General features: G+C 47.4%; 19 protein-coding genes and 1 long non-coding RNA gene across 24 annotated transcripts; 10 read left to right on the plus strand and 10 right to left on the minus strand.

The window, feature by feature from the left end:
* Positions 1-9,167: 9,167 nt before the first annotated feature.
* Positions 9,168-11,234, minus strand: LOC112886589 (B-box zinc finger protein 22-like). Its single transcript, XM_025952537.1, has 3 exons — positions 10,599-11,234; positions 10,030-10,518; positions 9,168-9,891 (listed from the first exon to the last, which is right to left on the minus strand). Exons 1-3 carry the CDS (start codon positions 10,797-10,799, stop codon positions 9,625-9,627), a joined length of 957 nt encoding a protein of 318 aa, XP_025808322.1. The 5' UTR covers positions 10,800-11,234; the 3' UTR covers positions 9,168-9,624.
* Positions 11,235-21,918: 10,684 nt separating this feature from the next.
* LOC112886187 (MADS-box transcription factor 3-like) lies at positions 21,919-29,312 on the plus strand. The gene is made up of 9 exons (XM_025951999.1): positions 21,919-22,128; positions 22,255-22,553; positions 26,725-26,809; positions 27,878-27,939; positions 28,047-28,146; positions 28,238-28,279; positions 28,364-28,405; positions 28,545-28,722; positions 29,055-29,312. Exons 1-9 carry the CDS (start codon positions 22,084-22,086, stop codon positions 29,063-29,065), a joined length of 864 nt encoding a protein of 287 aa, XP_025807784.1. The 5' UTR covers positions 21,919-22,083; the 3' UTR covers positions 29,066-29,312.
* Positions 29,313-29,714: 402 nt separating this feature from the next.
* On the plus strand, positions 29,715-30,113 carry LOC112886190 (protein RALF-like 19). Its single transcript, XM_025952003.1, has one exon. The coding sequence runs from the start codon at positions 29,715-29,717 to the stop codon at positions 30,111-30,113; it is 399 nt and encodes a 132-aa protein (XP_025807788.1).
* Positions 30,114-31,167: 1,054 nt separating this feature from the next.
* LOC112886189 lies at positions 31,168-31,955 on the minus strand. Of its 2 annotated transcripts, none has more exons than XM_025952001.1 (2): positions 31,832-31,955; positions 31,168-31,644 (listed from the first exon to the last, which is right to left on the minus strand). In XM_025952001.1, exons 1-2 carry the CDS (start codon positions 31,889-31,891, stop codon positions 31,168-31,170), a joined length of 537 nt encoding a protein of 178 aa, XP_025807786.1. In that variant the 5' UTR covers positions 31,892-31,955. The 2 variants fall into 2 exon arrangements, with proteins under 2 accessions (XP_025807786.1, XP_025807787.1); XM_025952002.1 differs by having other exon boundaries at positions 31,168-31,653; positions 31,832-31,881.
* Positions 31,956-37,103: 5,148 nt separating this feature from the next.
* On the minus strand, positions 37,104-38,198 carry LOC112886188 (lachrymatory-factor synthase-like). Its single transcript, XM_025952000.1, has one exon. The coding sequence runs from the start codon at positions 38,115-38,117 to the stop codon at positions 37,347-37,349; it is 771 nt and encodes a 256-aa protein (XP_025807785.1). The 5' UTR covers positions 38,118-38,198; the 3' UTR covers positions 37,104-37,346.
* A 7,892-nt stretch (positions 38,199-46,090) lies between these two features.
* On the plus strand, positions 46,091-47,254 carry LOC112886927. Its single transcript, XM_025952966.1, has one exon. It carries the CDS (start codon positions 46,247-46,249, stop codon positions 46,955-46,957), a length of 711 nt encoding a protein of 236 aa, XP_025808751.1. The 5' UTR covers positions 46,091-46,246; the 3' UTR covers positions 46,958-47,254.
* Positions 47,255-50,795: 3,541 nt separating this feature from the next.
* On the minus strand, positions 50,796-54,061 carry LOC112887225. The gene is made up of 13 exons (XM_025953352.1): positions 53,898-54,061; positions 53,309-53,373; positions 53,133-53,210; positions 52,941-53,016; positions 52,530-52,600; positions 52,284-52,385; positions 52,058-52,147; positions 51,892-51,966; positions 51,784-51,816; positions 51,615-51,692; positions 51,486-51,539; positions 51,267-51,395; positions 50,796-51,181 (listed from the first exon to the last, which is right to left on the minus strand). The coding sequence occupies exons 1-13, from the start codon at positions 53,932-53,934 to the stop codon at positions 51,011-51,013; spliced, it is 1,059 nt and encodes a 352-aa protein (XP_025809137.1). The 5' UTR covers positions 53,935-54,061; the 3' UTR covers positions 50,796-51,010.
* Positions 54,062-54,686: 625 nt separating this feature from the next.
* Positions 54,687-56,097, minus strand: LOC112884569. The gene is made up of 2 exons (XM_025949981.1): positions 55,077-56,097; positions 54,687-54,981 (listed from the first exon to the last, which is right to left on the minus strand). The coding sequence occupies exons 1-2, from the start codon at positions 55,817-55,819 to the stop codon at positions 54,687-54,689; spliced, it is 1,038 nt and encodes a 345-aa protein (XP_025805766.1). The 5' UTR covers positions 55,820-56,097.
* Positions 56,098-56,219: 122 nt separating this feature from the next.
* LOC112884167 lies at positions 56,220-57,832 on the minus strand. Of its 2 annotated transcripts, none has more exons than XM_025949522.1 (2): positions 57,673-57,832; positions 56,220-56,682 (listed from the first exon to the last, which is right to left on the minus strand). In XM_025949522.1, exon 2 carries the CDS (start codon positions 56,675-56,677, stop codon positions 56,483-56,485), a length of 195 nt encoding a protein of 64 aa, XP_025805307.1. In that variant the 5' UTR covers positions 56,678-56,682; positions 57,673-57,832; the 3' UTR covers positions 56,220-56,482. The 2 variants fall into 2 exon arrangements, with proteins under 2 accessions (XP_025805307.1, XP_025805306.1); XM_025949521.1 differs by lacking the exon at positions 57,673-57,832 and adding an exon at positions 57,461-57,622.
* A 2,703-nt stretch (positions 57,833-60,535) lies between these two features.
* LOC112886558 (formin-like protein 14) lies at positions 60,536-64,242 on the plus strand. The gene is made up of 5 exons (XM_025952499.1): positions 60,536-60,930; positions 60,973-61,985; positions 62,072-62,232; positions 62,810-63,054; positions 63,281-64,242. Exons 1-5 carry the CDS (start codon positions 60,688-60,690, stop codon positions 64,031-64,033), a joined length of 2,415 nt encoding a protein of 804 aa, XP_025808284.1. The 5' UTR covers positions 60,536-60,687; the 3' UTR covers positions 64,034-64,242.
* Positions 64,243-64,446: 204 nt separating this feature from the next.
* LOC112886670 (vacuolar sorting protein 3) lies at positions 64,447-71,183 on the plus strand. The gene is made up of 14 exons (XM_025952634.1): positions 64,447-65,541; positions 66,105-66,380; positions 66,942-67,138; positions 67,218-67,359; positions 67,499-67,765; positions 67,838-67,910; positions 68,185-68,233; positions 68,663-68,927; positions 69,067-69,122; positions 69,239-69,307; positions 69,456-69,567; positions 70,245-70,334; positions 70,508-70,678; positions 70,772-71,183. The coding sequence occupies exons 1-14, from the start codon at positions 64,600-64,602 to the stop codon at positions 70,865-70,867; spliced, it is 2,805 nt and encodes a 934-aa protein (XP_025808419.1). The 5' UTR covers positions 64,447-64,599; the 3' UTR covers positions 70,868-71,183.
* Positions 71,184-72,352: 1,169 nt separating this feature from the next.
* LOC112886242 (polygalacturonase inhibitor-like) lies at positions 72,353-73,752 on the plus strand. Its single transcript, XM_025952071.1, has one exon. The coding sequence runs from the start codon at positions 72,424-72,426 to the stop codon at positions 73,456-73,458; it is 1,035 nt and encodes a 344-aa protein (XP_025807856.1). The 5' UTR covers positions 72,353-72,423; the 3' UTR covers positions 73,459-73,752.
* Positions 73,753-79,585: 5,833 nt separating this feature from the next.
* Positions 79,586-80,711, plus strand: LOC112884171 (polygalacturonase inhibitor-like). Its single transcript, XM_025949525.1, has one exon. It carries the CDS (start codon positions 79,612-79,614, stop codon positions 80,614-80,616), a length of 1,005 nt encoding a protein of 334 aa, XP_025805310.1. The 5' UTR covers positions 79,586-79,611; the 3' UTR covers positions 80,617-80,711.
* A 133-nt stretch (positions 80,712-80,844) lies between these two features.
* LOC112884170 (polygalacturonase inhibitor-like) lies at positions 80,845-82,369 on the plus strand. The gene has a single exon (XM_025949524.1). It carries the CDS (start codon positions 81,221-81,223, stop codon positions 82,226-82,228), a length of 1,008 nt encoding a protein of 335 aa, XP_025805309.1. The 5' UTR covers positions 80,845-81,220; the 3' UTR covers positions 82,229-82,369.
* Positions 82,370-83,583: 1,214 nt separating this feature from the next.
* On the plus strand, positions 83,584-85,389 carry LOC112886910 (polygalacturonase inhibitor-like). Its single transcript, XM_025952934.1, has 2 exons — positions 83,584-84,735; positions 85,205-85,389. The coding sequence occupies exon 1, from the start codon at positions 83,639-83,641 to the stop codon at positions 84,725-84,727; it is 1,089 nt and encodes a 362-aa protein (XP_025808719.1). The 5' UTR covers positions 83,584-83,638; the 3' UTR covers positions 84,728-84,735; positions 85,205-85,389.
* Positions 85,390-86,349: 960 nt separating this feature from the next.
* LOC112886166 (eukaryotic translation initiation factor 3 subunit F) lies at positions 86,350-89,069 on the minus strand. Its single transcript, XM_025951971.1, has 6 exons — positions 88,710-89,069; positions 88,552-88,631; positions 87,871-88,100; positions 87,173-87,294; positions 86,982-87,095; positions 86,350-86,886 (listed from the first exon to the last, which is right to left on the minus strand). The coding sequence occupies exons 1-6, from the start codon at positions 88,935-88,937 to the stop codon at positions 86,797-86,799; spliced, it is 864 nt and encodes a 287-aa protein (XP_025807756.1). The 5' UTR covers positions 88,938-89,069; the 3' UTR covers positions 86,350-86,796.
* Positions 89,070-89,467: 398 nt separating this feature from the next.
* Positions 89,468-92,310, minus strand: LOC112886167 (E3 ubiquitin-protein ligase CHIP-like). Its single transcript, XM_025951972.1, has 8 exons — positions 92,130-92,310; positions 91,925-91,992; positions 91,778-91,841; positions 91,611-91,682; positions 90,704-90,837; positions 90,409-90,559; positions 90,203-90,313; positions 89,468-89,837 (listed from the first exon to the last, which is right to left on the minus strand). Exons 1-8 carry the CDS (start codon positions 92,238-92,240, stop codon positions 89,709-89,711), a joined length of 840 nt encoding a protein of 279 aa, XP_025807757.1. The 5' UTR covers positions 92,241-92,310; the 3' UTR covers positions 89,468-89,708.
* Positions 92,311-93,164: 854 nt separating this feature from the next.
* Positions 93,165-97,071, minus strand: LOC112886839. Of its 2 annotated transcripts, XM_025952851.1 has the most exons (10): positions 96,900-97,071; positions 95,862-96,203; positions 95,614-95,772; positions 95,187-95,234; positions 95,008-95,067; positions 94,738-94,830; positions 94,502-94,645; positions 93,982-94,089; positions 93,499-93,550; positions 93,165-93,405 (listed from the first exon to the last, which is right to left on the minus strand). In XM_025952851.1, exons 2-10 carry the CDS (start codon positions 96,123-96,125, stop codon positions 93,374-93,376), a joined length of 960 nt encoding a protein of 319 aa, XP_025808636.1. In that variant the 5' UTR covers positions 96,126-96,203; positions 96,900-97,071; the 3' UTR covers positions 93,165-93,373. The 2 variants fall into 2 exon arrangements, with proteins under 2 accessions (XP_025808636.1, XP_025808635.1); XM_025952850.1 differs by having other exon boundaries at positions 93,165-93,550.
* A 504-nt stretch (positions 97,072-97,575) lies between these two features.
* On the minus strand, positions 97,576-106,898 carry LOC112884997 (methionine S-methyltransferase). 2 transcript variants are annotated; one of them, XM_025950658.1, is made up of 12 exons: positions 106,513-106,898; positions 102,453-102,646; positions 101,995-102,201; positions 101,815-101,910; positions 101,094-101,282; positions 100,747-100,935; positions 100,434-100,670; positions 100,209-100,343; positions 99,802-100,122; positions 99,504-99,683; positions 98,238-99,203; positions 97,576-98,152 (listed from the first exon to the last, which is right to left on the minus strand). In XM_025950658.1, the coding sequence occupies exons 1-12, from the start codon at positions 106,802-106,804 to the stop codon at positions 97,835-97,837; spliced, it is 3,324 nt and encodes a 1,107-aa protein (XP_025806443.1). In that variant the 5' UTR covers positions 106,805-106,898; the 3' UTR covers positions 97,576-97,834. The 2 variants fall into 2 exon arrangements, with proteins under 2 accessions (XP_025806443.1, XP_025806444.1); XM_025950659.1 differs by lacking the exon at positions 106,513-106,898 and adding an exon at positions 103,891-104,240.
* A 6,394-nt stretch (positions 106,899-113,292) lies between these two features.
* LOC112887427 lies at positions 113,293-117,178 on the plus strand. The gene is made up of 2 exons (XR_003227558.1): positions 113,293-113,847; positions 114,389-117,178. It is a non-coding gene; the product is annotated as an uncharacterized LOC112887427 (long non-coding RNA).
* The last annotated feature ends 2,722 nt before the right edge of the window (positions 117,179-119,900 follow it).

The following is a 119,900-nucleotide window of genomic DNA, read 5'->3' on the forward strand; positions in this document are numbered from 1 at the left end:
GGCAGTTTTGAGTTCACCGTAATGTCCTTCGGACTAACTAATGCCCCGCCTATTTTATGAACCTCATGAATAAGGTATTCATGGACGAGCTAGATAAGTTTGTCGTAGTCTTTATCGACGACATACTTATCTACTCCAAGAGTGTTCAGGAACATGAGCAACATCTGCGGGTAGTGTTGGAAAAGCTAAGGAAGCATAAACTATATGCTAAATTTAGCAAGTGTGAATTCTGGCTGGAGAAAGTAGCTTTCCTTGGTCACATTCTGACCGCGGAAGGCGTAGCAGTGGACCCAGAGAAGGTCGAAGCCGTGTCCAATTGGCAGCAACCGACCAATGTTAGTGAAATCAGAAGTTTCCTTGGATTAGCCGGATACTATCGAAGGTTTATTGAGGGATTCTCTAAGATAGCCCGGCCCATGACGGAACTTCTTAAGAAGGAGAAGAAGTTCGCCTGGACGGAAAATTGTGAAAGAAGTTTTCAAGAACTGAAGCAAAGGTTGACAACCGCCCCAGTGCTGACCCTACCGGACATCCATCGGGACTTTGTCATTTATTGTGACGCATCCCGACAAGGGTTTAGGGTGCGTGCTGATGCAGGACGGGAAAGTTGTTGCATATGCTTCACGCCAACTCCGGACCCATGAGCAGAACTATCCGACCCATGATTTGGAACTTGCAGCCGTGGTGCATGCCCTTAAGATTTTGGAGACATTACTTGATTGGAAATAAGTGTGAGATTTTACACCGACCAAAGAGTTTAAAATATATCTTCACCCAACCGGATTTGAACCTAAGGCAGAGGAGATGGTTGGAGTTGGTTAAGGACTACAATTTAGAGATCCATTACCACCCTGGAAAGGCAAATGTTGTGGCCGATGCCCTGAGCCGGGAAGACTTATGGACCCAAGGATGATAACCTGCGCGAGGAAATGGCACGATTAAATGTGCACATTGTTCCTCGAGGTTCGAGCCATATGCTGAGCGTTCAATCAACCCTAGAGGATAGAATTAGAGAGGCCCAACAATCGGATCAAGAGTTAATGAAGATCTGCAAACAAACTGGAGAAAACAAAGCGCCGGGCTTCAGAGTAGATGATAAGGGAACGTTGTGGTACGAGAATAGGATTTGTGTGCCCCAGGAAGGAGACTTCCGGCAGATAATCATGGACGAAGCCCATAACTCGGCCCTACTCCATCCACCCAGGATCCACTAAAATGTATATGGACATAAGAACAAAAATATTGGTGGAATGGAATGAAAGCGGATATTGCGCGATTTGTGGCGCAGTGTGATACTTGCCAAAGGATCAAGGCCGAACATCAAAGGCCGGCAGGATTATTGCAACCCCTACCCATTCCAGTTTGGAAATGGGATGAGATAGGCATGGACTTTGTAGTGGGACTGCCCAGAAACACAGAAAGGACACGATTCCATAAGGGTAATAGTGGATCGACTCACTAAGTCGGCTCATTTCATACCTGTACGAACCACTTACGGTGGAGAAAAGCTGGCAAAGCTTTATGTGGAGAATATAGTAAAGTTACATGGAGTGCCTAGCAGAATTGTCTCAGATAGAGGGACCCAATTTACGTCTAGGTTTTGGAAAAGCTTGGATAAAGCTATGGGTACTAAGCTAGACTTTAGCTCCGCATACCACCCACAGACGGATGGTCAAACCGAAAGGGTGAACCAAATTATGGAAGATATGCTGAGAGCATGTGTCCTGACCTATGGAAATGATTGGGAGCAAAGTCTACCTTACGCAGAATTTTCGTACAATAATAGTTACCAAACCAGCTTGGGCATGTCGCCATTCGAAGCCCTCTATGGAAGGAAGTGCAAAACCCCTTTGATGTGGTCAGAAGTTGGAGAACGTACCCTAGTTGGACCCGCACTCATAAAAGAGGCAGAGGAAAAAGTAGCGGAAATCCGCGAGAAATTGAAAGCGGCTCAATCCCGACAAAAGAGCTACGCAGACAAGAGAAGGCGAGAAATAAGTTTCAACCCAGGAGATTTTGTTTATCTCAAGGTCTCGCCTATCCGAGGAACGCGGAGATTTCAGGTACAGGGAAAATTGGCCCTCGGTACATTGGACCGTATCGAGTTCTGAAGAAAGTCGGAACAGTGGCATACCGACTGGAGTTACCAGAAGAAATGTCAGATATACACCCAGTATTTCATGTCTCGCAATTAAGAAGGTGTTTAAGAGTACCCGAGGGAGAACACGTGCCGGCAGAACAATAGACCTGCAACCGGATCTGCGGTACCAGGAAGTACCGGTCAAAATTCTGGACACCGTCACCAGAAGGACAAGAAACTCCGAAGTACGGATATGCAGAGTTCAGTGGAGCAGACACGGAGAAGAGGAAGCCACCTGGGAACGGGAGGAGGCTCTAAAGAAGGAATTTCCCCATCTGTTTAGGAGCCAGCCAAATCTCGAGGACGAGATTCATTTAAGTGGGGTAGGTTTGTAACGCCCCGAAAATTCACTTAATAAATCCTGCGCTAGATTAGTTCGTAAAAACGACTCGATGTCAAAACCCTAACTCTAACTGATCGCTCTGCGTCACGCGCGACCGCCCATCGGGATTAGCGCCGGCGCGACTTCTTTTCCTCGCGCGAATACCGCGCGCGTGGCCGACCGGCCGCGGCTGCGGCCGCGATTGGCGCCGACGCGTCTTCTTTTCCCCCCCCCTCACTGTTCTCCTCGCGCTGCGCGTTTCCCAGCGCGTGGCCGACCGGCCGCGGTCACCGCCGCGACCGGCGCCGGCACTCCTTCCCTCCCTCTCCTTCTTTTCTCTTTCTCTCCCTATTTCTTTTCTTCCTTTTTCTTTTCCTTTCCCTTTCTTTTTCTTCCCTCCTTCTTTTCTCTTTTCTTCCTTCCCTCCCTTTCTTTTCCCTTCCTGTTTCCCCCTCCGAGCTCCCAAGCTGCGTCGCCCTGCCTCACCCCGGCCACGCCGCGACGCGCGCACGCACCGCGCGTGGCCGCGCCGCGCCGCTCCGTCCTCCGCTGCCGCGCCTCGCGACGTCGCGCCGCGCGCCGCGCCACGCGCCGCGCCGCGCGGCACGCGCACGCTCTGTTCCCACGCACCCACCGCTGCCGCGCCTGCCCCGTCGCGCGCGCCGTCGCTCTGGCCGCACAGCGCCGCCCACGTGCCCGCACCCTCACCTCGGACCCGCGCCCCGCCGCGCTGCGCGCGCACACGCGAGCCTTGTCCCACGCGTGCCGCGCCGCCCGCTGACACCCCGCGTCCGCCGCCGCTCGCTCCCCTGTGCGCGCCCGCGCACGGCGCCGCTGCCCCCCCTGCTGCACCGCCCTGTGCTCGCACAGCTCCCTCCCCACGTGTCCTACAACGCCTCGGCGTCCTCCCCGCCACGCCGTGACGCGACGGCCGCAAGCGGCCGAGCGCCATTGATTGCGCCCGCACCGCCCGCCGGCCGCCACCGCCTCGTTTCTCTCCGCCTCACCGGCCTCTTCCCCTATAAATACCCCCCAACGTCGCACTCCACCATCACGACCACCACCGCCGCCCCTATCCTTCTCCCCCTGTCCCTAGCGCCGCCGCCGCCTGTGACCCTGTGCCGCCGCCCCTGCTTCCGTGGGCAGCCCCCCTCGCTGCGACCCGAGCCAAGGTGAGGCCGGGGATGGGATCCCCGTGCCCCCCTCCCTCTCATTCACCATTCCCCCGAGCCGCCCATGGCCCGGCCGGCCGGAATTTGGCCGCCGGCGCCCCCCCCCCTCAACCCCTCCTCTGTTCTGTACGGGGAGAAGGGGGAAGATGATGGCAAAATTGCCACAAGGCCCCTGGCCTTTTCTCCCAAAATGAGGACCCCCCCCCTTTAACTACCTTTTTGCAAAAGAAACCCTATCCTTTCCAGCTTTTCAAACCAAACCCCTCCATTACATAAACCTAGATGTACCCGACACCTTTAGCAGGTCCTGAGTATTTCTAGAAATTCGCGATTAGGCCCTTACCCCCTCCAGATAATTACGTGTAGGCCCCTGGAGCCCTGTTTAACCACCCGAACCTCTTTTAGCTCGTCATTTTATGTGCGAAACGACCTCCGATTGACCCGAAACTTTACCACTCCGCTTCTAGTATAGTTTTAGCCCTGCCATCAAGAAACCACCCAAAAATATTACCCCTACCTCCGTAACTAAATTATTTCCGATTCAAGCTTGACGATAAAAGCTATTACTTCTTGTGCTTGATGGTGTGCCTGTTTGATTGCGTCGTAGGATACGGAGTGACCGAGGAAGGTCCCGACTGTGACCAAGCGAACGAGGACCAGTACCGCGACCCCGAGCCCGAGGGACAGTGCTTCGATCAGGACTTCTCGCAAGAGTTTGACGATGGCAAGTTCAATTCCGCCCTTTGACGCATGTTTTGTCCAAGTTTTTATAAAACACAACCCAGTGACCTGTTTTATAAAATTGCATGGTTTTGCGTGCTGGAAACATGGTAGGATAGCCACCCTTTGTTTGAGATAACCCTACCTTGACCACCTGATTTTATAAAGAAAATGTGTGTGTGTGGGAAGGGATACAATGTGGTTTTGAAAGACGAGTTAGACGGGATGGATGGCATTTCTGTGTGAATTGCCGTTGGTGTGCTCGTACCTGTGTGGTTGAGCGAGGAAGGGAGATATCCATCCTGTCACCCCTAAGGACCGAGTTGATGTGACATCTCACCTAGCTTTTTGTCGTGCGAACCACTTGACCGTTGTATGGGCAACGGCTTAGCTTAAATCCCACTAGTTAGCTTGATAGCCATCAGGAGAGCTGAGAGCAACGGGTGATCAAGGAGACGGGATAAGCTCTGTGTGACTTATGCCCCGGTTAAACCTCGGAGATAGGTCGAATGACCCCTTGATGGATCCCGTGATGGCTAGTCAGGTCTAGCTAAGGTGGGTAATGGCTTTGATGGGATCTGCACCGGCACTAAGGTGTTCGTGCTGTGGTACCCCACCTGTGGGTAAAGTTGCACACCTCTGCAGAGTTAAAATCTATTCGAATAGCCGTGCCCACGGTATTGGGCAAGTTATGGTGTGGTCACATAACTAGTGTTTATCTCTGGGAATGGATGGGCTGGTGTGAGTTGTTTGGAAAGTGTCCGGCAGTTGTGCCGTGTGCTACGGCGGACGGGGAGTCCGGTAGCAGTTTAAAACTTGGATCCTGTGTGGATCAAAATCGTGTGTTTTGGTGCCAGAAAACTCATTTTGGAAATCGTTTTTAAACGAACCCTTGCATACAGTTGAGTTTTTCACAAATGAACCATAACCTATCCTTGGATTGTCCTGTGCATATGATTACTGTTATACCCCCCTCCGTGGGTGTGATTGGACTTGCTGAGTACGTTTGTACTCACCCCTCTCTTACTTTTACAGTGGAAGACCCAGACTACATCCCCGAAGACAACGAGTAGGGTTTCGTCCTGCACCCAGTCTTGCCTGTGGTTGAGGCCACCGTTGGATTCCGCATGGCGCAAGACTCTGATGACCCTTTGTTCGTAGCTAGTGTAGTTGTGTGGGTTCTGGTTGTGATCCTCGCGATAGTGGCGCTTCACTGCCCATTACCGCGTAGAGTTGTACGGTGATATACCATCTGATGTAATAAAAGTGTTATCAGCCTCCTGGGACTGATAAATCAACACTTTTAAGTCTTCCCTGATGGGGGGACGCTTCACTTGGCCAGGGCCTTGGCTCGTGAGGTCGAGGGGTCGGACCCCAGGGTGCCAGCTGCAGGGGCAAGCCCCGTAGCCAGCGCATGGAGGTTTTCGACAGCTACAACAGCAGCGGCCCGATCGCTTTGGACGGTGAGGACGCCCGCCGGAGAGGGCATCTTTAGGACCAGGTACCCGTAGTGGGCAACGGCCATGAACCGGTACAGGGCCGGTCTGCCGATGATGGCGTTGAAGGGGAGGTTAACTTCCGCGACCTCGAACTGCACGTTCTCGGTACGGAAATTGTCCTCCGTCCCGAATGTAACCGGTAAGGTGATGGTCCCTACCGGGTACACGGGATCGGGGCCCACTCCTGAGAATAGGCGTGATGGAGCTAGCTTGGACTCCGGGATCTGCAGGTGCTTGAACGCCGCATAGCTGATGACGCTGAGGCCGGCGCCTCCGTCGATCAGCACATGGTGAAGGCGAACATTGGCGATGGTGGGTGCCGTGATGAGCGGCAGCACCCCTGCACCCGCCATGTTCTCTGGGCAGTCGGATGGCCCAAAGGAGATGGTGATGCCCTTCCACCGCTGGTGGGGCGCCGCCCTCGGCACACCTGGTTTCACCGAGAGGACCTCCCGGCGAAGGGCCTTCACGTCCCGTCGGGAGACGAGCTCCGAACTGCCACCGTACATAACGTACAGCTTTTTGCGGCGCTCATCCCCGCCGGACTCGGAATCGGACTGCTGGAACAGTCCCTTGAGGTCTTTATTGGGGGTTTGATACCCCAACTCCCTCTCAGTCGCAGCAGCGTCGGCATCAGAGGCCTTCTCCTTGCCGGACCGCCGCGGAGGGGAGGAGCCTTCCTTGGGGGCTTGGTCACGCCTCTTGCTGAGGCGTTCCGCGAGCTTCTGGATCTCGCGGCACTCAGCGGCGCTGTGGCGAGCCCCAGGATGAACAGGGCACGACCCGGGGTCGGTGCGCTGCTGTCGTGGGCGCTTGCCGCGGGAGTTCTGGCCCCCGGTCGTTGCAGCCGCAACGGCCGGACCCCCGATCCGTGACTTGTCGAAGCCACGGTTCTTCTTGTTCTTCTTCTTGCCGCTGCCAGGGGCAGCGACACTGGGCCCGCTCGTTTGAGCAGGTCCTGCCTGAGTTGCAGAGTGCCACGCACGGCCTTCTGCAGCTCGGGCGCATTTGTCCGCCAGAGCGAACAGGGTGGTGACAGCTTCCACCTGGTGGGTCGCCAGCTTCTCTAGCATCTTCTCGTCTCGGACCCCCTGTCGGAAAGCCGTGATAATAGATGCATCGGAGATACGTGGGATGGTTCCACGTACCTTAGTGAAGCGGGAGATGAAGGCCCGGAGGGTTTCCTCGGGTTGTTGCCTCATGGCGTGGAGGTGGGCTTCCACGCCATGCTGTTGGTACGCACTGGCGAAGTTCGCCGTGAACTGTGCGCAGAGTTCTCCCCAGGAATGGACGGATCCCGGGGTAAGGTTCATGAGCCAGGTCCGAGCCGGCCCGGTCAAGGCTACATGAAAGTAACTTGCCATGACGGCTTCGTTACCCCCAGCCGCCGTGATGGCGGTGACGTAGACCTGCAGGAACTCTGACGGGTTGGAGGACCCATCATATTTTTCCGGCAGGTGAGGCCGAAACTTGGACGGCCAGGCGACCACACGAAGGTGGTCTGCGAGCGCTGCACAGCCCACGCCCGATACTGGCGCCTGGGCGAGTCCTTGCGGCCTGGCCGCAGCCGCATCGAGCTCGGGCGCAAGGTCCCGACCCTCAATGTTGAGCCGTCGGTTGCGTGCCCGCTCGATGGAGATCCTGGCATCCTCTCCCGCATGCCTGCGGTTGAGCTCTGCCCGGAGGTCCTCAGTCCGTGCACTCCTTACTGATGGTGAGTGCACAGAACCGGATGCGCCGCCCTGGCGACGGCGCTGCCTGGAAACAGACCCCCCCGCTGAGCCTGGGGAAGCCTGTGCCAGGTTGAGGAGGCGGTCAACGTCGTCACGCCATTGCCTGTGCGCGTCTGGCGACGCCGCTTCTCCAGGGGGGTTGCGGAGCAACTCCCTGGCTGCCATGAGGGGCCCGCTCGGTGGGAGCACTGATTGGACCACGGAGTCCCGCTCCGCTGCGCATGGTGGAGCAGCACGCGGAGCCACCCTGGAGGCGTGACGGCGCGAGGCGTGCGGCGCTGTCGACGCCACTTCTTCACCGATCAGGAGGTCATGGTGACCATTTTCCTGCGCCATTGAAGTCGCGAAGGTCGACCGAGCGCAAACCAAACCCTCACCCCCTACCTGGCGCGCCAAATGTCGGAGGAATTCTCCAGCCGGGTGGCGGAAAGCACCCGCCTAATCCTAGTTAAGGATGGGTTTGGAGGGGACTTAGGAACGCTCGATCGGTGGACAGATGAACGCAGGAAGGACACAAAGATTTAGAGTGGTTCGGGCCGCCGGAGCGTAATACCCTACGTCCACTTTGGTGTTGTATTGGCTGTATTTCTGATTGTTGAACCCTGTCTTCTAACGAGTACACTCTCCCTTTTGTAGTGCAAGGGGAGTGCTTACACCGTGCGGGACCCCGACAGGTGGGCTCGGCCAATAGGAGCTGTTCTACGAGAGATATAGAGGTCATCTCCTCGAGCTCCTCTCCGTAGTCCTCTCGATCGAGAAGTTGATGTGCGTATCTACTGCCAGGATATGGCCGTGTACAGCCTTGTCTTGTACAGTGTCCGGCGTCAGCGTTGCCCAACAGTGAAGCCGTGCTGTCACTGTTGGGATGGAACCTCCAGTCAGGGGGCGAGCCAGCGCTGGCTCGTGCCATGCGCACTGTTACAGCGCAAGCCTTAGCACGCCTATTACAGACCATCATCACGCGCGCAGCACCGTGACGGGACTGTACACAGTCCGCGCACTGTGCGCGGTGATACGACGCGCCGCTTTCAAATCAGGCGGGCTTACCGTGGTGTCAGCTTACCTGCCCCGTGTGTCAGTGGCAGGCCGCACCTTTTGACCTTGGCGCGCCCAACTCAGCTACCGCATTAAATGCTGGTAGGTGGAGAGGCGACCCGTAAGGGGCCTCCGGCCACAGGCACGCGGCGGGGTCAGCCCCGCTCCTCCCGCCGGGCAGCACATGGCGGCACCGGACCCCTTCCCGGGGGAAAGAGGGGTCCGGGGCCCCCGTGGCCGGCCGGAGCGGGCTGGCCTGTGATGGTCTGGCCATCACACGTGGCGGCCCCGGACCTCCCAGGAGAGGCCGGGTCCGCAGGGGTTACCCTAGAGCTCTCCCACCCATGTGGGTGTGCAGAGGCCCCGGACCTCACGGAGCTCGGGGAGGGTCCGGAGACCGTGGTCCCAGCTGTCAGGCCCGGAGGCCGTATGCCACGTGGCCCAGAGGCGAGGGGGAGCGTGAATTATGAGAAGTCCCAGAGCCTGGACACCCTAGCAGGAGGTACCCCTATCTGTATGTACCGATAGACAAGAAAACGAAGCATCAGCATCGAATCTTATGTTCCTGGTACTGTTCCAGTGTCTAGCATAAGCTATCCGTTTGTGCATCAGTTTCAGACCTCCATCAAGAAGTCAAAAGGCTAGCAGTTTCTAGCTCGTTCCATTTCCGTCGTCCAATGTTCGATTCGATGCGCCACCAGCAGCCAAGCACGCGCACAAGCTCACATCCCATTACTCGATCTCACCGTCACCATTAACGATGCTCGATGCAACGTCAACCTCAACCACCACCATCCCCGCTAGTACTCACTGTCTTCTCTGTTCCTAGCTAGCTAGATTGGTTGAAGCATCACCATGGCAATGAAGCTTCACACATGACAGTAGTATGACACCACGCCCAGGATCAGGTCCGTGTTCTACTGTCCTGGATGCATCAGCTGCGCAGTCTGTTGGCTCAGCACAGCTAAGCTGCAGGAACAATCATGGGCATGGTGACCACGCGCTAGCGATTCCTCTGGGGCTTTGCTCCTGCGGCGGCGGCGGTCGGGAAGCTGTCCGGGGAGCAGATGTCCGGCACGAAGGCCGTGCTGTCGGGGCCGCCGCCGTGTTGCCAGTGGAGGCCGGAGGCCGTCGGCGGTGAGGGGAGCTCCGGCACCGACCACTGGATCTCCGGCACCTGTCCGAACAGCTCGTTGGCGTCCCGGTCCTCCGACGACGAGCGGTAGTACGGGGAGCCCCCCGCGCTGCCGCCGAGCTTCCCGCTGTCGGCCTGCCGGTCAAAGGAAACACGAGGTCAGAATGCCAGACTAATTGCAAGACCACTAATCCTAATCGAGCAATAAAGATCGCATCTTTGCTTGATTGCCAAAGCACCATCGGCGATCAAACAACAGAGCTTGGCGCTGACCTTGGAGGTTCCGCTCTCGCCGAAGCTGAAGCCGCAGTTGAAGTCGCTGACGCCGCGGAAGAACTCGCCCAGTGGCCAGTCCATGACCCCGCCGGCGACGCGGCCCTGGCCGTGGCCGGCACCGAAAGCTGGCGCCCGTGGGCTCCGCTTCGGCGTGGCCCGGCTCCCCGCCTCGGCGTGGCGCGGAGCAGGGGAGCCGAACTGCTCGTTCACGCCCGACCAGTCCGCGAGGCTCCCCGTGACGCCGGCCGCCCAGCTGAAGTCGCCCTCGCCGTAGAGCGGCGGGGCCGGGTCGCTCTTCGCCGGCGGGGGAGACGGCGGCTCCGGCTGCTCCGGGGCGGGGTCCTCCAGCTCCTGGCCGACCTGGACGCCGGTGAGGAGGAAGCGGCGGTGCGCCGAGACGAAGGCGTTGGCGGTGTGCACTGCGACGTCGCAGCTCCGGCAGAGCAGCGCGCGGTCCTCGAGGCAGAAGAAGTAGGCGTCGCATTCCTGAACCCGCAGCGGAGGCGGATCAGGCTCAGTCCAAGAAACAAAAGCGTCTTGAGGACAAACCAAGATCGAGCACGCACCTGGCATATGTCGCACTTGGGCGGCGACACGGCGGCAGCGCTTTGGCCGCCGGGGGCGAGGAGGGGCAGGCGCTGGTGCTTGCCGGCCAACCGGTTGGCGGCGTGGACCTCGCGGTCACAGCGCGCGCAGAGGGCGGCGTCGTCGGCGCAGCAGAGGACGCTCGCCTCCGCCGCCTCGCAGGCGCTGCACAGCACCTTCATGAGAAACGCCGCCGCCGCTGCCCGCAACGCCGAGCTACCCGCTTCTCTCTCTGTCCGGGGCACGCGCCAACAAGGCGCGAGGGACGAAGCGCGTGGGCCGGGCTGGGAATCGAATGCCAAGTCTGTCCCAATGGCTGGCTTTGCGGGGGGTTGTGGACTGTGGTGAGCGGCATGGGAGGGTGCCGGTGCGGTATTATGGAGGCGCGCGGCGTGGGGAGGAATGGGAATGGAATGGATTCGTGGCGTGGGCGCGGTGGAGGGGACGAAGGGGGCGACGTCGCCGGCTCCTGTTCGACGAGGCGTTCGAGGCCTGATGGCCGCACAAATACAACCGCCATCAAAATCGTCACTTTTATTCGATCATGCTCACAGACGAGTGACCAGTACCAAAGAAGATAGATTGGGACTACTACTGCGGGCACAAGTAGCGATCAATTTTCCATGGGTGAATGTTTATATTGAAAGCAATTTTACTACCCTAAAAATTTTATTTTGTTCGTTTTTAATTCGTCCTGTTCAACCCTAATGAAATTTTTCTCCATTTTTTCTCTTGGGATGTCTTTTGTTTTCTTTCGGTTTTCGTAAAATAATACATTGTATTATAGCCTAGGAAAGTAGTCCGGTGGTTTTCTCTCGTGATTATTTTCTCATGCATTTGAGGGTTATTAACTATAGTATATTTTTATAACACAGGATGTAGTACAAAAATCGCCCAATATATTAAATTTTGAACCAGAACAAAACTTGCACGAGTAGAGAAAAAAAAAGGATCCCGTCAGGGAGTGGTTTTATCCATTTTAATTTGGGTCCACCCTCTCTAGCCCGCCTCATTGTTGATGTGTGACAGCCACGTCAGCTGGCTTGCGGCGCCTTCTGTCTCAGGCCTGCAAACCATAATCACTCCCCTAGCTAGTAGTAATTAATAGGCTAATAATAGCCATAATTTCCTTATGGAAAAAGAGCAGTAACCCATAAATTGCCTTGAGATCCCTCTCTAGCTTTCACCAAATCTCTTTAGACAGCAACGGTGCGGTGCGCATGCATGCGCGTAGTGAGAAAGGTGGTGAAAGGCACACAGTGATCATCACTGCTTGGAGTCAAACTGTGATTTGATATGGAATCACGGCAACAAACTGGGCTTGTTCCTTCAAGAACAGCTTCAGTTGTGGCTCCACCAGTGAAGCGGAGGCGAAGTTATTTTTAGAGAACGTTTGGTAAAACAGTTTCTCATATTTTTCATTAATGGATGGTAGAAGTCAAATCTCCAAGGTGCCCCTGCACATTCCATTGTCAATTTCTAAGCACGGAGCTAAGAGGATTAGCACGGGGCTTCATTTCCACCCAACGCAGAAGCACCAGTGAAGGCACCAGGCATGCAAAACGGATCAGCGGGGAGCCAATCAGGCCTGCCACAGCCGTGCCTCCGGGGAACTCGCGGGGTTTACCGAGCCATGCGCCCTGCAAGCTCGCGGCAGGGTCGATTGCGGCGGAGCCACCGGGCCACACGCCCGCCCCCGAGCCAGGCGGAGCGCCAGCACGGCCTGGAACCGGCGGACACGCCCAGGCCAGCCGCCGCCGGCCTTCCCGGCCGCATGCCGCGACGCCCACCCGATGCAGGCCTTCGCGGTCAACCAACGCTCGATTCGAGTGCTCCCTCGCCGGATCCATCGATTTCCCCCACCGGGACGGCAGCCTTGCGTGTCGTGGCCTGCCGTCGTAGAGGATTCATGGCGGCCGCGCGCCTGCTTCTTCCGAGAGAGAACGGGCCATAGAAGGAGCGCGTGTGGGACAGTGGGAGGCGGTGGCATTTTTTATGTAATTCTTGCGAACTTGAGAGGCAATCTATACTCGAGGCTGCGGGGCTCGGGACGGAGCCGCGGGGAGCCTCCCTCTCTGCCGTACAAATTGGCAAACGGCTTCACTACTGAAGCCATTTTGCAAATTGGTGCTTGGCAGGGCTCCAGATAAAACTTCAGGGAGCCCTACCAAATACAACCTCAATATAGCTCTAGATAGGTAGTATAGATAATCATGCTTGGGTTGGGCCCAACAAGATTAGGCTATGGTGGGTCGAGCCATATCAACATGTATGTTGATCACTTCTGCTCAAAAAAAAAAATGTTTACCACTTGCTCCATTGTCTTACAATCACATAACATAAAAAAACCAGCTACTTGATTACCTCAAATTTTTAAACAGAGTGCGATCATATATAGATAATCGTATACACGTATGTATACTCATCCGTTTAATGTATCGATATCCCCTTCTCGTTTGCAAAGGAAATATATCGTTTTCTTAAGGAAAAAAAAAGCAAAAATGTGTCTCTGTCATCCATAAATAGAACTATTTATTTTCCCCTCGAATATATAGCATTATTATTCATTTTGATCTGTGACAAGAGGTACTTGACATATCCGATCCATTTGCTCTTTTGGATGTTTCCACATGTCCATGCATATAGCATCCTGCATCTGCTTTTTATTATTTTCAAGGTGGATTATGGCAGCCAAGTGATGCAGAGCCAAGCAGCTACTCCTACTTGCATTCTACTATATTATTCCTAGCTGGTGCAATCATGCATGGCAACAGAATGGACCTGATTCAGTGTATCCAGTTTCCAAGCTAGGGGGATGAAAACGACTCCATCGATGCTGGCCAGCATATATATATATATATATATATATATATATAATATATATATATATATATATATATATATATATATATATATATATATATATATATATATATATATATATATATATATATATATACACACACACACACACACACACACACACACACACACACACACACACATATATACATACATACATATATACATATATATACATATGTATATATATATACACACACACATACATATGTATATACATATATACATACATATATATACATATATATATATATATGCGAGCGCAGATGCAGCGTAATATATATGGTCTGTTTAGTGCCACAACAAAATTAACTCTCCTCAATAATGCTTCGTCCTCCGCGCTCTTCTTCTGTTTAGAGAAAGAGAGAAAGAAAGAAAGAAAGGAAAACCATGTGGTATGTATAGTGCCTGCCTGATGAATGAAACACTCCGGATTTGCATGCTCGCACCTTCGCAATCTCTACAATCCGGCCTCAAGCTTACGCATGTATGATGTAATCATGAGAGCTGCAGAGAACCGATGATTAACGGAGTGGCCGCTGAAAGATGATCCACCGTACCGGAAGCGCGAGACGACGAGAGGGCAGGCAGCGCGAGCGTGGCCGTCTTGGCGTTTAAACACGCGCCGGATCGTGAGTGGGCAGTTGTGCTAGCTGTGTAGACAGTTAACGCACTGCTGCGTAACAGCCAACAACTCTCCGTGTGTCCCCATTTACTTGGAAACAAACAACGGCATCAATGGATCGATCTAGCTGTTATATTAAAACTGGAAAAGGTGTCCGTGAAAATCGACAGCAGGGTCATCAATGTCTATCAATCGACTTCGTCAGCTACAATGCTGTAGTTTTTCTAACTTTCACTTCCATCAAAAGTACCTTTTTTCAAAAAAAAAAACGGAAAGCTTACATCGATCAATGTATTCAAATTTGAGGTGACGTTGATTTTGGAGCAACTGACGTAAAGAGACATTACTATGGCTATTTCTTTTAGTGATAGCTGATCGCCATCATCAGCGAGAAGCCTATGCATTAATTAAAAACAGCGGTGATTAAAATAAATATTTTAAGACTTCCTCATTTACAAATATATCCCTACAATAATGGAACGGAAGTAGGAGTATAGATGTCATATTTTTTAAAATGTTTCGAGAAAAATCAAGTTGTCCAATCTTTATAAGAAATTGAAGCTACAGGATCGCATGCAGGCAGAAAAGGCTCTCTCGATCGGGAGCCTTAAATTCGATCCGGCCGGCATGCTGGTGCTAAATTTCGATCGGATCAGCCATCAGTGGGCCGGCGAATCCACGCCATATCCGCAGCGTATGGGCTCCGAAAGCGACGCACGTTTAGATATATATAGGCAGGAGGCTAGTGGTACTAGACGCAGCAGGAGGGGACCATGGATCCTATTCCCGACCTCCCGAGATCACCTTGCTTGCTTATAGTTGGCACGAGGGAGACGCATACATACAATATGATTTTAAAGATGAGCTTTTGAATTTTGGTCGTGGTCTTCTGGGGAGATATTTTGAGATATAGTATAGTAGTGTGTGCCGAGATATCCTTGGTATCTCCCTATCAAACAATAGGAATAATAGGTACCGAAATCCGGGTGTTAGTTTGGTCTTGTACGTACTCGCTCGTAATAAGGACGTTATTTTTAAGGAGCCTCATGACTTGCTGCTCTTGCGTGAATACGCATAATCATGCTAAGCACTTTTCAAGGCTCAAAATGCGAATTTGTTTTTTTTTTTTTTTGACATGCCGAGCATACTTGTGGGCCCAAATGCAATTCCCACACAACTGCATGGGCGAACATTTTGCTGCCTGCTTTCTCAAGTGCAGGTCGCGGGCCCAGGCCTAAGCCCAGGGGTGAACTTTTTGGGAACCGGGCAGGCCGCGGGCCAATGAAGCGTATTGGAGTATCATGGTAGTGATTGGTAAGTTGCACTCTACCCTGTCCAGGCTTGTATAGTGCAGCTCACTTGTGCTTGGATGCCTGTATAGGAGGTTAGCCAGGCTTCCACTATGCCTGTATAACCGGAAACGAAATTCACGAGCGATTCGTGTAGCCCATGCATGGAGGGCCCAATCAAGAGCGATTCGTGCAGATATCATCTCGATTCAATTGACTGGCGGCGGATTTGTGCTCTGGAAGAGCCTCTGCTCTTGTGCCAAAGCTGCGATGTGCGGCAACGGTGATGCATGACAAGGAGAGAAAACAGCCAGCATAGTCGCAAAAGGGGCATTTCACACCCCAAATATATGAGAAAGAAAAAAAAAAGAAAAGAGCGAAAATACACCAACTGGCAGTATAATCAAGTGGTTGATTATTTTACGATAATAATGTTTGGAATGGCAAATGTACGATGCGCGTTGTTTCGAGTCCCATTTTTGCAATTTTCTCCAACCAAACAACAGCTTCTTGCATTGTGGCTTGACCTGGCCTTGCATATCTCGTACCCAGGCTTGGACTAGACCAAGCCTACCAATCAATCACCACCTATGCTTCTCCAGTTCTGCATATTTCGCATCCTCTCGATTTTTTAAATACTAAAGGAATGTTTTGTATTGTTCAAGGTATCGTGAATTTTCATTGGTTGCTGGAGTGGCAGCGAATCTGTTTGTGCAGAGAAAACCCGGCGCCTTTCTGTTCTCAAAAGGATGAAGAATCCAGGCGCAGAGACTGTCATCATGTTAATTTGTGCAAGAGATTTTCCCCCAAAAAAATCCCTCAAAAAAAATTGTGCAAGAGATTGCAGCTATCTGAAATACATTCATGGCCTGATTGATTGGCTCCATCTTATTGATTTGCTAAATAACTTCCTGCACGGCGAGTGCCCTTCTTACCTACCATACCATCTTCAGTTTGCTCCTTTTCTTTTCTCCACATGCAGTTTCAGATGATGGAATGGCTCATGCACGCCATTTCCTTTCTAGTATAACACGTATGTGCTTCAGTACTGCAGCCCTGCTGGGCTATTTCTGTCACTCATCACCAGCCATGATTGCAAGCAACAAGTGACCCGTTTCCATCGCAATAATCTACGGTAATGCTTCCGTCAGGGCGTCGGATGCCCAGAAAAAATCGGACGGCGTCCGACCCAATGTGCTGATACTGTGGTGGTGGGAATTTTTTCTCATAATTTTGTTACGATAGGCATGAGCTGATGTTGATGTTGCAGTAGGAAAGACACTCCAACCTCAATGAGAGATGTTGTGGAAGACTTCTTGTACATGATTTATTGTTGCGATAGGCATACGACAATGTTGCGATAAGAGTTTAAGTTGATTATTAATGTTATAGTGGAAGTTTTAATTGATTATTGATGTTGCAATAGTTGTTTTAAGTTTGTTCTATAGGTCAATACGAGATCATTGCACTGGTAATTTTCAGTATATTTGAGATGTGAGGTGATGTTGCAACAACTATTTTTAGAATATTGCATAAATTTATTCTAAATGTTTCAATAATTGATTTTTCATGTTACACCATTTTAATCTAATCGACTAATTCTATTTGTTTTATTTTTTAAAAAAAGTTTAAAATACCGCAATTATAATTTCTAAATGTTGTAAAAGGTAAGTGTTGATATTACAGAACTCTTTTTTCTACATATTGTCGTTCTTATTGTATGTTGAATGAAATATAGTGTCATATTGCGGTGGGAATTTTCTACCATAGAATCGGATGATAAAGTTATTTTTATATAGATTTTTGTAATGTTGCAAGTACTAATTTTGAATGTTGTAGTAGTTAATTTTTAAAGTTGTGACGGAGCATTCGATGAAAAATTTCCGATCGGATGTCCGAGCGCTAGCCGCTCTGAATAATCTATCACATGAATACGTACTGCTGCCCATCTATACTTTGGAAATACTCGGTTTGAAAACCATTCATCTTTCTTTTTCCCTTGTCAGACTTGGACGTGACTATAACTGAAAGACACACACAACTTTTCCCAACTCAGAAATAGATCTTGATGCGTTGTTTGAGCAGAGAGGTTCAGAAAACTGCAGCTGTAGCTTACGTTTTTATTTTACTCCAGCACTGTTACAGTGTTACAAGCATGCGAATTCTTCCATATATGTAAACCCCAAAAAAAAACTTCCATGTATCGACATGATGCCTCAATTCAATTGACCCATTCAAGAATCCAAACAACGTAGTACTACTGAAAACTGAAATTTCCCTATGGGTTATTTTAGGAGCTATGTTGCTTTACGACTTCTGACTCTTGAGACTTCAAAAGATTACATAGCAGGTTACTGTGATGCACATAACGTAAGTGCTGTTAGTTGATCAAATTCTGTGCACATTACTGTGAACATAACCTGCACTCGAAGTCCCAGCTTGTTTTAGCTAGCTAGAGATTTTGAGGGTAAAAAAAAATCATGATCATGTAGAAAGCTGGATTGTGAAAGCTGAGGGTCTAAAATGTAAAACAAAGTGCGCCTAACAAGCTAACGGCCGGCGGGTCGGGATCCTTTTGACTTGCTGTCTGCTTGCATAGATGCTGCAAGAGTTACATATGCAAATTAAACTGGTCAGTTTTGCTGCTTGCCACGGGGATGAGACGATCAGCATTGCCCTTTGGAGGGCCCCTGGATCGTCAAAGCTGAAAGAGAAAGGGGACAACAAACTTGCAAGCAAATATACAAAGTAGCCAAGGACTAGTCTAGTTCTCTTGATGTATCACCCCTATCCTGGGCCTGGGGCATCCCAATGAAGCACCTTGATCCCTCCTCCTCCTTCACCTTTCGTTGTTGTCCAGCTGAGTTAGTTTCACACCCGTTTCACCTACTGTTAAGAATTCTTCTGACCATGCATCTTTCGGTAAAAAAAAGAAGATTCTTCTTGCCATCTGACTGAATCACAGTGCACAGCAAAAATAAAGTTCTGCACAGATATGAGACAACTGCTAGCTCTCGATCATTAGTTCATATGTACACATGGTCACAGGTCCACCTTAATCCAAGTCAGCCGTAGTTCATTCTAGCTCCGCTGTCAGGAGGAATAAATAATCTGCCGTTTGGTTTCCATCTCTCCTGGGACCATATTTTCTTTCTGTGACCGTGTCACGAATGAAGCGAGATGTACGCGCAACGCTCCAACAAGTAGGCGACACGTAGCGCGGAGTAGCTAACTAGCAGTCGAGACGGCCGGGGAGATGGAAAGGGGGATGGGAAAAGCGTGGCCTGCTACCCTGATCTCTTCGATTTGATGGGAAGCGGATCGCGGAGGAGGACACGCTTTTATCCCCCAGGCCGATCACCGATGGCGCACTGCACGGCCACTGACCGACCGTGGATCGGGTCGTACGCCGTCGCGTCGCGCTCAACCGGCCGTCACCCCGTACGTGCACGAGGCCCAGGCCCAGGCCCAGGCCATCATCAGGAACGACGTGATGACACGCGTCAGCAGCATCCTGCGACGACTGAGAACGAAGCAGGCACAAACCTTCATGCGCGTGCGTCTCATCAATGGACCGACTGATTGATCGACGGGGTTTATCTTTTGATCGCAGTCTGCAGGCTGTGCATTGCATCTCTCTGAACTCTGAAGCAGCAAACAGCATCAGAAAAATAGTCCTTCAGTTATTCTTAAGTAGGAGTACCAAGAGTGTATTGGTTTTCTGAGTCCTAAAGTTTAAAGTTTAGAGGGATCACATCAAAGAGAATCTTATCATTTAGAAGTATTAAATAAAGTCTAATTATAAAACTAATTGCAGAACCCAAGGCTAATTCGCAAGACGAATCTAATGAGGTATATTAGTTCATGATTAGCGGATGATTACTGTAGCATCACTGTGGAAATTATGGATTAATTAGGCTCATTAAATTTGTCTCGCGAATTAGCACCCAGCTGTGCAAAAAGTTTTATAAACAGATTTTATTTAATACTTCTAAATAACAAGATTCTCTTTGATGTGATGGGTCTAAAGTTTAGAGGGTAGGAAACGAACAAGCCCTAAGTATGTTGCTGGCTGCTGTTATTGATTTCACATATTTTTAAGGGAAAAAAGAGAGTTGGAGGAAGCTTCAGAAGAGGATAAGTTTATGTTTCTAGTAAGGGAGGGCACCTGAGCTGCTGTCCGAGGGACACCACATCGTGTTCAACCCTGAATCGATCAGCGCTGCAGACTTCAGAGAGGGGCTGGTCGGTAGGCGGAGTAAATGGCCGGACGGAAGCCGTTGTGGGCTTCTTTGTTTGCTTGTAATCTTCATCCTCGACGACCATAAGCGAAGACGAACGATCGGTATACTCAAGTGGTCATGAACACATCGCATGCTGAACTAGCTAGCTTATCAATTCATCCCGTGTGTCTTTTTTAGATAGTATTTTCAATTTCCTCAAAAAAATAATCTTTCTTCTGGGTATAGTTTGTAGCCCAATGGAGAATGCCAGAATAATACGTACGTATATATGCAGGTAGGCGTACAGTGTAGCGCGGCAAGTAGTCAACCATGCCGTCCTCTCAACCCGTCCAGGATGGCACGCTTTGATTGGACACAGTAGCCCGCTAGGTTTCTTGTCACCATGGGGAACAATCGATGAGCTCACATACATACATACATACATACATACATACATACATACATACATACATACATACATGCATGCATGCATGCATGCATGCATGCATGTAAAGATACATGTGTATATGACGAACACCTCTTTCATTGTCCCTGCCCCTTCTGAAAGGAGTAATCTTTTCCCTCCCTGAAGTCTGAACAATGCCCAACCGCCGCCAACCTCAGATCACCAGGTAAAAATTGCACCAAACCATGCACCATCATGTTACATCCTAGAGCTCACAAACGCCATGACTCTCCCTGTCAAAACTTGCCAGCTGCCGCTATATACTAGTTGCAGCTAGCCTTGCAGGACGTAGCTGATAAGCTCGCTCTTCCTAGCTAGAGCTCTCGTCTATCTTGTGTGGCATGTGACACCACCACCGCACCCATGACCATCTTGCAGCCGCAGCCAGCAGCTCTCTGAATCCCTGATGGCTCCGTTTCACCGACCGGTCCTCACGTGGCACCGTCACTGGCCGGACGTACCCCCGGAGCGCGGCCGCCCGGCGTGGCGTCCACAGCTCAGCCGCGCCGCCGTGCCGGGCTCGCAAGCCACGCCCCTGACCTCGACAGCTCGATTCGCCGGTCGCTTAGCACGCCGGCCACCGCGATTTACTTCACGCATGCGCGTTGCCCGGCCGGCAGGGCGTTTTCTTCCGACGACCGCGACGGGTCAGGGGACTGATGGGCGGTGTACCGTGTATGTATATGCGTACGCACGTACCAGCAATGCGCTTCGTCACCGGTCATCGTCCTCGCCGGCGGTGGATATGATCGGAGGAGAGGCCCCACGGCGGTGAAGGCGACCGAGCGTGAAGACGGCGAGACCGGACGGGCCCAGCGACGGCAGCCGCGGAAGGAGGGCTACCTAGCTAGTACGCGTGCTTGCATTGGCATCGATCGATCTGTTGACATCTACGCGCGTACGGGCGTGTGTCCAGCCAGCCAGAGACGAGACAGGGCTTGCGCAGGGCTCACATGGGAAGGTCCATACGTGAATGTGCCTTGTTCATTTCATGAACGTCGTTGTCACCAATGAACTACTAACAGTGCACGATCCTTAAACAGCAATCCACATTACTAAAAGCCTAAATAACATAAAAGGAATGGCATCCAATCCTAGAATCCCTCCGCTAATTATATCTTGAAGTAGTACAATGAGGCGCAGCTCTTGTGTATTCGAGAAAAAAAACCCTCCACTACTTATGAACCATTACCTATTTGACCATGGGAAACACAATGAATATTTGTTGAAAATCGCAAAAATGCTATGGAAGTATGGTATGTCTAAGTTTTTGCTAAAAAACCTTCTTCGCTATTGTTATTTCTAGTTTTTTTTGCAGATTTTAATGGTGCAAGTTGCATCCTGCTGAATTTAAAGAATGAAAAATGTTATTATTATCTTTTACTAGAGGTAGTAATTACTATATGTGCTCACAAAAAGTTTTCATGAATTAACTTTCGAACCTAGTCGATATTAGTCGGATCATAATTAAATTTCGAAGCTATAACTTTATTTATTGAGTTTCTGAAGTTTTGTTAAAATAGGAATAATACAACTTGGTCCCACAGAGAACCAAGACTGCCCTTTCTAGCATCCACTTTCCGAAAGCTTAGGCAAGCTGCAAGAGGAAACTAAGAAACCGCTCCGAAATTTCCCAAGTGGTTTGCAGCTACCAATCAAGTACTAGAATTTTACAGCACATAAATAGTATAATTATTCTCTCGAGAACCCTGTAAAATCCGGCGTTCCAAATGGACCTAATTGATTATTGCCTAACAGTGTGCAAGTCATGAAATTAACAATATGAGAGGATAAGCATGGAAATGCCGGTACAGAGATATAAAGGAGAGGTAGAGGGGAATGGAACAAAGAGAGTCTAGGAGCAAGAAACACCAAGGGCCATAGAGGCTGCCCAGCTGAGCAGCTACCACCACACTGACCACTCCATCTCCTTCTCCCACCTTTCTTCTTCAACACAAATCCTCTTCCTCCTCTGCTGCTGGCTAAAGAGAGAGGGAGAACATGCATATCCAAGAAGTGCAGGCTACACCATCCACGGACATCATGGTGATTGCCTCTCTTGCCTTAAGCTCGCTCCATTTTTTTCCCGGCTGTTCTTCATTTCTTTCGCTGCAGATCCATCTTATATGAACATAACACAACCCTTGTGTGTGCTTGGAATTCTTGGTTTAGCAGTGGGGTTTCTCCGGGCAGTCCACCTTGACTTCAACGACGGGTCCCAAGCTGAAGGAGCCGGCGGTGTCGTCTCCGGGCTCAGGCTCGGTCGGAGCTGCGGCTGCTGCAGAGAAGAACGGGAGAGGGAAGATTGAGATCAAGCGCATCGAGAACACGACCAACCGTCAGGTCACCTTCTGCAAGCGCCGCAACGGCCTCCTCAAGAAGGCGTACGAGCTCTCCGTGCTCTGCGACGCCGAGGTCGCCCTCATCGTCTTCTCCAGCCGCGGCCGCCTCTACGAGTACTCCAACAACAGGTCGGTCGTGTTCTTCTCGATTCCGTGCACTTTTCTAGTGTCGCAAATGCACACATGCCTGGTCATCCAAGGAAATTTAAGGTGCTCTATGTTAGATTAGACGCATGGTGTTTTTCTGAATTCTTGTCCGAATTGGAGCAAGTAAGTTAGCTCCCAGCTTTCTTGCTGCAAAGAGGAAAGCTGCATCTTTTTTTGCTGCATATATGTTTCTGTTTATTAACTGTCTTGTTTATTTCTGTGCTACCGGAGGGAGGCCAGTAGCAAGGGTGAAAGGAATTGCAACGGTTTCTTCAATTTGTTGTGTGTGTGTGTGTGTGTGTTCCATCATCCGTGGTGATGTTTGCGGCTCCTCTTCCGGTTTCTTTTGTGTTCCTGTGAGGTGAGCTAGATGTCTAGATAGATTCAGCGCAGGGTATGCTTTGTGAAGCATGTACATGCCTGCTGCCTGTGAGCTTTTTTTCTTGTGTGCAATGGTTGCCTGCGTTTGCTTTGGCTTGGTGGTCCTCCTCTTTTCTAGCTCCGTTTACCTTCTTTCCCTTCTATTCCTGAGAGAGAGAGAGAGAGAGAGAGAGAGAGAGAGGCTTAGATCTCTCATACCTCATGATATATGGGGTAAGCATATTTCACACAAAAATAAGTAATTTCTCTCCAATCTTCTTCCTGTTTCCTTTTTGTTGCTTTGGTCATGCTAGAGCAGATCTAGAAATTCTTTCTCTAGCTATGGTTATTGGGTGTGCCCCGTGGAGTGAAGTAACTCGGTAACTGTATGAGAGAGAGAGAGAGGTCGCAATATTCGAGAGGTAAAAAGATGCAACACATCCTGCTGCCAATGGGATGATTGTTAGGGTTAGGGTTTCTCCCCATGTGCCCCCATCACCATCTTCCACCAACTCTCTCTCTCTCTCTCTCTCTCTCTCTCTCACACACACACACACACACACACATACGGTCATACGGAGTGTGTGATGTACTGACGTAGATGCCACTGTTGTCCCTGCGTGTGGTGGTTCTTGTCTCCTCATCAGAGCCATGCATGTGTGCTGTGCTGCATATGCTAAAGCGATGCGCCGATACCCATCACGAGAGCTCTGGGTGGTCTGGCACCCTCTGACACCATCTACCACTGTAGTTCTTATGACCTGCCAAGACAAAAAAAAAATCAGTAGTGCAGAAGAAAATGGCAACATAAAATGAAAAGAATTGAAGCTATCAACCTCATACATTAACTTGGAGGAAACAATGCTTAGCTGCTTGTTTTGCTTAGGCGTTTGTGCTCATTTTTAAATTTCCGTATTATGTTGCACATACTCACTCCAGCATGAACGAATAGGTTCACAGCAGTATTGATAGATTGGATTTGTTCTATATAATTGTATGCATTTTTCTTAATACAATGAACAATAGTTATATGTCTTCACAGATTCTTGTTTCCTTTGAAGTTCTGGTATATGGTGATGGCATGCTGATATATATCTTGGATTGAAATGTCTAGCACTTATAGTAACAATATGGTGGTCCTAACAATATTGTTCATGGACTAATAGATCTGAGGAAAAGCTGTTCTTTTTCTAAGAAACCAAATTACTTTTTTAAATGGCTTATGGAATGAAGATAAGAAGACGATCCATATTCTTGTAAAATCCAAAGGGAAAAGAATCCTAACTTCAGGCATTACATGTATGCATTAGTTAAAACGTTTGTGCAATTTGTATATACAAAGGATCATATATTTGAAATTATGTCACTGTTTAGAACTACTTAATAAAGTGTGTACCTCTATTGTTTCAATTTTTATTATAGAAGGTTCGAGCATAATTTTCTACGTTAAACATTAGAAAAGTACAAACTATGAAACTAAACTAAAATGTTTGCTTAGAGCTCGTTCGGATAACTGATTTTTTTTTTGGACCCGAGACAACTGGAGATTTCACCATGAGCATATAAAGTATATGCATGTTTCATCTTTGTGACCATATTGGAGGCAACCGAAGTGGCCAAAATAGCAAGTTTCTCTACCTTTCATTTTGTGTATTTGTGTGATATGAATGCTGTGCGTACGGCACCAATGGCATGGCCAGTTCCTTGCTAGTGTTGCATCGGGGGACTACAAGGGGAGAAGAAAGCTGGCAAGCTGGTCAGAATGGTTATGGTCCTCTAGGGTAGGGCTGGCCAGCTAGGTAAAAAGCTGAGACCCTGGCTTCTCTATCCCCTCCCCCTTTGTGACCAATGGGTAATAGATTGCCCCTGCTTGCCGGCAATGATGCTGTGGGCAACGCCCTCTGGCTCGTGCTAAGGATGCTCGAGGATGCCAAGGTTTTGTTCTTCAGATAAAAAAGGAACACATTGAGATTTGTAAATCTGATGTGTGCGAGAGAGGGATTCTATTCTTTTCCTCACTCTCTTGATCTTGAGAATGTCATTTCCCCTCATTCTGAAGCATTTGTTTTAAATGTTTGGTCTTTGGGAGGGAAGGGAAGTGATATATATATATATATATATATATATATATATATATATATATATATATATATATATATATATATATATATATATATATATATATATATATGTCACTGCTAAATCTTTGTATGGGAATCGCCAAGATGCATGTTGTTAATTCTTTTCTGATTCTCTCTCAAATTTATATAGCAAGATGCTATATATATGGACCCAGCACTCAAGAGGGAATGTTGCAAATAATCTAAGCCATTTGTCGAACCATGCGTACATTTTCTTCTTGCTTGCTTTCTTACTTCTAAGTCATTTGTCGAACCAGACTGTATTAGCAATATTGTTTTGGGAGTTCCTTTGTATTTTAGCAAAGTAGCACAGACTTCTGTTATGATATTATAAGTTCAGCACTCAGCACAAATGAATATAGAAGTAAGTTGCACATGGTAAGTTGTAGTCAAATTGCACTTACATGGCCAATTCAAAACTTTTTTTTTCAACCAGCCATTAGTTTATTTAAATGAGATTTAGGAATACAATTCCTTGAGAGAGTACTGGTAGTAGGCTGGGGTCAAAATCTTCACTGAGCAAATGAAAGATCAATAGATGCATAGCACGCCAGCAGTAAGAATGTAAGATGGCTATTTTTTTTTTTGAAATAAAAGCAGGAGTGCTGCTCGATCATTAAGAAAGTAGAAATGCAGTTTTACAGATAGTTCTATATTACATAAGTGCGGAACTAGCTGCGTATAACATTCAATATCAATAGCATAAAATACAAAAGGTCAAGTAAGACATGATACAGAGAAGTCCTCGGTAAAGAACAAAATCACTGTAGCAGCCTTTCTGGAAGACTTGTGGTATGTTGTGGCAACACACCTCTTGAACCCATATGACAATCGATGTTCCTAACAGTTCCGGTTGGTTATTAATGTCTCTTCCACATCTTTGGCTGGACCTGTGGGGTTCCACGTTTGTTCCGCGGGTTCATACAGAAACAATTGCATCTGCAGTAAGCCGTGCACTTGTATATGCAGTGCCTGTTAGGTTCATTTATGCTGTTTAAAACTAGTGTTTAATTTCACTGTTTTGGGATGGACTATTAGTTCATTTATGCTGACCGAACTAACTTTCAGAAATCTGGAATTTTAAGAGACATAATTCTTGGTGGCCTATATATGTTATATTACTCTTTCTGACTCCAAATGTAGATTGTTTTATTTAGACGTGCATTAGGATTAAGTGTATGTAATGACCTTAATTGGTGCCCTTAATTTATACTGTGTCGGAATTTGGAAACTGTCTGTGAGCGTAGTAGCATAGAGGTTTTAGGATTATTTACAGTTGGGGGAAAAAATGAAGGCTAGGATTACGTACAGTTGGGAAAATATGAAGGCTACTTACATTTGGAAGGAGGACTGGAGTAGTAGTAGCAAATAACCGTGTAAGAAAATCAACACATTTTATTAGTTACTTATATCTTCTGGAACCCCATTATCTTTTATTTTAGTTAAAATTTCTATGATCATTTGTGTCGTCATTTTTTCCTGGAAAGAGTTCGGCAACCTTGTAAACATTCTTGTTACAATTTTTCATCCATCGTCACCACATACAATATTTGTTCATTGGAAAACCATCTCCTTCAATGTATGTGCATGTAAGCACAGTATACATGCATGTGTGCACTAACTCCGGTAGCATACTGTTTGTGTAACTGCAGCGTGAAGGCAACCATTGAGAGGTACAAGAAGGCAACCAGCGACAACTCCAGCGCAGCTGGTACGGTTGCAGAGGTCACTATCCAGGTAACATCATGTCGATCAGTCAACGCACAATACTACTGCTTCTATCCTGATGAGATGCCTGCAGGGTTGCAGTCTACTTTCTGAACCTAGTGCCGGCAACATTCCTTGTTACTGTGCTCTACAGCCAAAATGATTTCTCCGAGCAAAATCTTCAGACTGGTCGACATACGTCCTGTAGTTCTGGTCATTACACGATAGAAATTTCAGTGATTTATATAAATATACACTAATCCTCATGAGAACATACTTGGACCAGCAGACCATGTGCATATGGTTGTCCACTGGACAATTCTCTGATTATTCTGCGCTTGAAACGGTAGAGGATAGCATGGATATTCTGGACAACAGAAGGGGATATCAGTGCAGATTAGTAGGAAACTATTAAATTATTAATATGTTTTTGTAGGTGGAATACTTTGATATTTCACTGATTAAAATCCGTTGAATGTTAGATTTAGTAATACATGCATGTTTTTGCAGCTGAACTTTAGGTTGCATATCTGTAGACTCAGGAATTCAAGTGTTAGGATGTCTGGTTATATTTGCTAGCTAGCTTGAAACTGTCATATAATTAATATGGGAGCAGTACTTAGAAACAGAGAAACTGAATAGTAATTTTTTGTGGCTTTTGGCTTTAGGTCTTTATTGCATCAACCTTACCTTTTTTTTTCTGAAACAATAGCTTTTAATGAAATAACAGGATCAGGCTATAATTCTTTTGCATTGTATAAAAGGATTAAACATGGTTCAGACCTGCTTATGAGGCGCAGCTTTACATATGAGAGTATTTTTCCCTCTCTCAAACAAACAGGATTTTTACAGATATGACAGCTAATGTGATGAAGTGGAGTGTTAGTGTTGCAGGAAATTATTTCTTGTTCCTGCAAACAGATTTCCACTAAATAACTTAATTGGCGTAGGATATTTTGCAATTGACATAAATGATTACATCCTTCAGCATTAAATGATACTTAACTTATAGTAGGTTACAGAAGCTCCCTTGCTCTAACATTTGCTTGAACATCATCATGAAATATTACTAAATGAACCCAAATTCCAAACTTGCAGCACTACAAGCAGGAATCTGCTAGGCTGAGGCAGCAGATCACCAACTTGCAGAACTCCAACAGGTTCGGTATTTAGACAGAATTTTATATCAAGTACAACATGGTCAATTATCGTAATGAAAAGGTTTTCCTTTGGTGAATATATAAACTCATCCATTCATGCTCTTCAGGACCCTGGTAGGTGATTCTATTGCAACCATGAGCCACAAGGACCTTAAGCAGCTGGAGGCTAGGTTGGACAAAGGCCTGGTAAAGATTAGAGCAAGAAAGGTACAATGTGATAATCATATACGTTTGCATTGTGAGGAAAATAAATATTTATTTTGTTTGTCCGATTCATGGCCATCTCATTACTCTGCAGAATGAAGTGCTATCTTCTGAACTCGAGTATATGCAGAGGAGGGTAAGAGAAAATACAACAAAATTTTGAAATTTATTGATTTTTTCGACATTGAACAAATTAGAACAAGAATTTGAACTTTTTCAGGAAATGGAATTGCAGAATGATAACTTGTACTTAAGGAGCAGGGTAAGTAACCTGTTAGTCATTAAGAAGAATGTGATTACTCCAAGAAGCAAAACTTTGAACTGTAATTACTGAAATGCTAATTTATCCTACCTTTCAACAAAAACGTTATTCTAACAAGTTAATTGCCACACAAATCCAGGTTGACGAGAATGAGAGGGCACAGCAGACAGTGAACATGATGGGGGCGCCGTCGACGAGTGAGTACCAGCAAGGTTTCATTCCTTACGACCCAATAAGAAGCTTCTTGCAGTTCAACATCATGCAGCAGCAGCCTCAATTTTACTCCCAGCAGGAGGACCGGAAAGACTTCAACGTAGGTAAGGAAGATAGCACTTCTACCATATTTATTTATATGAACGTATTTAAATGGACACCCCTCATATGTTTTATAATATCATGTAAATTCTTCTAAATGACATGTCAATTGATCATCATAAGGAAAAAATAGGAAGAAAAAAAGAGAGAGGTACAGATAATATTTTAGTTTATTATAAAGAGCGTAGCCCTTAGGACTAGAAACAAAAAAAGGTTACATACTTTATAAATGTAGTGCCTAACCCTTGCATTTAGTTATGCATGCAAAATTTCCTCAACAGTACATCTCACTGTAGTTCTGCCTCTCTTATTTTCTTTCTTTTAATGTTTTCAGGTGGAAGATAAATTGACAAATGGAGGTCCATTCATCTGTGATGTGTCTGCAAGTGAGGATCTGGAGCTATATTACTGTCGAATTATATTAAAAAAATGACAACTACTGCGCTTCATGTGCATGCATGCACAATTATATTAAGGCTTTAGCACCACCTACGTATGTGATGTAATTAATCTTTATTTGCAACTCGGACGCTGCATCGTTCATGTTTCTATGTGTAATATTTGTGATGCTGTCTTTTTAGTTTTCACCAAAGTCATGCACACATCTTATAAAAAAAAAAGAGTCATGCACAAGCAAGTAGGATTCTTGGCCTGTCCCAATTCCGGCACAGCATTAGGGCCAACAACGTTGATGGGCTAAATGTTCGGCCCAGCGCGAGCATGCTGAAAAAACACGACGCGCGCGCGAGCGTCGGGGACGCAAAGCGCGGCCGGCCGCGGCCACGGTCGCCGCCTCCGCCGCGCCGTCCGAAGCGAGGCACGGACCGCCTCGTTTGTCTCCCGTCCAGCTAGCCCCGGCCTCTCCCTCGCACCACCCACCCGCGCTTGAAAGCCAGGCCACCCACCACGCGGGGGCGCCATCATATCCGGCCGGCCGCGCGCGCCCCCCAACAAACCAACGAGAGCAACTAACCAGCTCCCATCGCCGCCGTCCATGGCTCGACTCGACACCGCATCCCTCGTGGCCCTGGCGGCCTTCTTCGTGCTCTGTTGCGCGGCGTCCTCGGCGGCGGCGCAGGCCTCCATGACGGCAGACCTCGGGGCGATGCAGGCGTCGCCGTCGTGCGACCGGGCGCTGGGGCAGTGCGCGGTGGGGAGCGACGAGGAGGACGAGTACGCGGAGCTGGGCGGCGGCGAGGCGTCCCTGCGGCGGGCCATGGCGCAGCGGCAGCCGACCAACCGGTACATCAGCTACGCGGCGCTGCGCGCGGACCAGGTGCCCTGCAACCAGCGCGGCCGCTCCTACTACAGCAACTGCGCGTCGCAGCAGCCCGCCAACCCCTACCGCCGGGGGTGCTCCGCCATCACCCGCTGCGCGCGCAACACCAACTGATGGTGATCCGATCAATCTCATAGATTGGGCGATCAATCTGATAGAGGTCGAGGTGCTGATGATGACGATGAATGATGCATCGAGAGTTGTGCGGTGAATGATGATCATCGTTTGATCAAGTAGCTCGATTAGGTCCTTGCAGTCTGTGCTCAAGTAGTTGGGATCTGTGCTTGTATGGTCGATCGACAATGTACTGGAATAAGGAGGATTCAAGAAAGGACAGGCTCACCAAGTAGTGTCGGATCGTCAGATGTATGCTTGGATCTCTACTCTGTTCATACTTCCCCAATTTTTTTTAAAAAATTAGTTGCATTGCTTCTTATATGTTCTAATTCGGGTTATAAATTATATTGATGGTGACATTATAGTTTGTAATAATACATACGAGAGAGCAGGTGCCATTCACCAATGTGCAAAATAAACAATCTCAACTAGCAAATTGGCACAGATCTTCTTTGATCGACGAACTGGGCCCTGAATTGGGCCGAACTCATTTCTACTGTTTTCGAATCTGGGAATCGCATTTGGAGGCCCATTTCCTAGAAATTGCTGTAAGTCCAACCCTCCTCACTTGATGATAGAATATTTGAAATGATACATATAGGATCAATTGAAATTGCTCGCACGAATTGAAAGAAAAAAAACATCCTTTTTTCTCATAATCGAGAGAGTGTAGTTGAACCAGCAATGCCACCTGTGTTTATTGAACCACAAGAAAAATATACATATGAAGATGCACGCACTAAAATACCCTCTCAAGGAAAAAAAAACTAAGTTACTCCAAAATAAATTAATCCCTGAGAGGGAGAAAATAGTGCATCTGCATGGCTAAGGTCAACTTAACGATCTACTCTCTCCGTTTCAAATTTTGGATCATTTTGATAAATCTAAATACATAAATTTTATTGTACACCTAGATAAGCACTGTGATATAGAAAAACTACGTACTTAAATTTGTCAAAAAATCTACAATTTGAAAGAACCTATAATTTGAAATAGAGAGAGCAGTAATAAAGTGTAAAGATTAATGTGCGTGAGATCAGCAGTCAGCGGATCACGCAAAGAATCGGGGCTGGCAGCTGACGGCCCTCTCCATCGTCTTGGAGGCGCGGAGCTCGTCGTGGCACGTTGTCGCCGACGACGCCCGCCGGTTGAAGCTCCTCCGCGCGATGTCCCTCATGGAGCCGGCGAGGGAGAGCTTCGGGTTCAGCCTGGTGGTCGCGTTGAAGTCCCTGCACACCGCCGTGTGCGACCGCAGCGCCGCCTCCACGCCGGCGCCCGGGTCCCGCCGCAGCCGCTCGCCCACGGCCTCCGCGCAGAGGCCGCACACCCAGCTCCCGCAGTGCGCCGCGCGGACGCGGAGGATGTAGGCGGCCGTGCAGTCCTCCGGCACGCTGCAGCAAGCGCACCGCACCGTCTCCGCCGCCACCTCCGACGACGAGCTTCCGCTGCCACCGCCGGGAATGAGCTGGTTGGTTTTGGCGTTGTTGGAGCACTCCGAGAATGAGCGCCGCAGCTCTTGATCCTTTTGCTGAAAAATCTGAGCAACAACCCATCACTTATATATGCATTCATGTGACTTTTGCGACAAGTTCAGAAAAATTGTGGACATATTGTTCACTTTGAGAATCTAATTAGCTGTGGATATGTAGAAGAGAACCTAATCACATCATGATTGCAAAAACTAACGAGGTCTTTCATGTACATTGCCACATTACCTTGGGTCCTAGTAGGCAATTGCCGGTTTGCAGCATCGCGGGCTCCTGCACATGTGTCATCGTGTTTCACTGAACTAAGCTGAACTGTTTGTTGCTTGGTTGTCAGTGATTTGGATTAACAATCTGGGCATCCAATTTATAGGCACAGATCTTCTCTGTACCATGAGCTGATATATGTGTGCTAATAAGGGAAAAGCAGGCAACTTGGATGCGCTTTCGCAACTGAAAGAAAGTGAGGTGATCGATCAGGCTAGCTAGCTGCTGCTGGACATGCAGCAACTTGTTCATAAGAAAGAGAAGCATGTATCTTTCGGACAGTTAGAGAGAGATCTTTGTAGTATCACATATAGCTATAGGTAGCTATGGTTCTTGTGACGGTTATAAGAAGTTGTATGTCCTGTTCCATAGGAGCTTTTTGGAGCTAATCATTGCTGTCTGTCACCTCTGAACTGGCACTGTCACAAGTTGACCCTGAAGAGTATGTGAGTGGTCACATGTTAAGCTCTCCGAAGAGCTCGGAGGTGCATAGAGCAAGCTAGATTGCTAACTTTAACCGTCATATCGAAGAAGAACGATTGTGGAACGATTGCATTATTCTCATGCAAAACTTCTGCTGGATGCGGATCAACTAATAATGCAAAAGGACGACTCTTTTTTCAATCCTTAAACTGAATGGCCATGCCAATACCAATGGTTGGTAAATGGTAAATAACCCAGAGCTTCAATACCAATGTCATATTTGGAGCTCGCCTTTTTTTTTTCAAGAAGCCGTTGAGAAGCTGTCCCAAAGAGGCCTAAGGCTTTGAGTCTACTTGTCAACTAACTAATCTAAAATCATCTAAATTGAAAGAATGAATGAAGGCCCGAACTGTTAAGATGTTAACCTGCAAAAGGAGGTGTTGGAACTCTGGGACAGAAATAATGGTACAGCTGCCTAATTACTTACTGGAGGTAATAAATAGTTCCTTTCGCTTATGACATCATGACACGAATCATTCATCTGAATTCAATCGCCTTCATAAGGACCACCACCGAGCGATGGATGTCCATAGATAAAAAAGAGGGTGTGTTGAGAAAGATACATGAACCTAACCAGAAAGGAAGCCACATAAGCAGCAGCTTGCAATAAAAGTCAGTGTGCAGAGCTACAACGAAGTGGCAATATGATGGAAATTTTCGGTGTCCTCATACATACTGAGTATATGCTACAAGTAGTGAAGCCATAAACTACTTTGGTTTCAGACAGCTTTTTTTAAGCTACCTTCACTATATGACCATTGAAATAGTGGAGTTGAATTACATTTGCAATGAAGCAACGAGAAGCAAAATCCACAATAAAGTTCAAAGGCACTAGAAAAAAAATGTGTATCTTCCAGATGAACTTAACTTGCTATATATGACCATTAATTTTCATAGAGAAAAAACGGTGAAGGTCCTTTGTTATTTTTGGAGGTCCTTGGACCCAAGAGAATAAAACTGTCAAAAGAAAAGAATTATAAGATGGTTAGTGTGACTTATTTGGAAGGAATAGGAAGAAAAGTAAGATAATATGTGCACTCCTACATTATATCCTAACTGATAAGGGCAACTTACGTTGCCCAAGTATTAGTTATGTGATCGATTGGAACACAAGGAACCCGTGCAAGCAAAAGTGAGCTAATATAAGGGACCATCCTAGCTAGAGCTACGACGTAATAAAAAGGTGATGTAATTAAGAAGTGGTTTAAAAGTGCACGTATAGGTCACTTTTCCTTTAAACCACAAAGCGGGCAGGCAGTGCTAGTGATCACTGACTGTTCGTCCGTGTGATCAACTATACGATGCAAAAAGGGAAGGAATTTCTAAATACGAGGCTAGTTATTTGTTTTGTTCGTCCGTGTGGCAGCTCGTCGAAGATGAACGGAGACGACGCCTCTGTGTCCCGTGGCTGGACGCGCGCACTCCATGAGTATCGCGCACGAACTAATCGTCCACGTCGAGGCCGGCGGAGTGGAGAATCTCCAGAAGAGCCAGGTCATGGGATGTCGTCCCAGACTGGCAGGCCGGCGCGGCGGCGAGCCACGGCATGCAGGGAAAGCGGCGCCGCGGCCACGACCCGGGGTGGACGGTAAACGAAATACCGTCCACCCTGGGTCCCTGCCAGCCGTTGGATCGAACACGCACGGCGCAGATCGGGCGAGATACGCACAGGCAGGCACTCTGGGTCGTCGTCCTCAATCGTCTGGCAGCGCGCCGGAGCTGGGTGGCGCGGGGCGGACGGTAGCGAGTGTCCGCCGGCCGACAGCGCGTGCGAGAGACCTCGCCCGATTAGCTCTGGGAAAAGCGCCTGTGGGCCCGGGCAAGGAGATGGCCGGCCGGCCGGCCGCCGGCTTCGGTAGGCCGCAGATGCGCGCGGTCGCCAGCTCGAACCACGTCGCCAAATTCGCCGGCGCCCGGCTGCCTCCTGCTCCAAGTTTGCAACGCAGGGCCCGGTGAGCGATGGATCCAGAGCGTGGCGGCCGGGCTTGAGTGTTTCACTGTTTTGCATGTCCGTTCTGTACTGTAGTTCAGAGTTCAAATTGGCTATGCATTCCAGCCAAGACACTCCCATTGTCATTACGGGTGAATCCAGTAATGAAATCACATTGGAGTAGCTTCTGCCGAAAAGGAGAGACAGGAATACAGGATATGTATACGTAAGTCGTAACTCAGGAGTGTCGATCGAGTGCCCTTCGCGATATATAAAGCAAAAGCAACTTACATACCGGCTTTGCATACAGAAGAGAATGTCGTCGCCGGGGGGCCGCGAATGTCGCCGGCACGGAGGTCCGATGATCGACCGCGGCGATGGCATCCATCCAGGACCTCTTTTGCGCTCACCGTTTCATCACCTGCCGATGGTCAGCTCTCCGCGTGCCTGCAGCGCGCATGGACATGCACTTGAGGTTGTGGAGCCGGATGGACTTTATGATGGATGGCGCCATGCTGTCGCGGAGGTAGCGCATGGCGCCCCGCGCGTCGGCGTATACGGGTGCAGATCGCCGAAGCTGAACGGAGACGACGCCCCTGTGTTCCCGTGGATGGACGCATGCACCCTGCGGGTATCGAGCGCGAACTACTACTCCACGTCGAGGCGGAGACCCACCGGAAGAACCGGGTCAGCGTCGACGACGTCGTGTCGCGCCCGGCGAGCAGGCAGCTCGTGGTGACCGCGCCCCCTGGAGGCTCCCGTCGCTCGCGGTCGCGGCGAAGCGCGAACAGGACACAGGAAGTCGTCGCAGACTGGCTGACCGGCGCGGCGTTGCTCCGGCGAGCCACGGCATGCAGCGGAGGCGGCGTCGCGGCCACGACCAGGGGTGGACGGCAAACGAGATGCCGACCGGGACCGTCCACCACTTGGGTCCCATCCAGCCGTTGGATCGGGCACGTGCGGTCTCGATCGGGCGAGGTTCGCACACGCAGGCACTCGGTCGTCGTCCTCGATCTTTAATTTTGGCAGGCGCGGGAGCTGGGTGGTGCCACGCGGGGAGACCGCCGAACGGCTCGGCGGCGGTGCTCAGGTTCGATGGCAGATGTCCGCAATCGACGACAATCTCGACAACGGCGCGGCGGCGGTGCTCGGGCTTCTCGTTGGACGGAACGGATCGACGGCATGCCGCCGCAGCCGATGGCGACGAGGCGGCGTCGGTCTTCCCGGAGCAACGGTGCCGCGGCCGCCCCTGCCCTGTGCGAACCCGAATGGTCTCGCCGCCGCCGTCCCGAGACGGCGAGAGCAGCGGCGTCTCGAGGTCGTCTGCCCCCCGCGCGCCTCCATGTCGAGGTGGCTCTGGCGCGGCGCTTCTCGCTGCCTGCTGAAGCTCCACCACGGCACGCGGCTCTTCCGTCTCGCGGTGGCCATGTATCCGGGGGCGGCCGGACCTCCGCGTCGACCGCGTCGCGGAAAATCAACATTCCGCGTCCGCCGCGACGGCCGCAGGCGGACCGTGCCGGCGGCGTCTGGATGTCCGACGAAGCAGCGCGTAGCGTACGGCGGAGCGCCGGCGATTACGGCCAACTACCCAACGTCCTCACGATGCGGTCCCCTTTGAGAAGCTGTTGGCGACACACTCCAGCAGCCTCACCGATCTCCTTCGCCGGCGTGACGTGCACGCCGCGCCGCGCTCCAAATGCCGACCGGGGGTGGACGCTATTTGAAATACCGTCCACCCCTGGGTCCCTGCCAGCCGTCGGATCGGCCACTTGCGGTCCAGATCGGGCGAGATTCGCACGGGCAGGGACACGGTCGTCGTCCTCAGTCCTCTGGCAGCCCGCGGGGAGCCGAGTGGCGCCATGCTGGAGGCCGGAAGGTGGCAGCGCGATGCAGCGGCGGTGCTCGGGCTCGGTGTCGACTCCGCCGGCCGATGACGCAGGAGACCTCGCCGCTCCATCGCTCAAGAGGAGCTTGCCCGGTCATCAGGTCTGGGCAGCCGGATGGTGGCAGTCTGGCAGAGCATAGTAATCTTCAGTTATTCACTGTTTGGCCGATCAAGACGAGCATCTGGTGGTAGTGGTAGCCAACGGGCCGGAGCAGTTGTTGCCACATGATCTTTTCATTCCTCTGATAAAAAAGCAACAATTTTGAAATGTAATTTAGCAATTAATTAAAAAACAACTCGGTTTGTGATCCAGAAAAGCTAAAATGAGGTGTGATTCCTGCATGACCTTCCGCCATGCCAAGAAGTATTGTTAGAACAGACATAGTACTGGTACTATGCTCTAACATGCGTGTTACTTCAAAGTGGTATATACACACGCGTATTGCTTATAACCTAATAAAGGGAGACCATAGACCCTAACCTCCAGTAGTAACCATGCGGGAGTAAGTTAAGACTTGATTAAGAGAACACAGATTCCTGGCACGTAGTGGTCAACTGCAATAGAAGTCTTCATGAACACAACAAATGAAATGCATACTTGCATACATGTATGGACATAACTTACTTCTGCCTCAGAAAAATCAGCCATGTGCAGACGAAGAGATCCTTTTCCATATTCTGTAGCATGCTAGCTCATGGAACCTGTTTTCTTCCAAGTGTATGGATTCTCATCTAGGCTAGCTAGCTGGAAAATACACGCCGCAAGTGGGAAGGAATGGAACATATGCAGCTCCATCGAAATCGATGGCTATCAGAATTCAGAATCGAACAAGAGCCAAGTCTCTTCCCGTGGTCCAGTAGCGCCAATGCAGCACACAGTCCCCTGGCAGCGCAAAATCGGGAGGCACGGAGCGCCACTGGGCGGCAGGACCCACAAGGAAACAAGCATCAGGATCCAACAATGGAGTGTCCCTTTCTTCCAAGTCTCAGCTGACACGTCACGACGTTACAAACCCGCCAGAGAAGGATGGAGGGGCAAGCAACCAACCAACGACCCAGAGAGATGTCATTAACAATGCATTACTATAATGAGTTTGACGAGATAGCAGCCAATCATTAGGCGACAATTCGGCGGTAGATGGCTATAGATAGGCGATTGATGTTGATGGCTCCTGGAGCTTTCAAGCGGTGGCGACGACGTCTCCTCCAGCTGGAGCACCAGCGGCGGCTTCGGCTTCCTCGATCCGAGCGGCGATGGCCTTGACCCCGCCGTCGAGGTAGCCGAGGAGCCCGTCGAGGCTCCACCCCTGCACGGGGTCGCACTCGAACGCCCACACCAGCCTGCACCCCGCCGCCGCCGACTCGTCCTCGTCGGCGACGACGGCCATGCTGGCCACGTAGCGGCCGAACCCCATGCTGCTGCCGACGACGGCGTACGCGAGGCGGCGGGCGCCGCCGTCGATCTCGAGCAGCTCCTCGCGCGCCCAGCTGGCGACCTCCCGCCCCGCGCCCCCGGCGGCGGGGGCGGGCGCCAGGGAGGCCACGTAGCGGACGCACCCGGGCCGGCCGTCGTCCCCCGCCGCGAGCTCGCACACGTCGATGCCCGGGAGGTACCGGTGCAGCGCGCAGAAGCTGGCGATGTGCGGCCACGCCGCCGAGGCCGGGGTCGACGGCAGAGCCGCCTCCACCGCGCCCCGCCACTGCTCCCGCTCCTGCTCCTGCTCCAGCTGCTCCGCCGCTGCCGCCTCCTTTGTCTCCATCGCTCTCTCTTGGATGCGCTCAGGATGCTGCTGCTGCTTGCGACGCCACCGGCCGGCGGCTAGCCCGACGCTTGATATCGTGGTGCGTGGTTGGTGTTGGTGGGCTGTGGAGTGGAGTGGAGTGGGAGGAATACTAATCTGCTGGTGGTGGAGAGGGACGTGTCGCACGTGTGCGACTTGGGTTTGCAGCATTGGACGGTTTGTCCTGACCGAATCTGGCACTAGTCTGGCTAGTCTGGCTGGAGTTGGTGTCGCACTGGAGGTCTGTGCACGCTGTCCTGTTTGGACGCATCACTGAAAGTCTTAGGAACGGAGCGCAGACTATGATTTTTCTTTTCAGTCAGGTGGCCTCGATCCGTGACTTCTTTTGCCCGTCTGGCTAAACATGGCTTCTTGTGATTGTCTAGTTGAAGATGACAGATCATTAAGTTTTAGTACTGCAGATAGTCCAGGACATTAGAGTAATAACCTCCATGAAGGAAGAAAGGGACTTGCAGATTTTGTCTGAACATGAACATGGGCAGGCTTGAAGAGGATCAAGTTGATCAGGGAACAGCAAGTTTTGGCAAAGGGGCAGCTGAGGACGAGGTGTTGTAGTGTTTCTTCGTGCTGATTTGTGCAGAGGCCTGTAAGACCATCTCCATCGTTGATATCCTCAATAGATACTTCCTACAGATTAGGTTGCACTGATCATGGAGGCAAATGAAAGAGCCTGCCTATCTCTTGTGTTTGCTCTAGTTGCTGCCTTGCTGCGATGTTACTTTTTTTGTTCTTGGCAAAAGAAAAGTGTTAAGAAAAGGCTAGCTAGCTTTGTCATAATCCTGTTCCAAATATCATGCCAGGCCAAGTGGTAGTTCTGCCATCCTGAACTATCGCTGTGGCAAGTCATTTGTAGGTGCCAAGGAGGCTGAGGATGTCATGCTACCCAAAGGAGCCACTTCTGGCTGATCCTAGCAGTTTGTTTATTGGTGTAGTGTTAAGCCTAAATTAGATGAAACTCGGGAAGGTCAGCCCTGTTTAAAAAATTGTATCGAATTTTTTTAGAACCAGTGCCTCATTTTCAACTCTAAGATCAAGTGCTCCAAGGCCACCCTTTGTTCTTTTTTTTTCGCTTGTTGACCAAATTTTGAACCCTAGGATAAAGTATTCCAAAAATGTCCATATGTCAAAAAAGAAATACTTCTATGGTAAACTCTTATAGAATGGCTAGATACATTTGTATAGTTCTTTTGGTTTCCCACTCTGCAAATACTTTTTTCTCCTTTTATTACTATATAACTACTAGTAGGGTCTGAACCCCTTGTTTCATAAAAAATATGTTGATTAATTAAAGGGTAAAAAAAATGGTTTCATCCGTTTATATCGTTTTGCTGAAGTGGCCATTTTTTGCTGAGCACTAGAGGGACCTGTCGAGGGTGACAAATTTGGCCCATGTCTGGTAGGTACCAGCCCACTCGGCTGCTAAGGATTCAGGCCCATATTGACCCAATTGCGCTCCTTATTTCGGGCCTGCATAACTTCTTCTTTTCAATTTTGCTTATTAGGAACGAACTTACAGAAAAGAAAAGGCAGTTTTTGTCGTAGGAGATGCTACAAACTTTATACGCAGGAAAAACTACAAGTCACTCGGTTCGGTTAAACTTATAATAAATATACTTACAACGTACTTAAAGGGAATTTACTGAAGCAAAGGTGAAGGTGAAAAATGAGAATATTACATCTTACTATTACTAATTGGAGGCTTTACCTCCACGTGAAGCCATATACCATTCTTGGTGCACACTAAAAATAGAAAAATTCTAGAAATTCTTAAAAAGTCAGAAACATCCGACCATCAATCCGACAACTCTAATCATAATAGTCATTAAATTTATTATCTTTCCTAATAAATTATCCACCTCTACCATTATAAAAATAGACTAAAGTAACCCCTAAATATGTATCTAAATTACCCACCTCTGCATTATAAAAAATAATCTAAAGTAAACCTAATCTTTCTGTAAATTACCCACCTATATTATTATAAAATAATACAAATAACCAGTAAAGTTTGCATATAAATTATCCAATTATATTATTATTAAAAACTAAAGTAACCCCAAATCTGAATCTAAATTATATAATTATAATAAAATATTAAAGTGCACCAATATAAAATTCTAAATGACTATTTCTATCATTATTAATATATTATTTATGTTATAAAAATACTACCCATGATATGTGTCACTATGCATTCAATACATATATGATGGAAGAGATAATAATACCAATTCATAAATAAATAGTCCAATTAAATATATATTAAACACATATGGAGGTGTGATGCAAAATAAAATTTATTGCAACTAGATACTGATAAATATTTATTTTAGAGTATGTATTAGAATATTTAATAGATAAAAAAGAATGTGAGATATATAATTATAATTATTAACTATAAATTTTATTTTTATATTAATTTTAATTAGCCCGTGTAGGAGCATAGCAAGATGGCTAGTTTTACTGAATACGCTAAACCCTGCCGAGTCTGAATGCTGAATCAGGTAGGTTACATTTTACTGATTTATTACACCAAAGGCACACTAGCAGGGGACCAAATCCAGCGTTTCACTTTACCAAAACACCAACGGGAAAAGGCGTCCTCCATCCAACTAAGCTCCTCCCTGCTCGTCCTCTCATCACCTTTCCCTCTCTTTTCTCCAAAGCGCGCGCGCGCCACTTTTGGTGCTTTCCATTGGCGCGCCCGAATCACTCAAATCATTAGGCCAGGCCGGCCGGCCGCGTCTCTCCCTCTCCCTCCCCCAGCTCCGATCCCGTCCCTTTCCAGCCACCAGCAGCCACGGAGGGCGGAGCTCCACGGCTATGGCGCCGTCTGGTCCTTATCCTTCGTGACCGAGCTCGCTCGGCAGCAGCTTTCTTTCCTTTTCCTGCCACGGATGAATCCCCATCGACCCACCCTCTACAGAGCCCGGACGTGAGCCCATGACAGCCAAGTGTCACCCGGATTCAGGCCCCTTTTTCGTGAACATTATTGGACGCTGCTCATTGGTGCGGGAATGGGCAGCTTGCATTGGTGCTGCATGCTATCTTTTCGCCTAATGTTCCGCTGTCACTCACCAGCATCTTCTTCTCCGTGCTTGCTCTTTAGTTTCCCGCATGCATGAATGGTATCTTGACACGCACTTAGTCGACCCTCGTTGTCATGTCTTGTACAAATATCTGATAAATTTCTTGAAATGATGAGGAGTCTTTTTTTTTCAGTAATATTTGAGATCTAGTGGTCATGTGGTGCCATGACTTCTTCAAACGCACTAGTATGTGTATGATTCTTTCTTTAGATAAAAATTCTAATAAACTTTCTAAATGTGAAATAACAAGTGAAACTCTGTACATAGGTAAGGACATTATGTTGTGATAATAGTGTGGATTGATGAATTTTTTATTTTTTTAACCGTGAATCTATCGTGCACACGACCTGCTTTAAACGCCCAGACGTAGTATCATCACACTATTAAAGCCAGCAAGATGCAGGGATGGATTTGGCCTAGCCCTGAGAAAAGGCAGAAAAGATATCAGCTGGGGGGTCAGTCCTTTCCCTGTTCAATCCTCCTCCACGTATTTGCTGCCTCCTTTTGCCATTTATTAATCTCCTTTTCAGTGCAGGACTGGACTGCATACCACATTACTATCTAACATTAAAAGACAAGGTTTGTGGACCAATTCGCTTGCCTATGTATGATGGACCAAATGCCTCTTTCTATTGGTAGTGCATAATGACGATGACGCAAAAAAAAATGCATTCTACACTGAAGCATGTAACATATATAGTTGGATGAAAGATGACAATTCTAGTCGTTAACCACTGTGTAAAATGAATTGGAAGGGTGTTTGCTACTCTCGTTTTACTTTTGTTGCTCCTACCATGTGGCTTTATCTGATACATAGCGCAAATTAGGTCCAATTAAGTAGTAACAAAGTTTTCTTATGAGCGAGAATGTGCGTGCATCTGCAGATCTAGAAAACTAAAACTGTCATCATAATTATTAGTATGGACCCTTGCAGTTTTTGTACAACATAAACAGTTATTAACCAAGTACTAATAATTCGAGGTGCCCATGTATATTCACGTATATGCAAGTGCGCACTATCTTGTTGCCAAGAAAGAAGAAACTGTTAAAAGAAGCTAAAAGGTCATATGATCTATGTGTGTATGAATTAAAGATGGCAGCCTTTCTCTTCCACTTTCACTAGTGGAGACCCGAGAGCTAGGGAGCACAATGTGTGGGATGGATCCTTGTGTGAGCACTTGGCTAGCTGCTGGTGAGAGCAAGTGACAATGTCCCGTTACCTGAGGAGTTTGATCTTGTGTGGCCTTACTGATTCTCTTTGTAGCTTTAGTTCCCACTATATGACATGCAAACCCGGCCCAGGGATAATATTTATATTTTGCTAATGGCTACAAAACTTGCATATGATGAAAAGGCAAGCCCAACCAAACCCACCTAAGGAGAGCTAGGCTTTAGTGGGAGTAATTTAGTCACAAATAGGGAAAAGCAGGACAGAAAGCAAAGAGCACCAGAATATACTTGCATAAAGAGCAAAGGTTCGCCTAGTTATTTTAGTGTCAAATTATTAGCAAAGTGCAGATTATGGATAAGCTCAATTCGACAGCTAAACAGTGCATGTCAATCTTATCTTTACTGTATATAATTGTGTGAGTTTTGGAGGAAACATTTATATATGATCATCCAGCTATCAAGCATGTGTAGCCACGGAAAAAAATAACATCTTCAATTTGTTTGGTGGGTGAAATATGGTAGCTACATACTTGGATCTAGAAAACAGAATAATTAGGTGCCTCAAACATCTCATCCTGTATATATTGGCGCAAAGCATTGGGAATTCCTGCTATGATCGGTCATACTCCACATACTTTGTTTGCGCTTTGTTGCTATTTTTACAGTCTTATTACTATTCTAAAAGGTATTTTTCTTGCTATTGTTTCTCCCTAATCTCCTGCAAACTTCTTTAACTATGAGATAATTTTGTTTCTCTCTTTAATTGAATAGCCACAGATCTTGCCATCGTTGCTCAGAAAAAAAACTATTTTTCTATTTACAAATACTATCTATTATACATTATGATTTATTGCAAATTAAAAGTGTATGGAAACTTGTATGGTGCAAATAACATAGCTGCCTAACTGTTGAAAGTCGTACTATCTTAGTAGCAAAGCTAAGACTCCAATCCATTTTACAAAGTTTTTTCTGCTTATTTGAAAAGGGATCACAAAGCTGGTTCCATTCCATGCATGGCTTGGAATTCTCTGTGGAAAGCTTAGAACCACAAATAATTGCCATAGGAAAACAGAAAATGTATTACTGTTCCTTTCAACCTTGTAGCTTTTCTTTCTTCTTCAGCCATCTTTTCAACAGGCCAAACTAGGAGAAGTGTACCACTTTTGGGCAATCATTTTGCTTGAATTTGTCAACAGCTGAATAAATAGCTATCTTCGACATTTTGCTTGTGTAAATTAACTCAAGTAAACTTATATGTTACCCAATCCACAAGAAGTAGCAATTATCTACACATCAGGGGCATGATACTAAACTTGCATGCTTACTAGGGCTGAAAACCAGGGGGGTTTTTTGAAAAGAAAAATGTTTCGAACAATTGATGAATTTAACCCAAACAGTACCAGCCTGACCGAGCAACACACAGGCTCAACGAAATACTGGTTGATGGAATAGTACCAAGCATTGTAGTAGCTATATCAAACAGGGGCTGGCCACAACGGGAGGAAAGCGAGGGGCCTGGTTTTGCAAAAGTTTATAAACGTAGAGTTTGCGGGTTGCCTTTTGTTTGTGTGTTTCCTTTCTTCTAATTTGTACCACCATCAGAGGGGACATCATGTTTGGGGGGAGCACCAGCCCACTTGCGCACCAGACCTACTACCCCACAATCTGACCTGGCCAATTAGTGTTCCTTCTCTGCATATATGTATCTTTGTCTTTCCAATGGATAAGATGGATCAGATATGTTAATCTAAATCTAGATGAAACCTGATGTGACAGCTCAATTTGGTTGTGCTGATTTCTGGTACAGCAAGCTGGGTATAGTATATTATGTATACAGCACGCTGCAAAGTAAGCAGTTTCTAGAGTCAGTTTATATCGAATTAAATGGGGTTTCTTGCACTGCATAATTGCTTATTTTCTACTTCTGGTTTTGTTGCCTTGGGGACACGTCTCAGTCCATCTTTGCAACCTGCATCCTTTTATGTTGACAATCGAAGTAGGGATATTTCTTACTTGATGTTGGGCTATAAATATCTTCATGATGATTAATATAAGCATACCCCGCACACTAGCGTCTGTACTAGTTTCATCTCAAAACTTCCTATGTATTCCTTCAAAAAAAATGATATGTTCCTCTGAAATTTTGTTATGAGAAAAAGGATGAATAATTGTTTGCAACTCTGCTTTATTCAAAATGGTACTTCACTGACGTAACTTGATACTGAAATCGGCGTCATCTTCATCGAAGGCTGTGCCCTTGAGAATCTAGAGCTTTCGTTATTCTGCCTAAGTGGATCCAGAATGACATTATGATAGGGATTTAGCATACATTTGATTCATAACAACAAAGAAAAAATACGTAAAAGAATACATAAGTCAATAACTAGGACAACTTCACGAAAGTATCCTGCAAATTATTTTTCATACTCGACACATATATAATCTCTAGATCGAGCCTCATATATATCGCTCGAGAGAAAAATCCTACTAGTTTCAATAATCATGATGTTGTTCAAAAGAAAAGGTTAAGGCATCTACTGCAAGTTTGTTTTGGACCCTACAGTGGTTAGCAAGACCAGTATGTACAGACATATCATTCCATATACCAAAAGTGACATCGATCAGCATTGCCTGTGTGGAAAAGCCATGGTCTTTGTCTCTTTGAGTCTTGAGCTCCGAGCTGATCGATGACCAACTTTAGCCAAAGCCAAGAACACAGTGCAATAATCAAGAAGGAAAAGAAACTAAATTAAAGGAGGACGAGAGAAATTCCTCACTTGCTCACTAAGGAATAAGCTTAGCCTTTAGTGAGCATCAGAGCACAAATCGGGTGTCTTGTATGTCCTCTTTTTGACCGGTTATGTACTGTATTTAGATCTTGCCAAAGGTATGATGGAATTCTTGCCGGTTTTTGTTTTCTTGGGTAAGCAACAATTTGCCTCCTCGATTATGTATGTCAAAGTAGGAACATTTCTTCAATTCCCTAGCCCTAAAAAGATCTTTAACTGTTCAAGTGTCGTTAAGAGGATAGTATATTTTTACTGTAGTGTAAGGTTATGCTAAGCAATATGGTGGCATTTTTCAAACAAACCACTTCTTTTATAGTTCATAAAAACTAGTTTGCGTACATATGTTTGTACCAAAAAATAACTATTTTACAAGAACAGCAAAGATTATTCATAATTAAAGAGACTTTGGCTCTTTGCAAAGCAACAGAAGAACACCGAAAACCTACAACGTTGGGTGGCCGTGAAAGTCCTTCAAAAATACATATATATGTAAAAATAAAATTTTTGTCTTTTCTTTTGTCCACCTAGTCTGTCTTGCCTCCTCGCTAATGTTGCCGCCGCCATTTCCTTTGAACTTCCAGTGCCTTGGTTGTGGACACATATATTCTCCAAAGTGATCCTTTTGGGACTTGACCTGCGAGGCTTCGGAAAATAACCACTCCACCAACCGACTTATGCAAATTTCTTGTGTCAACTTCACACACCACCAAATTAAAGGAGCAGCCTTTAGTTAGCTGTTCAAACTCTGCAGCGATCAGTGTCACTTCTACCAATTCAAACCACAAAGCCAACTCACCAATCAACATTTAAGTTAACTGCAATATACAGTCTCTGTATTACATACTACTATTTCATTGTTGAAAAATGACTACACAAATGGGAACAAATGGCGGAGTGTTAATAGTGACAGTAGTGGATAATAAGAAAGCCCCAATCCAAGCAGGGAAAAAAACAAGGTGATTGCACTAAACCTTCCTTCCAAATTAAGTTGTGTCATTTGTGGGGCCATTGCCACCTTTCCTTCCCTTAAATACCTCCCCTTCTCCTCCCCATCCTACTCATTCCATTCCACCAACCCAAGGTGGCTAAGCTCCAAGAAATCAATCAGCAGCTCTCACTAATCTCCTTCCCCTAGCTTGGCTGGCCTGTCAGATTGATCTGTGTTCAATTGTGCAGTCTCATCGTCGATCCTCGGAAGTGCTCAGAATTCGATCTGCTTACCTTTACCTAAATGGATCTCGCGACGACGCCGGCGCGGCGGCCCATGGAGCCCGGGCTGGCGCGACGGCTGTGGCACGTGGTGCTCGCCGTGTGCCACATGCTGCGCCGCGGCCTCTCCCGCAAGCGCATCATGATGGACGTCCACCTCCTCCTCGGCCGCGGCAAGCTCGCCGGCAGGGCGCTGCGCGGCCTCCTCGCCCACCCGGCAGGCCACGGCCACGGCCACCTCGCCGCCTACGGCGCGTCCCGCGCGTCCTCCTCCTCGCTGGCATCGTTCTACGGCCACCCCCGGGAGGTGGAGTTCAGCTGCACCACCACGCCGTCGTACCCGCAGCACTACGGGCTCTTCCCCTTCAAGGGCCGCCGGGGCGGCGCGCGCGGCGAGTACGGCGGCCTGGACGCGGCGGCCGTGGCGCGGGCGTTCGAGATGCTGAGCGCCGAGGTGGAGGCTGGCGGGGGCACGCCTGCCGTGTCGGCGGCCGGAGGGGTGGCCACCGCGACGCCGTCGCCCATGGTGGCGTGGATCCTGGGCCGCAGCCCCGCGGGGGTCCGGCCGCTGCGCGTCACCGACTCGCCGTTCCCCGCCGTGCCGGAGGACGGGTGCTGCAACGAGCGCGTGGACGCCGAGGCCGACGACTTCATCCGCAAGTTCTACGAGCAGCTGAGGCTGCAGCCCTCCGCCGCCACGCCTGACTACGGCCACCTGCGCCGCCGCGGCTAGGTAGAAAGCTAGACCTGCTCGGCCGGCGTTTGGTTGGGATCCGTGACGTGCGCGTGTCGCGTCTCGTGTTGTCCGTGGTCGCATGCATGCATGAGCGATGGCGACGCCCCGGCCGTGACGAGAACATGCTTGGCCCGGTGCGCGAATCACTTGTTTCTACCACGATGATATATCCATCCACATCTGCGTCGTGTTCCGATTGTTGGTTTAGTTTGATCATCATCCATTTGAGGCAAATTTATTGAAGAATTCGAGTGGCCATGGCGAAGCCGATCTTGCGCGTTGTTCATGCATCAACTTGCATTGTTCGTGAAATTGTTCATGGTGCTTCATTTCGTCTCTTTTCAAGCAAACCAAGAATTCAGAAAAAGTTTCGAACGTGCCTAGCTAAGATCTAGCTCGCATGACATGCAAACATCTTTTTCTTGGACTTCAGTAAAACGTACGGTAACGTGCAGTTGGCTGCAAATATTCGAATGTTCGTTTATTCCTTAACCCTGGATCCGGCAGAAGCGAGCACCGACGCGCCGTTTGGGTCAGTGCCAGCCGTGTGATTCTTATCTTCAGCTCTGGACAAGGGTTGTGAGTTCAGGTTCACACCCTGCGAAGAAAGCAGGAGGATCGGATCAAAGGGAGGGATGCCATACATGACATTGTCTGTCTCCGATGCTAAGCAAACGCTGCCTTTCGCTCCCGACAACCTGGGGGCAAACCAATCAATTATTCGGAGAAAACCCTTCTCTGCCATAGTTCCAGATCCTCACTTTGCGTGGCTGACTGCATAGCTTCTGCTTGACTACCAGTTAGCTAGGTACTACATTTGAAACCTGCAGAAATCACTACATCATTCTGCTACCATGTGTTTGTAATGTTGTAAATGTTACTGGTTCTTAGCATTATATTCCCGATTGAACAAATAATTGTGATGGTTAAGTTCCAGATTTTGTGTCAGAAGTTTAACTACTTGAAATTTGATCGTTCATTTGTTTCCCTTCAAAGTATATAGAATCAAGATAGCTTTGACTTTCAAAGCTTCAAACTTCAAATGAAATCTCAGTCTTTCTAAACATTTTGATCGTACATAGTATAAGTGGAATCAAAGTTCTGAAATGCCTCTTAATTTTAAATCCAAAATAAGAAGAAAAGAAATTGCAGTTTAAGGTACTTCAGGTTTCAAATATTGAGAAGTCAAATGGGTTTTGAGACAAATATTTTAAATCTTGATTTCAGAATTAGAAATATTCAAACCAATAGTCTACAAGTCCATTTTCCAACGTTAATTTGGTTTGTTCCAAAACACGAGATTCTTTTTTCAGCTTTGGTGGTGGCAAGTTCAGAACTCAACTAACAAAAAGCCAACGACAAAAAGCACGCTCCCCACTATCTTATTATCTCTTGCTATTATACGGTAACTTTGGCGGCTTTTGGAAAATCCACACTTTGGCTTTAGTTTTTTCTCTCTCCCCAACCAAGGCATGCAAAGCCAAACAAAAAACAGGCCCCTAGCTAGGTAGACACGTGATCGAACCTGCAGTATGGTACCCATGCAAGGAGAAAATTTATAGCGCGTCAGGTGATCCGTCCAAAAGAACTCGAGTAACACCTTGCACTGCTGATTGTTCGAGGGAACAAAAAAAAGAACACCGCTGATCTCCTGCGTGTATGTTTGCTTTCAGAAAAGCTCACCCGAAAAAGAAGGTTAGGATTCAGGTTTGCTGACAACCATTACTCAACATTTCGATCCCTGTTACCGGCCTGTTCTGGTGCTCCCTTGTAAAATCTTTACTTGCAAACATGTATAGCCCCCACGAAAAAGACCAATTATGACAGTACAATTTCAGCTGGTACGTGCAAACAACATACACGAACCGTACCATAGCATGTACTGTACGCCAAAAGAAAAAAAAAAGAGACAATGGCACATGACTTGCACGATGCTGCAGGACCCTGCAGGTGCTTGAGCCCTTTGCAGCCGTGTTTTTTCTCGTCATCATCAGCTCATCACGCGCTGCTCGGACGGTCGAAGTTGGCTCACCATCCAGCTGCTGGCCAGAGTGCAGTGTTGCGTGCGTGTGCTGCACTGCATGCCATGGCTGCTGCTTTGCTCTGATGATGAACATTGGGCATGACAAAGCGGTGGCCGCCCCCACCAGCGGCTGGTTTGCTTACGCCTTTTGGAGCTGAGCTTTTGGTTAGGCGCCTGCTCCTCTGAAAGCAGCCTGTCCCCTTCCTAGTTCCCATTCAGTAAGAACTGACTTCTTTTCGTTGTTATCATTCAAACAAAACTTCTACTACTAAATTTCCCAGGTTTGGAACACGCACAAATAGTAAATATATGCACTGGCATTGATGACAATCGACACTGGCACAAGAAGCTGCTTGTATGACTTCATGAGAGTTTTTGTACGAGTTGTCACAATTGTCACTAGAGCTTGTGCACAACCCGTTGCATTTTAGGCAAGAAACAGTAGCCGGTGACTTGGCTCTGTAAATCCGATCCACTGGGGTAAAATGTTTTAGGGTTGTAGAGTCAACCCGATAGAAAAGCTTGTTTTTTTTTTAACTGAAACCAGAAACGAGGGCCCCCTTCCCAGGCATTCTCTCGATCGGCATAAAACTTCAAATTTTTCAGAGAATCATCTGTGCCATGAATACAAAGCGCCTTTAATCTTTCAGCAGATGAAAAGAAGTACCAAAAAGAACTTTTTGGAACATGTCGTCTTTCCTGGCAGTTGGTAGCATTCTAGCGTTACAATTTCAAAGATTCCTCTGCAGTTTTTACTCAGTCCTGCTTGTGTTAAGTTCGTCAGGGATTCCCATGCCCAAGTCCGATTTCTGCGACGGTAATCAACAGCATGGCCCAGCAAGTGATGTTGTTTGTTCTCCGCTTTTGGAGGGGAAATAATGTGTTGCCGACAAAAACATCTGGGCATGCATCTTCAGATATATTCACCGAGTACTATTCCATGGAGAGGGTCAAAAGGGCATCAGTGACCCAGCAAAGGGACAGTTCTTCAGAACTGCTATAGGATATTCTCAGTAACAAACATATCAAAGCTTGGGTATCGAGTTCTCGATCAATTGGACTTGCGATTTATCAATGTGTTGCTTAAAGATTACAAAGAGACTCAAAAGGCAAACGGAGTAAAGTGCTTTTTTCAGCAGAAAAAGTGATGGTCTCTAGCTAGTTTGATCTTTTTGGAATACTGGAAGTGGACTTGAGATAAAGATGAATTGCTCAAATCAGCTGACACGGAGGGCTGAATGCAGGGGGTTGAGGCAAGTTACTTTTTCCTGTTCTGGGAGGAAAAAAATTGTCTCAATCTATGCATAGCCTGTCGTGAGAGAACATTAGCACAAATATTTTCTTTTAACAATTGAAACAGTATACTTTTGCTGCCTCTAGGTGGAAATAATATATGGCGTTTTAGTATCATTCTTGTCATTAAGGTTATAAATGCTACGCCAACAAAATCAAAATGCATGGTTGCTGTTGTGCACATCAGCATGCAAGGTTTTTGTGGAATTTGTTTGTAGGTCCAGAATTACTCTGATGTAAAAATAAAATAAAATAAAATGAAAGATGTATGATAACCAAACGGAAAAGCAACAGGGCCATACATAGAAGCACAAGCCCAAAATGCCGGCCTCATCAATTGCGTGTTATTCATCCGTAAGCCCGGTAGCATCAAACACCGGAACCACCAAGCTCGTTTACATTATTATTATTATTTTTTTTGAAAGAACCAAGCTCATTTACATAGCAATTTCACTTCTTGATCTACCCTGTTGCCATCATCCAGATTCATATATGAACCAATGCAAAGGCACACAAACATAAGTAACGATCTCTTTCTTTTCTGTCAATGCAAAACTTGACATGTTCGTCCCAGGGATGCTAGATACAGAGAAGATTTGCTTATACAAAATTTGGACAAAAGGGTGGAGGGTCTCACCCACCCGTATTGCATCACGTTTCTTCCTTCTACCACCAACCTAAGTGACCACAAAGCTATGCTATGGCTGGGCTGTTGCCCATTTCCATTGCAACCGTTAACTTAAAGCAGGAGCCCTAAAAAAACTGAGCCCAGGTAGCCTAAGCCCACCGAATCGACTTGAGCTTGTTGGGTTTGCTGTGTTCATGCTAGTCTCTGTTGAGGTCGACATGACAAGTGACAACCCTTCCCTGCTTGTAGACCATGTTCGGCTAACACCCTTCTGCTCCTGCAAATGTCGAGCACGCCTGGTTAAAGTCATTCAAAGCAGCAGACACAATCATCAGCTGAATAAGACTTGAACCAAACCAAACCTGCAGTGCCTCTGCTCCAGGGGATTCAGCTGCGGGTGAAACCTGAGGTAACTCTGCTCTAGGTGATTTAGCTACAGGTGAGATTTCTTCCAGAGCTAGGCATGGAGCAGGACGAGTCAAACAAGTAGCCTGTTTTAAGCGCAAAAAAAGGGTAGTCAACAAATGACTAGGCAAAGTTCAAACAATGGCAACAAAACCCGGAATATCTCAAGTTCCTACCCTCACAATTCGCCCTGAAGAATGTTCGATGCTTGCTGGAATAGATGATGACACCTGAAATCCAAAATACCTTTCAGAATAAGTGATGCAAACATGCCATAAAAGAATAACACAAGCTATGCGACTTGCCTGAACATTTCTATTCTGGACAGGTTCCATTTTTCGGGTGAACTCGCACAAGTGATGTATTCCATCTACCGTTTGATCCTGACAGGATTTATACATAGATAATATTAGTTGCATGTACTCACTGTTGAGGAGGTACAATACAAATTGTGGTGCCATGACTTGTCCTTACCTGGGAGGATTCAAGGCGCCCCATCTTCGACTCCTGCGCAAGGAGCATGATAATAATTATCAACAAGTAACATAAAAAGTTAAATGTGTCCCAGAGCAAGCTGCGTACCAGAGTTCGAACAACAAGATTAACTGATTCTAAATCCTCCTGGAAAGCACTTAGATCCCCATGTATGACTGTAACCTACAAGTCAATGAGCTCCGTATCATTATCCAACTTCAAAATGCATCAAAACCAGATAAACGAAGATGGTCTGCGGCAAAAGGGAACCAACCTCATCCCTTGTACCTTCGATGATCTGCTGGGTTTCATCTAAACTAATATGCACACGGTCAATCCTCCCAGCCAGATGTTTCCTTGTAACCTGAACAGTGATAACCAGAGATAATTAAGGATATGCTTTGGCTGAAACACAGAAAAATAAAATCAAAACTCTGGTGGCATCATGCAGTCCAAATGCAACACAAGTGAAAACAGAAATAAGTTAAGATAAAACTTACAACAACAGTATCTGAAACTTGATCCAACTGGCTGCCAACAACATTACAAGCATCAGATAAGCCACGCTTTGTCACAAACATCATATCAGAGAGTTTCCATCCCTGTACATTAGTGGACAAACTTTAGATACTAGCTACGGTAGTCAAATGTAACTTTTAACTGATAACAAAGGGTTGTATCAGTGGGGCCGGTACTTGACCTTCATAGTTTGTACACTTCAATAAAGTGAAAGAATCAAATCTTACCTTCCACTTTATGTATGCATAGCCAATAACCCCGGCAACAACAATTGCTGTTAAAGTACATGCACCAGGTCCTACAGAAGAAGGTAAGATAACAATTATTCAAAGACTTCAATCAGAATTGTAAAGAGTACAGACTATAGAGGAGTGGCCGTTATTGGATCCAGTATGTTTAATGGGTATAAGAGCATCAATCCCAACAAATGCATTTGAAATAACCAGGCAGCATGAGTATATAAAAAAAACTCAGAACGTAATTCTCATCTACTGCGTGCTTGCTTTGGACCCATACATACAAGAGCTGTGTAACATTAACTTGAGTCTGTGAAAGTTGCTCGATTTTAATCATACGCAATAACCAGATACAGTGCCTGCAGTGCATATCGTTGACAGAAACCATAAACAAGCACTGACCTGATTTTGTAGCAGATGCTACCACCGTAACTGGTCTCGAGGCCAGGTACTTTATCTCCTCCCTGAGATTGTTGACCTGAAACATTCAAGAGCCTTTTAATAACCACAGCACATTTAAAAGTTGGACCCTATGCCATTCCAAAAAAAAAGGGAACTCCCCATTCCTGTGAACTAGACATAGTACAGACAAACCTGAGATATCAATTGAGCAGTATGTTGATCACTGCCAGACTTTGCGTCCCCACCATCTTTCCCATGTTTCTTCAGAGACTAAGAGAGGCAAGCACATGCAAAGGTGTAAAAATTATGTCCTCGAAGAAATATGCGTGCTCATTGGAGAGTTAATCTAGCAATGAATGTAGCAGTACCTTGAAAGCACCAGACAATAAATCCCCAATCTTCTCATTGCTCATAAGAACTGATCCAGCGATGCCTGCAAGCAAAATTGGACGCTGTTACTTGCTAGGAACTGCAATTTCGTTGCTCTATAAAGGTTGCAAGCACACGGTGTATAAATAGAGTAGCAGTAAAACAGTAGTTGGTGGCCCTGGCCAAAGCTCCATCTTATTTAGGGGAAGTAGACCATCAATCTAAATCGAGAAGTTTCTCCAATACAACTAGAACATTAGGTCGCCCTCTAACCAGACACGACAAAGCGCACAAAATTAAACAAGCAAGAAGCTGATTCAATGTAGCTGGGGGAAAAAAGGAAAGCATGACAAGCCCAAACCTATATATAGCCCTAATTACGCCAATCCTATCTATGGAACCGCTTCAATCCCCGACTTGACGACTAGGGACGCTACATCCAGCGCAAACCGAGGGGCCGGAATCGAAAGAGCGTCTCAGTGCATAAACCCTAGCAGGTACAGTGCTTGCTAAACCCCGGGCGGATTTGATTCGTCGCATTGCTAAGCTGGGACGGAGGAGGGGTTTCGGGAGCCGCGGGAAACGAACCGGAGCCGAGCGCGATGGCCACGTTGCCCAGCACCATGCCGGCGGGCGCGGAGAGAGCCTCCCTGTCGGCGCGGAGGCGAGATCAAAAGACGGCGACGGCGAGGTCTGCCGCCTGGTGTCTGCTCTGTTTTCAACTCGGCCGGTTATTTCCTTTTTTGCTTATATTTATTTGAATCGTTTAGGAGTCTGACAGGTGGGCTTGACGGGGCCCTTGCTTTTCCTATTGGATCGCGGATGGGGCTCCCTCCCTCTGTCTCGGCTGGCTCTGCGTGAGCCGAGCCCGAGCGAGCCAGGCAGGCTTGGCTCAGCTTGATATATAACTAGAGCCGACGCCCAACTTCGATCTCACCAACAGCAACGAGAAAAATCTCCTAAATAAAAATAGAAACCGGAACATGAACACCACAATGGTGCATTGGTGCGTGCAAGGCATGTCGGTTTTTTTGAGAAAAGGATTAGCGAGCCTTCAGCTTAGCTTGATTTGCATTCAAGCCATTGATGAGTTGGCATCAAGTAGCTCACAAAGTTGTTCTATTCGACGGACCTAGATGAGCATCTAGGATTATCAGACACCAAAATCTTTATGAAAAGCTGCTGGAAGGCAATAGTCACAGAGTTGAGGAACCGAGTCAGCAGTTCGATCATGTGTAAAGTTTACTTGAGAAACATTCAATCCATGCAGGAGCAAGGTATAGCAAGAAAGTGTGAGATTTGAGGAAGCAGCATACTCGAAGGGGCTTTCTGCATTGGAAGCAATGTTTCAAATAGCCGGCTAAGATATTTAGTTATCTATGTCAAAAACAGACTATAGCTGTAGCTAAGAGCTAAGTTGTACGTGAAAAATTTAGCTAAATCTCTCTCAAACAGTTGTAGCCGGAGATTTAAAACCTTATTGATTGGCAGCCACGAATGCCATGGCGCCGGCAGGAGAGTACGGAGGAGAGACGGCATCTGCAATTCTGCGTGGTGGCGGGGATGTGGCTGCTCGATCGTTTCGGCTTCGGGGATGCATATATTCAATTCAACTGGGGCGCTTCTCGTGCGTCGATCGGGGGTTTCGGCAAGCAAGCCTTTCAGGATGCGCCTTTTTCATACCACAATAATTATATTAGCCTAGGCATAATCTCGTATTTTACACGCGTGAGTACTTGTAATTGACACGAACACGATCACTTGTACTTGCGTTTCATGGACACAAGGGTGACGGCGGCCGACATGGCGGTAGCCTCCTCGTCGTCGTCCTCCTCCGCGGCGACGATGGGTGGAGGAGCCAACCGTCGTACTTGCTGACGACGGTAACCCCTGGAGGCCACCGCCATCGTCATCTGGGCGTCCTCCTCCTTGGTGTAGTGGAGGAGCACGAGGCCGAGCTTGGCGCCCCACGCCGGCGATCGGAACGCCCACACCTCGACGACGTCGCCGACGTGCCTGTCGTCGTCCTGCAGCAGGCCGGCGTTCCGGAGGAAGCCGCCCCACCCGGCGCGGAGCCGGTACGTCTTCTTGAGGTGGGCGAGCACCGTGACGTACTCGACGCCGCGGCGGTCCAGCGCCCGCACCGGCAGCCCCCCCGCGCGGTGCACGCCGCTGTGCTCGTCGCCGGTGAGCAGCCCCGGCCGGCGGAAGCCGCGGTCGTACTCGGCCGGGGTGATGCCCAGGTAGTTCTGCTGCCGGCTCAGGTAGGACCTGACGAGCGCCTTGCGGAGGACCAGCACCGGCCGGCACACCTGCAGCCTCTGCACCAGCGCGTAGAGCAGGCCGTCGCGGGCGCGGCTGCCGCTGCTGGCTTCGTCGTCGTCGTCCACGCCGCCATTCACCTTGTTCTTCCTCCTCCTCTTTGACGACCCCATTACTCTCTCTTGACTACGTTGCGAACTCGATCGAGGTTTTCCCTTCTTCAATCGATACTTGCATGTGCTTCCCATACCATTAGATCGGATCGATCCTAGTAGACTAGACTAGGATACACCTTCTTCAAAGCTACGAGAGACGTATCTTGTCCCGTTTCTGAAAACCAAATAGCAACAAACAAGATACGAGTCCCTGTATCTTCAATTTCGAAAGATCGGCTTTAAAAATTTTATAATTCTGCCATTCTCGTGGATCTTCGTCTCCAGGCGGCCCATCTTACGAACTACGAATCTCTAAGTAAGCCCAATTTTGGATCAAGCTGGTGCATAAACCCCATACCCAAAAAGGAGGGTTTTAGCCAGGTGCCTGGACCAAAAGGTCTGTCCTCAACCAATGCACAAATATGCAATGCAATGTGTGTGGCCGCAGAGAGCTGGAGCAACAGGCCAATCATCCATCCAACATCCAAGCAAATACAAAATTTCTAGTCCATGCATGTCTCTTCATCATGCTATACCATACTAGTATCGTCGTTCAGGCAAACTTCAGTCATTGCAACCACTATTTGGAACCAAAACAATACATACAGCTAGCTTTCATCAACGTAGAAGCTCGCCTATCTATCTAATAGGAGTACCACCCATCAATTATTACATAGAAGCATGGTCTTGGGCGAACTTAGCTGTCATGTAAGCAGATCCGAGTTCAGTAAAGAAAGGAAGGGTGCAGAGTTGCGTTTAGGATCCTGCGTTGGAGTTGTTTCCGGCATCCTTCTTCTTCATGTCCTCAAACTTGTCGATTGCGACCTGCAGCTCGTCTGTGCCTCCCACCGCTCTCATAGTGTAGTAGTAGACCCCGAGGACGAAGGCGGACAGTCCCCCAGCCACCACCAGGTTCCTGGTCTTGGGCGCGAGGCTTCTGAATCCCGCCATCAGTACTGCAGGACATGAAGGCACACGATGCTGTTAATAAGTGCCATGGCAATATCATTCAGTCAGATGTAACAGTTTATGGTATGGTATACCGAACTGGACATCAAGTGTAAGCTAGCTAGATATGATTATGTAAGATTTATTCCATGGGATCCTTGTCAAACAGACTACACTAGCAGCTAAACAACTTTGCATCAACTGACAATAGCATCAAAGCAAAGGTAAAATTCCGCAATAAAACATGGGGTTAGTGTAACAAATGGGAGCATCGACCGAGAATAGAAAATGGAGCATGGTGACGTTCATGTAGCTTTCTGCACCCAAAATGATAGAGCAGGAATGACTGCGGAAGCTCTGAAAAAATATATAAGGAGTTGTACTACAGCACAACTGATGCTGCCTAAGGTCATTTGAGGCAATCGCGTGGCAATTCAAAAGACAAATCAGATGGACTAATACATCAAGCATAGATTTAGGGCTGTAGCCTTAGCCTTACACATATTCAGTGAACTAAAGCCCACAGAAGTTTCCTCTCCCAAAGGCAGTTTTAAACAAACAATATTTTTTTTGAAAATAAAACAAACAATATATAAATGGAATGATATGCGCATACAGAGCACGCTTGACGTTTGCTAGGGAAATTCTAGTGTAGAATTGAGCCCACGATTCCCGACAAGACACTAACTATCAGCGAACTAGCAATCAGTGTATCAAGAACAGAATTCTAGTTGCAGCCTGCATACGCATATTGCTCGTGCTGGACAGAAGAAAAGGAAACCAAACCACCAGCGGCGGCGGGCATCAGCCAACCAATTGTTTTCCGACGGTGGTGTGGGAGTGTAGCAATGGCACGAGACACGATAGGCCCCACCTAATCTCTCTGATCCACCAACACCTTGCCGTCACAGAATCATCTGATCCAACAGGGAAGGGAAGAAGGAACGACGGAGGAAAGAGTAACGAGGCACGCAGGAACGGGGCAGGAATGGACTTACTCCGCGCGGAGCCGACGGCTACCACTGGGTCACTCCGCCGCGCCGCCGCCGGCCTAGAGCACGATCGCCTCTGTCGCCTGTCGCCTGTCGCCGCCGCCGCCGTCTGGTAGGGTTGAAGACTCGGAGTCGGAGCGGAGGAGCCGATCCTTTCTGGCTGGCTGGTGGCTGATCTGGGGACACCAGTGAACAGTGGGCCACGTTGGGTTGGGCTGGGCTGGGCTGTCAAGGCAGTCAGGTAATAGACATGGGCTGATTGTTTGTTGTTGATATACCGGCCCAAATAGCTCGCTCGTCTCTCGTCTTGCATATCTACAGAGTACGGAAAGATGATGACCGGTTGGTTGCATGGGTAGGGGTAGATGCTGTTGCAGAAGCGGACAAGGGCTAGCTAGTGGGTAGTCCTCCATGGAAAGGAGAAGAATACAACACAATGGTAGAATCAAGGGAAGTGAAGCAAGAAAACTAGAAAAAGGGAGGAGAGCAGCAGCACCTTGCTGGAATCCTGGATGGGGTTGGCCACTGCCCTGTTGGTCTTTTTCTTGACCAATGCAAAAAGGGACTGCAAATGAATACTAGCTTTCCTTTGAGGTGCCTTTGTTAGGAAAAGAAATGGCCGAAATACTGCATCCTTCACCAAGGTACTTACTGTAGTAAAGAGGTACTAAATAAAAGGAGGTTGCAGGAGAGGAGGGGAGTGGACACGGGAGGATGGATGGGATGTAGTAGTGCAAAGCGCTTCCCGCCAAAACGGCTGCATCCATCAGAGAATCCCAAGCAGGCAAAGCTTTGCCTGTCTGTTTGTCGGCCTCACTCCGCTTCACCGCCCTCGAGTCCAGTTGCACAGCTACATGGAATTGGGCGGCTCCTCTCTTCAAAATCTCTCTCTTCCATCTTAGTAGTAATTGATTAACTGATTAAATTAATTAATTAAAAACTCCCTCTCTCTAACATTTAAGTTAATTAGTTAATTAGCATCTCTCTCTCTTACTCAAATAAATAAATTATTAACAGATCTCTCTTTCTCTTCCATCTAAACAAATAAATTCATTGCTTTTTGGTTCATTTCATGTCATGCATTTCTCCAACGATTATCAGCCTTACTCCACCACTGTGCCCCCATCCTAGTATAAAAATCACCCCTTAGAATTTTTTGTTCTTATGAAGTGACTTGCATTTTATTTATCCAGCAATCATATGAAATTTTGGGTTTGGTGTGCGGATTGCCTTAACTTTAGCAATTTTATCGGAGTCCGCAGCCCTCACCTAGTAAATACAAAACCCAACCATATCTTTATTAGCACACTCAGAAGGCTTGGCGCCAAATCTTAAGATCCAGAAAGTCACCACATAGATCAATCTATAGGAACATATAGACGAACATATAAGGTAAAATAAATATTTTGGTCCCCCAACTTTATTCTGAGAGTTAAATTCGTCTCTCAACTTTTAAATTGACCAATATAGTCTCTTAATTTTTATTTTAAGGTCAAACTCGTCCATATAATATAAGATAAATAAAAAAAATCCTTTTTACCCTTAAATTCTTTTTCCTCTCCTCAATTTTCACTATTTGTGTCACTGCTCGCTCAACTTTCCGCAATATCTTATATGGTGCTATGTAGTTATGCAATAAGTAATTTTAATTTTACTCTCTATACGTCCGCAATAAAATATGATGCATGGTAAATAAGATTCTATGTTCCAAATTAAATACTTGTGATGTTCAGCTCTTAAATGAATTTAGAAGGTGAAGGAGCTAAGAGCAAAGAAAACTTTTTGCATAAATCTTATATTATTATAGAGTATAATATTAGCCTAAGAATGAGTTTGACAAAAATAAAAATTAAGGAACTATATTGGTCAATCTAAAAGTTGAGAGATGAATTTGACCCTCGGCTCAAAGTTGGGGGACTAAAACGGCTATTTTGCCAACATATAAGTCACCGCATGGATCAATCTATGGATGCTATAGAATTCTTTAGCAGGCACAATTGTTTGGTTTTAACTAGGTGTGAAGGTTCAGGTTAGTCTCCTCCTCTATTATTCTCACTGTTCTCGTCTATTATTGAGATCGCCCGCCACTTACTTGGTACTTTATATCCGTTTTAATAGTCTCTATTTATTAAGATTTATTAAGATTTGTAATGATCGTATTGCTCTTCTTATTAATATTTGTAATGATCGTATTTCTTTTCTCTTAATGAAATACGTGCTCAGACACGTTCGCGAAAAAAATAATTTTTTGGAATAAATTTAGAAAAATGATCACCACGTGCTAAATCGACTACTCGAATCTAAATATCAGGGTAAGAAACCCTATTCTTTTGGTGAGTTTAATAAATACATTAGTACAATATTATGAAACTTGATTTATTTTAATGCTTTTTGAAACAATAGCATGCCCTCTTTTATTACTTTTTTCAACACACTGATCTGTTTTCTCTGTCCTCCACGTCCACGCAGCTCAACCTGTCATGATAAGGCTGTCTCCAGCGACACGCTGTAAACGGTTCGGTACCGTATTCCTGGAAAGCGGGCCGTTATAATTATAATACGAGAGAAAAGGAAAAGGGATTTGAAATGCGGTAAAAAGGGAGCCGAATTGCGAAAAAAAAGGGCCCCATGCCTCGCACCTTCACACTACCCGTGTGGTGTGTGGTCAGCGTGTGGGTGTGGCTGGCTGCAGCCTCTGTCCTGTCCTCTTCCCCGTTTCCCTCTCTCTCTCTCTCTCTCTCCAGGAGTCCCGGTTCCCGAGACAAAACCCAGAGCCCCCCTGCACGGCACCACTCCACCACCATCTCCGCGTTCAAGGAACAAACGCCCAGGCAGCTAGCTGTAGCGCAGGATCATCACTGCGCCCTGCGTGCACAGCCACGCGCACACGCCACAACCCAGACCATTTCACCGCCTGCTCCCGCTGTTCGCTTCCCCCGGCCGCTCTCCCTTTTCTCTCTCTCCAGTCTCCACCCGTGAGCGCAGCCGCCGCCGGCGGAGGCGGCCGGATCGCGGCGCGCAATGCCGCCGCCTCGCGCCTGCGTCCTCTTCTCCCTGCTGCTGCTGCTTCTGCCCGGCGTCGCCATCTGCTCCACCGCCCAAACAACCGCCCCGCTCCCGCCGACTACGCCGCCGCCGCCACCGGCGGCACCGCGCCCTCCCCACCGCCACCGCCACGTCGCGCCTCCTCGCTCCCCACTCACGCCGCCGCCCAGCAGCTTCGCCCCTCCACCTCCGCCTCCACCGCGCCACAAACACACGCCGGTGACGCCCGCTCCTGTCGCCGTACCGCCCGCAGCCGCGCAGGCGCCGCCCCCCACCCCCACCCCGATACCGACGCCCGCTCCGCCGGTCGCCACCTCGCCGACGCCCAAGTACCCGTCCTCCTCCGCGAACCCCTCCACCGACCCCTATCCCTTCACCAACTACCCCTTCTTCCCCGCCGTCCCCGCGCCGCCGCCTCCCGCCGCCGAGACCCAGCCGTCCTCCTCCGGCGACGGCGGCCTCCCGACGTTCCCGGCCAACATCTCCAACCTCGTCGCCCCGACCCCGCGTGCATCCGGCTCCCGCCGCTTCCCCGTGCTCCAGGCGCTGCTCCTCTCTTTGCTCTCGCTCTGCCTCCTCCTCCTCTCCGCGCTCCTCTCCATCCACCTCCTCCGCCGCCTCCGCCACCGCGGCCGCCCCGGGGCTGCGGCCTCCTCCGCCGCCTCGGCGCACCGCAGCAACGCCGGCGACGACGATGACGGGGACGAGGAGGGTCGCCGCCTCAAGCCACCGCCAATGCCTACCTCCTCTTCCAACCCCAGCACCGAGTTCCTCTACCTCGGCACCCTCGCCACCCCGCCGCCGGCACAGCAGGCCCCGGGGACGAGTTCCAGTCTCCGCCCTGGTTCGCCGGAGCTCCGCCCCCTGCCGCCGCTCCCGCGGGTCGGCCCGCCCTCCGGCGAGTTTGCCTCCCGCAGCTCCGCCTCCGACCCCAGCACCGTGCCTCCCGCCGCCGCCGCCGACGCGTCGTCATCGTCGCTCTCTCCCTCGTCGCCGTCTGCTTCCTCACCCACGCTCGGCTCCAGCCCCGTCCATCTCCGCCCGCCGTCCATCCCTCAGCCGCGTGGCCGAGCCCCGAATCCGTCGCCCCCTAAGCGGAGGCCGTCGCCGCCCAAGGGTGCTGCGGAGCCCGTGGCGGCGCACGCGTGGAACCCCTTCGTGCCCGTGCCGCCTCGAGCAGCAGTTGCTTCCTCTGATGATGGCGACTCCGATGACAAGGACGTGCGCAAGTCGCGGCCTTTGCACTCGGACAAGCTGAAGCCCAGCTCTTTGCAGTAGGACCAAACCTTCACTTTTCCTCTTTTACTTGCGGTTTGGATTTGATTTCTCAGACTCCCTGCCCTGTAATGCATGTATACAGCATGAAGGACGAAGTGATCCAGCTATACCTCAACAACTCGTCGGCGGTTGCGGCGCCGAGGGAGGTGTGTTTGCTCGGTGCTCCCAGGTGCCATGGTATTGGGATGGTTGTGGGGGCATTGGGAGTTTCCAAGGAGCAACTGAGGGACGCCCTCTTGGAAGGTACATATAGATTGCTCTTTCCTCAATCAGGCAAACCAGGTTGAGTTTTCTCGGAATAATGCTGCCAAAGTTGTAATCTTTCGTGGATGAAAGTACTCTTGGTGTTTATTACTTGTGGGGGCCTTGAAAATGGTGGTACCAATGGCCATTTTTGCAGCATCACATGGTGCCTTGTTGATTATGAGTTACATTAATGATTTTCTTCAATAAACATAGGGGTCCTTACCAATGCCTACGTGGGCATGCCCCTCCTACTGTCATACATTTAAAAAAACGAGTTACACAGCCTGCTTTCACTATAGGTGCATTATCTATTTCTAGGAAATAGATTGCATTCAGGGTATCGATGGGGCATTTTGTTGGCCATTGAATTTCTTTGGGCAGTTCCATGTTTACTTTTCAGACAAAGTTGTCTTTTTAAGGGGTGCCGCTCTTTGTTTTATGTTATAGCAAATTTACGGTTCCTGAAGTCGATCAATTACAGTATGTTTAATAGCAGTAACTCAGTATGTTTCTTTTGCTGGGCACAGGTTTATTTAGTAGTTTGTAATTCAGTATGTCTGCTTTGTTGGTACAGGCAATGCACATGGTTTGGGAGTAGAAACACTGCGGATGCTCACTCAGATGGTCCTCAGCAATGAAGAAGAGCTTAAGCTGAAATATTTCAAGGATGATTCGCTAACCAAACTTTGCCCAATTGAAGCTTTTGTGAAGGCAATGCTGGATGTGCCGTTTGCGTTCAAAAGAGTGGATGCCATGCTCTACATTGCCAGTTTCTATTTGGAGGTCAATCAGCTGAGGCTGTCATATGCTACTCTTGAGGTACTACATGTTTTTTTAAGGAAAGACAACATGATTATGCTGGCTAGAGATTTGCCTTTAGCATGTTACTCAGCCTGTGTAATTTCTGTTGTATGGGTAGGCATACCACATGGGTGTTTGGGATTATATTGTGCACAAATGACAAATGATATTACCTTTGTGGTGTTTCCTACTTTTGACTATCATGTATTAATGTCAGAATCTCATTTTCATTGCATCCATGTAGGGAGCTTGCCAGGAGATGAGAAGCAGCAGGTTATTCCACAAAGTCGTTGAGGCTGTTATGAATTTCGGCAACTTCATGAGCATCAATGCAGGGTCTCCAAGTTCACATGGCTTGGAGCCAAACACTGTTCTGAAGATTGTCGATGTGAAGGGTGCTGATGGGAAGGCTGCACTTGTGCAGTTTGTTGTCCAGGAAATTTTGAAACCTGAAGGATACAATGTGTTGCAGCATGGGTCAGCCACATCAAAGATGAACACAAGCACCATGCAGGGCGATGCTGAAAGCAGGAAGCATGGTCTTGAGGTTGTCTCCAAACTTGCAGCTGAGCTGAGCAACACGAAGAAAGCTGCGTCCATCGACATAGTGATGCTCAGCAGAAGCGTGTCGGATCTTGGCATGGGGCTCGGGAAGGTCCATGATGTGCTGAGGCTGAACAGCATGGTCACATCAGCCGAGAGCGCTCGGCGTTTCCACAACAACATGAGCACGTTCCTGAGGCAAGCCGAGGAGGAGATCCTAAAGCTCCAGTCCCAGGAGAGCATCTGCCTGTCTTTGGTGAAGGAGATGGCGGAGTACTTCCATGGCGAATCAGCCACCGATGAAGCTCACATGTTCAGAACTTTCGCCGGAGTGAGGGAGTTCCTAGCTATGCTAGACCGGATCTGCAAGGAGGCTGGTGAGATCAGTGGCAACAGTTGGGTCAGCGCGACAACGGCAAGCTGGACGGCTGCGCCCATGGGGATGACACCTTAAGCCGCGGGAGCTGTCTTGGGGCAAAATCTTAGCCGCCCTCTTTTTGTAGAATATATCAATCTATTTGAACAATTATCGTTCCTAGTGCTAGCAGTAGATGAGAACAATGATATGCTATGTTAAGCGACGTCGCCCTATATATAAAAAATGTATCTCGAACATGATGGCTTGTATAAAGTTTACTGGTAATGTTATCGTTTTATGTCGTCTCTGAATGCTGTTGCGGTCCTGCCAAGGAAGCCGGTCTCGGAATTCTGATGGTTTGGCTCCCGTGTTTCGCGTTGTTGTTTGTTTAACCTCCGTGTCGATTAATCTTCAGAATTCTGTGTGATTTGTTTGGTCTGGGTAACAGATGCAGTCTCTTTTTGTTTCAACCATGGATGGTTGCTCAGTTCAGCAACTCGGCATCTGTCTGTCAGACAAGTCATCTGGAGTCGTCTTCCTCCTTGGCCTCTGACTCCAAGCAAGCTAAGCAGAGCCGAGCAGTTTTGACTGGCCGACCGATCGACTAGTAGCAGGCTAGTAGCCATGGCGCCTCGCTTCCCCTAACCCTAACCGCAATTCCGATGGGATCCCAGCCGCCGGCCTCCCGCGCGGCCCTCGAGCCCCTTGCCACGCTCGACCCCGCAGCGCTCGCCGGCGTCCCCGCCTCCTCCCCTCTCACCGTCCGCGCCACCGCCCTCTCCGCCCACCTGCTCTACCTCGGCACCGGAGGCGGTAAGCTGCTTCTCTTCTCCCTCCAGGATCCCTCCAACCCCGAGTTCCTCCGCCTCCTCCCCATCGGCGCCACCCTCCCCGTCTCTGCCATCCTCCCGCTCCCCTCCGTCGCCCGCCTCCTCGTCCTCGCCGACGGCCTCCTCCTCCTCGCCGACCCACTCCTCTCCCGCCCCGTCCGCCGCCTCGGCTCCCTGCGCAACGTCGCCGCCGTCGCTGCCCGCCGCGCTTCCGCCGACCCGGGATCCCCGTCATGCTCCATCGCCGTCTCTGTCGGCAAGAAGCTGCTCCGCGTGGACCTCACGTTGCAGGACGGCGACGAGCTGGATGTGCAGACGCGCGAGATCGCCGCCGTCGAGGGGGTCAAGGCGCTCGCTTGGGTCGACGACTCCGTCTTCGTTGCCACCGCAACTGGGTACTCGCTCTTCTCTAGCACCGCCGGCCAGGGTGTGGACATATTCACGCTCCCAGAATCCTCGGGGCGCCCAAGGGTGAGGCCACTCTCTGGCGGTGACGAGGTGATGCTCCTGGTGGACAATGTGGGCGTGGTTGTTGACAGATTTGGCCAGCCGGTCGGGAGTAGCTTGGTGTTCAACACCACACCGGACTGTATAGCAGAGGTATTCCCCTATGTGATTGTTGCTGGGGACTCCAAGGTGGATGTGTACAGGAGGAGAAATGGGGCGCACCTACAGACAATTCCTGTTGCCAGGACTGGTCAAGGCGTTTTGATTGTGGCTAGCGATGATGATGGGATTGGCACGGAGCTAGTTGTGATCGCTACGGCTTATAAGGTAAGGTAGGTACATTAACTCATCTATTATTCATTTCAACTTCTGTATCTAAATTCCCCATTATCAGTTCGAACTTCTGTATCCAAATTCTAGTAGTGTTATGTGGTACCACAAGTCCACGACTGATGAATATAGCTTTGCACTACATGCAGCCTAAGTAGATGCAGTCGACCAAGCACACAGAACAGGACTAGAAGAAACAGGACATACTACCTATATGAATTTGGCATGGGTTGATAACTAAAGGGTGTATACAACTGTGTTTTACCTTTAGTTTTACAAGTACCGGCAGCTTACCTTACAGATATTGGTGTATACACTAGCTATAAGTTGCACAAATAAGGCTGGCTTTTACCCTTCTTATACAATTTTAGTACCTTATGTCGTCATCTAACTCTAATGTAAAGGAAAGGCTTATTGTAGTGGAAACTGAGAATATTTCCTTCATTGATATGAAAATGTGTATGTAAGTGTGTAAATTTTAAAAAAGTTTAGTCTGGATCTTATTTATGCAAATTATACTCATGTACAGTACTGATATAGGAATCAATTGGCTTGTCCAGGTTTTTTACTACCGTAAAGTATCTGCAGTGGAGCAGATTAAGGCATCCTTACGAAGAAAGAACTACAAGGAAGCTATTTCTCTGCTAGAAGAGTTTGAGACAGATGGTGAAATCTCAAAAGATATGATCTCCTTTGTCCATGCACAACTTGGATTCTTGTTGTTTTTCGACTTGCGTTTTGAGGATGCAGTAAATCATTTCTTGCTCTCAGAGACTATGCAGCCATCAGAAATATTTCCATTCATCATGCGGGATCCTAACCGTTGGTCAGATCTGGTATGCTACACTGCCACTTGGTAGTTGGAATATTGTATATGAGATAACTGATTTAGTTCTGTTTCTAAACTAAATTGTGATGTACATCACGAGTTGAGTTCCACAAGTACTGCCTTATCAAGTCGTCTTACTCCGTCTTAACCTATTTCTGTGCATGCTGAAAATTCACATTTAGTGCTTACATTGAGCTCTTATAATTATCCAATAAATCTGAATCAACTAATAGTTTCTCTGTATGGACCACCTTGACCACATTTTAGCACAATAGTTATAGATAAGAACCTGCTGAGCCTTAGTCAGCTTGACTATTTATGATTACTCAACTCATTGTTTCAGTTTATGTTTAGTTTTCAATTTCTCCTTCAGGGCTCTACTGGCACTTAATGCTGAATTTAAGATGTCCATACACTTATCAGTCTCGCTAAGTATTGTACCCTATGTCCATACCTACTAATTATAAGCTAGGGAGAAACCTAACAATCTTCATGTTACCTACTGCCTTATATGTTTAGCTATTTCTTTCTAATGGTAACTGCTAACAATGATATTCTGTATATTTAGGTGCCAAGAAAACGTTATTGGGGTTTGCATCCACCCCCTAAGCCCCTAGAAGAAGTTATTGATGATGGACTGGTAACAGTTCAACAGGCATTGTTTCTGAAAAAGGCAGGTGTGGATACAGTTGTGAATGAAGATTTCCTTTCAAACCCACCAAGTAGAGCTGATCTTTTGGAACTAGCGATCAGAAATATTATCAGGTGTGGTACATGCATGGTTTATATTCATTGTGTATCACTGGAAGCCACATCTAACTGCAGAAATGCTGAATGAAACCAGGTACCTATGTGCATCGCGGGTGGAAAATCTGTCTTCTCTGGAGATGGAAGGAGTTGATACTTTTCTGATGTATCTTTATAGAGCACTTGATCTTGTTGATGACATGGAGAAGCTTGCATCATCTCAGAATAGCTGTGTTGTGGTATGTACATGCTCTTTAGACATCTGCATCCTATGTGCTTTTGTGCGTTGAAGTATCGAATTGACAGAGCACGGTGTGATTCCGTCCTAATCATCACATATGAGTGAACACTAAGAAAGCTGCTTGCTGCATTTTGCAGGATGAACTAGAATCCCTTTTCGATGACTCTGGACATTTGCGGACACTTGCTTTCTTATATGGCAGTAAAGGAATGTGCTCCAAAGCTCTTGCTATATGGCGTATATTGGCAAGGAATTACAGTGCAGGTTTGTGGAAAGATCAGTCTGAAAATGGTTCTTGTGGAACTTCGGTTGACAAAAGGTCTGAGGAAATTGCTGCTATAGAAGCAGCCAAGATCCTCAAAACATCATCTGATGAGGACCTTGTTCTGGAACATCTTGGATGGGTATGCATTTCAGGTTAAGGATTTTGTTTATCATACAGCGAGCGTTTTTTTTTACTGAATGTTTACTTGCAGGTGGCAGACATTGACCAAGAGCTGGCCATTGCAGTTTTAACATCAGAGATAAGGGAAAATCAACTCTCACCAGGTAATTGTTTTGTTCCAGATAAACCAATGTATCAGTATGCTTTTACTACTTAATCATGGACAAAAACATTTTCCAGTTTCTGAGAATGTGTCAGAGAATGTTCATAGGGACAGAGGGGTGGACTGTTTTAGAATAAACTGTTTCATGATTATAGTTGATGGATAACATTCAGGAATATGGTTTCTTTTAGTAATCGAGGGCTAGGGATACTTAAATGGCTATTCTCTGTAGTAAACTCTGTTATCATTTTTCTTTGAATAATTCTATTTTGCAGAAAAGGTTGTCGCTGCTGTTGATACAGAGAAGGTTGTGATACATCAAAGGTATATGTGATTGTCCACGAACTTTTTAACAAGTTTAAATCTCCTAATTCCACAATCCAAACATAATCTTTTAGTTTCATATTATACTCCAAATGGTTTGTGTGAAGAAAATATGAGCGATAAAAGTAGTATGGTTACCCTACAGACATATTTTATGGTAGCTTGTTAGTTTTAGGTTTTTGCAAAGAACCCTAAGCATGCAACATCCTTCTAAGTTTTTGTCGCCAAGAGACTAATTTTGCCCCATGCTCTCAAGGACTTAATTTCTGGTACAATCATTATGCAATCAGTATTATTCCTGACATGTTCTTTCAAACTGTTTATCTGCCTCTTTTCCTTTATCATCAGCAGAGAATGCTGTATAGTAATGATATTTTTCTTATACATCCTTTCTGTTATCAAGAAGACTGAACCAGCCAATTTATACAGATATTTGCAGTGGTTGATTGAGGATCAGGGTTGCGATGACCCTCACTATCACACATCATATGCTCTTTCGCTGGCCAAATCTGCGATTGAAGCAGTTCATATGGAGTCTAAATATAGAGGGAAAGGCAATAGAGAAATTGATTCTGATGCACAATTCATTTATTTGTTAAGAGAGAAGTTGCAGTTGTTTCTGCAAGCTTCAGACCTGTATGATCCAGAAGACGTGCTTGATGTGATAGCAGAATCTGAGCTATGGCTGGAAAAGGTGATGTTATGATTTGTCTTCTTCCTAGCAGTTCCATGTTTGCCTGGAGCCTGGTTAATTATCTTTCCAAGTCTCCTGCTTGCCTGATTGTGCTGTCATCATTAATAATACTGATATTTGAGACCTTTTCCTTTATCAGGCAATATTGTATAGGAAGATGGGCCAAGAGAATATTGTACTTCAGATACTAGCATTGTAAGATGAGGCTGTTGCTGTTGCGTTTGTTTTACTATATGCTGCTTTTCATATGTACTGGTTTATTGTAGCCTGTAAATTGCACCATTGACTGTGCTGCTTGTTACATGATGAAGGAAACTGGAGGATAGTGAAGCTGCCGAGCAGTATTGTGCAGAGATTGGTCGAGATGATGCCTATATTCAGTATGCTCTTTTTTCATATCAATATTTCCATATTGCCTTGCTTTTTCTTCGTCTTTTTTAGCTTCACAATATGTCAATATGAAATAATCTCTGATCAATAGTTCATGTTGTCTCAGTATCTCACATCTTTATATCTTTTCAAACTCAGGCTTTTGGGTTTGTATTTGGACCCACAAAATGGGAAAGAGCCTATGTTTACAGCAGCTGTACGGCTTCTTCATAATCATGGGGAATCTTTGGATCCCATGCAAGTATTGGAGGTACTACTTTATTATTGCATCTATACTGGCAGATTATTTGAGAATCTTGTTGCATGAATGGTAGTTTGTAAGAGGCTATTGTTCTGGACTTTAGTATTCTAGGATGACATCAGTCACATGAGGAGGAGGGAGCAGAATAAATGTCATATAGGAAAGGTGTTTTTCAGTGTTATTTTTCTCTTGAAAAGTGAGTGGTTAGAATAAAATAGGTCACAGATTGTTCCCTCTTCAATAGGATTCAGCCATCAACATCTGACTTACTTTATTTACCTGTTTTGGTGCCCAAGTCTTGGCGTCAGACATTCCTATGCAATGACCACGATCCTTTAAGGGGCTGTATAGGTTTTCCATGAAGCAAACTTGAAACCTAGTAGGTGATTAGATAAAGGTAATAAGATGACCTATAATCTCCTAATACTGGTATTGGAAAAGAACATATTTGCAAAACTGTATCCAACCCTTTTTCTTGTATTGCTGTTCCACACGTCCCTAGGAAATGTGAGAAGTCTCAAAAAGGTTACTGCATTATTGATACCTAAGTACAGGGTACTCAATACATCATTATGTTGTAATTTCTACAGTGCTGCCATCTGGCATTCTTGCCCCAGTGTGCCATTATTATCCTGCTATACACTAGTTTCTTTGGAAAAAGAATCTGAACTATAATGTTGTGCCAGAGATTATCCCCCGATATGCCTCTTCAGTTGGCATCAGATACAATTTTACGTATGCTGAGAGCCCGAGTGCACCATCATCGTCAAGGGCAGGTGAACATAATTCTTTTCCTAATTTTAGGTGGAGTTCCAGTATTGTCCATTTGAGAAACCATCTGGTTTGGCTTCGGCCTATTTTAACCGACTTTCTTTCTGGTTATAAGCTCATGTGAGATACTTCTTACCAGTTTAGTTTCTTTGCTTTTGCCCTCCTTTGCGTGTTTTAGATTGTTCACAATTTGTCACGTGCGACAAACCTTGATGCACGGTTGACAAGATTGGAGGAGCGATCAAGGCATGTGCAGCTAACCGACGAGAGCATCTGCGACTCCTGTCGAGCTCGCCTCGGCACCAAGCTATTTGTGATGTACCCAGATGACTCGGTCGTTTGCTACAGGGTATGTCTATCTACTGCTTGAGGTGGTCTGAGTTTGCTGATAGAAACTCATTTGCACGGAGGTTTGAGCTTTCTGTGCGACTTGATTTTGCAGTGCTATCGGAACCAGCAAGGTGATTCCACGTCAGGGCGCGGTCGCAGCTTGAGGAAAGATGTTATATTTAAGCAGAGCTGGCTTGTCAGTAGATAGGAGAGCGATAATGAAGATTGCTGAGTGGTGTGCGTCACTATAGAATGAGGCTAGCATTTACGTTGTTTTTCACATCTTGAAAGTCGAGATCGGAGCTTGGAAAGGCACTTGCATTCCGCACAGGCCCTGGGAAAGTAACGTATGTTTGTCCATAGTGTTTTTTTCTTCCTTTTTTCTTCCGGAGGTTGAATGAATACGATAGATGAGGTGTAGCTGTGTAGTCTGCTCTAGTACTTGTAGTACATTGTTTGATAGATACAAATAATATACTGCTACGAGAGATATGGTAAATGGAAATTGCTGTTGAGGAACTCAAGATCTTGTTGTGTATGATGATGTGTCACCCGATATACCCATGCATTACAACATGGTTTGAAATTAAGAATCGAATTCAGCCTGCATTGTCCGCGCGGTGAGGATTATGAGAAATGTCTCCAAAACGTAAACACCGTTCCAAACAAAAAAAGGAAAAAAAAATTAATGTTGACAGTGCAATGTGCGATGAATCCACACAAGCAGAGGGCGTAAATTGAACCAAACAGATTGAAAATAACACAAAAAAAGCAGGCAGGGAGATGAATGAGTAGCGCTAGCTGCTGTGCATCGTCACCAGTAGTTGCCCGGGAAATGGCCCACTACATTGCAGTGATGGTGATTGTGTGGAACACATTTTCGTGGTCGTGAAAGTTGATAGATACACCTCTACACAAGGGCAAATTAAAGGGCCTTTCTGTTTGGAAAGGTGATCAATCTGACGTACGCAAGGTTTAGTTGCAGATACTAATTAGAAAATTATTTGGAAGAGACATCGTGTTAATTCTCGCTTGCACTGACACGTTAAAAAGGTTAAAGTTCTACAAATTCTCACGAAATTTATTAGAAATATCTAACCGCCAACGCTCGTGATGTCAGTCAGCAGCCTGGATCACTGTACATGCCGCGTGACTTGATTCAAAAATGCTAGGCCGTACATGATGAATGGGAGCCTGGTGGTTGCAATGCAAATTGGCCGTCAGCGTCTCATGTCCATACATCAACGGAAAGGCCAAACAGGAGTCGAGATGGCGCAGCAGGCTAGGCATGCCAGGATCCACTCATCGCCCGGCCTATCCGCATTGTATTGCGGTAGGCTAGATAATAATTTTATCCACACATCTCATCAACAAGGACTAACATAATGCTGATCCATGTCACACAAGTTAGGCTCGTTACACCCCCCAATTAACCTCCTAGTAGTGCCAGTAGCCCTAGCAATAGCATGCATGAAATATCTGATACTAGATCTCTGCATTGAGAGCGATGCAGTGATGTGGTCTTCATACAGACGATGTGCAGGTCTTCATCCCTGTCCTCCACTGGCCTGCACTTTTGCAATGTTTAATCCCAGTGGCTTCTTCCCTTTGCTAGTGCAGGTGCTCCCAACTTGCGCTTTTGCAAGCCTATAAGTATGCATGAAATGGCGATGCAACCAACCAAAAGCAACCACAAGCATCTAGCTAGCTAGCTAGCTGATCATCACAAGTGAGACAGGGAGCTAGGTGATCGATCGATCCATCATGGCCGCCTCCTCGCAGCAATCGTCACAGCACCTGCTAGTCCTGCTGCTGCTGCTCCTCTCCTGCCTCGCCGGCGCCGCCACCGCGGGCTCCACGATGCAGTGCCACGACGAGGACCAGGCGGCGCTGCTGGCCATCAACTCCGCGCTGGGGAGCCCCTACCACTTCGCGTCCTGGACGCCCGACACCTTCTGCTGCGACTGGTACGACGTCGACTGCGACAACGCCACGGGCCGCGTCGTCGGCCTCTCCGTCTTCGGGGACGCCAACGTCACGGCCGCCATCCCGGACGCCATCGCCAACCTCACCGGCCTCCGCACCCTCGTGCTGCGCCACCTCCCGGGCCTCACCGGCGGCATCCCGGAGTCGCTCGCCCAGCTCTCGGGCCTCTCGCAGCTCACCATCTCCTACACCGGCGTCTCCGGGCCCGTGCCGGCGTTCCTGTCCCAGCTCGCCGAGCTCGCACTGCTCGACCTCTCCTTCAACTCCCTCTCGGGCGCCATCCCGGCCTCGCTCGCCGACCTCCCCGCCCTCGCCAGCATCGACCTCAGCCGCAACCGCCTCGAGGGCCCCGTCCCGGCGCTGCTCCTCAGCAAGTGCCCCGGCCAGGTCGAGCTCTGGCTCTCGCACAACAACCTCTCCGGCGCCATCCCCGCCGGGTTCGCCGCCATCAACTTCACGCACCTCGACCTGTCGCGCAACTCCCTCTCCGGAGACGCCTCGGCCGTCCTCGGCCGGGGGAAGCCGCTGCAGCACCTGGACCTGTCCCGCAACGACCTGCGCTTCAGCCTCACGGGCGCGGAGCTGCCGGAGCAACTCACCTACCTGGACCTGAGCCACAACGCCATCCGCGGCCGCGTCCCGGCGCAGGTGGCCGACCTCGCCGGCCTGCAGCTCTTCAACGTCAGCTACAACAAGCTGTGCGGCGTGCTGCCCACCGGCGGGGTAATGGAGAGGTTCGACGCCTACAGCTACCAGCACAACAAGTGCCTCTGCGGATCCCCGCTCCCGGCCTGCCACCGTTACATGCTCTAAATCTCTCATTCCAGAACAATTCTAGCTCCACCCATGCATGCATCCACAAGATCGAGGAGGAAGCTAATAAGCTCATTAAGCCAATAGTGCCAAGTACAACTCGCACCTAAGAAGATCGAAGTATGTACTATAGAGTAATAATGGTTGTGTGTTTTGGGTTTGTACACCTAGCTAGCTAGAGACAGATTAAGCTCAATGTATAATGTATACGCATGTGTGTGTGTCCTTAATTTGAAGTGCCAATATATTGTTGCTTGACAATGTTTTGCAACGCAGTTGCATCAAATTAAACTAGTGGGCCGGTCTTGTCTTCAGCATTTCCCGAATGAAAACTTCAGACTTCCAGCACCTACCTCCTCCTCAAGTCTGAACTATCCATCTCCAAATGGCCTTTCTTGTCTTCCGCGTCACATCTGGATGCAGCGCCACGAATGTACGCTGCTGCCGGCGTGGCCGCTGGTGACGGAGCGCGCGGCGGCGTGGTTTTCTGGTTGCTGCGCCACCCCGGCCGCCGTGAGAGCTAGTGTCTCACGAAACCGCGAGCGGCGGCCCTGCCCACGCAGCGCGGAGAAGGTGCGCGAGAGACTCCTGGCTCCAGAGATGGAGGTTTTCCGAGGTTATCGCCGTCGAGGGCATTGCGAGTGCTCCTCTCCGGTTCTCCTCCGCTCCCTTGCCGCCTTTTCCGGGTCTCAAGCGGGAGCGACGCCCGGCCCGGAGACTTCAGAAAACAAAACCGAACTCAGGGTTCTTTATGTAAAATATGAATCCGCTTTTTATATACAGACCCCTTATTCGGATCGCGATTACCGATGGCGATCCGAATTAGGGTGTTTTATGAAAAATATAGATATAGTATTTTACATAAGAACCCCTGTTCTGGGTAATATTTTTTCCGTATAAACCCTCTTCCTCCTTGGGAAGCTTCTTCATTTGTCTTCTCCACGGTCCGCTGACGCCGATTGCCGCCGCATCAGACCAGTGCACGCGCGAGGTCCAAACTCTCCCCTAAACCCTCACTTCTCCGCCCCAATCGTAAAATGGAGATGATATTCTCAGGTTCATTCGTCAAGGAGAAGGACGCAGGAAGCGCGCGATCGGCGGCTCGGATGTAACGCACCGCCGATCCGCCGCCCTCCTTCGGCCAACAGGGGCTCGCAGGGCCGACATGGGGCTGGATCGTTCGTGCCGTCGGCAACCAATGGGAAGCGGAAGCAATAAGCTGACCATGGCAACCCGCCGTGAATCCTTGCATCTGATGGCCGGCAGCGAGCTTGTCCGGCGGGCACGGAGGCGGGGGATCTGTCCCAGTGTCAATTGCTTTGCTGGCTGAAACTGACGATCTGTCTCAGTGTTCAAAAGCTTAGTTTCCGAATATTGAGCGATCACCGTGCATCTCTCCGGGAAGATCGATCTCCGCTCGCACTGACCGTCTCTGCATTTCCTGGAGGAACTAAACATTCAGACTTCAGAGCATGTGCAAGCCAAGCCAACCCACAACTGCATCGTCAAGCTGGCATGGCAATTGCAGAGTTTGTGGGCATCTGAATATCCCAGTGGGCGTTACAGACCAGAAACTTACTAGTGCACACAACCTTGCATTGCATATCACGAAATGCATTCGCTGAAACTCCGATAGCCGCTGTTGGTTTGTTGCCTAGTTGCAGTTTGTGAATCTTGCGACGTAATTCTTCAGGAATGATCATGTATGCCAGTTATTCTTTGGTGTCTAGGATGTCAGTAGCTGCTCATTTGCTTTATAATTTTGTTGAAAATGGCACCCACTCAAAACCATTCCATCCTGCAGGAATGGATCAGAAAAACGAATGACTATCTCCATTTCATGGAGAAATCAAACATTCAGAGTTTCAGACTTTCAACATGACAACATGTACAGCCAAGCCGAACCACTTTGTCGTCAGACTGGGCAATGCACTGCTCTGCGTGTAAAACATGCATTTGGTTGTTAAAGAGTACACCACGTCCGTCCGTAGAAGGTAAGCCAAAACTAGCCGGTGATAGATCGGCTAACTGATACCATTGATTGATTCCTAGGATCCCTAGGAGTAATCAGTGGGTGTTTACATTAACATTCTGATGAATAACAAGATGGTTTACAACTGGGGTACATGTACAGAGAGAGAGAGAGGGAGGGAGGGAGGGAGAGAGGGAGGGAGAGGAGGAGAGGACCATCGGGTTTGGTAGATGCGCCGGCCATGATGGTGTAGTTGTGGTCATCGTCAATGACGAGGCTGCGAGTCTGTGACGAGGTGGGCGGCGAGTTGGGGAAGATGTCGCAGTGGCGTCGGCGTGACGGTGACGGTGCTGCGGGGGGTTTCCCTCGCTTCAGCACTTCTTAGATCGGTGAAGTAAGAGCCCTGTAGCACGCTGATCTTTGGACCGACGTGCTCTGGCGGCTCCTCTTTTCCTTTTATAGTGCTGCGCGAGAGGGGGTCTACAGCCATGAACGGCTGACGCGCCCCCGATCAGGGCGTGAACTGAGTGGAATCGGTCTTCCTGACCAATAGTAAATCACAAAACTAACAGCCGGTCGGCCAGAAATCCAGAGATGTGCCACCTTTTTTGAAAAGTTTGAAGAAATCCAGGGATGTACCATCTTTTTTGAAAAGTTTGCAGGAGCATTGCTATATCATTTAAGAGAGAAGAAGCAAGTTCAAAGTCTTACAAGTGCGATATTACATAAAAGGGATGTGCCATCGTGAAAGGACCGTGATGTCGTCTGGGAAGAGGGTGAATAGGTGCACCTACAAATTTTCACTCCAATCCAAAGCAGCGGATAGAAATCCGCTGCCTGCCAAACCCAGAACTTCCGGGTTAGCGAATCCGGAACTTCCGAATTTGAGCAGGGCAGTAGATGAACTCGGAACTTCCGGGTTCATACAGAGCAGAATGAAGACAATAAATCTAGTACGATACAAATTCAAACCCCAGATGTAGAGAAGGTTAAGTGGAGTTTCTGGAGCAGGTCCGCACAGTTCCTGCAATTAAAAAAAATAACAACCTCTCCAAAAACACAAGTGTTCAATGAAGAGCTCCTCAGATCACCAGGATAAAATGGAACACAATTGACACAAGAATTTTTACCGAAGTTCGAATTCACTGCATGTGCTACACAAGCTTAGTGAATCCTACTCTCCATTGAGGAGCTCCGCGAAGCCTCCCCACCAAGGTGCTACACAAGCACACCTTGACCTTCCACTATCTTGATTTCCTTTTCATGCGAAGGTGAAAACCGACCCTTACAAACTTCTCACAACAGCCCACATAATTGGGCGCTTGCCGGACAACACCTGACCATCTAGGAGCCAAAGCTCCAAGAGTAACAAATGCAAAACACACGATTTCGACTAAACTCAAATGCTCAAGATTTGTTGTGCTCTCTAGTATTTTCAAGCTTTCACTCTTTTAAACCCAACTTAAAGATATTACAAAAATCGCACAATGTCACAAAAAGAAGTTGGGGAGAGCTCAACAAAACTACCAAGCTTTTTTGGACGACTAGCAAGCAGTAGGGTAATGCCTGGAACAACAGCCCACCAAGGAGTAGCTCAAGAGTATAAATAGCTGGGTCCAAAGAAACTAGCCGTTATGTGACATTTAGAACCCGGAACTTCTGGATTTTCAAACCTACTAGCCGTTAGTACCACGTATGCAAAATTCGGAACTTCCGGATTACCATGTTAATTACACCCAATATGTACTTAAGGCTTTTGTGACTCTTTCAACTTACTTAGGTTACTTGAACACTGAGACTAAACCAAAACATAATGTGATGCATCCCTCTTGATAGTACGGCACACCTATACTCAAAATCAAAGATAGATTACATTTCAACTATTTGAGTTTCTCAAAAGTTTACCATGTTGTACCTTGATCATTCTCAATCTGAGAAGTGCATCCAACTTGATTTCTATAACTTGAGCACAACTTTGACTTGAACCATTTTGTTTGAACGAAATCCACTTCTAGTTCAAACCACCATCTTCACAATAATATTATAGAAAGACTGATACTTGCTAATATGAACACCATACACGACCAAGATTCTTCAAGTTGAATTCAAAGAAAGTTTCTTCACCCTGTACCTCGGCATAAATCAATTGCTCTTCCCCAAGCTTAGTCCCTCGAAACACTATCCCGAATTCCAACTCTTCATCTTTGCATCACATAGAGTTCCATATAGGTTTGTATCATAATTAAATCATCAATGAAATTCATTCTTTATAATTCATTGCAACTTATATCTTCTATTGATATATTATCCATTTCTTCTCAAGAAATTCCCTTCTAGTGCTATGATTTTATCAACAAGTTTCATTTAGATATGAGACTAAATAATTGTTATCAAATAGGTAACTCAATCCATATAGTATTCATTGCTTATCAATATTATCACTTTAATCATAGTCTAGTTACACATCTTGTCATATGAATCTTTTATCTTTACTTTCAATATTTTTATCATAATATTCATCATAATATATAGCAATCAATTCCTGCTCATATATTTAATAAACAAGGTCCTTAGTTCTTTGATATTCCCCAAAACTCACTAGAGGCCGGCCTAAATGCACTTTCACATGTTTCCGGCTTTCCGCATTCCGCGTCCATGGATGATTGATCTCTCAGATACTGGATGTGCCATCTAACCGAGGAATATCCATGCCATACATGATAACGTGCGAATCATCATCATCGCGAATAAGGCTGGCCATGTCTTGGTGATCTCATAAAACATGCAAAAAGCTTGGTTCAGCACTGTTATATACAACAAAATCTTCAGAAGGGAGACACCCAGGGAGGTTTCTTTCTGTCAGCTTCAGTTTGACCTACGTCAGGGCACTTTCTGAATCAAGATTGTGGACGCTTAAGGATCCACAACGTCATAGGATGCAAACCATCGTTTTCTCCATGCTGCTGTTGTTAGTAATCGACGGTCAAACTAACTGATGGAAGGTGGTCACAGCCTGCTCATGGAGTCGCACCCTTCAGCAATGTACTTGCAACTGAATTTTCGGTCCCACGTTGCTGAATTTCTTCAATCCATTAATGAACAATGCATTCGTGATTATCAGCTATACTTAAATGGATCATGTCAGCATCCCAAACCAAAAACCTGATCTCCTCCAATTTAACCCTCCAGATGATGAGCATCAGTGTGCCCTTAGGGTCTTGTCTTTCTGTATTTCCTGAATGGAAGAAATATTCAGACTTCCAGCAGCTCCTCTGAACTCTGAACTACCCATCTCCAATTGGCCTGTCTTCTCTTACGCGTCACACATCCGGATGCGGTTTATGCAGCGCCCATGCATGTCCGCCGCTAGCGGCGTGGTCCGCGGACGATGGAGCGCGCGGCGGCGTGGTCTCTGGTTGCCGCGCCGCCCCTGCCGCCGTGAGAGCGCGTGACGTATACGGCGACTCCGCGAGCGGCCCAGCCCCCACGGCGGCGGAGAAGGGGAGATGCCTGGTTGTTTCGGAGACAGAGGTTTTCCGAGGCTCTCGTCTTCGAGGACAGGTCGTGCTCGTGCTCCTTTTTCCTGCTCCCTCGCCGCCTTTCCGGGTCTCAGGCGGGCGCGACGCCGCGATGCCGGCCCGGAGATTCAGAAAGTAAATTCGAATTTAGGGGTGTTTATGTAAAATTTGGTCCGTCGTTTTATATGAAGTCCCCTGGTTTGGATCGCGATTCAAATTAGGGGGAGTTTTATATAAATTACTTGGTCCATATTTTTCAAAAACCCCTAATTAGGGGGGATATTATACATATAAGCCTCTTCTTCCTTGGGAAACTTCATCTGTCTTCTCGACGGTCCGCCGACGGCGATTGCCGACGGCCTTAGCGGAAGAGGGCGAGCGTTCATAAGACGGGTCACTGACAGGGGTAGCATGAACATGAACAGGGGACCCCTGCTGCTCTGCTCTTATCCATCGAGTCAGACTGTCAGAGTCAGAGTGTAGCTTGAGATGTTTGACCAGTCTCCTTCCGTTGACAGTGCCGCGGCGGCGGCGGCCTTCTTGTCGGTGGACTCGCTCGCCGATCTGTTACCAGCTCACCAATGGAGTATGTATATATATCTAGCCGCAGCTGCAGAGCGACCCCGGCCGGAGTACCGTGCTGTGCCTGTGCATGTCAGCAAGATGAAGACGACGGCGATGCGGATGCGCGCCATCCTTGTCCTCCTCATCGCCGCTTCCGCCGCCGCCTCCTCCGCCAGCCGCTGCCACTCCGGCGACAAGGCCGCGCTGCTGGCCATCAAGGCGGCGCTGGGCAACCCATACCACTTCGCGTCCTGGACGGCCGCCTCCCCGTGCTGCGACTGGTACGACGTCGACTGCGACGCCTCCACCGGCCGCGTCGTCGGCCTCTCCGTGTTCCAGGACGCCAACCTCACGGGCGCCATCCCGGACGCCGTCGCCGGCCTCACCCACCTCCGGACCCTCAGGCTGCACCACCTCCCGGGCATCTCCGGCCCCATCCCGCCGGCCATCGCCAGGCTCTCCAACCTCTCCTTCCTCACCATCTCCTGGACGGCCGTCTCCGGACCCGTGCCGACGTTCCTCGGCGCGCTCACCAGGCTCAGCCAGCTCGACCTCTCCTTCAACGCGCTCGCCGGCACCGTCCCGGCCTCGCTCGCCGCGCTCCCGAGCCTGTACAGCGTCGACCTCAGCCGCAACCGCCTCACGGGCTCCCTCCCGCCGCTGCTCTTCAGCAAGGCGACGCAGGTGGCCTACCTCCGGCTGTCGCACAACAACCTCACCGGCGGCGTGCCCGCCGAGTTCTCCGCCGTGGCCTTCGCGCAGATCGACCTGTCGCGCAACGGCTTCACCGGCGACGCGTCGGGCCTGTTCGGCCGGGCCAAGCCGGTGCAGCAGATGGACCTGTCGCGCAACGCCCTGAGCTTCAACCTCTCCGGCGTGGAGCTGCCGGAGCAGCTCATCTTTCTGGACGTCAGCCACAACACCATCTACGGCGGCGTCCCGGCGCAGGTGGCGAACCTCAGCAGCCTGCAGTTCTTCAACGTGAGCTACAACCGGCTGTGCGGCGCCGTGCCCGCCGGCGGCAACACGGCGAGGTTCGATGCCTACAGCTTCCAGCACAACAGGTGCTTGTGTGGAGCTCCGCTTGCTAATCCGTGCACGTGATCGATCATCGATCCATCCATCCATCAAGCATCAATAGATTTCAATTGTAATCTCAATCAATTTCAAAGGAATAAAACATCTTTATCAAACAGTAACAAGCTTGTCCATTGCATTACTTGTTGGAGCTGCAATTCTTATGCATGCCAAACTGTTACACTTTTGAGCTATTCAAACAAGCGCCAATTGATTTTGTACAACGAAGACACCAGTTGACCAAAAAAATGGTCCTGAAACGATTGTGAGGATGGATACAATGGGAATGGGATGCCATTTTCTTTACCATTAGGTTTAAGTTTAACTACTCTCAAAAAGGTTTAACTAGTAAGAAGAGAGAGGCAAAGTGAGGGCCATTTCAAAGCAGGCGGCACTCCAGCTTGGTTGTGCCCATTGACCAACAACATACTCCATCAGTAAAGGTTATCAGGCAAGAAACCCACTTACCGTCTTATGCGCGCATGGTGCTTACTTACCAATACAAATAAAAGAGAGCAAAGTTGAAATAGATTCAGAAATCAGAAGTTATAAAGTCACACTCCTGCTCTGCTCCCTTCTTATCCTCCATTGCATCCAAGCCGACCAGGCCACAGATATAAGCAAGACGAAGATGGAGACGCGCGGCGCCTTCAACCACGTTGTCCTGCTGCTCGCCGCGACGTCCCTCCTCGCCACCGCCGCCAGCAAGGACCGCTGCCACTCCGGCGACAAGGCCGCGCTGCTGGCCGTCAAGGCGGCGCTCGGCAACCCCTACCACTTCGCGTCCTGGACGCCCGACGACCCGTGCTGCGACTGGTACGACGTTGACTGCGACGCCTCCACCGGCCGCGTCGTCGGCCTCTCCGTGTTCCAGGACGCCAACCTCACGGGCACCATCCCCGACGCCGTCGCCGGCCTCGTCCACCTCCAGAGCCTCGTGTGGCACCACCTCCCCGCGCTCTCCGGCCCCATCCCGCCGGCCATCGCCAAGCTCTCCAACCTCTCGCAGCTCACCATCTCCTGGACCGCCGTCTCCGGGCCGGTGCCGTCCTTCCTGGGCACGCTCACCAAGCTCACGCTGCTCGACCTCTCCTTCAACTCCCTCACGGGCGCCGTCCCGGCGTCGCTCGCCGCCCTCCCCAGCCTCTCCGGCATCAACCTCAGCCGCAACCGCCTCACCGGCGCCATCCCTCCGCTGCTCCTCAGCAGGTCCCCCGACCAGGCCTACCTCTGGCTGTCGCACAACAACATGTCCGGCGCCATCCCCGCAGGGTTCGCCGCCGTCAACTTCGCGCACCTCGACCTGTCGCGCAACGCCTTCGCGGGCGACGCGTCGGGCCTCTTCGGCCGGGGGAAGGAGCTTCAGTACCTGGACCTGTCGCGCAACGCCTTCAGCTTCAACCTCTCCGGCGTGGGGCTGCCGGAGCAGCTCTACTTCATGGACGTGAGCCACAACGCCATCTCCGGCGGCATCCCGGCGCAGGTGGCCAACCTCACCAACCTGCAGTTCTTCAACGTCAGCTACAACCGGCTCTGCGGCGCGGTGCCCACCGGCGGCCACATGGGGAGATTCGACCTCTTCAGCTTCCAGCACAACAAGTGCCTCTGTGGAACTCCGCTTGCTAATCCCTGCAACTGACAATAGACCAGAAGATGAACTCTAGTCTTTATTCTCAAGAAGAAATAAAATCACTGATAATATCATAAAGTTCAGTGATACTATGGGTTAAATTTTATTTTCTTTTTTGCATCAATACATTTCGCTAAGTGCCCGCCAAAACATTGTCCCTTATTTTGGATTGGAGGAACTTCATAGGAAGACCGTTTTCCATAGAACACAGGAGATGAAACCAAGCTAGCGGGTCATTTTTGTGCTAAGGATGCCTCGCTGACTAGGAATATGAATTCTTGGGCTTGTCATGGCCCTTCTTTTTCCTGTGGCAGTGTTTTTAGGAAGGCTATAGTCTGAATGACAGAAGACAGAGGAGTTGCTCTTGGTCCAAAAAAGAAGAGAAGCAGCATCCACTGGCCATCCAAAATCGGATGTACAAGTGGGTCATCTAAAAAGAAGAGAAGAAGCATCCACTGGTCATCCAGAATAGAAATATTCAGAATTTCAGATGTGTGCAGCACTATTTGAAAAATAGAGTAGAATACACCGTCGGACCTTAAACTTGACTTGGGTGTCATCCAGGTCCCAAAAATTTCAAAATGCATATTCAGATCTTTAAACTCTAATCGTATCAAGTAAGGTCCAAATCACAGTTGCTTAAGTTAAATCGAATTCAAATACAAAATTATATATAAAATATATACACGCCAAAAAATCATAACAAATTTACTTGTACAAATTGTTTAAATACGAAAGATATGTATAAAATTTTTGTAGGAAAATGAAACTCATATGATAAAATTTGTAAAAAAATAAAAAATGTGAAGCAAACATTGGAAAATATCAGGACATAAAGTTTTGAACCAAAATTTTTGAGAAATTTTTAAAAATATAAGAGTTGAGCATGAAAATTTAAAAATAAAATTTGAGCCCACATGTAAGGTTCACATTAGCATAAATACTTCCGCTTTATAATTTAAAAATGGTAATTTGGACTTAACGTGACACAATTAGTAAGTTTGTGGACGTGAATATGCATTCTGGAAGTTTGGGGACCTAAATAATACTACGAGCCAAGTTTGAGGACCGGTCCTGCATTTTACTCGTAAAAATAAGTACCTTGCTCCTTAGAGCTGCCTTATATTGATTCAGCCCAACCCATTTTCACATCAGTAAAAACCCAGCAAGCAAATAAACCTTATGTTCATAATCTATTGATTCTACTCTATTTAACTTGTTGGAGCCACCCATAGACTGTACTTTTCATTTGTGCATTGCGCCAAACCTTTTTTTAAAAAAAAAGTAATTGCGCCAAACTTTGCAACTTGCCAAGCATGTGTACTACAAGACACTGAACCTAGGCACCTCGCTGTGCAGACAGAGGTAGCGCGTGCCCACAAGAGGCGGCCCAACTCCACTAGGCAGCCGCCTCAGCTCATGATCATGAACCAGCGTTTGCCAATGCCAGACATGGATGGGTGCGTCACCTTCCCACTCACACGGCCGCACGCCGTCCTGCTCGTGCTCGTGCTCCTCGCCGCGGCGGCGGTGGCGACGGCGCCAGCCTCCAAGCAGCAATGCCACTCCGGTGACAGGGCGGCGCTGCTCGCCGTCAAGGCGAGCTTCGGTAACGCCTCCTACTTCGTCTCGTGGACGGCCGACATCCCCTGCTGCCACTGGTTCGGCGTCCGCTGCGACGCGACATCCTCCTCCGCCACGGCCACGGGCGGCCGCCGCGTCGTCAGCCTGGCCATCATGCGCGACGCCGGCGTCAGCGGCCCCGTGCCCGGCGCCGCCATCGCCCGCCTCACCGGCCTCCAGGAGCTCCTGTTCCTCCACGTGCCCGGCTTGTCGGGCGCCATCCCTCCGGCGCTCGCCCGCCTCTCCGCCCTCACGGACCTCACCATCTCCCGCACCGGAGTGTCGGGCCCCGTGTCGGCGTTCCTGGGCGAGCTCCGCGCGCTCAGGTCGCTGGACCTATCCTTCAACGCGCTCACCGGCGCCATCCCGGCGTCCCTGGCCGCGCTCCCGCGCCTGGCCAGCATCAACCTCGGCCGCAACCGCCTCACGGGCGCCATCCCGCCGCTGCTCCTCAGCAAGGCCGGCCCGGAGGCGTTCCTGACGCTGTCGCACAACAGGCTGTCCGGGACCGTCCCGGCCGAGTTCGCCGCCGTCAGCTTCGTGCAGGTGGACCTGTCCCGCAACGCGCTCACCGGCGACGCCTCCGTCCTGTTCGGGGGCGGGAGGACGCTGCTGGTCGCCGTCAACCTGTCTCGCAACGCCCTGAGCTTCGACATGTCCCGGCTGGAGTTCCCGGAGCGTCTGGCCTCGCTGGACGTGAGCCACAACGCGATCCGCGGCGGCGTCCCGGCGGCGGCCGGGAACCTGAGCCAGCTCATGTTCTTCAACGTCAGCTACAACCAGCTCTGCGGCGAGCTCCCGAGCGGCATGGCCAGCTTCGAGGTCTACAGCTTCCGGCACAACAAGTGCCTCTGCGGCGCTCCCCTTCCGGCCTGCCAAGCATAAGCTGCTGAGCTGGTGGCTATGAAGCACCGATACTGCACCGAACCACAGTATCGGTATCTCGATAGGTATCCGATACTTCGATACACCCATACTTCTCCGATACCGTATCGGTAAAGTATTAGAAAATAAGAGCAGAAAAATAAATAAAATTAATCCCGATACTTATTCGATACACTTCGATACCTCTTTAATATTTTATGGCCCATAACCTTGGTCTTGAAATTTCATTTAGTCTAGCCATGCAGCTAAATGTTACTTGCTATCTCATATTATTAGTTATTTCTTTTTAGAACTTTATTGCAAGAACGAAATACTATGCTGTCTGGAATGTGTTATTGAACCATGCTTTCTTTAATTATCTTTATTGTTATTTTTATTTTTATTTTTTATTTTTTTGGAGTATCGGAGTATCCTTATTTTTCGTAGCTACAGTATCGCCGTATCAGAGTATCAGTATTCAGTATCGGTGCATCGTAGGCTGGTGGCACTGGCAATCAGGATTATGCTAATTCAGTAGGCTGCGCAGTCACCAAATTAATCACTTTTGATGTCAGTATTACTATCATTTCGCACTGCTGTCAAATGTGGGTGTCGAAAAGTAAGGTATGCAATGCATACGACGGATGAATTCCATCCCCAATAATGAACAAATGTGTTGCTCATGCTGTGAATGATCGACCACGATCAGTTGCTCTTCTGAGACGACAGAGATGCAAACTTCATCAACAGTTCCACTATAAGGGCGAGGGCAGCGGCCTATAAGGCGGGGGCCACAGCTGGTGTCAATAGTCTAAAAGTAATCTCACAAGATGCAAAGGACTTGTGTCCCCAAATCCTCCTGCAAACCCTATCCACTCCGCCGGCACCGCCTCAGCTATCTGGTCGATCCCTTCCACCCGGATCCGGCGATTGGCACCTGCGTCCTGCTCGGCTGCTCCTCAGATCGAGCCCAAGGGGGTGACATCGCGCGCGGCACGTGGGCTTCTGGGCCCGGGATACGAAGCCCGTTCGGCCGGCCACAGGGCTGCGAGCGCGCGACTGAGGGTTGAAGCTTTGGGGAAAGGTGAGATGGGAGGAAATTGTGGGGGAGAGGAGTATTTCCGAGGGGTTTGAAGGTTCTTCATTTTGGGTTTGGGAAATTTCTATTGGAGGGATACATCTCAAGATGAAATGAAATGCTATGCATCATCCGTGCAGTGTGTATCTAGGCAGTCCTCAAGGATGCATTTATTGCGGCTGCCGTAAAATGTCTACGCTGACGTGCGTAGCTTTTCCGTGCTCTCTTTCTTCCACGTCGGAGAAAATCCAGCGATTTCGACCGCCCCTGGAGGAGGCCTACTAAGGATGGCTAGGTACCAGGCTAAAGTTAAGCAAGAAATGCATGATGCATATTACAGTACATTGATTGTGTCATGTATACCGAATTAGTTTAGAAGGTACAGATGTTTAAGATGCCACATGAAGTGATCGTGTGGTGCAAAGCCACTGATTTTTCAAATGTACCAAATATATGCAATGCGAATCATATAAATGGCTCCAAGACGCTTGGCAAGAGGAAAGAAAGGCAACATCGATCTGTGTGGTCAGAGTTAAGAACGCACAATCTGACCCTTACCAGTGACTAGTGCACAACTCAGCAACCTTTTTCCTTTCGGAAGATCAGAGCTCTGCAAACTTGGAACAGCAGATCCCAAGCACCTGGCTGGGGCAAGTCCTGCACTCAGGCAGATACAACATCATTGCAGAGACCCTACAGCACCACACTCCACACACGAGATTGTGGAGCAATTCCCTTCATCGCTTCACATTGATGTTCGACTCCGTCTTTAACTGTGTCGCTACGCAAAAATCAACGCATTACAAATATCCAAGTAGAAGCAGAATACTATCCAAATAGAAACGTCTCGGCCTCTTCCACTCTACTAGCATTATGGCATCTCATCAATTACTGATTCTTTCCTTCAGATCTCATTTGACAAAAACAAAAATCGCATTTCTGCCCCCACTGAACACATGCAAAACATCATAAATTGCAGGAAGTCATCCACCAAGATGCCACACCACCAGAATTACAGGACCTGAGCAGCAGTGTTCAACTTCTCGGCTATGCTGATTTGTGTCCTTGTGATGCTTGACAGGTATACCAGCGCAAGGTTATCCTGCGGTGTTGGTGAATAATTAACTCATAAGCAAACAAATCAAGGTGACCATTTTAAACTAGCTGAGGCATAAAAAGTTAGTGAGTATTGTTTACCTGAATCTTGTCATTGAAAAGCTTATCAAAAGCAGCTGGAGACAACTTCGGCATCGAAGCGACAGATTCCGAGATGAACCTCCCAATTTTGTGGTCAGGTGCCACACGTCCTTCCTGCAGTGTCAAACATTGGGATAATTAACACCAAAATCAAAGTGGAATTGGCAAAATTCTGCATGAGAGATTCGTACCACAACATCATCGACATATTTGTAGATCTCATCAATAAGAATGTAAAGCTTTTCCATTGAAGACTCCATTCCTTCCAGGTCATTGGGAAGCTTCTCCACCATTGTAGATTTCAGGATCGCAACTGTTATAAAAACAATAAGGATGAGGCAAATTCAAAAGGTGTTTGCTTATAAAATGTGATTGTTACAGCTGTCGAGCTACTGCTACAACTATTTATGAGAGAATCAACAAAGTTAAGTAAAGACCAACAAATAGAACCATAAAATAAAGTTTCCACTGAAAGCAGGTAAATGTTCCATAGTTTATGATTAAATACTAGAATAATCCAAAAAAACATGAATTCATGTCAATCAACACACATATTTATGAGAGATTTAACCAAGTAAAAAAAAAAGACCAACCGATACAACTACAAATGATTTTTTCTCAAATAGCAGGTAAGCATTCATAATATAGCTATTCTCCACTAATTAGGTCAATACTCAATACAAAAGAGCATAGGCAGATTCACTTAGAATTTACTGAATTACTGACAGTCAAGTTTAAGTATCCACTCAATGTAGTTTGTTTATTGTTCTAAGCAATTTATATATTACTAGATGAGGTGTTTCAGCTCTTCATGCTTCAGTTCTAGTAGACAAAAACAACTTATATATAGCATAAGATGAATAAAAGAAATCAGAAAAATGACACATACATCCAGCTTTTTCTGCCTCAATCATCCTTAGATCCAGGGGGATTTCCTGAAATTGTGCAGCGAGGTGCCTATCTCCAAGGGACAAGTTGGATGAGATGTACGCTTTGATGGAGGCCTCCCCCCTAGTGAAGCCAGTGTCGACTGTAAGATGGATGGGGTTCTGCACTTCCCTTGAATAGAAGTCATGGATAAGTGTACTCCCCCCTGAAACGCCAAAGCCAGTCGAGAACCTACACACAGATAGAAAGGTAACAAACAGGGTTGAAAAGTTTAGAAGGGTACTGAGTAAACTAATTCATAGACTTTGTAAAGCTTCCTGTTCTAGTGTCTGTTAATATGCTTCGTGTGCTGACAAACTAAACAGTCACTGAAAAATAGCTCCAGAACTCCAGTCATGGGTAATATTTACATGCAGATGGAACTACTAATGTTAGAGTGCTTTGTCTGAAGCGCAACAGAACATGTGATAGGTGTAGCTGCTATCAGGCATGTTCTGAAAACAGAACCATAGCAACAAGGATGAGATGTGCATTTCATGATAATTTGACTACTTCATCCGCTCAAACTAATTCGGCACACAAAAAAGGGGGATTATGCATTGGGGAAAACAACATAATTCAGCTTTTGTCTGAATAAATGAACAGGGCACGGACATTCGAATCTTGAGGGGTGGTTGCTTACCATCCGACGATAACTTCCTTGGGGTTGACCTTCTGGTGCGAGGCGTACATGTTATGGTGGTACTCGATGTCGATGGCGACCTGCACCGTCGCCGAGCATCAGCAATCAACGAACGCCAATGAGCCAGTGAAGGAATCGGAGATGTGATGTGAAGCGACCTGGTCGGCGGACTCGTTGTGAGGGACGACATAGGAGTTGCGGACGTGGACGGTGCCGTCGGGGAGGAGGGAGCCGAGGAGGGTGCCGATGACGCGGTCCGCCTGGTCGGGGCGGCGCACGTAGCTGTCGCAGATGTTGAAGAGCACCACCGCCTCCACCCGCGCCGAGGACGGCGAGGAGGATGAAGAGGTCGAAGGGAAGAGTAGAGCGGGGGAGGAGGACGCCATGGCCTCGACAGGGAGCGATCGAGTCGGAGGAGGAAGCTGCTTCGGCTTGCGGCGGCGGCGGGGCGCGGCGGAGAGAGAGAAGGGTGTTGTGCTGGGCTAGGGTTTCCTCTAGTTCTTGTCTCCTCTTTCTTCTCTCTATTTTCACCACTGCCGAGTGTTGGGCCTGCGGTTGATTGCGGACGGCCCGGTCCACTCAACGACGGACTCAGTGCGCCCCGTCTGTGAAAGTATACGGGCCCTGATGCGACATGACTTCGGCAGCATCACGTTTTTTTTGTTTTTTAGGGCACGTTTTTTGTTTTTTTATAAGGAGCAGCATCACGTTGTTAACGAGGTACAATGAACTGCCGAATGTAAGGATGATCCATCCATAATCAAACAATGTTAAGGGGAAAATAAAGAGAGAAGGAAAATATAAGGTGATGAATTTCAGGATCAGAAGCACCTGGTGAAAATATTGCTGCTTCAGGTGAGCTTCAGCCTTAAGGATCGTAGCCTGAACTGAACCAAGCAGTTGCTAAGTCAAGAACTGATGACTGAGTGAAAATGGCTATTCTAACCTTGAATGTTTATGTACATTTGCTCCAATCGGTCAATGTCTGCAGTTACAACTCAACTTGCCTGACAATCAATGAATTGAGCAATCTAACCTCAACCTGTATCACACTGACATATAATTGTAGTCACAAAAGGTAACCCTAAGACGAGCATTCATCATCATCATCAGCAGCAGCAATCAGCAGAGCACCCGGCACACACCACAAACAGCATCTAACAGTTCAGCCTGTAGGCCCAGCTGTGCTCTTTCAGATAGGCCTGCACTGCTTCATTGATGGCCAGGTTTGGAACCAGCTGGTGCTCCTTCAGAGGCTCTCGCGTCACTGGGTCGAAATTGCCAACCTGAAACACCAAGAGAATGGTAAGGTGAATGGTTGCGCGGAATTATCTTTCCTGTGAAGAGACTGAATCCAATAGACATCCAACTGAAATGTAGGCAAAGTCAATAATTCTTAAGTTATTTTTGCCACAACCACATGATAATCCACACCAGACGAGACCGATAGTCTTCTCAGAGACAGTTATTTGACCTAGTGGAACATCAACGTTATATATACATCACACAGTTCTAGAACAACAAGGAATTGTACAAGCAGCAATATTTACAATGCGCAGATGTATATACAGAGTAAACATGATAGTGCTTCAGTATAAACAGAGTAAAGAAATTTTAAAAAACTGAACGCAAACATAGCAAAAAGAGGCACCTTGTCGAGATGTTCAAGAAGTACAGCCCTTTCATATGTTACACCACTGGGTGTGATCACTGGGTCTCTAAATATCTCGAAAGTTATCTGACAGCAAAGGTAATCGGGCACCTAGGTTTTCACCATGCATCAGCAGCTTTAAGATCACAGATTTAGAGAGAGAAAGGTTTGACAAAAACAAGGTTGATTATAAGTACTGCTTTTACATCTACTGGTGTATCGGCAAGTGTTGCTTTGCTGAAGACCTCTGCTAGCAATTTAATTTGTTCTGAATACTCATTGCTTGATCCATCCGAGTCTTCCACAAGCGTACCACTAAGAAAGTGCTGCTCCTGCAGAGCACTTTCACAAGCTTCCCTGCATGTCCACGTGATACGCTTCTGTTAGGAGACTTGAACAGCCAGAATGGTAAACTGAGCATCCATATCAAATATAAGCATTGTACTTGACCTAAAGCAAAATGATAGTGCTATGTTATTTAAGATTTAATGTGTAACATACTTCAAACTTTGTATCCTCCAAACTCGTTCAGTGGAATGCTTTTCCCAATCTAGGTATTTTGCTTTTGCAAGGACCTGCCAAATGTCCTCAGCCATTTTATCCGTTGAACTTGAGGACTTCAAGAGATTCAGAGCCTGTTTCCAAGATTAGATAGATAAGAGCTTAGCGATATTGTGGCAGGAAAAGACTAAAGAAGGATATGAATGCATAGCAATAGTGTGCAGCGACATGCAGGTGAAGTATGAAGACATAGCCTCAGAATGATACAACTTATAGGTCGTTACAACTCCTGAATCAGTGACAGTTCCCGAGCAGAGGTGCCAAGATGATATTACATTTTACACATTCAAATCACTGTACTACTTCTCAAAAGTTCAGAAGGCAGAGTGATCAACAAGGGGCAGTTACAAGGTTATTAAGAAGCCATCATTTTCATGCGATGATGGTCACCAATACCAAAAGAAATGGACAAGGCACAAGGTATAGCTCTTGACAAATGTGAATGAATGGAAAGAGGTATAGTTATGTCGGGGATTACATTGTACAGGTGAAGGAAACAATTTAAGATTTACAAGGTATGACTTATATGCACAAATAAACCACATATTTTTAAGTCTGGAACTGTTATGGTAGTTATTCGTCAGAACCATTTTTAGATATGTTAAGGTAGTAATTGGGAGTTCTATGTATCATAAAAGGAAGTTTGTCTCAGGGGCAAGATGTAATCATGGAAAGATCCCAAAAAAAACTGAATACATCAGGTGTGGATTTGGATATCTTATGCAAAAGAAAATCCAGCCTCACCATTTGACCATAATAAGGCCAGTAACAAGGAACCAAATGAATACACAAAGAAAAGAAACTTATTGAGAATTTGCATCAAGCTTACAGGGGACAAACAACAAACCTTTTCAAATTCCTTGATAGCAAGAGCAAATTCCTCCTTGTCGAGCAGCGCACATCCCAGCAGATAGTGGCCCTACATCACACAAGAAACAAAGCAGTTAGGTATGTCTGTATCGAGCAGTTAGCTAAGGGTCGTGATAAGGTAGTAGTTGTAGTTAAAGTCGGCACCTTGACTAGAGTGTCATCAAGTGCAAGAGCCCTCCTGCTATCCTCTTCGACCTTGGCCCACTCCCTGTGAAGAACGCTCCAGATTTTCATCTTCCTTGCCAAAATCGCCCCAAGAGGGGAGGAGGGGAGAGGTAGGAGTAGACTCACTTGCGCTTGAAATGGCACAGGGCCCGATTCATCCAGTAGACGGCGACGTCGGGGCAGAGCGCGATTGCCTAGCAAAGATTCATCGCGCAGGAAACATTCTTAATCTGAGGCCACAGCCATGTCGCGCCCAATCCAATCTATTTTTTTGCACGGTAATAAGGGAAATGAAACTGAGGCGGGGCGATGGGAGGTGGGGTGTGCTTGCCTCGGTATAGCAGTCGATAGCGGCGCCGAGGCGGGCCTTCTTGAAGCAGGCGTTGCCCTCGATCCGCCGGAGCTCCGCCTGCTGCGCCACGCCGCCCCCGCTCGCCGCCATGCCTTGCCTTGGTGGGGCGGACGCGCCACACGGCAGGAAGTTGAAGGGACGACAGAGACGGCAAATCGAAGGACGTATTCACCGAGGAAAACGGCTGAAGGAAAGGCGCCACCAGAAGCTGTTTGTGGATTGTGTTGTACTTTTTCTTTTTCCTTTTTTCTTTTTTGCCTAGAGCCCATAACTGTAACAGCCCAGCCCGTGTGGCTGCTGGTCCAAAAATTGGCCCAGCGCGCGTGACAGTGCTTGGAGCACTGGCAGCTAGACCAACTTAAATAGGTAGTAGCTAGACCAACTTAAATAGGTAGTCCAAGGATCTAGATCAACTTAAATAGGTAGCAGCTAGATCAACTTAAATAGGTAGTCTAAGGAAGCTAGTTAATTTTGGTTGCAACCATTTTGCGCGAAGCGAGGATAAAAATGTAGGAGAGTTAATTAGTAGGTGTGGTCTGTTCAACGTGTAGAGTGGACTTTAACCGTTTTTCTAGACCAGGTTGTTACAATCGCTCAGACAAAGCTTGTAAGACAAAGGAACAAAAATGATACAATGTCCTAACTTGATCAAAATTACCTACTTGGCTGTGTCAAGATTGGCAAAACTTCGAGTGAACAAAAAAGAACTGGAAAAAACTTTACCGAGCTAAACGTTCCCTAAGTTCTTTTTGAAGAGTTATTAGCTTTACTACCATATCCAGCAACGCCCTCGCCATCCAGCCCACAAATCGCCTCCACCGCCGACGATGGAAGAAAGAAGTGAATCTTGCTAAATTCAGAGAAAAAGGCGAAGATTGAGTAAGAGTGAAAATTGAGGTTCCGTGTGCGTGAAGTGCGAACTACCCGGGCACAGTATCGAACTCCGAAAAGGCATAGCAGCGCACAAATTCCTCTCTTCATTTTTGCTACTAACTCTAGCGGCTCAAAAGGCAATGTCGTGCACACATATGCCAGGGCATGGCAGGCCACAGAAGAACATTTCCCCAGCCAGACAGTTCAACTTCCACACTGATCCCCAAAGAATGTTACATATGTGAATATCCAATATCAGTTGCAGCTGTAATCACGCGGGTCAACTGGTAGCAGCAGTTTGGCGCCAAATCGATCTACTCTTAAGTCTTGTTTTGTCTGTCAATGGGAGCTCAACAGACGGACAGCTCTTGAACTTCATCAACTGTAGAGAAAAGAGATCAAATCAGGTGCCATACACTCATACTGCATCGCCACTCTATCTGTTGCAAGCAATTCACAGGTGAACTAGTCGCACCAGCAAGTCCGACTGCAAAGTTGGCTTGAACATCAGCATCCGAGTTGAATTCCTGTGTATAACAAACAGATATGAGTAGCAGTGGTTTGAAGGATTAGTTGCCAGCAAGTCCAGGAGATACCGGACCAAATTCGAGTGCGAAATTGAAATGGGTTCCAGGCAGCAAGCTATATGTGCCTGTCCATGCCCACAGATCAAATTTAGAGTCCTACTCAAGAGGTATTCAGAGGGCTGCTGAAACGAACTGCCTTGTCTCGACTGCTAAATAAAACTAGACATCTATAGAGCTGTCAACCTAAATGCTTTCATATTATACAGATTGACAAAATCAATGGAATAAATATGTTAAGTAGCACTTGGCATTGTGAGGTTGCATCATTAAAAAAGGAATAACAGTAATAACGGATGTGGTACAGCATAAAGCTGGAAGATGGAAGATAAATTTTAACAAGGTAAAAAGACGAAGGAAAATGTGAGACCTACCCTCAAAACATGGTTGATTTGAAATGTAAGAAATGTTCCCTTGAGTTCCTTAGCTTTCTTGCACAAGACAGCCATATTATCACTCCTACACCGCCAGAGATCTTGAACCTGCTACAGAAAATGTTAAGAAAGAATTGGACGTTGCTAGAGCCACCAGCAGCTAGACAGTCTATTCCAAGTGCTCTAACACCTAGGTTCACCGCACTTTCTATGCCATAGAGATGAAGGCCCGTTAAGTCAATGAGACCTAATTCTATCATTATGACATGTACTTTGGGCCATGTATTTTAAGTGATTGGACAAAATAAGTCCTTTCATGAAGAAAAACTGAAGAATTATGACATTGAAATCAAAGTCCATGAGGCAGACAAAGGACAAACGAAAAAATCAATTTAATTTCCCATCCCTCCACAAATTTAGTGTTTGTGGAATTTAAATAGTCAGAATGAACTGCACAGCACTCATTGTCTGCTGACGGTTCATTGTCAAACACAAAATAGCAAAGAAAGAACAACTTCACCTGGTTACAGACAAGCTTAGAATCACCTTGAGCACGAATATGCTTGAATCCCTTCTTGGCAGCATAATCTAGCCCCAGGATCAATGCGCGATATTCAGCAGCGTTGTTGGTTGTAATACCCAAACCCTCACGCAGTAGAGCAATCTTCAGTAGAAGAGGGGAGCACAATAACCAGCTAGGCATGATAATTGAAGTCAATAAAACACGCCAGCTTAGCTAAGAGTTGGTCTACATACCACAGATCCATCTAACCGCCGAATTATGACGCCAGCACCTGATTTCCCAGGATTCCCTTTACAAGCACCATCGAATTCAAGAATACATGAAAACTGTAAAAGACAGAGTATGCTGGTAAGAAGAAGTCAAATTTCCAAAATACTGAAGTTACGTTGTAAATATACATGCTAACATCAAACTATAGCTACATAAATACAGAACAAATCAGGTAAAAGAACAGAGGCGCGCATAGTTAGCATTTAGTACATTACGTACTCATTCATACTCACATCACAATCCGGTAACAGTTCCGGTTCAGCAACTTCTTGATGCTTTGATGGTCCAGTTTCCTTCAAAAAATAACTATCAGTGTGAGTAAAAAAGATACTTAGCAAACTCAACAAACATTGTAGAGAACAATTTTAAAGAGACCATATATTCACATATATCATGAAGGAAAAAAAATTACCATCGCCTCTGACCTTTTCAATGTAGACTCTGCAGATCCATCAGGTTGCTGAAATCAAACTTCCGCAAGTTAGCACTCGACAACAAATGTTATGGAAATAATTGCAAAATCAAGTAGCAATGCAGACAACCTGAAGATGTAACTTAAAAAGATCAGCTCAACACCCAAGGTATGACCCCTGGAACTGTGTGAGATAAAGGCCCCGGAATCAGGGGCTTTTGCCAACCGACATTAGATGCATACTAATACTATCAACATCAAACTATTTTTGTGATGATAATGTGTGGCTTTATATTATCATGAATGGATATCATATCTAGAAATTACCAGAACAGGTGCAGAAAATAGAGTAGATCATAATAATCGAATTAATAAGTAGTGTATAACACTGGCAAGTGATGGAAGCATAGAGCATTGCATCATTTACCTGAAAAGGGCAGGGAACCAGATCATCAAACAATCCATCTTTTGCATCTGCAGCATCAATGGAACAGACAGCGTTTCTTAACCCATGCGCAGCAAGATATTCCTCAGTTTCTTTACGCAGAGAATAGCCTTTGTAGACAGTGACAGAAGGGTCACATACCTAGTAGCAGGGAATCATCAACAAATGTAATCTCTGTGCATGGTAAGGTAAGGGAAGCAAAGCATCATGGTGTGTTTGTGTACCCTTACCGAATTGCCAACTTGGGCTTGGCAGTCATTGAGGGTCTTATAGATGCCGATCACAGCCCCTTTACGAATGACATAGAAAGGCTCTCTAGCAGAGTCCATTGGCGCCATTGCAGCAGATCTCTTGGTGGATCGTCGAGGGGAGGAGAAGAAGAAATGGGTAGGAGGCAGTGCAGGAGACCTAGGAGACAAGAGCGGGTAGTGCCTCCTCCACACAAATCTGGAAATGAATCCACGGTGACAAGAAGAGCAACTCCAAATCACCATTATAGCAGGACAGGATGGAGGGGGTCTGCAATGTTGGGGCCTGCCAACAAGCAGAGGCTGATCTAGGATTCTTGAGCACTGGTGTGAGAATCAGCAAAACATGGATCAGTAAACAAGAAATTCACAGCAGAAAAATTAAAGCACTAAGAGTTCATGGCACAGGAGTGAATATCCAACTAGTTTGGATTCGTATAAAAATAATAATATTCCAGATAAATTAGAAAATAAGTAAGAAGAATTACACTACATCTAGCTTTTATGGGGCTTCATTTTTTTAAAAGGAGACAATATACCTTAAGAACTACCCCCACGCATGCTATTCCTTATTGTACTGATTGAGCTCTAGACCAACCCTCTAATTCTAAAGGTTATACAATGGCATTCAGAAAACATGGGATTTATTAGCAAGTGTTCCGACCGCTTGGAAATGTATCAGTAGATCGGTTAAGGTATCAATTTACAAAACCATTATGATGTTCCAGATATACTAATTTGAATTGGAATTAGACGGAATAATTTTTAGAGAAATTAAGCGGGCATGGACCCAGGATTCATCTCTCCTCTTAGCATTGGCTGAATTCGAAGGCTATGCTGCCTGGGCACGCGGAATGAGAGACATACTTTATTTCCCAAGAAGATACTAGGTCTACATGGTGACAAGAAAAGCAAAAAAGTTGATTATTCCTAAGAATACCAGAGATACAAAGCAGATAATTTTATTCCAACGGCAAACAGTTCGTAGTTTCGAGATAGAATACCTAATTGCATTGTTACCTCACTGTGCGGCCGGAGACGAGAACCAAGAGGAAGTTGCAGAGCAAGCTGGCTGCGGGCACTGGGCCGGCGGAGGCGGAGCCGTGCCCCGACACCTACCCGCGCGGCGCGGGTCGACGACGAGGGAGGGAGGCGAGCGCCGCGGCGGCGAGTTGCTGAGTCCCGCTGTCCCGCAGCGAGAAGGGGAGGGGCTAACTTTACTGGGCTCTGTGCTGCTCGCTGCTGCTTTAGGCCCACGTCCTCTTAGGACCGAACCGTCTAGCAATTTTAATTGTAATCAAATCTGATTACGCACCCATTTTACTTCATTTACTTGGCCAATTAAAACGTATTCAACTGGAACTTTCATGATAGTACCTTTTTGCAGTGCTATTTAGTATTTCAAATCTACAAATAGGGTATGCAACCTTAACAATCTTGTCTGGAGCTACCCTGTTTTAATGGAAATACATTTATTCCTATATAAATAGAAAAATAAGTTGAAAGCGGTAAAAGATGCACGTAACTCCAGTAGGTTAAGGCCCTGTTTGTTTCCTTGCTAGATTATATAATCTAGCTTATAATTGTAGAATTATATAATCTTGCTTATAACCTTAAATAAGCATCTCCTCCATAGCTTATAGGATTATCATCATCTAGGGCATGGATTATATAATCTAGATTATAATCTAAGATGTTTGTTGACCATTGAGGATTATTTAAGCTAGATTATATAATCTATGGGTAAACAAACTTCAGACACAGCGTGTAGCCAACACACTCAATTCACAGTAGGCATTTCTTGCTGCCGTTATTCCTTTACATATATTTGATATTTTCCTGAACAATGGTACTTCTACTTCATAGCACTGAGGTAAGGTTTTCAAACAATGGGTGGATTGCCTCCCAGAACGGTGATGGAATGGAGGCAATCGACCAACAGCCAGCCTGGTCCATCAGTGACCGTTCATCTGAGCCTGGGCATCGCCTCCCAGAACCAACTCCTTGAACCGAGTTATGCATCCCATTGCGCGCTCGAATTCGCTGCTCTCCAGTGCAAAGCTGAACCGGCAGTAGTCGGGTATCCCGGTCCAGGAGCTGCTGTTTATGCACAAGCCCGTGGCTCTGAGGATGGCTTCCCTGATGTTACTCGCATCCAGCTTGCCCTCAAAGCCATCAGCTTTGAAGTGCTTCCCGATGTAGGCAGTCGGCTTCGCCAGCATCGAGATGCCACCGCAACAGCTGGCAACGTCCCAGCCACAGCCCTGCAGCGTCTGTTCATTACACAGAGAAAATGTCAAACATGGCTGGGAAACATAGAAACTACAGGAGAATGCTCAGCATATACCACAAACAAACCTTAATTAAGTGGTTGGAACGACTCTTCAGCTCCTCCTTCTGCTCCACCATTAGATCGGAGAAATGCTGATCCTTCTGGTTCTTCAGGCCAAGTAGCTTTTTGAAAGTGTACTTCAATGTGCTGTGCGGCCGACTCAAGCTAGGGAAACTATGAAATGTGTCAGCCAAGGATGAGTCGCTCAAAATCACAAAGCCAAAGTCATGCCCTGATGCGATCAGCTGAAAGGACAGCTCTCCCAGAAGGACTACAGAGAATGATGGCTTTGAACTCTTCAAAGAAGAAAGACATCCTTCTAGATTCCACCGACTCCAGCCATCCGTTTGGTACTCCAGGCCTGAGAAGGAGGTATCAATCACTACCCTAGCTCCATATTCAGCGCAGACAGAGAGCAGCTCTTGAATGTCAGCGTCACTGTACAGAAAACCAGTAGGGTTGATTGTGGGGCCAGAAATATACACCCATGGCCGAGATACATTCTTAAGAGTGTCAGATAAAGCCTTTGGCTCAATCTTGAATCCTGAACCAAAAGTTGTCGGTATAGTCAAGGTGCTTGCATTCATAAACTTTGCTGCAGAAATGTAGTTGCCATTGGTGCCCAAGGGGAAAAGCAAGGTGCCTTGTTCTTGCATGCAGCAAAGAACAAGCTTATTGAAGAGTGCAAGAGAGGTATTGCCGTAGATGATTTCAGAACAACCATCTACCCATAAACCATAGCTATCCTTCACCAGCTGCTGGATGCTGGAATGGACATCGGTCTCAGAATCAGTTATGTTTTGCCTGACAAAACTTTCGAAAACAGAGGCATTCACTGCAGAAGGTACTGGCAGAAAGCTGCGATCTAAATCCATATGAATGACACTGGATTCATTTGAATCAGGAACGAAAAATTCAGCTGCCTTTAGGATAGACATAGCTGGATCAGAAAATCCTATCATCTGCTGAGGTATCACTTCTGCAGGTTGTCTCTGAAAAAGAGCAAGGGATAAATAAGGCAACAAATAAAGGAAACTATTAAGGTCACAAATATCCTTGGACTTCTGGATGCTTTACTACTTTTACTCACAATTAGACAAAAATCATTGAAAAACACAATACAGTGTCCTACTATTCAATAGTAGGTACTACCCAACTAGGTGAAGATTAAAGGACTATATGATTTATGCTAAGGGAAATGTTCATCAATCATTAAACAGAGAAACCTTTGAACATGAAAGTAGTAAGGATGGGTTATGGGTGAGGCTGAGTTGGACTTAAGCCATGTTTACCTCTTGTTGTGGATGCCGGTCAGCAATTTGAAATGCCAGAAGCTCATGGAAGAGGCAGCCATAATAGTGCTGACTGATCAGAGAAGTGTGACCTTCCACTAGCTCAATAGTTTGTGATAATGCTTTATATACAGCTGCATCTTCAGATATGGCAAAAGCAACTTCCAGATCTGAATAAACCTACAAGTTTAATCCAGAATCAGAAAGCAATTACAAACGAAACTTTCAGGTTGATCAATAACATCATGGCAGTCCAGTGCACTAATGAAATTCAATGCAGTGTTGAAGTTATAGGCACCTGGTTCTTTACTAAACCGCACAGTATGGCTGCATGGGAAGGTAGGGTCTTTCCGGCAAGATATTTCAAGACACCATTAGAGCTTGGCAGACTAGACAACTCCAAATGTTCTGAAATATCCAGGAATAACCGGGAACCAACATCTTTTGTTGCGTTTAGTAAGTTCTCAAAAGCAGCACTAGTGATAGCCTCAAATTGAGCCATCCCAGTAACAACAACCTGAGGCTTCAACTTCCTGATCAACTCAATCAACAAATCTGACTGGCGTGGTGCCTCAATCACAGTGACTGTACCTTCAGCATGGTTACTTTCTGCTCTTCCCTGAAATTTCAAAAAAAAAATGTGAGTGTTGGGGAATAACCTTATCCATGACTATAAACAAAGATATTGAAGAGAAAGCAAGTAACCTCAATTGCTAAAGATGTTAACCACTGCTTGGGCAAGTGTCTGGTCAAATGTTCATCGACAATTGCAAGTGCCGGAGAGAACAATTGAAGAGCATTTTCTATTGCAACAGCACGAGAAGGGAACACAACAACATTCTAGTGGCCAGGAGAAAAATTAGTGCCATGTAAATCATAGGTCAGAAGTATAGAATAGGTAGAGCTTGAGAGAATGTAGATAAGACTTACATCAGGAGTTAGAGGAATGTGGTGGTAGCTCTTCATAAATCCGGCAACAAGTTTCCGAAAGTTTAGACATCCAGCTGGTGGCTCACAGGGATTGGACTTATTCTCTTTCAAAAAACTAGCTAGGTATGCTAGGAAGGGAATTTTTTCATCAGCAACAGAGTCGTCATCAAAGGATAAATCAAGGGAACTGCTGACTTCATGAAATCCATCTTTGAGAAACTCAAATATTTTTTTCACCTGAAAAGTTTCCTAGTCAGCACTATTTCCATTGTCATATTACTGCTTTTAGAAATCATTAGAGAACAGAAGTAACCTGGTTGGGCTGGCGAAGTTGACAGCTATACACAGACAAAGCATGTGAAATGCGGCCACCTGATTTCATATATGCCCAGGCAGTGCGAGCACATATAGGCTGATCGCCAACAAGATCCATGAAGAACTCAAAGCGATGTCTGCTATTTTTCTCAATTTCAACTAAAGCTGAAATATCTGTGTCAGCAGCCTGCAAATAAGGCAATTGATTGGTAATGATGCTGAAAAAAAATAGCACTGCAATATAAAACAGCAAGAAATAAATGAAACTATAGGCCCTAGCAGACCAAAACCAGAACATATCGCTGACATGGATAATATATTTCTAGTGTCCCACAGCCTTACTACCTGCATAATTTTGGTTTGCCAGAGCTTTGTGATACGAAATCCCCGGCGTTCAAATAGACGTTGACAGACACCTTGTCCTGGTCGTCCTCCCATGTTGAATACCATAATACCTGAAGGCTTTATGACAGCTATCCCTTCTTCAACTGCCCGTGCAATCAACCCAAGTCCAAATTGATCTTCAACGAAACCCTGGATGCAGAAAGATATGAATTGTTCATAAGTATAAAATATGGAAAAAGGTTCTTGTAGTCATTTAAGTAATATTGACATGAGTAGAGTAACCCTATGTACAACAGTTTTCCTATCCTTTTTAGAAAACAGTGCTAACTGCAACTTGATAGAAGATTCAAAGTCCGAAGTTGTTATAACTTATAAGAGATTCAGCTTGCGAAAACAGCCTTGCTGCACTTGCTTACAACACAACTGTGTCATTACTTGCTAGTATTTTATCAATAAAATTCAATGCAGCTATTTTCATTAAAAAAAAGCATGTAAACTTATTTAACTTGGTGTTTCAACAACATTTGTTTAAACATGCACACTAAAAAATATAGCTGCATAAAAAAATTGTGCATAGATAGATTTACTCCTGATCCTAACTCCAGATCAAGAAAAAACTTGAAGACAAGTCAATATAATTAAATAGCATGGCTTGAGTTTAAATGCTTGAAACTGCATTTTGATTGAGTGATGAATATATGTAAGGCATCCTTAAACTAACCTGAAGTGCACAGTAGTTACTCAAGGAGTACAAAAATTCCTCGCTTGAATTTTCGGTTATAATCTTTGACATTGCCTCTGGATTTGGGTTAAGGATCTGAAACAAAGATAAATTGGGAGTAAGCCTTTTTATCTTCTTCTTTCATTTCAATTCGGCAAACATGGGGACAATTGCATGCACCTGTGGTATGCATCCAACAATGCGATCAAGCTCTATCTTGTTGTCTCTACAGTAAGAAAGAAGATCAGATTCATGGAATTCAACTCTATCAAGCAATGTTTTCCCCTCGCTGTCATAGATTGGGAGACCATCATCATCTAATGCATTCAAGTACAGGTTTATCCACGCAATCTTCACAGCTCTTGGGTTTATATCCAAGCCATAGACCTTCAACAAATAAAAGAGAAATGGTTAGATTGAATTCCAACAAAAAAATGCCCCAGCAATTGGTCACAATTGTGAAGCTGAATGCAAACAAAAAAATTGATTCAGTGGGTGTAGTTTCCTTGGTGCACTAAATAAGTTAGAACATTGTAAGTTGTAACATGACTAAATCCTCCAAGTGCTGCCAGATTAGCTTATGCACCAATGAGGAATTAAGCATACAATAAAATGTTCACAGGAAAATAGAGGCCAACCTTCAAAGGAGACCACTTTTCTGCAAGAGCAATGGAAATCCAACCGTTGCCACATCCCAACTCTGCTACAGTCTTATCCCTAAAAATGGAATCTGGATGCCGATTGAGGCCCTCATAGAAAGTGAAGGACCAATCTTCGGGAATGAAGATGCTAGGTATCTCCATCATCGTCAGCTTCCTCCTTTGTTGGAAACCTAGAAGCGGTTTATAAATTTGTTATGACAAAAACAAGGTGCTAGATCCTTGATAGCATGCATGCACTAGTTTATTTGAAGCTTTTGTCAGTGGGCCAAAGCCAACGAGAGACAGCAGTTTATACACCCAAATACAAAGGAGAGAACCCGTCTGATCATGAACTCAAGATAGTGTAAGGATCTCATAGGTTATGGTTGTTCAAATGCAACAACTCCCTTCTCAATCCAAAGCAAGTAAACTAGGTAAAGGCACAGTGCCCGTATGTCCTGATTTTTGTGTTAGGACGATAACTAGACCTTGATAGGCTATCCAGTCCATGCTTGCAACCCATTTTTTTCATCATATGATAATAAGCAGGACAGAATCCTACTATTATCCCCAAAATTCGAGCATATACAACAGGAATGCCTAGAGGCACTCAACTGGGCACAGGGAAAGTGTGAACTAAAGAGATCAAACATTTCTAATTCAAAGTGTTCAGAGTGAGACATCCTTGCAACATCCCTTGCACGAGGAGGCATATTTTAATCCTGAAGCAAGGCTGATGTCAATAGAGTATAAACAATTTTTTATAGAAAAAATAACTGGTAGACAGATGAATCAAGACAGCTTCCTTTTCTCCCAATAAAAGACAAGCAGGGAGTTTAAATTATTCAACAACCAAGGCATATTCTCCCATGGATCATGCACATGGGACCCAAACTCTCAAGAAGTATACACATAAATCCTTGTAGCAATACAAAATGCTTACAACAGCATTACTGCATTAGGCATGGGCCACATGGTTGGTACCCGGGCACAATCAGAGGCTACCCCGCTGCTAGAAGATGCTGGGGAATCAGAAGCAACAAGATCATTGTCGCACTAGATCATTGAAGGACATAATTGCAATCTTTTTTTATTTGTTTCCTCATGAAAACACATGGGTGTTTGGTATGTCATTCCACTCTCACGGTAACTACTAATTACGAGAACAACTATAAGCTACTGAAATTAACGCAAAAAAGAGTATTTTTTGGAGCAATAAACTATCGCGAGATTTTACCCCAGACTACCGGTGACAAGCTGTGAAATTATGACGAAAAGGCGACATTGGCCCGAGATTTGATCAAAAGCGGACACGGAGTCCGGATTTTATCAAGATTTATCAACACGAGATAAACCCCAAGCCAAGAGATCGGGGCGCCGGGGGGGGGGGGGGGGGGGGGGGATTGAGAGAGCGCGGATGCAAAGGAGGTAGCACCTTGTACGTGTGGGTCTAGAAGGACGTCGTGGATGCGGAAGTGGAAGGTGCGGAAGCAGTCCTCCCCCGCGGCGGGGTCGGCGGCGAACCGCCGGCGGACGGCGCCGAGGAGGCGGCGCGCGGCGGGGCGGGTGGCGGGGGCGTGGAGGCGCTCGAGCACGGCCTTGGCGGCGCCGTACGCGGCGTCGCCGGAGGGCGTGCAGTCCGCCAGGAAGGCATCGACGTCCTTGTCCTCGCCCCCTGGCGCCGCCATTCGGCCTCGGCCTGGATTGGTTGGTGGGCTAGGTTTGGAGATGGGAGAGATGGAGATGGATGGATGGTTCGAGTCGGGGTGGAAGGAAGGAGACGGAGAGAAAAAATGGCGGGGAGGGCGCCTGCTCTGGTTTTATAGGCGGTGGCGGGCCGGGCCGCCGTGGACGACGGGGGGGGGGGTGGGAGGGGGGGCGCGGAGGGACACAGGGGTAAACACGTCAATTCTCCAAGATTCTGTTACCTTTTAATTACCGCAGGCTTACCAACCAGGGCCCACATGTCAGTCACAGTGCATTTGTATAACCTGCATTTGACTGACGTACTCGTGGCCTCGTGGGATTGAATGGATGCAAGTCAAATTGCAGATAGTATAATTTTCCAATGGATGTACTAGGAGTTTCGAACCAAAAATCTTCGTACGCTGTCACACATTTTACACTGAATATAAACTCCGACCTAGATATTTTTATCATTATTTAAAGAAAATAATAAACCTACAACTGCACGCACAAAAATTGCTCTTTTTCTCTTTTTGCGAGGAATTTGCACACTTATCTCTGGATTTTTTTTTGATCAAACAGATCTTTGTTTTGTTGGTACCTCAAAAAATCAAAGGCATACTAGTACCTGGGTTTGGTGAGTTGCCAGAGTCGACAAGGGGTAGACATCTTTCCTTTTCTACCTTGGTCCGTATCTAACTTTTTGCTAAAAGAAATATTCCTCCTCTTCCTCCGATCTCTCTTCTGGATTCCCGTGGATCACAAGGAGGTCGCATCGAAGGTTAGCGGCACGCGGGAGGGTAATAAGAAGAGAGATCAGAAGTGCGTAAACTGTTCGTCGATCAGCTTGTCGTAATCAGAAGAAAATTAAGCGTGTCGTCCAGGCACCGGCGCAGCGGCAAACAAACAAAAATGGGAACGCGATGTGCCGAGTCAAGAGGCGCACTCGAAATTTGTGCGGCGATACGGTGCAAGGAGCTGTGGTCATCTTACGGTGTGTTGGTTTCCTGGAACCTAAATTTTAGAGGGGTTATATCAAAGAGAATCTTGTCATTTAGAAGTATTAAATAAATTTTAATTACAAAACTAATTGCAGAACCCCAGTGCTAATTCGCGAGACGAATCTAATGAGGTATATTAGTCCATAATTAGTGGATGATTACTGTATTATCACTGTGGCAGATTATGGATTAATTAGGCTCATTAAATTTGTCTCGCGAATTAGCACCTAGCTGTGCAAAAAGTTTTATAAACAGATTTTATTTAATACTTCTAAATAGCAAGATTCTCTTTCTGTTTATTTAATACTTCTAAATAGCAAGATTCTTTTTGATGTGATGGGACTAAAGCGTAGGAAGCGAACAAGGCCTTGGTGGCGAGCCATGCGACGCTGTAACTAGTGTAATCGAATTGGTGGTAGTTGACCCTGACTGATGATCTGGCCTGTGGAAAGGTTCGCCACCGGCGACTGAATTTTCTCCGGTCACCGTCATCTTCCTGCCATCTCCTCTCCTGTAGCTAGCTAGCGACGATACGTGTGTTGTGTGATCCAGATTCGGTGTGGTCCGTGTGAACCATGTGCGTGTGTAGATGCAGCTCAATATCGACTGATCAGGTGTCTCTGTCATCGAGAGGGAACAGGACAGGCCGCTAGCATCCTTTCTTTCTTTTTCTCGTGTTGGGAGTTCGTCGGCCTGCTGCCAGCTGATTTGGTGGATCTTTAATTTTAGTCATGCAGGGGAAGCGGCACTTGCATCGTGTTAAGTTAACTAATGCAAGTAGTATTAATCTGTCTGTATATTCTACTAGTGCCATGCAATATTTGTTTACTTTTGATGACACTGACATTCGACAGCTTAGTTTGCAGTGTGTCCTCTTCCAGAAAAGGAAGACAGTTGATTGGCTCCCCTTGTGCAGAGGGAAACAATTGCGTACGCCCTCATCTCCTTCCATCTCTGGACCCTACACTACATCCTAGTAGGCATGGATTCGGACCTGGAGCAGCAGTTCACTCTGCTCCTAGGCTCAAGAAGACCTAGGGGGATGCTTGGCTGAGCTCATTGAAGCTGTGCCAAGACGGCAATTCGCAGCGCGTGAGCGATTCTTTGAAATGAATTAGTAAGATGTAATTGGAAGCTGAGAAGTTGTAATTCATCTTCTCTATAAAATTAAAGATTATTCTACAAAGATATATAAATCATCTTAATTCACCACTTGCAAGTTGAAAGCGATCGGCCGGCGGAGCACGATCGAGCACCTGATTGGCTAATGAGAATGATGGCCGTGAATGATCGGCAGAGCACGAGCACCCGATCGGCTAATGATGATGATGTTCGTCGTGTCATAGTGAACGATCGATGAGCATGGTTACCTGGAGCCGAGGCGGAGCGGAAGGCGGCGACGGTGTTGCCGTGCAGGAGCAGCTCCTGGATGCGGAAGCCGAACCGCCGGAAGAAGTCCTCCTGCCGGTCGTCCGACGATGATTGCTGCCGGCGGCGGAGCGCGGCGAGGAAGACGCGCGCTTGGCGCCTGGTGGCGGGGTCGTGGAGGCGCGCGAGCAGGGCCCTGAGCTCGGCGTAGGCGGCGTCGCCGGAGGGCGCGCACCGCTGGAGGAAGGCCTCCACGGCGGCCTTGGCATCCTCCTCCACGCCCACGCTGCCCATGGATGATGGATGGACGGATCGGAGAGGCAGCAGCCCGTGGTGCGGTACGGTGGCTGCGCGCGGTCGCGTTGGGGAGAGCCTGCACGGCGTTGGAGAGGCGCGCTGCTGCCTCGATTTATATGGCTCTTGGCAGCATCCACCACCCAGGGTGACTTTTATTATTGGATATATATTTTAACGTGCTTTTTCTTATTCCTCTCTCTATTGGCCACTCCATTTCGATCCATCAGTTGATATAATAATGTAAGTACTCTCTGTTATATACATATTTACTCCTTTTGTTGTAAAAATTAGTATGCTTTAGTTTCATACCTGAAGTTCTAACTCCCGTGTCAAATGTAAAGAAAAGAATATTAAAACTGCGATACCAAATAAATAACAACAACATACTTTTCATGGTGGTGTGATGTAGATGCACACACTTTGTCTATAAATCCGATCAAAATTAAAGGCAGACGTTTAGCTTAGCACAAAATCAAATCAACTAGTACATTTGAAAATAGAGATAATTTTGTTATTGGTTGGTCGTCGTTGCATTGGCCCTCGCTCGCTCGATCTGTCTCTGTCTCGCCCTTTGTCGCTCCCCCGCCGTGACATCAACCAATCCAATCCTTCCAAAAAACCAAATTAAGCAACCGGCTGGTGACCCTAACCAAGGGCCATCTTAGGTTCCTCCACGGTGCAAAACCAAAACCTATATAATACTATACCATATCTCTCTTATATTAAACTTTGACAATGCCATATATATATATATATATATATATATTCCTGGTTGATTATTGCAGGTAGCCTACACTACACGTCTTTCTTGTCGCCGGCGCCTACTAGGAGATCTAGGGTGCCCGATCGGCATATCATCTGAGCATCTCCTCATATGTATGTATGCATGCCTCTCCTAGCAACGCAAGCCCAAATTAAATAAACATTATTACTGGGCCACTTGTTGCAACCTTATCCGGCTAATTTTTTGCAGTGTATGTAATTGTGTATGTGTCTCTCTATCTCTATTTAACCATATCTACTATACAGTACAACTACTTTGTGCAAAGCATGCTAAATGTGCCTACATGTACGCTCCCTTTTTTTTCAGTGCCCACTCCAATAATTACATTCGATCAACAGTGCCCACTCATTCTTATATGCATGCAACGGTGTCTTCTTCTTCCTCTTCTTCCTCCTCCTCCTCCTCCTCCTCCTCTTCTTCTTCTTCCAGGTGAATTGGATTATCCTTTTCTTTTTGTGTCGTTGGATTATCTTTTTTTTCAAGGACTGTTGGATTATATTATACATATCGACTTTGCTACAGCCTTTAAATTATTTCCCACCTTTTTTCTGAGACCAAATGACGATAGCTACCACATGCACGCTGATGCAGTGTACGGTTCGTGCAAACTGCTGATGCTCCTTCTGCAATCATCTTGTACTCTTTGGTAGCACGATCCAGGTTCATTTGTTGCCTGTATATTAACAAAAGAAAAACTATGACTTTCGATCGTCATGTGGTTCTTTAGTGAATCTAAGGGTTTTTTTTATCCAAGTGCTAATAATGGATGAAAGTGCTAAACTTTAGCACTAATGTATCTAAACGGGAGTGATAATGAGGTAGGCTAAGCTTTAGCCAAGACTAAAAAAAATTTAGCATATGTACGAGTGCTAATATATGCTAAAATTTAGCACTCAACTTAAATCTCCTTTTTATTCTACTTAACTAGTAATGTGCCCCGCGCTTGATAGCGCGGCTAGGTAGCTTAATATTTTTCAGGTTAATATAAGAGCAAAGTACATTTTATTTAGCAAAATTTGTTTAGCAAAAATTGTGCACGGTAGGTTGATATGTCTTAAGGTAGATTGTGTAGATAATTTTCTTTTTTACACCAATTAAAGTGGCAGTTTCCTTATTTTAAAACCTGAATTTATGTATTTATTTATTGTATTCAATATGGACTTTTTAGGTTAATGTAGACTGTTAGATCTTCATAAAATCCAACAATGTATACCCTTCTCTTTTCTAGATTAATGTGGAAATTTCTATGTCCTCTCGACATCATGTACTATAGCATGGATGCAAGCCGATCCATAGATCCATCCGTTTTATCATTATTACGAAGGCTACTGCAGGAGTCTGCATGACTCTCCTTTCTAATTGTTCTATTTTACCCCAACCTCTTGATATTGTATTTTATTCTTTCCTTTCATAGCAGCGCCGGATTGCAATATGGTTCCACTACGGTGGATTGTGTAGATAGTTTTCTTTTTTACACCAATTAAAGTGGCAGTTTCCTTATTTTAAGACCTGAATTTATATATTTATTTATTGTATTCAATATGGACTTTTTACGTTAATTTAGACCGTTAGATCTTCATAGTGTATACCCTTCTTTTTTTTAGATTAATATGGAAATTTCTACGTCCTCTTAGCATCACTGTACTATAGCATGGATGCAAGCCGATCCATAGATCCATCCATTTTATCATTATTATGAAGGCTACCGCAGGAGTCTGCGTGACTCTTCTTTTCTTATTGTTCTATTTTACCCCAATCTCCTGCTATTGTATTTTATTCTTTCCTTTCATAGTAGCACCGGATTGCAATATGGTTCTACTCGGCGGATTGTGTAGGTAATTTTATTTTTTACACCAATTAAAGTGGCAGTTTCCTTATTTTAAAACCTGAATTTATGTATTTATTTATTCTATTCAATATGGACTTTTTAGGTTAATATAGACCATTAGATCTTCATAAAATCTAACGGTGTATATCCTTCTCTTTTTTAGATTAACGTGGGAATTTCTACATCCTCTCGGCCAACGTGGTAGCTTCTTTTTTTAATATTATTGCATTAAGATAATAGATAGATTTGTGTATACCCACCCAGCGCACGCGCTTTCTCTCTCTCTCGTTGGCAAAAGGGATACCTACCCTGTTTAATCGCATCATCCAGCGAGACTTATTAGATCCTTTTGTTTTATGTTTGGATCACGGGTTCTAATTTCGAAACGCTGAAGCAAGGGATCAAGGAATCCAAGACGGGTGAATTAGGCTTTTTAAAGTTTGTCGTGGATCAAAACTAAACTATTATTGCTTAGCCAAAATCACCAAAACTGAATTGGGGATGGATGGACCTAGCTAGCTTGAACCGATGAAAGTTGAATGTGATATGTGAACACACAAATTTCTCCCGTATGGCAAACGCTTTCAACGGTCGTGAGCCATGAATGAATATATAATACTACTCCATCGAAAAAGAAAGATGCAGCTGATGCATGCCTCGCGGGCAAGTGGACAGGGGTCGGCCTGACGGTCGTTTTCTAGAATCTTATCTAGTAGTAGTCCCATCCGTAAATCGTTGTCTCTCTCTGTTTGTAGCCATGCACGCAGTATAAATGGGGCCATGGGGGCGCTCGAGACTGATGATTGTGATGATGGTGGTGGTGGTGATGCGACCCGGTGGTTCATCTTGGGCGGCCGACTTTTCTTCGGTCTCTCATCTCGATCTGGCCTGTAGCGATCGATGACATATGCATGTGATCCATGGCTCCATGTGCATGGAGATCGAGCACCGACGATGGGTGCAGGTGCAGGCTAGCAGGTGTCTCGATCTGTCCAAGGGACACACAGCTTGCATTGCTCTAGCTTTCTTCCTGCAGTTGATCGACAGTTCGTCGGCCTTAGCTGTCTTCACAGGATGCATTGCTCTCACGGCGGTAGGGGTGGCGCAGCAACCGGAAACCACGCCACCGCGCGCTCCATCGTCCGCGGACCAACGCCGCTAGCAGCATAACCCGCATCCGGATGTGTGACGCGTAAGAGAAGACAGGCCAACCGGAAATCTGCATGACGCTCCGGATGTGGATTACCTACCACATTTACCAGGATCGAGAATAGCTAGCTGATCCTGCCTGACTGACTGAACAGACTACGGAGCGATAATCATGGACGATCTTACTTAGATTTGTCTTGGGATATGTTTTCATGATCTTATAACATTATAATGGCATCGTAGTTTGTAGACAACACTCCAACTAATAGTAGAAAAATACTAGTGCTCAAAGTCGTTGCATCCTAGAAATCGTGAAAAACGATTGATAGGAGCAAGACTACGACGACGTGTACAGCACTAGCAACGACGCTCCACCTGCCACAGCCCCCACACAGATTGAATTTCTCTGATTTCCACCACGTGCTATATAGCTCGAGAGGAATCTAGCTCACCAAATAAACTGGGACATGCCTTTCCAAAAAGAAAAAAAGGGACAAGGGACATCATTTGCTGGTGCTTTAGGGGGACAAGGGACCTGTATGCACGCGCGTGTTTAATTTGTTTCTCCTACTCATCATGCATAGATCGAGTACAAGTCAAGCACTGTTGGGACACTCTGTCGCAGGCTTGTACAACTCATCATTTTGTTTCCTTCATTCCTTTGCCGATGATTAAACATGCTAAACGTGCCTGTCTACAAGTACGCCTCCCATCTAAGTAGATTCCAACTGTGTAGTGTAGGCAGATACTTCTATATTCTTCACCATTTCTTTTGGACTGCACCTGGGCGGCTAGGCTACAGAGTTTTTTTTTTCTCTCTCTTTGAGATCAATGGACGGCTACTCGCCTAGTCGGCTACACTTCATCATGCTAATATTACAGCGTCCGTGCTAGTTAGTGTTTCTTGTGCGACGTGTGATCCAGGTAAATTTCGTATGCATTGACAAGAAATAGACTTGTGTTTCGATGTGTGTATCAACATCGTTTAATTTGCACCTCCGATCACGACCTTAATGACGTACGGTTGATCTCGACAGCACAGCAAGCTCCTCACTTCGGAGGCGGCGGCCGCGGAGGCATCTCACATGCACAGGAACTCCGTCTCCTCGTCCGCGTCCGCCGACGACGAGTACGAGGCGGGCGCCGACGACTTCGCGCGCAGCAGAGCACCACCATCCGCCGCCGCGAAGAAGGTTCTAGAAGCTTCCGCTTGCTCGGTGCGGTGGGAGTGGGACCATGAAGGAGAAAAAGGTGCTCCCTAAACTATCCTGAGCGCTAATATCGGCCGTGCAAGTATGATCCGGCGGCTGGGAACCACCCAGGGGTGGACGGTATTTCATTTACCGTCCACCCCCGGGGTCGGCGGGTCGCCACGCCGCCGGAGCTCCGCCGCGTCCCGGACGTTCCATGCGGGGAACCACCTGCTGGAAGCCTCCCGTAGGTCCTAGAGTACTCCCAGAGGCGTGTGGCGCGTCGTGATGAGCGGCCGAGCCCGTGCCCGGCCGGCGTGTGCGGTGGCGGTGGTGGCGCGTCGTAGGAGACCGCCACCTGTCCGGACGTTCTCGATCGGAGAGGAACGAAGGCCACAGAACCCTGATGCCGTAGACCGCGCGGCCGTGTCTGGCTTTTCCGCGAGAGGAGCAGCGCGCGTCGAGTCGGACGGAGGCGACGGCCCTGGCGCGGAGCGCGTGTGGGATGGTCTGAGTCACAGGCTCATAGCCCACGGAGTTCATGCCAGGACCGCCACCCATTCCGATCTGTCCTGCAGTTCCATAGATTGGAGGCTAGCTGCTCACCTCGTCCTCTCATTCAGTCCCTCGTCGCAGCCGGCCGGGTTCTCGGTCGGGCAATGTGTTCATCGCCTGCGTCGGAAATCGTGCCGGCCATGTCCGTGTTATGACTTTGGGTGTGCTCGTTTCTAAATTTTAGACCTATCACATCAAAGAGAATCTTATTATTTAGAAGTATTAAATAAAGTCTAATTACAAAACTTTTTGCACAGATAGATTCTAATTCGCGAGACAAATTTAATGAGCCTAATTAATCTATAATTTGTCACAGTGATGCTACAGTAATCATCCGCTAATCATGGATTAATATACCTTATTAGATTCGTCTCGCGAATTAGCCCTAGGGTTCTGCAATTAGTTTTGTAATTAGACTTTATTTAATACTTCTAAATGATAAGATTCTTTTTGATGTAGTCTCCGAACTCGAGACCTCAGCAAAACGAACACGCACTACGTTGGTCAGGAAGAAACGCCGGCTGCAGGAACGCTTGGAGAGGAAGCCGTAGATGTCTGAGCTTCGTGTGCTGAGCTTAGTTGTGTCTTGGGCCTGGCCCGTATGAGCTGGCTCCGTGAGCCGTGTGAGCTGGAATGGAGGGAGATAAATACCCCGCCACCGCTCTGTAATCGTTGTTGGATTTTGTACCAAATCTAGACCTTGTTTAGATTGCAAAAAATTTGCAACAGTGCTACTGTAGCACTTTCGTTTGTATTTGATAAATTTTATCTAATTATGGAATAATTAGACTCAAAAGATTCGTCTCGTGATGTATAATTAAACTGTGCAATTAGGTTTTTTTTACATACATTTACTGTTCCATGCATGTATCCCAAAATTGATGTGATGGAGAGATAGTGTAAAAATTTAGAATTTAGAGTGCATCTAAACGGGCCCTATTCGTAAATTCGAATCTGACCTCGTACCCACGGAATCCAGCCGTATTCTTCCCCAATCTCCCAAATTCTTGCTATCCTGATCCCCATTCTCCTTCTGTAGTTCTTTGGACACAACAATTGTATCCACCTACCCAGAAAATTTTTCCACCAAATTCATCGGGTTTCGTCGTTCTGGCACCGCGGAAGCCATCCAAGTTTGAAGCCCAAATGACGGAATCGATGGATGCTCTTACGACAAAGCTCGAAGGATTCGATGCTATGATGCAGAAGATTCTCGACAAGGTCACTGGTTTGGAGGCTTGGAAGACGGCGGCTGATGCGTCCATGGACGCGTTGATCTCCAAGGCGAACGCTACAGCGACACACCTTCGTCGTCTGGAGGTCCCTCCACCACCCCTACAGGCGGCGTCGACAGCATACTCTCCTCCTCCGCCGCCGGCATGGGTGAATCCATTCGACCTCAACTTGGCTCCTAGACAAGCGGCGCGCCCATCTGCGTCGGCTTTGGAGCGGCCCAGCGGGCACCCCCATGATTCGAGCCATCGGGATGCTGGCGGTGGGATCCTTGGATCTCATCCGCGGCACCCGGTCACGGGTACGTCCAATTCCAATCCCCAACAGCCGCGTGAATTTTTTCCTGAGCATGAGCCGAGTGCGCCACGATCTCGTCCTAAACCTAAGATAGAGTTCCCCGAATTTGATGGTCAGAACCCAAGGGTGTGGAAGGAGCGATGTGAGCTCTATTTTGAGGTTTAAGGCGTGAGTGATGCGTTGAAACCTTGATTCGCCGCACTCAATTTTGAGGGCCTGCTCAGGCGTGGCTTCATGCTTTAGAGCTGCGCGGCCGAATTGCTAGTTGGAAAGCCTTGCATACTGTTGTTTGTGCGCGCTTTGACAAAGATCAGTATCAGTTGCTCCTTCGCCAACTGGATAATCTGCGTCAAACTGGCTCTGTAGCGGAGTACATCACTAGATTTGAGCAGCTAACTCATAGCGTCCTGCTGTATAATCCAGGGTTTGATGATGTTTATCTTGTCACTAGATTTTAGGGGGGCTTGCGAGATGATATTCGTGCACCTATTGCTTTACACCATCCTAGCATTGTGAATAATGCTAGTGCCCTTGCATTGTTGCAGGAGGAGGAGCTGGAATCTCGCAAGCGCTTTTCCACTTGGAAGTCAGAATCAATGGATTATTCCAAGTTTGCCAGCAAGGGTTTCTCTGGCCACGAGAAAGCTAAACCTTCTCTCAAGAAAGAAGAACCAAAGAAGTTTGACAAGCCAGCAACTGATTCCAAGTGCTCTTATGCAATTCAGAAAAGCTAATGGGCTCTGTTATACTTGTGGGAAGAAATGGACTGGTCGTGCTCATAAATGTCCGGAACATGTACCTCTGCATGTGGTTCAGGAGGTATTCGAAGCTTTTCTGTTGGATCAAACTTCTGATACTGATTCCATTGATGGTGATACTGATACTGCTGAAGACACTGTGATGTATGTGCAACCTTCAGTCATTGCACAGCCCCAGAAAAGAAGAAGAACCATGCGGTTTAGAGTGTCAGTGGGCAAGAGAGATTTACTCATCCTTTTGGATTTTGGCAGTGCTGGTACTTTTATCAGTGAGGAAGTAGCTCAGCAGTTTCCCTCCCTTTTACAGTCATGTGCACCTTTGCAATTCTCTACTGCTGATGGCACTCCAATGACTTCTGACATGCACATTGAGAAATTTCAGTGGTTCATATAGGGGCAGTCTTTCACCTATGATGCCAGGGTCCTACCTTTGAAATGCTTTGACATGATCATGGGAGCCGATTGTTGGAGGACCGCAGTCTAACCTGGATACATTGGAAGAAGAAACAGATGAAGTTTCCTTTTCAAGGGAAAAGAGTGCTTATTCAGAGTATCAGGGATCATCTGAGATTTTTTAAACCTGTCAATGGAGGAAAGTTAAAAGGCCTTACGAGAACAAAAGCTGTCTCTCACTTGGTGCACTTGAGAAGAATTCCAGAACACAGAAGTTGCAGTCCTATACACTCATTGGCTTCTGCAGACCCAGACACTGTGTTACCTGCTGCTGACCTCAATTCTATTCCTCTTCAGATTCAGTCTCTGACACACCAATATGGCCATTTGTTTAAGGAACCCACGGGTTTACCTCCACAAAGGGAGGATGATCATCACATACCACTTTTGGCTGGATCTCAACCTGTCAACATCAGGCCATATAGGTAATCCAAGGCTATCAAGAGGATGTCATGGCACAACAGCTTCTTACTGAACTTAGCATTGTCTCTCCCAATGATAAAGGTTACTGTCTTCAGGATGGTATTATCTTTAAAGTGTGGGTGGGCAACAATGAGTTGGCTCAACAGCATATCATACAAGCTCTTCATGCTAGTGGGTTGGGTGGATATTCTGGAATACAAGCCACTTATCAGAGGGTCAAAGCTCTTTTTATCTGGCCCAGGATGAAACAGTCAATAATTGATTTTGTGCAAGCCTGTGTCGTGTGCCAACAAGCTAAGGGAGAGCATGTGAAATTACCAGGTCTGCTACAACCTTTGGCTGTACCTGACCGAGCATGAAAGGTGGTAAGTATGGATTTTGTTGAAGGTTTACCTAAATCTCAAGGGTTCAATGCTATATTGGTGGTGGTAGTGGTGGACAAGTTTACCACATATGCTCATTTCTTGCCCTTCTCCCACTCATTTACTGCTCTATCAGTGGCTCAGTTATACTTTCATAATGTTTACAAGCTCCACTGCTTGCCTGAGACTATTATCTCTGACAGAGCATCTTCACAAGTTTTCTTTGGCAAGAATTATTCAAATTGAGCGACACTCAGTTGATGATGAGCTCCTCATACCACCCACAGACGGATGGACAGACTGAACGTGTCAACCAGTGCTTAGAAGCTTTCCTTCGTTGCTCTGTTCATTCCTGCCCGTCAGTGGCATAAATGGATTTCTCTTGCTGAATATTGGCACAACACTGCATTTCATTCAGCCTTGGGTCTTTCGCCATTTGAGGCTCTATATGGTCATCCTCCCAGGCATTTGGGCATCAAGAATTCAGAGGACTACGCTGTTCCTGATCTTGCAGCTTGGATGAAGGACAGGAATTTTCTCTCTCAACTCATTCAACAACAGTTGTTGCGTGCACAGCAAAGAATGAAGCATCAGGCTGACACTCATCGGTCAGAGAGGGAGTTCCAAGTGGGTGATCTGGTTTATCTCAAGTTACAACCACATGTGCAGTCCTTTGTGGCCACCAGGAGCAACAACAAACTGGCCTTCAGATTCTATGGTCTATTTCCTATTTTGCAGAGTCTCGCAATGGCTTATAAATTGCAGCTACCTGCTCATGCCCAAATTCATGCTGTGGTCCATGTTTCCCAACTCAAACGTCATGTTCCACCACAGACGCCGGTGAGTGCAGATCTTTCCACTGTCTGTGCTGATCCCTCTACTCCAGTTATGCCTCTGTTGATCTTGGATCGTGCACTGCATCTGGTGGGAGCTTCCGCAATGCCCCGACTGCTAGTTCAGTGGAACACAGTATCTTCTCTGACATCTTGGGAAGATGAACAAGATCTTCGTCGACTTTTTCCTACAGCATCAGCTTGGGGTCAAGCTGCCTGCCTCTCAAGGGGAGTGTCCGTGTCATGACTAAGACGTTGGCCAAGAAGAAACGCCGACTAAATGAATGCTTGGAGAGGAAGCCGTAAATGTCTGGGCTTCGTGTGCTGGGCTTAGTTGATTCTTGAGCTTGGGCCGTATGAACTGGCTCTGTGAGCCGTGTGAGCTGGAATGGAGGGAGATAAATACCCGCCACCGCTCTGTAATCGTTGTTGAATTTTGTACCGAACCTATTCCTAAATTCGAATCTGATCTCGTACCCACGGAATCCAGCCGTGTTCTTCCCCAATCTCCCCCAAATTCTTGCTATCCCGATCCCCATTGCCGCCGACGGCCGGCGGTTGGCACCCCGGCAAGGAAACGTTGCAACGCCCCTGCTAACGGTGCAGGCACCGACACGCATGCTCACTCATGTTTCCTGAAGAGGAAGATGTGCTTTGCTTCGAATCGGTGTCTGTGCGGCCGTGCTTGTGCGGCTGTAGTCCTTGTAGGAGTAGATGGTAAAAGCAATGCTACTTTGCGGTCTTGTTCATGAAAATACCACACCATTGCCAGCTACCATTTTGCCTTGAGACCACATAAAGAATAAGCGTTAATAATTACTACTCCTAGTTAGCATCTGTCTCTTTGCTTGCAGGCCGTAATGTAGACTTGTCAAGCAAATTGTCAAGTTGTTACGGTAAAACTTTTGCCAATGAATTTGTGAATCATGTTTGCTAGACTCGCGCCCTTCAACAGTGTTTCTCCAACACTGACTATTTGTTTACAATATTTTTTTGAGGTAAACCGTTTGCACCATCAATTCCTTTAGCAGGGAATTGACGCAAAGATGGTAGCAAGTAATGCAGATCACCGGTGATATGATCCTGCTGACTTATAATGCCGGTCACTGTAAAATGACAGTCAATCCTGTATTCCAGCGTGCAATGGACCGATAAACTACTGAACTGTAATCGCCAGTCTCAGCAAGCATCACAGAGCTCTCGTTTTCCCCAAGCTTACACATTGAAATATCGAATCACTGAAAAAAATCTGAAGGCAACAAGGTTGAAGATTTAGATCATGCGTCGTCTTTCTCCTCCATTTCTGATTGGAGTCCTGACAGCAGCAAATTGAGACAGCCAGCGTCGTTGCTGCTGCTGTTGATGTTTTCTTGCATTGAGAACCCGCAAGGTGCTAGGGACGTCTTCGCCGTCTAGACATCAGAATTGTGACAGCCTGAAGGTGCCATCGACTTTTGGAGCAGGCCGTGGACGCGGTCAGCGTACATCGTTGATGAGGCCCTCCAACTCCAAGTCCAAGCGGCGGCGCGCGTTGGCTGGCCCCACGGAGCTGGAACACCTCGACGCGGCAGCCGGGAGAACTGCGCGCGACGGGTCTGCGCGGGGTCGTCCCGGGCGGCGCGGGAAGATGTCGGCCGCCGCCACGGAGCAGGATGGCGCCGTTGGCCGTCGGCGAAAGGGCGGGAGGACTGCGCAGATCCAGACAAGGGGTCTATCCAATCGAGGGGTTATTTACAAAATGTAGGGATCGTTTTGTAAATATTCGGATCGCGATTTAGAATTGCGATCCAAAATAGGGGGCTATAAGAAAATTAATAAGGGTCTATTTGCAATTATTCGGATCGAGATCCAAACCGGGTGGTATTTTGTAAATATTCAGGCCGGTGGCACATTGCAGCCGGCGCGCTCGAGCTGCCGCCGGCGGTCTCCGCTGGTGCTTTCTCTCCGTCAAATCAGCGCCTCCTCCTCTCTCACGGCCCTAGTAGCTCCTCGGTAGACGCTGGCGAGAGCGCGTGCTGCCCGGCGACGCGGACGCCGCCTAGCTAGGGATTGCCGGACTGATTGCGCGCGAGCCGAGCTCAAGCAAGCAATCAGCCGCGCCGTGGTTCCACTCGCCCGCTTGTGCCGTTGTGCGCTGGCTTGCGCCGGCCAGTGGCGCTTGCGGCCGTGCACCAGCCGCTCGACGATTTGCTCGCGCTGAGTTCGGAGTGGACCAGAGATCACCAGGGTGCACACCGTCGGTGGAAGCCGCTGTGTCAACCGACCAACGCGCGACGCCGGTGTTGCCAGCGACCACGACCAGGCCGTCCGAGGGGATCCTCGAGGCCGCCTGCCGCTGCCACGCTCGCCGGAGCTCAGCTCGTCGCCGAGCGCAGGCGGAACAGCGGCAGTCGAGGGAGGAAGAAGAAAATAGCGTCCTTCCGTTGCATTTCGTCGACGCCAATGGCGAGATAATCCGAGGGTGGACGCTGCCTTATAAGTATAACCTGAACTGTCATTTGCAACGGCTAGGAATTGCCCCTGATGTTAGCGATTTGGAAAACAACAGATATGAATCCTTGACGATAATCAGGACACAGCCATCAGCAATCGATGGCTACAGTTCCAGCCATGTTATGCCTTAGCCGTTCTTAGGGAAATATTGTGCCTTTATGTAGCACTCTTAGCAAAATCATGACACTGCGAATGCGTGCTGCTTCTTCTACAATGCCCCGTGGTCGGCGTGAGCCGTGAAGTCCCCCACCTCGAAGGTGGCGGCCGAGGGAGGGTAGGAGGCGGGCCTGTACACCGGCGAGCGCGGCAGCCACGTCGGCGACGTGCGGCCGCGGAGGCATCGCACACGTGCAGGAACTCTGCCTCCTCGTCCGCGTCATCGACCAACAACGGAAGCTCAGACGACGTGGCATGGTCGGCGTAAAGTCCCCCACCTCGGAGGCGGCGGGCCTGTAGGCTGGCGAGCGCGGCAGCCCCGCCGGCGACGACGCGTACGAGGCCGGCGCCGCCGACTTCACGCGCAGCAGAGCACCACCATCCGCCGCCGTGAAGGTTCCAGAAGCTTCCGCTAGCTCGGTGCGGTGGCCGGTGGGACACCACGAAGGAGAAAAAGGTGCTCCCTAAAGGCCTAAAATATCCTTGGTGCTAATATAAGCCGTGCAATTGCGATCCGACGGCTGAGAACCATCGAGGGGGTGGACGGTATTTCATTTACCGTCCACCCCCGGGGTCGCC

The sequence above is a fragment of the Panicum hallii genome, chromosome 3 (assembly GCF_002211085.1).
Source record: "Panicum hallii strain FIL2 chromosome 3, PHallii_v3.1, whole genome shotgun sequence".
Classification (NCBI taxonomy): domain Eukaryota; kingdom Viridiplantae; phylum Streptophyta; class Magnoliopsida; order Poales; family Poaceae; genus Panicum; species Panicum hallii.

Excerpts from the sequence above, each read along its gene's own strand:
- LOC112884569 (XM_025949981.1), bottom strand. The coding sequence starts at position 55,819 with ATGGGAAGCACATGCAAGTATCGATTGAAGAAGGGAAAACCTCGATCG. Across the intron at positions 54,982-55,076 it reads CTTGTGTCCATGAAACGCAA|GCGCATCCTGAAAGGCTTGC; the intron begins GTACAAGTGATC and ends GGTATGAAAAAG.
- LOC112886189 (XM_025952001.1), bottom strand. The coding sequence starts at position 31,891 with ATGACACATGTGCAGGAGCCCGCGATGCTGCAAACCGGCAATTGCCTA. Across the intron at positions 31,645-31,831 it reads ATTGCCTACTAGGACCCAAG|CAAAAGGATCAAGAGCTGCG; the intron begins GTAATGTGGCAA and ends CAGATTTTTCAG.
- LOC112886558 (XM_025952499.1), top strand. The coding sequence starts at position 60,688 with ATGCCGCCGCCTCGCGCCTGCGTCCTCTTCTCCCTGCTGCTGCTGCTT. Across the intron at positions 60,931-60,972 it reads CGCGCCACAAACACACGCCG|GCGCCGCCCCCCACCCCCAC; the intron begins GTGACGCCCGCT and ends GCAGCCGCGCAG. Across the intron at positions 63,055-63,280 it reads TGTCATATGCTACTCTTGAG|GGAGCTTGCCAGGAGATGAG; the intron begins GTACTACATGTT and ends GCATCCATGTAG.
- LOC112886927 (XM_025952966.1), top strand. The coding sequence starts at position 46,247 with ATGGATCTCGCGACGACGCCGGCGCGGCGGCCCATGGAGCCCGGGCTG.
- LOC112886188 (XM_025952000.1), bottom strand. The coding sequence starts at position 38,117 with ATGCTGCAAACCCAAGTCGCACACGTGCGACACGTCCCTCTCCACCAC.
- LOC112886670 (XM_025952634.1), top strand. The coding sequence starts at position 64,600 with ATGGGATCCCAGCCGCCGGCCTCCCGCGCGGCCCTCGAGCCCCTTGCC. Across the intron at positions 67,139-67,217 it reads GCGATCAGAAATATTATCAG|GTACCTATGTGCATCGCGGG; the intron begins GTGTGGTACATG and ends GAATGAAACCAG. Across the intron at positions 68,234-68,662 it reads AAGGTTGTGATACATCAAAG|ATATTTGCAGTGGTTGATTG; the intron begins GTATATGTGATT and ends CAATTTATACAG.
- LOC112884171 (XM_025949525.1), top strand. The coding sequence starts at position 79,612 with ATGAAGACGACGGCGATGCGGATGCGCGCCATCCTTGTCCTCCTCATC.
- LOC112886166 (XM_025951971.1), bottom strand. The coding sequence starts at position 88,937 with ATGGCGTCCTCCTCCCCCGCTCTACTCTTCCCTTCGACCTCTTCATCC. Across the intron at positions 87,295-87,870 it reads TGAGGCAGAAAAAGCTGGAT|TTGCGATCCTGAAATCTACA; the intron begins GTATGTGTCATT and ends TTTTTATAACAG. Across the intron at positions 87,096-87,172 it reads AATATGTCGATGATGTTGTG|GAAGGACGTGTGGCACCTGA; the intron begins GTACGAATCTCT and ends TTGACACTGCAG.
- LOC112886910 (XM_025952934.1), top strand. The coding sequence starts at position 83,639 with ATGATCATGAACCAGCGTTTGCCAATGCCAGACATGGATGGGTGCGTC.
- LOC112884997 (XM_025950658.1), bottom strand. The coding sequence starts at position 106,804 with ATGGGCAGCGTGGGCGTGGAGGAGGATGCCAAGGCCGCCGTGGAGGCC. Across the intron at positions 102,202-102,452 it reads AAAAGTGGTCTCCTTTGAAG|GTCTATGGCTTGGATATAAA; the intron begins GTTGGCCTCTAT and ends TATTTGTTGAAG. Across the intron at positions 99,684-99,801 it reads GCGGTTTAGTAAAGAACCAG|GTTTATTCAGATCTGGAAGT; the intron begins GTGCCTATAACT and ends TTAAACTTGTAG.
- LOC112887225 (XM_025953352.1), bottom strand. The coding sequence starts at position 53,934 with ATGGTGCTGGGCAACGTGGCCATCGCGCTCGGCTCCG. Across the intron at positions 53,211-53,308 it reads TATTGTCTGGTGCTTTCAAG|TCTCTGAAGAAACATGGGAA; the intron begins GTACTGCTACAT and ends TGCCTCTCTTAG. Across the intron at positions 51,693-51,783 it reads GGCGCCTTGAATCCTCCCAG|GATCAAACGGTAGATGGAAT; the intron begins GTAAGGACAAGT and ends AAATCCTGTCAG.
- LOC112884170 (XM_025949524.1), top strand. The coding sequence starts at position 81,221 with ATGGAGACGCGCGGCGCCTTCAACCACGTTGTCCTGCTGCTCGCCGCG.
- LOC112886839 (XM_025952850.1), bottom strand. The coding sequence starts at position 96,125 with ATGGTGATTTGGAGTTGCTCTTCTTGTCACCGTGGATTCATTTCCAGA. Across the intron at positions 94,831-95,007 it reads AACTGTTACCGGATTGTGAT|TTTTCATGTATTCTTGAATT; the intron begins GTGAGTATGAAT and ends TGTCTTTTACAG. Across the intron at positions 94,646-94,737 it reads GGCGGTTAGATGGATCTGTG|ATTGCTCTACTGCGTGAGGG; the intron begins GTATGTAGACCA and ends CTTCTACTGAAG.
- LOC112886167 (XM_025951972.1), bottom strand. The coding sequence starts at position 92,240 with ATGGCGGCGAGCGGGGGCGGCGTGGCGCAGCAGGCGGAGCTCCGGCGG. Across the intron at positions 91,842-91,924 it reads CTGTGCCATTTCAAGCGCAA|GGAGTGGGCCAAGGTCGAAG; the intron begins GTGAGTCTACTC and ends CGTTCTTCACAG. Across the intron at positions 91,683-91,777 it reads TTGATGACACTCTAGTCAAG|GGCCACTATCTGCTGGGATG; the intron begins GTGCCGACTTTA and ends TGTGTGATGTAG.
- LOC112886589 (XM_025952537.1), bottom strand. The coding sequence starts at position 10,799 with ATGAAGGTGCTGTGCAGCGCCTGCGAGGCGGCGGAGGCGAGCGTCCTC. Across the intron at positions 10,519-10,598 it reads CCAAGTGCGACATATGCCAG|GAATGCGACGCCTACTTCTT; the intron begins GTGCGTGCTCGA and ends CTGCGGGTTCAG. Across the intron at positions 9,892-10,029 it reads GCGAGAGCGGAACCTCCAAG|GCCGACAGCGGGAAGCTCGG; the intron begins GTCAGCGCCAAG and ends TTTGACCGGCAG.
- LOC112886190 (XM_025952003.1), top strand. The coding sequence starts at position 29,715 with ATGGCTCGACTCGACACCGCATCCCTCGTGGCCCTGGCGGCCTTCTTC.
- LOC112886187 (XM_025951999.1), top strand. The coding sequence starts at position 22,084 with ATGCATATCCAAGAAGTGCAGGCTACACCATCCACGGACATCATG. Across the intron at positions 28,147-28,237 it reads TAAAGATTAGAGCAAGAAAG|AATGAAGTGCTATCTTCTGA; the intron begins GTACAATGTGAT and ends ATTACTCTGCAG. Across the intron at positions 28,280-28,363 it reads TCGAGTATATGCAGAGGAGG|GAAATGGAATTGCAGAATGA; the intron begins GTAAGAGAAAAT and ends GAACTTTTTCAG.
- LOC112886242 (XM_025952071.1), top strand. The coding sequence starts at position 72,424 with ATGGCCGCCTCCTCGCAGCAATCGTCACAGCACCTGCTAGTCCTGCTG.